This window comes from Podarcis raffonei, chromosome 6, assembly GCF_027172205.1.
Source record: "Podarcis raffonei isolate rPodRaf1 chromosome 6, rPodRaf1.pri, whole genome shotgun sequence".
NCBI lineage: Eukaryota > Metazoa > Chordata > Lepidosauria > Squamata > Lacertidae > Podarcis > Podarcis raffonei.
In genome coordinates this window covers 96,557,394-96,672,224 of record NC_070607.1, presented here as the reverse complement: position 1 = coordinate 96,672,224, position 114,831 = coordinate 96,557,394, and the positions used below count along the sequence as shown (strand labels likewise).

General features: G+C 48.5%; 3 protein-coding genes and 1 pseudogene across 5 annotated transcripts; 2 read left to right on the top strand and 2 right to left on the bottom strand.

Moving 5' to 3' along the window:
* Positions 1–7,705: 7,705 nt before the first annotated feature.
* Positions 7,706–59,678, top strand: BCL2L1 (BCL2 like 1). 3 transcript variants are annotated; one of them, XM_053394669.1, is made up of 3 exons: positions 7,706–7,888; positions 15,475–16,145; positions 56,843–59,678. In XM_053394669.1, the coding sequence occupies exons 2-3, from the start codon at positions 15,600–15,602 to the stop codon at positions 56,978–56,980; spliced, it is 684 nt and encodes a 227-aa protein (XP_053250644.1). In that variant the 5' UTR covers positions 7,706–7,888; positions 15,475–15,599; the 3' UTR covers positions 56,981–59,678. The 3 variants fall into 3 exon arrangements, with proteins under 3 accessions (XP_053250644.1, XP_053250645.1, XP_053250647.1); XM_053394670.1 differs by lacking the exon at positions 7,706–7,888 and adding an exon at positions 13,852–13,977; XM_053394672.1 differs by lacking the exon at positions 7,706–7,888 and adding an exon at positions 15,023–15,195.
* A 1,791-nt stretch (positions 59,679–61,469) lies between these two features.
* Positions 61,470–83,268, bottom strand: LOC128416655 (cytochrome c oxidase subunit 4 isoform 2, mitochondrial). The gene is made up of 5 exons (XM_053394674.1): positions 82,969–83,268; positions 76,227–76,323; positions 70,102–70,263; positions 68,033–68,164; positions 61,470–62,047 (listed from the first exon to the last, which is right to left on the bottom strand). Exons 2-5 carry the CDS (start codon positions 76,321–76,323, stop codon positions 61,911–61,913), a joined length of 528 nt encoding a protein of 175 aa, XP_053250649.1. The 5' UTR covers positions 82,969–83,268; the 3' UTR covers positions 61,470–61,910.
* Positions 76,726–78,015, top strand: LOC128415488 (elongin-C-like; annotated as a pseudogene).
* Positions 83,269–89,201: 5,933 nt separating the features above from the next.
* On the bottom strand, positions 89,202–110,102 carry LOC128416648 (bactericidal permeability-increasing protein-like). The gene is made up of 15 exons (XM_053394655.1): positions 109,940–110,102; positions 108,751–108,865; positions 107,942–108,070; positions 106,252–106,407; positions 105,554–105,617; positions 104,077–104,137; positions 103,871–103,962; positions 101,223–101,402; positions 99,093–99,152; positions 96,610–96,777; positions 95,747–95,835; positions 94,444–94,486; positions 93,200–93,260; positions 91,878–91,954; positions 89,202–89,374 (listed from the first exon to the last, which is right to left on the bottom strand). The coding sequence occupies exons 1-15, from the start codon at positions 110,076–110,078 to the stop codon at positions 89,321–89,323; spliced, it is 1,488 nt and encodes a 495-aa protein (XP_053250630.1). The 5' UTR covers positions 110,079–110,102; the 3' UTR covers positions 89,202–89,320.
* Between the last annotated feature and the right edge of the window lie 4,729 nt (positions 110,103–114,831).

Below are 114,831 nucleotides of genomic sequence, written 5' to 3'. Positions count from 1 at the left end.
GGCCCTCCTGTCTTCCACCGCCTCCGCAGTTTGGTCAGGCTCATGTTTGTAGCTTTGAGAACACTGTCCCACCATCTCGTCCTGTGTCGTCCCCTTCTCCTTGTGCCCTCCATCTTTCCCAACATCAGGGTCTTTTCCAGGGAGTCTTCTCTTCTCATGAGGTGGCCAAAGTCTTGGAGCCTCAGCTTCAGGATCTGTCCTTCCAGTGAGCACTCAGGGCTGATTTCCTTCAGAATGGAGAGGTCTGATCTTCTTGCAGTCCATGGGACTCTCAAGAGTCTCCTTCAGCACCATAATTCAAAAGCATCCATTCTTCGGCCATCAGCCTTCTTTATGGTCCAGCTCTCACTTCCATACATCACTGCTGGGAAAACCATAGCTTTAACTACAGTGGTACCTCGGGTTACATACGCTTCAGGTTATATGTGCTTTAGGTTACAAATTCTGCTAACCCAGAAATATTACCTCGGGTTAAGAACTTTGCTTCAGGATGAGAACAGAAATCGTGCAGCAGCGGTGCAGTGCCAGCGGGAGGCCCCATTAGCTAAAGTGGTGCTTCAGGTTAAGAACAGATTCAGGTTAAGAACAGACCTCCAGAACGAATTAAGTACTTAACCTGAGGTACCACTGTATACGGACTTTTGTCAGCAAGGTGATGTCTCTGCTTTTTAAGATGCTGTCTAGGTTTGTCATTGCTTTTCTCCCAAGAAGCAGGCATCTTTTAATTTATTAACTCTACTAAGAATATAAGAAGAATGATGAATTAGCTGGTGCTCCCAGGTTAAGTGCCTGGGAGCATTTATATTGCCTTAGCTGCTCTCATCTCCCAGTTTTTGCACTCTTCCTTCTCCATAACTTAACCGCTCATCTCCAGCCCACATTCCAGCCCTGTTTCATAGTGGTTGCCAGGAGCAACACGTATTCTCCTGATCCCACTATCCTTTTTCCTGCCCAGATGAACCATCCTATTGCACCTGCTACAGAGACTGAATAATAATAACAGCACAATCATGGTCCCTCACAAGCCAGCATTTTGCAATCCTTTGACAGAGGTTACAGGGTGGGGCACACAATGGCCAGTTCGTTCTCTGGTAACACTGTTGACACTGTTGGTATTTGGCAACCTTAAGGTGATTCAGCATCTTAAAAAGCAGAGACATCACCTTGCCAACAAAAATCCGTATAGTTAAAGCTATGGTTTTCCCAGTAGTGATGTATGGAAGTGAGAGCTGGACCATTAAAAAGGCTGATCGCCGAAGAATTGATGCTTTTGAATTGTGGCGCTGGAGGAGACTATTAAGAGTCCCATGGACTGCAAGAAGATCAGACTGATCCATCCTGAAGGAAATCAACCCTGAGTGCTCACTGGAAGGACAGATCCTGAAGCTGAGGCTCCAAGACTTTGGCCACCTCATGAGAAGAGAAGACTCCCTGGAAAAGACCCTGATGTTGGGAAAGATGGAGGGCACAAGGAGAAGGGGACGATGGAGGACGAGATGGTTGGACAGTGTTCTCGAAGCTACCAATATGAATTTGACAAAACTCAGGGAGGCAGTGGAAGACAGGAGGGCCTGGCGTGCTCTGGTCCATGGGGTCACAAAGAGGCGGATACAACTAAACAACAACAAGGTGATTCAATGTTACATCTAGCTAAATGTGATATATCAACATCTTTGGAACATCAAGCACAAATGTCCTGGCATGTCCACTAGCAACCAACAATTTTATCATATACTGTAACCTTGTATGGAATCCTTCAGGTACAGGATATGTTATTAGGAAGACATTTCCTGAGCCTGAACATATGAAGCCATAACATAAGAAGGCATTTTATAGAATCTATTTTATACAATAGATAAAAGAAGGTAGCCAAACATTTCTGTGGTTTCTCATGTGTTAAAAGTAATAATTAGAGTTTAACTTAACAAACTCCAAGGTTGTGTGGCATGTGGAAGGTTTTTTATTACAGGCAGCCCATAGTGGATGAGGCTAAGAGGGACTGTTTTCCAAGGTCAACAAAGGCTAAAGAGGGCTGGACAGCTGGCCAGTAAGACTGAAGTGTGAAGAGATGCAAACAGTCCAGACTTCTTAACGTAATGAAGACATTTTGTTGTACCCAAGAGGCCCAAGGCATGTGTGAAGAATTTGTGCAGTTACAGAGGTGTTCCTCTCATCTTCCTGCATGGGAAAGGCAAGCCCTCACCCCAACTGACTCTTATCAACAGTTGTATCCTGCCTGGCTGGTTGTGGAAAAGAGAAACATGTTTATCTATGTTTATCAAAGACAGACTTTATTACCTCCATTAGAGAAGGGCAGCCTAGCTGTGCAAACATTGTGGGAAATAAAAATGTGAAACCTCCCATCATTGTGTGGTGTTTGCACTTGATCAAGATAATCTCATTCCACATAGAATCATAGAATCATAGAGTTGGAAGAGACCACAAGGGCCATCGAGTCCAACCCCCTGCCAAGCAGGAAACACCATCAGAGCACTCCTGACATATGGTTGTCAAGCCTCTGCTTAAAGACCTCCAAAGAAGGAGACTCCACCACACTCCTTGGCAGCAAATTCCACTGTCAAACAGCTCTTACTGTCAGGAAGTTCTTCCTAATGAATACAGTGGCACTATTACTTCCCTTGATCTAGATGCTATACTCCTATTGATGCAGCCCAGAATTGCATTGGCTTTTTTAGCTGCCGCGTCACATGGTAGAGGCTAGTTGTTTCTGTTATAGGAGTTCTAAGGTCTTATATATATACAAAATAAATGTTCATAAATGTACAAGGCAAACATAAACATACATAAGTATATTAACCACACATCTGAAATAGTACAGGAGAACAATATTGAAGCCATTTTGACTCTCCCAAATTGACCTCCAATATTTTCTCTGCAAGGAGGAAGGAAATGGGGAAAGCTTTCCAATTTTCTTTGGACTTTAGAGGCTTACACCTCCCTTTTCAAATAGTCTGGCAAGTATCTGTTAAGCTAAGCAAACTATCAATATGTGTAAGAGGTTCAGGAACTAAGTATTTACCATCTCAAAGGAATAGCCAGGCTACCCAGAAAAGGCACTCAGATGAGGCATTATTAGGTATCCTGGCAGACAGGAGAGAAGCAACACACTCAAATTTCTGCTGGGGACCACCTCTTTCTGTGATGTATGTATGATGTTTTGGGGGGTGGCCTTGAGCTACAGGGTTTCAAAAGTCTATATAAGAGCTTGCACACCAATGTTCTGGGTTCCTCTCCTCCCTTCCTGCATGGGGGACCCTGTTGCAACAGTTTAATAAAAATCAGGCTTACTAGCTGCTTTGCTTCTCAATATTCTCTGGTTGGCCTCTGTTATTTTCTCCTATGGATTGAGAACCTACATAAGGACTCTATAAGGGCTCTTAGATATCCCATAAGTGAAAGGGAACAGTCTTCTTAGAATCATAGAATCATAGAATCATAGAGTTGGAAGAGACCACAAGGGCCATCGAGTCCAACCCCCTGCCAAGCAGGAAACACCATCAGAGCACTCCTGACATATGGTTGTCAAGCCTCTGCTTAAAGACCTCCCAAGAAGGAGACTCCACCACACTCCTTGGCAGCAAATTCCACTGTCGAACAGCTCTTACTGTCAGGAAGGTCTTCCTAATGTTTAGGTGGAATCTTCTTTCTTGCAGTTTGGATCCATTGCTCCGTGTCCGCTTCTCTGGAGCAGCAGAAAACAACCTTTCTCCCTCCTCTATGTGACATCCTTTTATATATTTGAACATGGCTATCATATCACCCCTTAACCTCCTCTTCTCCAGGCTAAACATGCCCAGCTCCCTTAGCCGTTCCTCATAAGGCATCGTTTCCAGGCCTTTGACCATTTTGGTTGCCCTCCTCTGGACACATTCCAGTTTGTCAGTGTCCTTCTTGAACTGTGGTGCCCAGAACTGGACACAGTACTCCAGGTGAGGTCTGCCCAGAGCAGAATACAGTGGCACTATTACTTCCCTTGATCTAGATGCTATACTCCTATTGATGCAGCCCAGAATTGCATTGGCTTTTTTATTTTTTCTTATGACATTTCCAAACAGGGTTCCTTGGCCCAAGCTCAGTTTTGTAAAGCAGGGGCCACGGATTAGAGGAGGAGCTTGTGGGAAAGAAACCAGAGATGGTATTCAAGGAGGAGCACCTTCTAACCAGAGTAACAGCAACAAGAGAGGTGAGTGGTGTGGGGCAGAGAGTGCTGGATAAATTCAAGGTGTCAAAAATGAGATAATGTGAGGTCACAGAAGAGGAGATTACAGTAGCCAAGACCAGAAAGGAACAAGACATGAGCACAAAGGAAGAATGGCAGGCGAATTTGATGGAATATGCAGAAATGGCGAAACTGACGGGGAAGATCAGAAACCAAGAAGATCAAGTATTTGTTAGAGATTGAAGTAAATTTGTAGTTTAACTGCAAACAGTTAAAATCATTGGTAGCGTTGTAATGACATTTATAATGTGAAATTGATTGTGATAACTAGTGATATACAATAGTTGGATAAAGTAAAAGATGTAGAAAACTTAAAATTTTAATTTAAGAACCCATGGGAGGGAAGGAAGTCCGAAGTTTCAGCGAACCTAATATTTTAATGGTTGAATTGGTTGGAGATAAAATGTGTAAAAATGTGAAAATTTAATAAAAAATCTGTTTTAAAAAATGGAGCAGGACATGAACCGGGGAGGAAGTGTTGTGTTTGTGTAACATCGAAAAGAGTGTAACTTGGTGCCAGATTGGATCTGGGCCAAAAAAGCAAAGAGAGAAGTCAGGATCAGCATTTTCCTCTTTTCACAAACTAGTTCACTTGTCATCTCCGAAAACACCTAAAGATACCTAGTAGGTAAAGGTAAAGGGACCCCTGACCATTAGGTCCAGTCGCGGACGACTCTGGGGTTGCGGCGCTCATCTCGCTTTATTGGCCGAGGGAGCCGGCGTACAGCTTCCGGGTCATGTGGCCAGCATGACTCAGCCGCTTCTGGTGAACCAGAGCAGCGCACGGAAACGCTGTTTACCTTCCCGCCAGAGCAGTACCTATTTATCTACTTGCACTTTGACGTGCTTTTGAACTGCTAGGTTGGCAGGAGCAGGGACCGAGCAACGGGAGCTCACCCCGTTGTGGGGATTCGAACCGTCGACCTTCTGATCGGCAAGTCCTAGGCTCTGTGGTTTAACCCACAGCGCCACCCTGTAGCAGGGTGCTTATTCAAATGGCATTGAAATGGGGGGCTTTCAAAATATTTGAAAATGTGCAGAATATCCCCCGCCCCCACAGGCTATACTCTCTTACCATGAGAGATAGCAGCAGCTCTTCATACAGAATCTGGGTGGCCAGTGAGACTTACTTCTGAACAACGATCCACAGAATCAGAATCCTCTATGCAGACCAACAGCCGGACCAAATGTCCTGGAGCTATTCTATCGCTTCTCAAGGGTGGCACATTTGACGGACCCAGTCCTGGAACCACTCAGGTGAAGAAAGGGGCCTTGGATCCAAAGATTCCAAAGCTACCTGTGACCTGCTCTGAAGCAGGCCTTTTGAGGGCCTGCTGCTTTTAAAAACACAGAAGGTAGATGATTTACACGCACAGATTTTCTCTCCATCACTAGAGGGCCTCTCCTGCCTCCAGTTCTGTATATTAGGATTGCACTCCAAATCAGTGGTCTTATAATTTGAGATAGATGGATGCAAACCTATCCAGTTACTTGGGAGTAAGTCCCAAGTAATTCAAAGAGTGTGACTGCTGAGTAAACTGCAAAGAGATTGGGCTGCATGTTAATACTCTTCCAACTGCATCTTCATCATCAGTGCTTCTGTTGCTTTTGCTGGTGAGAAAACTTTCTGCTTGTTTTCTTCTATTCTGGCAGAGCTGCCTTAATTGTTTTAAAATTCCTGATTACAGCTAGGTGGTAGTTTTTTTCTTCTTTTCCTTTGTTTTGCTTTTGCAAACAGCTAAAAAAGATGGTGAGAGTTTTGAGATTCCCAAGGGGGGAAATCATTGAAGCATTCAAGTCCTGCTTGCCAACTTCCCGTTGGGACATCTGGTTGCCCACTCTGAGACAGGAAGGCTTGGCTAGATAGGCCTTTGGCTCTTAGGCTACTACGTTAGATCTTGTTGTTGTTTGGTCATTTAGTCGTGTCCGCCTCTTCGTGACCCCCTGGACCAGAGCACGCCAGGCACTTCTGTCTTCCACTGCCTCCCGCAGTTTGGTCAAACTCATGCTGGTAGCTTTGAGAACACTGTCCCACCATCTCGTCCTCTGTCGTCCCCTTCAACTTGTGCCCTCCATCTTTCCCAACATCAAGGTCTTTTCCAGGGAGTCTTCTCTTCCCATGAGGTGGCCAAAGTCTTGGAGCCTCAGCTTCAGGATCTGTCCTTCCAGTGAGCACTCAGGGCTGATTTCCTTCAGAATGGAGAGGTTTGATCTTCTTGCAGTCCATGGGACTCTCAAGAGTCTCCTCCAGCACCAGAATTCAAAAGCATCCATTCTTCGGCGATCAGCCTTCTTTATGGTCCAGCTCTCATTTCCATACATCACTACTGGGAAAACCATAGCTTTAACTATATGGACCTTTGTTGGCAAGGTGATGTCTCTGCTTTTTAAGATGCTGTCTAGGTTTGTCGTTGCTTTTCTCCCAAGAAGCAGACGTCTTTTAATTTTGTGACTGCTGTCACCATCTGCAGTGATCATGGAGCCCAAGAAGGTAAAATCTCTCATTGCCTCCATGTCTTCCCCTTCTATTTGCCAGGAGGTGATGGGACCAGTGGCCATGATCTTCGTTTTTTTGATGTTGAGCTTCAGACCATATTTTGGGCTCTCCTCTTTCACCCTCAATAAAAGGTTCTTTAATTCCTCCTCACTTTCTGCCATCAAGGTTGTGTCATCTGCATATCTGAGGTTGTTGATATTTCTTCCGGCAATCTTAATTCCGGCTTGGGATTCATCCAGCCCAGCCTTTCGCATGATGAATTCTGCATATAAGTTAAATAAGCAGGGAGACAAAATACAGCCTTGCCGTACTCCTTTCCCAATTTTGAACCAATCAGTTGTTCCATATCCAGTTCTAACTGTAGCTTCTTGTCCCGCATAGAGATTTCTCAGGAGACAGATGAGGTGATCAGGCACTCCCATTTCTTTAAGAACTTGCCATAGTTTGCTGTGGTCGACACAGTCAAAGGCTTTTGCATAGTCAATGAAGCAGAAGTAGATGTCTTTCTGGAGCTAAATAAGATGGTGAGAGTTTTGAGAATTGTTCCCCCTGAAGCATTCAGGTCCTGCTTGCCTTTGGGACATCATCTGGTTGCCCAATCTGAAACAGGAAGGCTTGCCTAGATAGGCCTTTGGCTCTTACGCTACTACGTTAGATCTTACTCGCTGTAAACCCTGCAGAAAATCACGGCAACGCCACTCTGCCAAGCGCGTCTCTCTACGCAAAGCGCAGTCATTGCAATATCAGCACCGCCGACCTCTTTCCCCACGCGATGCCGGTCTTCGGCCAAGAGAGGGCGCCCACGCCTTTCCTTTGCCTGGCGCGCCGCTCTTCGCGCAGGCGCATTAACCCCTTGCGAGAGCGCACCCCCTCCCCGCTCGCGTCACATTCCTCCGCATGCGCACTCCAGACCATTCCTCCCCGCTCCGCCGCGGCTCCGAGTCGCGCATGCGCAAGGCGGCTTCGAGTAGTAAGTAGCGGTTGCTCGCGCATGCCCAGTTCTTTCCGCCCGGCCGGTCAAGGAGCGAGGCAGAACCGCCGAAAAAGCCGCCGCCTCGTCGGGTGGCAGGGAAGCTCCGCCGGCGCCGGAGCGGCCCAGCCCTCTCGGCGCCTTCCTCTCGGCGGTTCCTGCCGGCCGCTTCTTCCCTGAGGTAACCGGGGACGGAGGCCGGTAAAGGGAACCGGGGCAGGGGGCGGGGCTCCTTGGCATTTTCTGAGGTGAGGGCGGCGAGCGGGAGAGGAGTGACAGGAGGCTCGTCCAATGGGGAAGCAGTGCGTGCCGGGCATGCGCGTCTTCGCCTTCCCTTCTTTGTGATTGGCTCAGCCCTGGAAGGGGGCGGGGCTGCGCTTTGTCCTAGTTGAATCGGAGAAAGATGAATGGGGAGCGGGGGAGGGGCGCGGGGGAAGGAAGTGGATGCGGTTACGGGTCAGGGCGGATGCGATGCTCTCTGCAAAAGGGGGAAGTGAGACCTTTTGTGAGTTTTGCATCTTCCTCCAAGGGGCTGAGAAGGGCATATAGGATTCACCCCAACTACCTTACAACAACCCTGTGAGGTCGTTTGGGCTGAGAAGCGATGGCTCCCCACTGATCTTCAGGACTGGGATTTCCTTTTATTTTTTTAACTTTAAGATATATGGTTTTAAAGTATATCTTTATTGATTTAAAATAAATACATTTATGGGAAAACAGACAAACATACAAGCAAACAAACAAATAATAGAAAAGTCAAACAAACAACCACAATATAAGAAACAACAAAATTAATAATAATAATAATTTTTATTTATACCCTGTCCTCCTCAGGGCGGCTGACAAGCAATAATAAAAACAAGTTGAGTGAATACAACTTAAAAACAAGATTAAGATACAACAATTAAAATATTGAAACATTAAAATATTAAAATGAAGCCTCATCACAGGAGGAGAAAAGAAAAAGAAAGAGGGGGAGGGAATCAAATTGGCTCCAAGCCAAAGGCCAGGCGGAACAACTCTGTCTTACAGGCCCTGCAGAAAGAAATCAGATCCTGCAGGGCCCTGGTCTCATGAGGCAGAGCGTTCCACCAGGCCGGAGCCAGAGCTGAAAAGGCCTTGGCTCTGGTTGAAGCCAATCTAACTTCCTTAGGGCCCGGGACCACTAGGGTGTTGCTGTTTATGGACCTTGAGGCTCTCCATTTAGGCTGAGAAACGATGGCTCCCCACTGATCTTCATGACTGGGATTTCAGTCCCGGTCTCTCAGGATTGTCGTCTAATGGTCTCACCCAAGATCGGACAGCTTTTTTCTTTCTTTCTTTCTTTCTTATCTTTAAGATATATGGTTTTAAAGTATATCTTTATTGATTTAAAATAAATACATTTTTGGGAAAGCAGACAAACAAACAAATAAGCAAACATACAAACAAATAATAGAAAAGTCAAACAAACAACCACAATATAAGAAACAACAAAATTAATATAACTAACATCATTTATGCTCCTGATACTGAAAGCAATTATAAAACTTAGAGAGAAAGAAATTAACAATGACTTTTTTCTTCCTTTATTAATGACGAGGTCTCCGTTCTTATCGGGCAGTGTTTCTCAGACTTGGGTCCCTCAGCAGTTGTTGGAGTACAAATCCCACCATACCTAACTAGCAGGACCCAGGGATGATGGACGTTTTAGTCCAACCGCAGCTGGGGATCCAAGTTTGAGAAACACTGCAGAAATAATCTAACTTTGGCCGGGCAGAAGCTAATAGCTGGTGGGACTGCTACCCTTCTCATTCTTGCTGAACGGGTTGCGACACATCATTCTGGCCACAGGTCTGACCTGAGCAAGAGGGTGTTGGAAATTATGCCTGAGGACCACAGGCTGCTTGCCTGTGCTCTAGCCAGTGCAATATACTGACTCATTTGAACTCAGTAAATGTGAGGCAGCAGTAGGGTTCAATGGTGTGCAGTAGTCAGGGAGCTGGTCTTGGACAGCTCTCCCAGAAGGCAGCAGCTATCGGGTTTCCTCTTCCTCTGGTTCTCTGGTTTGTTAAGGGATTAAGCTGATCGGAATGGAATCAACATATACAGACAGCTCTGTCTGGGGAACAGTGTGTAAAAGGAAGGTGTGATCTGTGGCGAGCAGAGTGGGGTGCCAGTGTGGGAAGAGGAAGTGGCTTGAGAGGGGGGTGATTAGGGATAGGATAGTGCTAAGGGGTAGACAAGGATATGCGAGAGAAAGAAACAGGACAGAGAAAGGACCAGATGACATCGTTTGTAATCTACAGAGTGCCCTGCAATAATCATTTATTGCAGGTTTTCACCTTGAACCCGTAAAGTTGGTCACTGTTATACCCATTTTGTTGACCTATTGATATAGTGCCATGAGTGTGCATGGAACTATAGTGTGGATGCTGAAGTCTTCTTAGTGCAGTGGTGGCCAAACTTGGCAGTCCAGCTGTTTTGGGACTACAATCCCCATCATCCCTGGCCACTGGGAGCTAGGGATGATGGGAGTTGTAGTCCCAAAACAGCTGGAGGTCCAAGTTTGGCCACCACTGGGCTAAGGGCATAGATTCCCTGATCTGCACCTGTACACCTATGAAGCTGCCTTATATTGAGCCTAGCTGTGGAACCACACAGCCCTGTGATGTCTACTCCAAGTGCCAGTTGCTCTTCAACATCTTTCCCAGCCTTAGGATCTGGGATCATTTTACAGGAGATGCCAGGGGCTGAACATGTGACTTTTTGCTCTGCCCCTTCCCCAGCTTTCAATTCTCCAACCGAAATTCCAGGGAGAAACTGTACTTGAATTTGGGAATGGAGACATCATTGGCAGGGTTGTCCACCCTATAGTTGGGACAATAGAGAATTGCCAGCTCCAGACATGGGATCTGAGCACTTCTTAAGTGTTGTGCCCCTTGGCTTTTAATTCCACCATATCTAACGGGGTGATGATGCTTTAAGTCACCATTGCCAACCTGGTGCCTTCCAGGTATTTTGGGCTGCAACTCCCACCAGCATGTTGGTCACCAAGTTGGTGAAAGCTGACTTTGGTAGTGGAACAGGACTTTTCATATTGTTGAAAGACTCCGATATGCCAATCAATACAGTCATTCCTTGGCTGTCAAACTTAATCTGATCCGGGAGTCCATTCGACTCCCGAAACGGTTCGAAAACAAAGGTGCGGCTTCCAATTGGCTGCAGGAGCTTCCTGCACTCAGTTGGAAGCTGCAGAAGCTGGTTGGATGTTTGGCTTCCGAAAAATGTTCGCAAACCAGAACACTCTCTTCCGGGTTTGCAGTGTTCGGGAGCCAAATTGTCCGAGTACCAAGATGTTCAAGAACCAAGGTACGACTGTAAAGTGTTTTCAAATTAAATTCATTTAGGCATAGGATGGGCAGAAAAAAACAGATGAAATGTGGCATTTCTTCTAAGTAAAAAGTTTGAAAGCGCAGTAAAAGAAACACATGGTAAATGTGGAGATTTGTGGGTTGGATATGGGATAGTCAGGATGGAGCTGAAGGAAAGTAAGAAGAAGAAAATCTACAGAATCAGAAAGTTGGCCCTAGTTTGATCAGTGAGACTGCTCTTCCTTTTTTCAGGGAAATTTTAGTGAGGCACACATGTTTTACACTAGATACAGCAGAGATGCTAGATGAACAACCCATGAACAACCCACAAGGGGGCTTGTGAAGAAGGCGCAGCAGAGACTGTACTTTTTGAGAATTCTAAGGAAAAACCATCTTCCGCAGAAACTGCTGCTTGCCTTCTATCACTGTGCCATTGAGAGCGTGCTCACTTATGGCTTATGTGTGTGGTACGGAAGCTGTACTACTCAGGACAGGATGGGGTTGTGCAGAGTCGTTAAGGCAGCAGAGAGCATTGTTGGCTGCCCACTCTCCACCTTAGAGCAGATTTATGCCACAAGGTGCCATAGGAAGGCACTGGACATAGTAAAAGATCCATCGCATCCTGGTCACTGTCTCTTCGAGCTCCTGCCGTCGGGACGGAGATACAGGACGATGAAGACAAGAACGAGCCGTCTTAAGAACAGCTTCTTCTCCAGAGCGATCTCAGCCCTGAATGGGAAGCCTGGACTTTGAAAGTCATCTAATCTTCCTTGCTGTATTATACTGTATTGTTTTAATTAGTGTTTTTATGGAGCAGTCAAGTAATTTCGTTGTCCCTGAGAGGGGGCAATGACAATAAAGATATTTCTATTTCTATTCTATTCATGACAAAGGCATTAGAAAGAAATTATACATCATTCTTGAATGAATCCACTCTGCCTTCACTCTAGCAACATTCTTTGCTCTTAAAACCATAAGAAGGGCCCGACTGCTGTATCAGGCTGAACACCTTATTTAGTGCAACACCTTGTTCTCACAGAGGCCCACCAGATGCCTCTGGGAAGTCCACAAGCAAGACATGAGGGCAATGGCTCTCTCTCTTGCTGTTATTCCCCAGCAACGGCTATTCAGGCTCATGCTGTCTCTGATCCTGGAGGTAGCTCACTAGTAGCCGTTGATAGCCTTATCCCCCTCTTGAGCCTCACACAGAGTGGGGTATGCATGTACAGGAACCAGTGTCCAGATTGCTTGCAAAACTCAGTTAAAAGTACAGTATGAAGCTTCTAATGAGCACTTTTCTATCCATCTCATGTGCAGATAAGCAGCATGAGCGCAAGAGTTGCCAAGGCCAGACAATACCCTTGAATCTAGTTTTGAGACAACACACAATTGAAACTAGCAAAGAGGTGGGAAAAGAGAAGAAAAAGAGAAAATGATATACCCATGACCTCTTGATTTGAGTTTTGGGAAACATGTTCTGGCTTCTCACACCCCTGCAGAAAAGAAGTCATTCTGGCACATGGGGAACTCTGATAGAGAGCAAGGGGAACCCAAGGCCCAGCAGTTAACTTTTGAGTCTGGTTTTCTTTCCCCTTTCCCCCAAGATGGGACAGTTCTCAGACAGGGAGTTCATCCTGCAAGTGAGTGTGTCCAGAGCCAAACCGGTTGCTCTGTGCATGTTTCGGGAGGAGAGAAAGAAAAGAAAGATGCTGATCTTGCCGAATTCCAGTAGCCTGCGGGGTGTTTGGCTGAAGGTCCTGATAGAGGGTGGTCTTAAGAGAAGTCTCTCTGTGTGTGTTCGAGTTAGCAGCTCTAACTTTGGATGATCTCATTGTGGAGGACAGGGTGATTTGCAGTAGGCTAAGGCTTGGAAGACAGGCACACAGGTGCCTCCACACCCATGAGGCATGGGACCACTCTACAGTGCTCTGCCGCGATTGCATCACAGGTACTGAGTGTCCTCCAGGAGTCTTTTATTTCAGCCTGCCTGTGTAGCTTTCCCAGCAAAGGAGAGAGGGAGACGGAAATGTTAAAGAGTACAGCTGCTGGGAGGAAAATAAAAAAAGCCCACTTTGTCCAGGGTAAAGGCCACATAGGGCCTAGCAGCGGAAGTGGCTTGTGTGCTGTAAGGATCTGGGAAGGAAGGGCTCAGGAGGCTGGGGAAGTTGACCAAGGGCTGATAGGAGTTGTTGTTGTAGTAGTAGTAGTCCAAAACATCTGGAGCGCACCAGGTTAGGGAATCTTGCTTTAGCCTGGTGAGAATGAAGCTTTCTCTTCCTCAGTCTGTTGTGTGAAAATGGCATTTAGTTACCTCTCCTTTGAAGAAGCCACTGTCGCACTTCCCCACCTGCGGTACAACCCTACAGAAAATGCTTTCAGGGTTACCAGGAAGCAAATTCCTGCTGGATTCAGAAGGGCTCGCTTCCGACTAACCTTTATTCAGATGGCACTGCGGGAGAAGAACATAAAAGATTGGGGAGAGGGTGTTTTCAGACCCCATAACCTCCTTGTGATGGACGCGGAAGGAGTCTAGATGTGTGCTGGACACAGGCTTGTGCCATACTGCTAGAGTGAATGGTAGAAAAATTGGGGTGTTAACTACAAAAATCCCCTCTCCCACGCACGCACAAAAAAATATCCTGAATGAAAGCTCAATTAACAGAATGGAGATTTCATAATCTGCTGAGCTTTGATGTTTTCAGGCCTCCTACAATCTGGGAATGGGGGCTGGCTGGCTTGAATGTTTGGCCAGCCCTTAGGAGGCGGGGCGATGGTGATGACAAGGCGGGTTGGCCAGTGCCTGGAACTTATCCCTGCTGCTGCTGCCTCCTCCGCCACATTCACTGCACAGCGGCTGGCTGGGTTCCTCCTTCCCCTAAGACTTCCCAGAACTGAGCTCGTCCTCCCTCTCCAGGGGGTGAGTACTGCACAAGCTCCTTTTGACACATCTCCCAGTAGGGGATAGCCTGGCTATTGTTGCCCAGCTGGCCTTCTGGGAAGGAGGAAGGGGATGCTGCTGTGACTGCCCTGCCTCTCCCGGCTCCTGCAAAGGAGGAAATAGGGTTGGGGTGGGCAGGAGAGAGAGAGAGAGAGAGAGAGAGAGAGAGAGAGAGAGAGAGAGAATACCACCGACCGGTTGTTCACACAAATTCAACATTAAGTTGGATCCTTTGCCATGCCGGGCACAATTGCAGCCTGCTATCACCCCCTCTGCCTGGTTCTTCGCAGTCATTTGCCTTGTGCGTGCCTGAGCTTTCCAATTTGGGGGATATGTCTCATGCATGACTCATTCCCATAAGTGGGTCTGTTTGTGGTGGGAGTTTGTGCTCAGAATTCTGCTTTGGAGCTGCACTAACGGCTGAGGTCTGCTGTGCCTCTGTGCTCGTCAGCTGCAACCCTTTGCAGTTTAAGCCAGCGCAGCGTACTTAAGCTAGTATTTCAGGAAGGCAGAAGGAAACTCTTGCCTTTGACTTTGCTGCCGGAGCAGGCTGCAGGGAGGGAGTGAAAAACGAGCCGCTTTTCCAGTGTAAAATGGAGAGGCTGTGTAATCAAAGTCCCCACACCTTTCAGGGTCTTGAAATCTAAGTCAAGGTGATCAACCTGAAAGCAGCTTCTAATCCTTCCCTGAAGTTGTTGTTTTTTAATTAAAAAAAGCCCCAAACTTCTCTCCCCGGTTTACTCTCTGCTTTTGTTTTAGGCTGTTGAGAGACATTACTGACCAGGGGCAAAAGGTGGCGTCCTGATTGTTAATTCCTGGGTCCGTGTTGGGGAGCAAGCAAATACAGCCGAGAAGCTTCATCCAGTACTTGTCCCTTTAAAAAAAGCACCAGGAAGTGCTTAGATCCCAGGGATGGTGGGAGGTGGAGATGCAGGGGGAGGGATCTCTATGCTTCGCTGCTGCAGGAGAGCCGCAGCACTCAATCAAGGTGGCAGGGGGAGCCCTCTTGGGTTTTCAGAACCTTCTTTGCCTGCATCTTCCCAGCCTGGCAGGCTGCAGGATCACTCCGGTCAGAGCTGGTTTTGCTTCCAAAGATTGATCTCAGATGTGGCAGAGAGACCACCTGGGTACTGAGTGTCCTGGCCATGCTGCACAGAATTTTTGGGGAAAGGACCTCACAGGCAGCACCTGAGCCCGGTAAAACATCTGTTGGGGGGGTGATCCCTGTGCATGAGATTTGGGACCAGCTTTAGTGGAAAAGTGAAGTGGCCAGGGGAGGGGAGGAGTTGGCTGTCTGTACAGATGCTCGTATGACTAAGTCTGAGGATGAGCCACAGAGATGCTCATGAATATTTGACTTTCCCTGAGTAGTAAGGGACTGCTGCTACGTGCATGCCAGGAAAACAGAGTGGGAGCCTGGTCCTTTTAACAGTTTCGTCTCCTTCTTTCTCTCCCTTTGCTCTTTCTCCCTTGAAGCTCTCTTGCTTGGCATTCTTCTGGTTGCCAGAAAGATGGAAAGGAGCAGCACCCTCGCTCGGTAAACGTGCTGGTTGGCTGGCATTCTGGACCATGGACTTACTGAGACACCTTCAGGTGTGAAGATGTCACGCAATAACAGGGCACTCGTGGTAGACTTTGTTTCCTACAAGCTGTCAGAGAGGGGCCACAGCTGGGATGAGCTGGAGGAGGACAGCGAGAACAGGACTGAGTTGAGAGACGAGATGGACAGCGTCCCCAATGGGAGTCCGTCTTGGCATCAAAGCACCAGCCCGGTCGTAAATGGGGCTACTGGACACCCGAGCATCCTCAGTGATCTTGAAGACAGCCCAAGGTTGGACGTGAGGCAGACGCTAAGAGAGGCAGGCGATGAGTTTGAACTGAGGTACCGGAGAGCTTTCAGTGACCTCACATCCCAGCTCCACATCACCCCTGGCACAGCATACCAGAGCTTTGAGCAGGTGGTGAATGAACTTTTCCGGGACGGGGTGAACTGGGGGAGGATTGTGGCATTTTTCTCCTTCGGAGGGGCCCTGTGCGTGGAGAGCGTCGACAAGGAGATGCGAGTGCTGGTGGGACGGATTGTCAGCTGGATGACCACTTACCTGACGGACCACCTGGACCCGTGGATCCAAGAAAATGGCGGCTGGGTAAGCAGTTGGCAAAGGGGGGTGGTGGTGGTGGTGGGAAGGGCACCTTCGTAGTTTTAAGTATGAAACAGGCCAGTTTATATTTCTAGCAGCATCAGAGGCAGAACTTGAGGATGCTGATGGGCTGGAGCTAATCGAAGCTGTAGTCCAAAACATGTGGAGGGCACCAGTAGAGGAAAGGTGCCAAGTGTCTTCTCCGGCAAGGTGCCAATGCAACATTGGATAACCAGATGCTAGAAATGGCCACCAAGGGCTGAAATATTGTATCTTTGTTCCATGCTATTTCACACTTCCTGATGGATATTAGGTTTCCTGTTCTTTCTCCCCTGCAATGCCAAGTATGTAGACACACATGGTACCAAGGGCTCTTTCCTCAGCTGTGTAGTTGGATAGGTACTAGCCACTGTCTTTCCTTTTCTCGTTCAGGCTGGCTTGGTTCAGGTCACCCACAGGCCTGCCTCTGAATCCCGTTGTTCACTAGAGCATTTCATAGCCCACTAATCAAAGCCTCAAAGGTACTTTCCATTTCTTTTCTAGTTTATTATCCCCTTATTATATATCTATTTATATCCCACCTGTACCCTGACAGGGGCTGAAGGCTGCTTTCAGATAAAATGTACCACCCTGGGCCTTCTTCATCTTTAGGGGTCAAAGCTAATCTTTTGAACCTGGGGTAAGCCTTGAGGTTAAGGAAGAGGTTGGTTGACATTTTGCCTACCCTGCTGTCTGGCATGATTGAGGTGCATTTCCAGGGCACAGTGAAGGGGTGATGAGACAACTGCTGGTCATGACTAGACTCAAACCTGTATTTTTCCTCTTCCCTTAACCCCAACTGTGGATAAATAGACTGTTTGTGTTGCCACACATAATCACCTTCCCAGGGAGTGCAGTCTGGTGCATGGCCAATGTGCTTGCCCCAAGCATGAATGTTCTATGGAAAAGGTTAGGTCATGGGATTTGCCAGCAGCTAGTGTGGCTCTGGGTGTGGCCTTGCATAAGTGTCTGGCAACTCCCTAGTGTTTTTCCTTTGCTTGACAGGAAGACCCTGTACAGTGATTGTGACACCCAGAATGTGCATTTGGTAGAGAGACATGGGTTAACTGCTGCAAATCAGTGCTGGCGTAGGGAGCTCTCATACCACCCAGAAACTCGTGCTTTGTTGGAACACTCAAAACAAATTCCTGACATTCATCACGGGTGGAAAATTAGTTTTATCTTTCCTTGTAAACAGGCCAGCCTTATTTCCTAAGGTAAAGGTAAAGGGACCCCTGACCATTAGGTCCAGTCGTGGCTGACTTTGGAGTTGCGGTGCTCATCTCACTTTATTGGCCAAGGGAGCCGGCGTACAGCTTCTGGGTCATATTTCCTGGTTCCCCCAAAAAGTTTTACTAGCCAGGCTGCCTACATGTACCTGTGCAGAGTAGGGCAGTCTGAACAATGGGCCTAGCAATTAGTGACCAAGTTGGAGCCTGGGCATATGGGCAAGTGGCTAACAGCAAGTCTGCTTTTAACTCCAGGGCGGTTGCATTATGTTAAAGTAGGGGTGGGTCACTGGAGGCTCAGTCAGACTCCCCATCTGGACCCCTTGCATACCCTCCCCCAGCCCTCTTTATTTGTGTCTCATCTGCTAAGGACACTTTAATGCCCTCTTCCCCTCGGAGAGTGATCAGCAGCAGACGCGTTGGCAGAATCCTCCAGTGACGTCTCTCAGCTGCTCACTCCCAGTAGCTGTGATGCAGAATAACGGGAGACCCTTGACCCAGTCTCCGCGGCTGCTCACACCAAGGGGGCCATTGAGCCCTTTTCCCTGCATCTGGCGGTGTTGCTGTCTCAGTTGAAAATACATCCTTGTTAAAAATCAGCTGCTGGCTGTTTCACTCAAGGTCCCACCTGCTGAATTGTCTACATCCTTGGGTTTGAACCTAAACAAAGCTCCTGGTGGGTTAATGCTCACTTCTTGGGAATTTACTTTTAAGTACCACTCAAGGCTGTGTGTGGCAGCTTTCAGCTACCCAGATGTAAATGCAGCAAGCAAGGGATAAAATCTAATGGGCACATGGAGTGAAATCCAGTTTTGGATGCAGGCTGGATAGGGTGAGTGTTGAGAAAGCTTAGAGAGAGCATGGGGAGGGGGCATTACTCAGGAATGCTGGGAATGCAGTCGTCCTGGGGGCACAACCTGGGGTGTGTCTGCCCAAACTGACCCGACTGGTTCCTCTTCCTCTTAAGGCCATCTTGGTGGCTGGCCCCATCTTTTGTTGTCTTCTCTTCTCTCCTCTTCTCCTGGTTCCCTCCAGCTCCCGAGATTAGTCCTTGGTCCAATGGAGATTTCCATATCCCTGTCGCTCTGGTGACGATTGGGCTGTATCCTGGAGACTGAGGCGATAATGTAATCTGATTTTGTAAACGAACTCCCCGGAGGGATTTAGATTAAATCGCTGATGGAAAGTCACTGGCCCTGGCTTGCTGGGAGGCTGAGATCCCCCTCCCCCTCCCCCCCCAACTCAGCTAATACCGCCTGCTGGGAGTCTTCCCTTTTTTATGTCTAAGGACAAATGCATTGTTTGGCCAAATATTTGTTCAGCATTTGTAGGAGGGGCAGAATTGCTCTGGGGTGCACACCCACTGGTTCCTGCTGCTCAGATCTCAACATTGTTGTCTCCCTAGGTCCTCCTTCACTATTCTGGTATTGTTACATAGTTCTGCTGGTGGAAATGAATGGTGCAAGGTGGGGAAGTAGATAATGGTGGCCGCAGAAAGGTTATGGACCATCATGTCCATGGGGATAACTTTTTCAGTACTGCAGAATAGTTTGCTTTCTTTCTTTCTTTGATGTTTGTTCCATGCTTCCTCCAAGGAGCTTAAGTTGCGGTATGTGGTCCCCTCCTATTTTATCCTCACAACCACCCTGTGAGGTAGGTCAAGTTGAGAGAGAGAGTCAGCCAGTGAGTTATCCAGTTTCTCTAACATACTAACCACTAAGAAGGTTAGACTCCCATCATGGAATTACTGAGATCCAGTGGATCATATAATTGCACCTGGATCCAGAACAGACAGCTTTAGTACGCACCCCTAACATGAACCATCTGAAGATAGCTTTGATGGAAAAGTACTAAATGAAAAGTAAAATAACATGTGTGGTCTTGGGCATGTTGCTCTTGGCCTCTGTTCCTCATCTGTAAAAATGGAATAATATTCATTACCTACCTTGCAGAATTATTGCAAGTGAGGCTGCAGTGACTAGAAGGCATTTGGCAAATTAAGAACCGGTGAATGTTGTGGACAGAGGATTGACTTGGAACATGAAGAGCTGGGTTCAGATCTATGGAAATGTGGCTGGTGTCTCTCTCTTTTTCTCCCTGATGAGTTTGTTATGAAGTCCATGCATTATTCTTGGCACTCCTGGAAGGATGCAAATGCATCTATTTCCCAGCATTTTATTCCACTTGCTGTTGCTCTCCAATGTGTCCAGGAACCCAAACTCAGGATGGACTATATTGATAGTATTGGGCTTGGTTGCCAGGAACTCAGTTCACCAGTGCTGGGGAGCAGGTTTGGTCCCCTACTTCATGTTGTCTTAGTATATACCCCTTAATTTTATAAATGGTTGGTTGCCCTGGGAAAAAGGCACATCAGTAAGACTGTTGAAGGGAGAACAACGCAGCCGTCCCCCCTGGCCCTGAGTGGGCTGGCCTGTGTGATGACTGGGAGCTTCCAGTAAGCAGCCAAGTACACAGTCCTCCAGTCATCATGAAATGCATTTTTCTGGTAGCAATCAGTAGCAATAAGCTGTCATGCTCTAGAGTGACCGAGAAACAGATGGCAGGACTGTGCAGTTAGAAGATTTGAGTCTTAATTATTGAGGGATGCGTTTGCAGGGGGTTGGACTTGATGGCCATTGGGGTGCCTTCCAGCTCTACAATTCTGTGATTCTGTCCCTGACAGTGATCTCACAGAAGGGTCAGTAGTGTCTCTGTGCAGATGGCACACAGGTGCGCTTTCCTCACTTGCTCATTTCTTTGCAGTATACAAGCCCCCTTCCTACCCACAAGCCTCCTGTCTGAATGAGGGGCGTTTTGCTAACAGTAATAGAAGCGGCTGGATTGGCCCTGTGCTGACTTCCTGATTGTTGCTTGCAGCCTGGAAAATCTCTGGGCTCGAGAGGTGAGCTCTGTCTCCCCCCCCCCCTTTCACACTGGCCCTGAACTGGCTGCCCTGTTGTAAGCCTTCAGCCAATGTGCACTTCTCTCCCTGTTCTTGCTGTAGCCTTGTTAGCCTGGGATTAGCGCTCTCTTGGGGCCTGCGGAGCAGCCTTTGCCTGGCCCTTTCAAACAATGCTGTTGTGGAAAGGGCGTAGCTTGCGAGAAAGACCCACAGAGAGGCTTGCATGTTCTGGCAGGCCTGCCCCTGGCAGGGAGCAGCCTCCGTGTGTTCGTGCGCATTCCCCAGAGTCGCTCAGCATTTTATGTCTTGGAAAGTATCTTTGGAGAGGGCTTGAGGAGCAGCGCACTTCAAAGCGGGTGGGACAATGCCTTTATTTGATCAGTCTTCAGGAGATGAAACTTACTCTGAAAATTTTGTAGATAAACAGAGGCACATTGGGAGGGGTGTGTGTAAGGTAGCCAGCAAGGGGTCCCCAGCGCGCTCATGGTCTTTCTCCTCCCTTGCCTTAGCAGACGTCGCATGAAGCATTTTTGGCCCTCTTAGTAAGGTGAGGGAGGTGGGATCCCTTTGGTGCCGAAGGCTGGATTTTGGTATGTAACAGGAAATGGTCTGTTGTCATGGATGGGCTGTAGGAAGAGTACATGGGCATTGGAGTAGTAAGGCAAGTTATCTGGCAGGCTTAAAAAGCCTGAGAGGATGGATCAAGCCTAGATCTAGCAACTGGAAAGTGAAGGTGAGGGAACAGTGGTCAGTTCTGGTGTTAACAGTGTGCCCGTGGCCACTACTAGTGTGGTGTAGGGGTTAGAACAACCTTTGGACGACAGCTCCCAACATCCTCAGTCAGCAAGACCAATCAGTGGTCAGGAATTTTAAATTTTTAAATTAAATTTCCACACTGCCTTTCATCCGAAGACCACAGGACAGTTTACAGTATAAAAACACAAAGATATATACCATAATAGCAAATAAAAACAGTAACCCCACCCTGGTATCTGTAATGGGAGCTGTCATGTGGAGGGCACCAGCTTGAGGAAAGGCTGGGTTTAGAGGATTGGACTAGGAATGCAAGACAGATTGGCACCCATGGTCTTGATGGTGCATTTTTCATGCAGTGGGTTCCAAACTGGAACATACCAAGCCACCTCTTGGTCACTATGAAGATGAAACAGGAAGAAAACCACGTTTGCTGCCTTAAGTTGCTTGGAGGAAAGGCAGGATATAAATGTAAAATGCATAATTAAATCTGTGCAGGTAAAACTCAGTTGCCTATTGTAAGCTCAGTCCTCTAAGGCAACTGGTGTGTGGGCAGAGTGTCTTTTTTGGGTGCATAGGTGATTTTTCAGGTTCCTTTTCATTGGTATGTGGGAAGGTATGCACAAGGTGTGTCTGTGATTTCAGGCACTGTAGCAAGATGAACTCCCAACGTTCACACCTTCTAGCCATATTCTGCACAACTCAGTCTGTTCTGTCGGGAACGTCCAGTTTGTTTAAGGTTGTCACCAGAACCAATTCATTTAATCCTGGCATGCCGATTTGGGGAGAATCCGCATGCCTTCTTACCTTTATGTCTCTCTTGTCAGCCATGGAGTTGGTCTGCTTGGCACGGATGTTTGGAGCATGAATGCAACTGGTTTGACGGGGCACACCTGTAGCGTTAAGACTCACCAATTTACATCGCAATTTTGCAAGTCAAAGAGCTGACTCATTTGCCAATAAAATGCAGCCACTTCTATTCTGGCACATGGCAACTGCACACATCATGTGCAGCAACGGTCATGCTATGGGTTGAGAAATCACCACTTGGATGTTACTGGGAACGGATCAGCTTGTTAACCCAGGCAGAGTTGCTGGCACTCCTGCAAGGTGGTGCCCTGGTGCAGATTCCTGGAGGTGGGTTTTGCATCCTGTCCAGTAGGTTCCCCCTTCCACTTCCTCCCTTCAGGTCTTAGCTAGAAAAGATCCTGGACATTCATTACCTGAGAGGCCAGCAGTTTGGGAGTCTTCGTGGCAGCAAAAGAATCCTAATTTTACTGTTTCTTCTTCATTCAGCTCATCCGCTCTTTGGGAAGGTTAACTATTTTGTTTCCTCAAAGACTTAGAACTGGGAGCAGGGGTGGGCACAATGGCCGAGGGCTGACATTGCTGTTGATGTCAGGCCGACCCCTGGACAGTAATAGCATCACCTTACAGCTGACATGTCTGATTTTGCAAGAGCCGATAGTCTCACTAGGAGGTGACTTGGAAGCAAACCTCCTATCAATTGCAACCATTCTTAGTGACTGTTTGTCCAAGCTTCTATTAGCCATCTGTGCAAGGTTGTTACTGCTATCTGTGCTGCTCTTGCAAGTCTTCCCTCAGCCCCATGGACCTTCGGTGCTGAGTAGCAGCTCAGAGCTTTGGTCTCTCTGCAAACTCAGAATTGTCCTGATAGATAATCATTATGTGCCTGGACGACAGTGCAGTTTTCATGCAGTGGGTTCCAAATTTAGAACATACCCAGTCAACCCTTGCTAAAGCTGTTCTGTAGACTGAGGCTGAACCCCAGAATTCTGTGCAATTCTTTTCTTTTGCCCCCCATCAGCCTCTTTGGGGAGTCTGAGTTTGGTTTCCCAGGAAAACCCATTTGCCGCTGGCTGAGACAGTGGGAAGCCTTAGTCGCCAGCCGCAGGTAATTGCAGGCAGAAAGATGGGATTGTTCAGTCTCTGCTCTCTTCTCAGGTTTGGCAGCCACCCAAGTTGATTTCGGAAGTGGGAGGGTTTTCTGTCGAGCTCTTCAGGAAATGCCAATGGAATGACTTCCCCCAACCATTTCCTTTCCCAAATAGCATTCCTGCCTCAGAAAATGTGAAGGATGGAAAAGAACATTTACAGACCTTAACTTTTCACCTCCTCACTTTGGTTCTTAGCCTTGGTTTGGGGCCCCTGATTTTCCTGGGCTAGGTTGTTGAATTTTTGCACAAATTAATTTATTTTCTGTGTGAACAGAGAGGAGGGTTCAGTGAACGAGAATGCATTTAGTTCTGTGAGCCTTGCGAAGGCCTCTCTCTGTCTCTCTCTCCCTGCGTGTGTTGTCTGTCTGTGTGGGGGGGGGGACCACTGCTATTATATTATTTATTAATTTCTGAATTGTTTTCCACATATATGTCCCAAGGCAGTTTACAGACATATCCTTAAAAACAGCTAAAACATTTTTTTAAAAAACAGCACAAGAACAGCAGGGTATAGATTTAAAAGCAACACAAAATCAACACCTAAGGCAAAGACCTTTCATCTAGCTGGAAAAACTTGTTGAAGCAGAATGTCTTCCGTAGTTTCCGGAAAATACAGATAGTGGGTGCCTATCTTATCTTGACAGGAATACTGATCCATAGAACAAGAGCAGCAGCCACCCTGAAAGGCTTGCTCCAAGTCACTGTGGATTGGGCTTTTCACATTTTGGGGACGTTAAGGAGGAAATATGCAGAAGACAGTGACTAATGGTATAAGGTGGTCTCTCAAGTGTTCAGTGCAGAGTAGAATTGCTGCTGCCAGAGACCCCTGACTAAAGATGGATTTCGGGCACGATCTTCTGACTGCCCTCGGCACCCACAGACCCTCTTCATCCTGATGATGCCGACCCTGGACCCAGAATCTGGGCCCCTGAACAGGGAGCTGCATCTTGTCTTGGCTGCTGAGACAGGGCGGCTGATGTGTGCAGGCGCCGGGTTTTCATTCAGAGAGCAGGAAGCTCTGTGTGCCTGGCACGCCAGGCTGTGCCTCAGAAAGTGACGTAACCCACCGTTATATAACAAGGATGCGAACATGCTCTGTGAGCCCCGGGGGCACACGGTGGGCGTGGGAGGCAGCCGATTCACTCTTTTCCCTGTCCTTTTTTCTTCTCCACTCCATTGCCCTAAATTATTGAGTAAAATCTGCTAGAGCAGAACCTTTTTTCTAAGACGCTGAGATCACTGCTCTGGAGTTTTTAAATGGGGGTGGGCAAATTTGGTTAAAACTCTTAGCAAACATGCAGGAGAACTGTGACATGTGAGCGTGCTGCTCCTGAGATTGCTGCAGCAGCAGGAAGCAGAAGGTCACCTAGCATCCATAGGACCTTGCTAGACTTGGGAGTGGAGAGCGACAGGAGCTCAGCCTTTCCATGTGTGGCTCTGAGCTTTCCACAGCTGAAGAGAACCTCATAGGTGTGGCTCAAGGGTGGATTCCAACATTTCTATTGTAGCCATTGGACAAAATTGGTTAAGTGACTTCGGTTCCTGACAAACAGTTTGGGGAAGGCCGTAGCACAGTGGTGGAGTATCTGTTCTGCATGGAAGAGGTCACAGGTTCAGTCCACAGCATCTTGTGGCCAGATTCCTACATTTCAGGGGGTTGGGCTAGATGACCCTCAGGGTCCCTTCTACAGTTCTGTTCTATGATTTTTCAGGTAAGGCCAGGAGAGACCCCTGTCTGGAACCCTTGAGAGCAGCTGCCAGCCAGTGAAGACACACCTGAGTTTGATGGACTAGTGGCCTCACTCTTTTTAAGGCAGCTCCCAGTGTTTTGCTTCTCTTCCTGAATATGAAGCCTTCATATCCTGAGTCAAACCATTGACCACTCTGGCCCAGTAGTGTCCAGTCTCACTTCCAGCTGCTCTTCAGGTCCTTTTAGAAGGGGTTTCTCCCAGCCCCGCTGTCCCCAAGATCCTTTTTAACTGAAGGGACTGCGCTTGGGACCTTCTAAGTCATGCAAAGTGTATGCTCTGTCACTGAACCATTGCCTCTGCCCCTTTCCCTACTTAACCTGGCTGATCTCTTCCTGCTCTACAGAGAGTAGAGCATTCTAAGCCATCAAGCATGCAGAGCCACCTTGAACATTGGAAAGCAGGGTAGAAATGGCTCAAATAAATGAGTAAACCATTGCAGCACGGTTCCTAGCTAAGGTCAGTGCCCTTCCTTGCAGAATGGCTACCCTCAGTCCCTTACAATGAATCACCATTGGTCCCGAATAACAGCATTTATAGAGTGCGCTCGAAGCCCTCGGGTTCTTGGTTGTATACCATCCTCTCATAGAATAGGAGGTTGGTGTGCAGCGATATAAATCCCATTTTTAAAAGGCCATTAAAACAGTACAGAATTATCACAGTAATCCTTACAAGAACCATTCAGGGCTGGACAAGGCTGCAGAGAGTTGCGGTCCAAGCTTTCCAGCTGGCACCAGGTTGGAGACGACTGGTGTAAGGTAAGCCAAGATGAGCACTGTCCCCATATTATAAATCCGGTGGGGCTGAAACTGAAAAGGAGTGGCTTTCCTATAACCACTGTAGGAGTTTGCGGCTGATGCTAGACTTGAGCCAGAGACTCCTCAGATCATGTTCCTCACTGCTATTGCAGCTCCTTCCATCAGCTGTCAGAGAAGTCTGAGACACTCAGCAGTGTTTTTGACTAGTGTTCACACAAGCAATCCTCATGTTTAAAAGATCCCTATCTCATCTGACTGGCAATAGTCACATGGGTCAGCTGAGGGATGGATGGAACATAAGCTCTGCAGCTCTTTCCGTATCGGTTTCCTGCTGGGGTTGGTGTTTAATGCTGTAGGTTCTCTCGGAAGCAGGTCTGGTCTCCTGATGGACCTTTGGTCTTGTACCGCTCATGATGTGCCTGGTAGTAATGCTGTTTGGTGCAAACCCTTTCTCAGCCTGCGCTCTCTTGCACCTCCCCAGCAATAGCTGCCTTCTCCAAAAAAGAGGCAGTGAGTGGGGCTCTTCTTTGCCAGGCGGAACTGCCTTGGGGTTTTGCCCTCTTGGGTGCTTCTTGTTGTTGTGCTGCTTGGGTTTGGAGCAGGGGGCCGGCCGGTGGGATGTGTGTTTGCGTTAAAGTTACACTTTGCCGCACAAGCAAAACAGCTGGGGGGGGGAGAGAAGAAGCACAAAGGGGATGGCTGCGGGGCAGGGCTGTTAGCTGACAGATGGTTTCAGCTGGGGGTTATAGGGAGCAGGTGTGTGGTTCAGGAGGGAGCACCAAAGTGACTCCTCAACCCCACGAGGCTTGCTGGGTTGATCGCCCGCGACGCCGCAAAGCTGGCTTGACCCAGTTATTCTGCGGAAAGCGAAGTGCTTTTTTTTTTGTGTGTGTGTGTTTGTATTTTTAGGCGTTTGACTTATTTTTATCCCCTGCTTTTTATTTTAACTAGACTGAGCAGAAGAGCAGGCTAGGGAAAGGGAGGACAGCCTCCGGGTAGGAACACCCAGCGCCGCTCTTGCGCGCTGCCTGCTCATCCGTGCAGATACACGTGCTTGCTCCCGGGAGCCGGCTCACGTGGACTCCGCCAGCACCATCTCTTAGGATTCCCGTAATGGGGAGCTGGAGCCACTCTCTGCTGCAGCCTCTCCGGAGAAAGGTGTGTGTGTGTGTGTGTGTGTGTGTGTGTGTGTGTGTGGAAAAGCAGATGAGATGCAGAGGGGAGTTAACCAGGCTGCAGCGCAAGGATCCCTGGAGGTGTGGGGGGTGTTCAGTGCAGTGTTTTTCCCTTCTGAGGCATGCAGGGAATTGCAGAGGTCGGATTCAGTGGCACTTTGCACCCTGTGGACTCAGTGTCAGCTGGCTCTGGCTTTAACCATTGCAAGCCTGGATCCCTTCTGCAGCAGGCACGGCTTATCGTGGACCACAAGCAAAAGCCAGTTCCTTGTATGTGTCTTTATTTCCATTCTGAATCTGGTCCACCAACAGGGCTCCTTGTCGATAGCAATTTAAACATACAGCGCAGTTCTGAGTATTTAATCTTGCCTTGTCCCTAAAGACAGTTGCCACTCCAGTTCTTTTGGACTACAGTTCCCAGCAGCCATGGCCGGAACAGCTTTGTGATGCTGGGAGCTGTAGTCCAACAAAATTGGAGGGCTCCAGGTTGGCAAAGGCTGCCCTAAGAGCTTAATGCTGTGATTGTGTGCTCACTTACCTGATAATAATCCTGCTTGAGCACAGCAGGGCTTACTTCTGAGTAAGCATGAAAAGAATTGCACTTTGTGCACATCTCTTATAAACCCAGATCTGTTCATTTTATGGGCCTGGATTAAGCAGGTGTGGTAAGGCAATGAGGCATTTTATCTTGCAGTTTTTAACAGGTTTCCCAGCCCAAACCTTGGGATGCAGCGAGTTCAGTTAAGTCTCAGGCCTAGGCTTTAGCAAGCCTCTGTTGGAAGGGTGCTCCCCAGTTTTTTGGGCAGGTGGAGCAGTCATTAAGACATCCTCTCTAGACTTGTGATCGCTCTTGGTTGACCTAGTAGATTGTGATGGAGAATATATTAAGGAACAGCCAAGATATCTGTGAGCCACACATAGCAGAGTAATCTCACACACACCTACACACACCTACACACACACACACACACAGCCTTGTATGTACTTTAGGAGGGGAAGCCCCTCTTCTTCCCAACCAGTGTTCTGTGGGCTGAGGATGACTTCATGTGCTGAATCACCCTGGAAGTGATGGCTTCATGTGGCATTAACAGGAACTGAGAGTGAGGTCTAAACTCCAATCACTTTCAGTGGTCCAGTTAAATCACATGGTTGCCCAGAAGTGCCTGGGACAAGTTCTTCTGCAATGAAAAAGAGCTCTTTCAGAGGGTGGTATAGGAGTGGGATGATCTCACAAAGCCCCATTTCCTTTGACCTGGCTTAGGGCAGCTTCTTGTTTTCCTCATCCACTTTAGGGAAGGGTTGTAGGTGTTCCCATTTCTCCAGCCTGAGGGCCACATTTCCTTTGCAACTTTCCGAGGACCAAATGCCAAAGGTGAGCACAGCAACAGATGTGGCTCTTAACCTCTGTACAGTAGGATACAATCCTGCCACACCAAGCCAGAGGTTTCTCTCTGTTCTGCCCACATACACAGATCTCTCTGCTCCCCATCCAGCATATGGCACTGTGGTCTAAACCACTGAGCCTCTTGGAATTGACTATCAGAAGGTCTGTGGTTCAAATCCGCACGACGGTGGGGAGCTCTTGTTGCTCTGTTCCAGCTTCTGCCAACTTAGCAGTTCGAAAGCACACCAGTGCAAGTAGATAAATAGGTGCCACTGCAGTGGGAAGGTAAATGGTGTTTCCGTGTGCTTTTGTCATGGTCTTCCATTGTGCCAGAAGCAGTTTAATCTAAGGTTACCAGATTTTTTTCAATGAATCAGGGGACACTTTTCCTACTAAACTTCCTCAACTTCCTACTAAATAGATGGATTTTGTCAGGGGACTGGTTTGTAAATCTGGGGACTGTCCCCAGGAAACGGGGATGTCTGGTAACCTTAGTTTAATCATGCTGGCCACATGACCTTGGAAGGTTGTCTGTGGACAAACGCCAGCTCCCTCGGCCTGAAGCGAGATGAGCGCCGCATCCCATAGTTGTCTTTGACTGGACTTAACCGTCTAGGGGACCTTCACCTTGCTCCCCATCCAAGCAAGGAAGAGGCAACAGTGTAATTGAAGGGGTGTGACCTAGGGAGAGTCCTGAGAACCAGAGAGAAGCCTTGTGGGCTGCATTTGGCCCCTAGGGCTAGGGTTCCCCACTCCTGCCCTAGAGATGCAACAACCAGGAGACATAAGAGCTGGAATCGGGGGCGGGGCAAGATCCCGCACACCTCTCCCTCTCAAGATTCCCAAAAGATTCCCAAAAGCTCTTTCTGAGCCCAATGTGCTCTCCTCTCAGCTTCTCTAGGTTAAGGCCTGCATCTGCCCTAGGCATTCTGGGCTCAGCTTCCAGACCCACACAAGGCAGCATTTTGCACTGAATTATAGAGAAGAGAGTTTTTGCCATCTGCTTGTGAACTTACCTCCAGCCTTGAAGCAGCTGGTCAGGGCAGGAAAGGGAGCTCAGCACTGCTTGCATTGTGCTCAGATAGCCCAGCTCCTGGTCTGATCCCAGAACTCTATAAGACATTTTCCAGATCTTTGAGATCTTTGTCTTCCTGGTGATCTAAGGCTCCTAAATGTGGAAAAGTTGCACCCACGTCTTGCTCAGAACAAAAGAAGCTTCTCTTGTGCTTGGAAATTAAATGTAGGAGCTGCCTACCCTGATCAGTCTCTTCCTCCTCCTCTGGGGAAGCAAAGCAGCCTGCGGAAAAAGGACTCCTGTTCAAAGGCACCTCTACAAGGTTCCCAGAGCCCAGGCGGTGCAAGTTGCCAAGGGTCGCTGTTGAAATGCAAGTATCGGATTTCTAGGAATGACACTGTAGTTGACATTGAGGAAAATAAAATTCACTGCCCCAGCAGTCCAGATTCTGCGCCAAGACATGATGAATTCTCCAACCCATCTAAACTGTGGAGATTGACCAAATGGGTGAAATGTCCCCTATTGTGCATAAGGTTCTGTGGCTTGCTTATTCGTGGGTAGTGGCAGGGACATTGAAGCCTTGCCCCCCAACCCCTTGAGGAGCGTATTCAGCCACTGCACCCTCGTGCATCTGCTTCTGAGATTTCCTCTGACATTGCCCCACCCCTGTGTACCTTGAACCCAGTACCTTCTGTAGGCAGAGCAAAAGCTCCATCCCTGAACTGCAGCTGCCCTGGCCATGCGAGTGAGCAACGGGAGGTTGGCTGAGTCAGGCTGAGATGCAGTCATTTTGCTCCTGCTCCTTTTCGGCTTCCGTGTGCCCACATGCTCGCTTTCCCAAGGAGCTGCACTCACATGGTATCTTGCAGCACCAAAGGAGAAGTAAATGGCTGGGGGAGGAGGATTCTGCTTGATTTCCCTGTCTCTACACCCTTCCCACGGCCAGATGGTGTGTCGCTGGGACGCCCAACTTAACAAGTCCTGGTTCCAACATGGCAGCTGTGAGCATCCTGCTGACAAGTTGCAGTGGGCCCACATTGTGGAAATGGGCATGTTCACCATCTGTAAAATCTTAATGTTGGTTGATTCCATGGCACTCAAGGGCTGTCATGTGGAAGATGGAGCAAGCTTGTTTTCTCCTGTTCTGGAGGGTAGGACTCGAAGCAATGGCTTCAGGTTACAAGAAAGGAGATTCCAGCTAAGCATCAGGAAGAACTTTCTGGCTGAAAGAGCTGTTCAACAGTGGAGGTTGTGGACCTTCCTTCCTTGGAGATTTTCAAGCAGGGTTGGATGGCCATCTGTTATGGATGCTTTAGCTGAGATTCCTGCATTGCAGGGGGTTAGACTAGATGTCTTTTGGGGGTCCCTCCCAACTCTACAATTCCATGATTCTTTGATTTACAGATCTCTCCTCTTGTGTCCTTGCAACATGGGCCACCTAGTCTCCAGCCTTTTCAAATCCAGGACTTATCAGTAAGCCCATCCTGCAAGATAGAATCCACTTGTACCTTTTTTCCCCGCGGGGAAAGGGTGGTAGATCAGTGGCAGACCATTTGTTTCACATGCAGAAGGTCCCTGGTTCACTCCTCAGCACCCCAGATAGGGCTGGGAATGTCACCCCTCTGGAACCTTGGAGAGTATAGTGTAGACCAGGTATGGCCAAACTTGGCCCTCCAGCTGTTTGGGGACTACAACTCCCATCACCCCTAGCTAACAGGACCAGTGGTCAGGGATGATGGGAATTGTAGTCCCAAAACTGCTGGAGGGCCACGTTTGGCCATGCCTGGTGTAGACAGTCCTGAGCTGGGTGACCAATAACTGGACTCACTGTAAGGCAGCCTGTCTTCTTGTCTGCCTCTCCTCCTGTCACTTTTAAACACAAAAGAAAATGGTGTTGGAAGCGCCCTGGTTCTACTGGCTATCCTGTAATGGCAGAATCCATGGCAGGTACCCGTTCATGCTTTTCTTGGAAACTTCAAAGAAGTGACTTTCTTGGCAGTCCAAAGAATCCTAAAGTTAGGAAGTTCTTCCTTTGCTGTAAACAAAACCTGTAATTTCTTGTCCTGTCCTCAGCCCACAGGATGGGCTACTGTCTCGCGGCCCCCTCTCCTCCTTTGCTTTGGAAACTGCCAACTCTGCTCCTCACCACCCGCCGTGATCTCCTTTGGGGAACCTTGAACACGGAATTGGACTTTGAGATGTGGGTTCAAGTACAACCTCCTGCCATGGGCTGATTTGTGGGTTTTGTCAAACTGCCGCCTCTTGGCTTCGGTCTCCCAGGGAGTCAGGTAGAAGGAGCAGCAAGCAACCTTGCAGGGCTCTTGGTTTTTTGAGTTGCTACAACAGAAAGGCTGTTAAGCACTCTGCTCACTTTTTTTGTTTTTGTTAAAGGATCCAGACATTAGAAATAATAAGAGGCTTAAGGTGTCTCTGCCTACACAAGGGGAGGTTCTGTGCTTTCCATGTCACCCTGTCACATGCAGGTAGGCATTATGGAATAATGTGCCTCTCCCTTTTGTGCTTGTCTTGGGTGAGGGAGAGGGGAGGGCTCAGACGCCATATGTCCATAAAAGGGGCGGGGGGGGGCAAGAAGGGGCAAAGCAAATGTTTTCCAAAGGGCATTAACTGGAATGATAAATGGTAACACCACCCAATCCACAGCAGGTGCTAATCTCCAGCTCGACCTACATGTACAGCCTTTGTGTCGAAGCCGCTCTCTCCCTTGCCATCCCACCCCCAGTGTGTCTGCATTGTCATAGCACCCAGAATGTCCTCTGCAAGTTGGGTGCAGTTGTTGTGCAGCTCACTGAGAATCGATCTCCCCAAATTGCATTTTTCTTACTTAGCGGTATTGGCAGTTATACCTGGGCATATTGCTCTGTGGACAGACAGTGGTTTGATTCCATGTTTTATTATTTATTATGCGCAAACAGCTGAAATCATGAAGATTCACATCAGCAAAGTAAGGGCATACCAAGGACAGTTCCTTTTTTGAAAACTGCCACCCTTTCAACTTGCTTTCTGAATACTGTCAACTTCCTTTGGGAGACGGTCTTATAAAAACAGGGCCACCACAGGAAAGGTCCTACTTGCAGTTGGAAGCTGGAGCAGGGCCTCTCCAGTCATTTCTATATCACAATAGCCTTCCTGGCAAGTACCAGTCAAATTTTTTTATTGAAATATCCAAGAAATGAGTTTATAACCTTAGAAAAACACCTTTGGTGTATTATGTGTAATGATTAATCTATCACCTTCAAGTCGTAGATGAAATAGGGAGCAAACTGGAAGTCAATGAATCCTAGAAATATAGGGTTAGAAGGGACTCCCGAGGTCATCTTTTCCAACCCCCTGCAATGCAGGAATCTCAGCTACAGCATCCATGACAGATGGCCATCCAACCTCTGCTTAAAAATCTCCAAGGAAGGAGAGTCCGCTACCTCCTGAGGGAGACCCTTCCACTGTCAAACAGCTCTTACACAGAAAGTTCTTCCTGATGTTTATTTGGTTGGTTCGGGTCCTACCCTGCCTTTGCATGCAAAGTGTAACCCTTGCTTGTGTGATCCTCACACCTAGAGTTCCTCTCTCTGGTTCCTTGTCTTTGCCTACACAAACCAGACATTTTGGCACATCTGAAGTGGCTTCTGAGCAACCTGAATGCGCTGTCTCAGGAAACCAGTTTGACAGGCAGCCTGCCCTGTGCTGGCAGCCCTCTAGTGTCTGGTGTGGCGAAGCATGAGAGGAGTAGCTGTGGCTCCCTCAAATTCCTCCTGGGTGCCTTAGAACAGGCATCCCCAATGTGCGGCCCTCCAGATGTTTTGGCCTACAACTCCCATCCCTAGCTAACAGGACCAGTGGTCAGGGATGGTGGGAATTGTAGTCCAAAACATCTGGAGGGCCGAAGGTTGGGGATGCCTGCCTTAGAACACCCACAGTGGTGTGGAGCCCTAACCCCACATGGTGAAGGTTGAACGTTGCCGCCTGGAGCCAAGCTGCTTTCTGGCTTGCACAGGGGGTGGTAGGAGAAGAAAAGGGGGGAGGGGGAGGGTGGGTAGCCTTTAGTGTTTTAACCCTTTGTAGTTTTGCATCTCTTTCAGCTTAATTGCCACCACTCAGGGTTTGTTTGCTCTGTGGGTTGCTGAGCCCAGAATTCCCTCTTTTGTCATTGAAATGCACCAGCTGCTCTCATGTAGGTCAGTCATTTGCATAACAGTTTAAACGGAGTCCCAGAAGCATTCGCACCTGCAGGGCTGGCTCACTGGGGTGTCTCCCCTTTAATCCTGCTTCTGTTGTATATATGTGAAGGGGGGGGAGGAAATCATTGCAAGGAGCTGAGTTGAGGAGCCTGTTGAGGTGTGGTAGTCCTTGAATTTTCCCCATTATGATATGGGGCGGGCAGCCAGGGTGGGAGAGAAAAAGAGGATTATAGGCTGGAAGGATGTAATGGTAGACGTACATAGCACTTTTTTCCTGGCTTTCCCCGAAGTACTTTGTTGCAGTGTTCCTTGCAGCAGCCTTATAAGGTTGGCCATCCCGACATTGCAGGTGGTGGCGCCTGGGGCCAAGAGATGGGGGCTCCCCCAAAATTTGTGCCTGACATAATATTTGAAATGGTGATATCCCAGCTTGTTCTCGTAACTGCTGCACTAAAAGGCGTTTGTAGCTGTAGATAATTGGTAGCTGTTGGCCCTTGGCTTTGGGCGAGGGGTAGAGTGGGACCATTTGGAAGTAGCAAGGGAAACCCTCTCTCTCAAGACACTTTCACGAGAATATAGCTGTGGGCCCTGAGAATACCTTCTCTTTTGGCGTTCCAGGAAGCGCTCTGTTGTCTTCGCCCCACCTCTTTTCTTTCTTTCACCCAGCAGGCTTGTCCCAAAGCAGAGTTGGCTGCCCCCTGGGGCTGCCCTGGTTGCCAGGATTTTGCCTTGGCAGGGTTTCTGATTCCACGCCTAGCTGGTAAGCTCTTTGTTAACAAAGGCACATTGGTTCACATCTGAAGGATAATGAGGAGGGCGGGGAATGATTTCAGCCTCCATGTGGTTATTCCAGGGCCTGCTGGAAGTATGGAAGGAGCCTGGTGGGCAGCCAAGACCATCCCAGCCAAATCTCTGTCCAAGGGGGCAAGGCCCTTTGAACTTCAGGGCAGTTGTGGGTCAAGGCCCTTGCATGGAGGCCCACGCCGTGGTACATCAAACCTTTTGTGACAGATTCAACAAGGCGTGGGCCACGCCGCCAGGTGCAAAATCTTTGGAAGAATTTGGCCCCTGTCCAATTGCACACCTTTTCCTTTGGGCAGGAATGTGCTGAAACAAGCAGCATTGACTGGCAGATTGTACGTTTGCCAGAGCAGGTGAGGCTTTGGAAGGTCTTCTCATGGCTGGTTGGACGGGCACCAGAATGCCTCCCGTAGCTGTGGTCGGAGACCAGGGGACACTGAAAAGGAGCCACCCTGAGAAGGATGGGATACCAATTTAACCAAAACACATAGTGACAACAGTTGTTAGTGTTTATGAGAGACAGGAAGAGAGTTATAAACATTTCCCTAAGCCGTGGATGGTTCAGGAGGTCTTTTGATCGTCACATTTTTCTCTCTTTTGAGCACACTGTTGCAGAGCAGCAAAGAGCCTTCCTGCATTTGCAAGCGCTCAGTTGCTTTGGAGTTGCCTGTCATTTGCTGGGTCTTTGAGGAGGGGGGCTGCAGAAAGTCCCCAAGCTTCCTGTGTGTGCTGCTGCCTTGCTTCTGCAAGCTGTCTGAGGAGGAAGCAGGGGTGTCGTCTGTGTTGACACGCTGAGGCGTGGTGCTCGGACCAGCCTGTTTTCCCTCCTCGGCAGAGAATGTTCTGTGTGAAAGGCCTTTGGCATTTGCCTTTGGACTCTGTCCCATCCTCTCCTGCAGCTTGAACTCCATTGATCCTCGAACCTCCCCGATTCCTCTGAACTGCTGGCACTTCCTTCACTGCGGGAGGGGCTCTTCTTCCTGTGCTACACACCCACTCCACAAAGCCATCGCACCAGAGCAGGCACCTGCTCCATGCTACCTGACGCCCACCCACCTTGCTGACCGAGCCGCATGCACACATTGCAATGCAGCACATCGCTCCATGCTCTGTTCTGCACACTCAACTCACATGCCCAGAGACAGAGAGGCAGGTACCTGCTCCTCCTTGCACCTGTCCTATTGGTGCCAGTTCCCTGAAATGAGGATTTTCCACTGCATTGTTGGCCTCAAAGTATATCTATTTTTTAAAGCAATTTGTCCTATCCCACAATAAGTATATGAAGGATTTCAGAAGAGCGCTCCTAGTTCAGGCCCAGGATCCTGCCTCCCACATTTTATAAATCTGTGATTGCGAGTTAATTATTGTCCTTGCTGAAAGAGGTTGGGATTTGAACTCATGTCTTCTGTATCTGGTGCCAGCTCTCCATCCTCTGGACCTCACAGCAGCACAGATGTGGTTTACACAACTTTATCCCATCTTTTCAACCTGGGCTCTTGGAGGAGAAAGTTGAGGATTGATATGAGCGGTAGGAGGTGGGGAAGGAAGGTGCTGCTTTGTGTTTTGTACCAACTTTGCCCTCTCTTTCATCTGCTTAGCCATTTTTATTATGACACTTTCACCCCACCCTTTCTCCACAAAGCTTGGTGTCTTGGTGTCTAAGTGTCTTGACACTGTGCACTCCAGTTGCAAGGCCGTCTTGAGATTGGCATGCCTCCATTCTGTGGAGCTCAGGTAGGCCGGCAACTGAAAGACTCCTTGGAGCACTCTGCTGTGCCAGAATCCATGTGGCTCTCTGCCATGGAGTGAAAAGCTCAGTCATGTGAACCCACTTAGAATTGCAGCCTGTTGCAGGACATCCTGTCCCTTGGCAAGTGAGTGTGCAAATTGACATGTGGGTTAGTCACCCTCTGTGTAGCAAGGCAAGCTGTTGCTACCACGAGTCATTGACTGAGTAACTCAGGAATTCCAAACATTTCCTTTCAGATAAAGGGAAGGGTAGATGTAACTGGACTTGTCCAGACAAGTCTTGGGTCCTGAATTCTGGGCTGGAGAATCCAAAGGTCAAACATGGGTTCTGCTAGATTCTGTGGCTTCAGGCTGGCTCAGTTTGAGGACCTATTCTTGCTAGCCCCACTCTGCATTTTTGGTTTTCAGAATGTGTTTTGAGATGTTTGTGTGGACTCGGGAGGGGGCAAATGGGCTTCACCCCCATCTCAGTGGGGCTTAAATGAATGCAGTTGTGATGAACCTCAGAACTGCTTTCTAGATCACACTAAGGTCTGAGCGTTGTGCTATCATTTTCTCCCAGCATGCACAGCTACAGCAGTATGTGGGGATGCCCCGTCCGATCTTTAGAACTAAGCAGCTACTGTGAACACTTGTAGCATCGTCACAGAACCCTAGAATTGTATTGTTGGAAGGGACCATGAGGGTCATCTAGTCCAACTCTCTGCAGTGCAGGAATCCTTTGCCCAACATGGGGCTCAAACCTTTTCCCTGAGATTAAGATTCTCATCCTCTGCTGAGCTATCCCAGACTTTATTTTATTGCTCTTTCTAGCACATATTAGCAGTGGGTGTGCTTTGGAATCCTAGAGCAGTAAAGGTACCCATGGCTGTGCTAGCTTCCCTCCAACTAGTCTCTGCAAATAATTATACACAGCACAACGTTCACACCCCACAGAAAATGTGGCACAAGCAAAGAGCAGGACAATTATGGAAAGGTGCTGAGCACTAGAACTTGTCCAGATGAATTTATGGATAGCACCTTTATTGGCACCCCAAATCTGCCACCTGAGGCAGCCTTCCCAGGTTCTCTCATGACAAACCACCTCTGTTGGGAAGCGACATGGGCACAGCATTACTACCTGTGTTGAAAGTAGCATTAGTTGAAAGTGGGGCTAATTGCTTTGCCTTGGCTCTGTACTATAAAAATGTACATGGACTGAAATGCTACCCCCCTGCTGTGCATCCTTATGCAGCTCCTGCCTAATTTGGCATGTGGGTGCCTTTTATTTTTTGCACAAACTCCGCTTTATTGCGATTGTCCTCAGTGCATCATCAGCGTGCGTGCTGCTTTGCAGAATGACAGTAGAGTGTTGCTTTTCCTGTCGAGGAGTGCAACACGTAAGCCAGCCCTGTCCCCCACGCTCAGCCTCCCTGGCATTGCCCAACCTTATGTGGACATAAGCCTTAAGGGAGGGAAGATCAGCACGGATCCAGGAAAGAGGTGATGATGCAAGGGAAATGCGTTGTAAGAATGGGCCTTCCCTTCCACCAAAAAACCCACAGAAAATAGAATTGGGACATTGTCTGGTGTGCACAAGGGGCAGCCATTGCCTGCTGCCTGCATGTTGCCTAGTTTTGAAGCTGGGGGGGGGCATGTCATCTGCCCTCCCCAGTCCCTTGAGCTGGCGGCTCTTGATAGTGCTCTTGGTGGAAGGCGTTTATCTCCAACTCAGCAAGAGCTCTGTTTCTCAGAAAGAGAACTTTCTTGGAACTTGATTTCCGCGAGTACCATCTAGAATCAAAAACTTGTACAAAGCCAAGCCGGCTGGCTGCTCCCCAGCATTTCTTGTGCCTTGAAGTGTTCTGCGTCTGATGCCCCCTCTTCTTCCCCTCCCAAGCTGTTAAAAGTTTTTGACATTTATCTGGTGCCAACTGTGTGCTAGGTGCTGGGCAGACCCACGGAAGCAATACAGTACTTGCCTAGAGTGAGGAAAGAGGAGCAGTGTGAAGATGAAGGAAGAAGGCCCCTGTGCAAACCCTCGCCCATTATGCTTGCTATCTTTCAGCTTGGCTATGTATCTCCTTTTCAGTGGGTTTTGCTCTGCCCCACTTTGTTCAGGATGCCTCTGCTAAGTTCATTAGACTCCCCAGTCACTAGGACCACCTCACCACTGATAGTTCACTAGGAGTCCTTTTCAGCATCGGGTTCCTCGGGCTGCAGTAGAGGAAGTGATGGCCGCCATTAGTTGTGTTGAGAAGGCAACTCCATCAGGATATGGACCCTGGCAGCAGCCATTCCACTAGGCTGCAACAAAGGAAAACACAGCCCCTCTGTTGGCTTGGCTGAGATCAAGAACTTTGGGCTTCTCCTCTCCTGAAATTACTTTCCATTCCAACTGGTCATTTTGAGAACTTGGTAACTAAGAACCGGTGCCTGAGTTAGTTTCTTCTCCTCCTCCTCTTCCTCCTCCTTTTGTGTCATGTCTTTTAGCTTGTAAGCCATGGGGTGGGGACAGTCTTACTGATATGGCGAAAATCCCCCAAAGAAATAAACTTCTAAGACTTTGCACTTCTGTGCCTGAATGAACTGTGGTTTCAGATAACCTGTAAACAACCCATTGGTATGGCAATAATCTCTTCACATGGGAGTTTTCTTCCTGTTGAAGATTATTGCATGGCAAGGCAAACTGCCACATTTTCAATGCACACAGAGCATGATCACAAGAGTCCACTGTAAATGATTCTTAGGCTGAGAGCATGCACAGGAGCTAGTTGAAATTGGAATTTCCTTTTGCTCTTCCCAACTGTTATCCCCATCTTTAAAGCACCATCACCTTTGGCTTCCTCTGGGAGCATAGGAACATATAGGAAGCTGCCTTAAACAGAATCAGGTCGTTGGCTGAAACTGGAATCTTCTGCATGCAGAGCATGTTCTCTTCCACTGGGCGACAACACTTCTCTGATGGAAGCAATATTTTTTGTACTTGTGAGACGAGGCGCTGAAGTAAGCTTGTCAGCATTAGGTTACTACTGACTATGTGGATACAGAAACCCCCTCTTCGATTCCTCGGCCAGGCAATGGTTACCCAGTAATGGCAGCAAAGTTGGCGGGTGCCTGGAAAAAGTTAGCTTGGAGCAGCAGTAGAGTGACAGCTTCCTTGCAGAAGAATCAGCTTATGGGAAGAAGCACGGTTGGCCATGCCAGAGGGCTTAGCACTGCTGCTCTGGTAGTCTTTGCTTTCCAGAGTCATCAGCTCTGGCCCTGAACCTTCAAGTGATTCCTTTTGTGTGTGTGTCCTTCCTCAGGAGCAAGCAGCCAAAGGGTATTTGGGGTGTGGCAGGTGGGATGGGTTCTGGAACAATGGGCTATTGTTTGAAGGAGCTGCTTCAAAAAAGAAGGGTTTTCCTGGGTCTCCTCCTCCCTCCTCCCTCCCTCCCTTTCCTTCCTTTGTCCCACAGACTATCGACTATTGGCCCCACGGAGAACAAAGGACTGGAGCTTCCCTCTCGGAAGCAGAGATGTCAGTGTGTGGGGAGCTGGTGTGGGGAGGGGCTTGTTGGGATGCAGGGTGCAGAAGGGCCTTGCAAGCCCAGTCAGGGAACAGAGAAGAAGGTGCCTCTGCAAAAAGGAGCTAGATGTGTCCTTGAAGAGTCACCCTCTTGGTCAGTAGCAACAGCAACTGAAAGGCAAAGAGGGGCACCTGGGAGGCAAACTGCTTTGTTCTGGCGGGATCAGCTGATGCAGAGGAACGGCCTTTGCATGACGACCCATTCATTTCCCCACTGCTTAACCTAAATGCACAGGATATTTTTATTTGTATCACAAGGCTTTTGTGGACTACGCCTGAGGCAGAAAGCAAATAAACAAAGCAAAATTTAAGTAGCCAAGCTGTTACAGATATTTTGCTTTCCCCCCAAAAAACTCCTGGGATCTTTTTTGTGTGCATGCGGGCATACCTGCCAAAGGAACAGGCGTGGGGTAGGATACGAAACACTGAAGCATAGCGTGACTGGCATGTCTGTCACAGTTGGGTGGTGATGCAGATTCTAGCATTGCGGGACGCTCCCATCGGAGACAAGCCCTGCCTTTGAAAGTACAGTAAGGTGGCCATCGCAGGGCAAAGAGGGTTGGTGGAGACGCCAGGGAAATTCACCAGGCTAAGGCCCTGAAATAAGCTTCAGGGGATTGGTGATGCTTCTATGAAAGGGAGTGGCAAGTGCTGGAAACCCCTGAATTCTACTCTGGCGCAAATAAAGTTCCGAGCCAGAGAAAACTTCCAAGCTTGAGCCCCCTGCAGGGTCACAGTTTTGCTCCATAGCAGCAGCGGAACACGCAGAGGAGGGGAGATGCTTCTCTATAGCTTATATCAGATGCAGTTTCAAACCAATACTTTTTAGCCTTGGAACAATTCCACTAACAGTGGATAAAATCTGCTCTATCTGTTCCATATTTCAAGCATCTTGTCCTTTCTTCCTGTCATATATATATTCAAGATATCTGAGATGACATTAGATACCACACTACCCAAAGTTTAATTGCATCTCTCCATGTTAATAATGCAGTATATTTAGAGAAAAAATTCCAGATATCCTTTGGGATTAATGTCCCAGTAATCTTTTCCCTTTCTGTGTCCTATACCCATATATATTTGGGAATTCTTTGTCCTTTTTTGCCATAATAATTTTTCAAAATTATTTAACTGCCTTAATCTTCATTTGAGTTCACATCCAGCGATTTTTCAAAAGTCTTTAATCCGAAAATACTAAAATAATATAAATTCCGCATTGCCTAAACCAGGCATCCCCAAACTCGGCCCTCCAGATGTTTTGGGATTACAACTCCCATCACCCCTAGCTAACAGGACCAGTGGTCAGAGATAATGGGAATTGTAGTCCCAAAACATCCGGAGGGCCAAGTTTGGGGATGCCTGGCCTAAACCTTCCTTCGTTTGATTTGTGGACTTTATCTGATTGTCGCCAATCCAATCAGCAAATTTCCCCAAACCTCCTTTATGCCAGTTGGCAAATCATTCTGTAGTCTCGTTTTTCTTAAACTGTGGTTGAAATGGTACAGCTGCATGTTGATGGACACCATTTCTTTTTAAATTCATCCCATAGCCTGTGTTTTGTTCAAAAGAGTCTTGTGCACGGAAACCAGAGAAAGATAAGCTTTCGGTCCAGCCCAGCCGCACACTTAGGGTAGTTTCACCTGGTTCATGAATGGTTGTGACCAGTCTCATTTTGATAAAATGCTTGGGTCTCTGAACCCAAATACCAAAGGTTAAGTCTTCTGAAGCTGTTTATTTATTTCCATCAAGTAACTTTGTCCGTTCATCAAGCTTATTTTTATTTTAAAAAATAATTATAATAATGGAGGGTTATTGTTTTTATTTTTATGGTATGTATTTTTGTGTTTTTATATTGTAGACCACTCTGTGATCCCCGGTTGAAGGGTGGTATTGAAATTTAATAAATCATAATAATAAAGTTACAGGTTTTGGCCGCATTTGACTGTCCTATCCTTATTCCATCCATGATGTCCAGGAAAGCCAGTAATAATCCTTGCTGTTGTGGGAAGCCATCAGAGCCTGCACAGTATTTGGAGAGGTGGGTGTGTAATGTTAGACTCAGTTGACATGGGGCACATGTCTGTCTAATCATAGGTATTTCCAAAAAAATGTTTCCTTGGCTGCTCATACACAAGAATCTTCTGACGTAAAGCATATGGTATAACTCTTGAGTCAACTTCTTCCGGATTTCGGCGAAGTGCTTTCTCCTTTTATTGGAAAATAGCCACTTTACTATGAAACATACACTTCCCTTCCTTCCTGATTGGCTGAAGCATTGTTTTGGTCATCACTCGTGATGACATCAGACGTTTTGCTTCCTGTTGATATCGTTTGTGGCAGTTGGGAAATGTCATAAGAAGTCTACTCTGAGAACCTATGAATGTAGACTGGTCATTTTTCATATATTCCTTTCAGGTGCCTTTAATATGTATTTTGACAGGGTTACATCAGTCTTTTGGCATCCTTCCACTATTTCTTCAGAAATTAACTTGATGAGGTCAGAGGAAGTTGCAGGGAACTTCACAATTCCTTGTAATTTTAGCCACAAGGTCTACAGTGAGAGCACTTACGTATGACCCTGGGGTAACGGTCCTTTGTGGTGTAATAAATGCATTGTGGGGTGTGTGTGTGTGTGCGCGCGCGCGCGCCGCATGTGTTTGGATGTCAGTGTATGTCAAATTTTAAGAAACCAACCCTAACAAACAGGTATTGCATTCTTGAGGGCCAGTGTGGTGTAGTGGTTAAGAGTGGTGGACTCGTAATCTGGGGAACCGGGTTCGCGTCTTCGCTCCTCCACATGCAGCTGCTGGGTGACGTTGGGCTTGTCACACTTCTCTGAAGTCTCTCAGCCCCACTCACCTCACAGAGTGTTTGTTGTGGGGGAGGAAGGGAAAGGAGAATGTTAGCCGCTTGGAGACTCCTGAAGGGGAGTGAAAGGCGGGATATCAAATCCAAACTACTCTTCTTCTTCTTCTTCTTCTTCTTCTTCTTCTTCTTCTTCTTCTATCAGTCACTTCTGTCACATGTGTTTGCAACCCAGACGATTTGTGGATCTTATTTTCTCTCTGAAGATATGACAGCGCTTAGTTCTTTCCCACAAAAGGCAGTGTCAGATGGCCAAATGGCATTAATATTTGGATCCAGCACCCCAAAATCTGTACGAGAGGATGGGTCACATTAATTGACCCCAAATGATTTCAGGATAGGTGTTACTCCTGGCTTTATCATTAGAATTTTCCAGTTACTCTCCACGTTGCTTAATTAGAGACAGGGTGGATTGGTTTAAAGCAGCAAGAAAAAAGAGGCAATTTAAATCATTTATTTAAAACAAGTTCTCCTTTGATACTTCTTTGTTCTTGAAATAATAGTGCAAATCTGACCCCTAAACCATGTTAAAGTAGTTATACTTGTTTTATTCTTATAGCCAGGCCTTCTTTATTTTAGTTGTGCTTGCTTTCCATATATATATACAGTGGTACCTCGCAAGACGAATGCCTCGCAAGACGGAAAACTCACAAGAAGAAAGAGTTTTCCGTTTTTCGAGGTGCTTCGCCGGACGAATTTCCCTATGGGCTTCCTTCGCAAGAGGAAAGCCCATAGGGAAATCTCCGGGGACAGCGGGGAAGCGCAGCGCATCTTCCCCACTGTCCTTGGACCTCCTCCGAAGGCTGGCGGTGGGGCGGAGAGACCTTCGCCCCCCCGCCAGGCTTCGGAAGGCTGCTCCGAAGGCTGGCGGTGGGGCGGAGAGACCTCCTCCCCCCGCCAGGCTTCGGAAGGCTCCTCCGAAGGCTGGCGGTGGGGCGGAGAGACCTCCTCCCGCCGCCAGCCTTCGGAAGGCTGCTCTGAAGGCTGGCGGTGGGGCGGAGAGACCTCCTCCCGCCGCAAGCCCCGGGAACAGAGGAGAAGCGCTGCACGCCTTCCCCTCTGTTCCCGGACCTGTCCTGAAGACTTGCGGTGGGAGGAGGGTTTTCCTTTCCACCGCCAACATTCAGAATGCTGTTCTGAATGTTGGCGGTGGGGAGGAAAGCCCTTCTCCTCACCGCAAGCCCCGCAAGCTCCGGGAACAGAGGAGAAGCGCAGCGCGCCTTCCCCTCTGTTCCCGGACCTGTCCTGAAGGCTTGCGGTGGGGAGAAAAGCCCTTCTCCGCACCGCCAGCCCGGCAAGCGGTTTCCATAGGAACGCATTAATTGATTTTCAATGCATTCCTATGGGAAACCGTGCTTCGCAAGACAAGAAACTCGCAAGAAGAAAAAACTCGCGGAACGAATTAATTTCGTCTTGCGAGGTACCACTGTGTGTGTGTGTGTGTGTGTGTGTGTGTGTGTGTGTGTATTTACCTGTAGAGGGAATATGTTTAAATTCTATTTTTATCAGCAGAGGAGGCACATTCCATTGTCTTTCAGGACAAATGGATGGTAGCAACAAGCAGCACCCATGACAGTTTGCAAAGTTGACAGCAGGGTCCCATACATGTTTACTCAAAAGTAAGTCCCCTTGAGTTCAGTGGGGCTTCTTCTCCCATGTTAAGCAGGTACAGGACTGCAGCCTAAGTACGAGAATATGGGAACATGCACAATTTTGTCTTCCATTCTTATTTCCAGTGTTGCTCCTTACTGCTTCTCGGCCCACCTTCTCTCTCTCACACACACACTCAACCAGAAAGTTGCAAAAATTAAATAAAAATGAAGTGACCATGACTGATAACTCAAAGTAGGGCTGCCAGGTGGACCAGAGCAGTTGGTTTTGATCAGGTGAAGATGGATTGCCTGCATCTGGTAGGTGGAGTTTAAATATAGTACCTTGGGTTAAGTACTTAATTTGTTCCGGAGGTCTGTTCTTAACCTGAAACTGCTCTTAACCTGGAGCACCACTTTAGCTAATGGGGTCTCCTGCTGCTGCCGCACCGCCAGAGCACAATTTCTGTTCTCATCCTGAAGCAAAGTTCTTAACCTGAAGCACTATTTCTGGGCTAGCGGAGCCTGTAACCTGAAGCGTATGTAACCTGAAGTGTATGTAATCCGAGGTACCACTGTACTCATATTTGAGAAATGATCAGATTGGTTCTTCGTTTGTTAGAAAAAGCCTCCTTAGTTTCCAGTCCCAATACAAAGTGCTGCTTTTGACCTATTAAACCTTATGCAGCCCAGGACCCCGATACTACAAGGACTGCCTCTATTCACATGAAGCAACTCGGGCCCCACAGTCATCATCTGAGCCCCTTTGTTCTAGGCCCCTCCAAGGGACGTGCGGAGGGTGGTGACTTTTCAGTGGTGGCTCCCCAAATACCAGTTGATGGGAATCACCAGTGGGGAGAGTGCTGTTGTGCTCAGGTCCTGCATGCAGGCTTCTCTTTGGGGCATCTGGTTGGCCATTGTGAGAGCAGGATGCTGCACCAGGCGAGTCCCCATTGGCCTGATCCAGAAGCCAGGCTGTCCTTGGCCACCTTGCCCAGAGTTTCTGTGCCCCTGCTGCCAAGAGGGGAACCACGAGTGTGATGCAGTGACATCACACAGGTTTTGTGTATTTCTAGATGAAAGTGGGAGGGCAAGAGCAAGATGTTGGGGTGCTTGTTGTGAGGGCAGCCCCACAGTCTGATGCGCAGCACAAGACAGGCTGCCTTGCTTTTCCGTTTCCCTCTTCCACACAACGCGATTCTATCCAGAGGGCTCTCCGGCCCCAGCACCTGTCTTCTGCAGGGAAAGCATCTCCCTGCCTGCCTGAAACCTAAGCATTGCTGACATCCCGCTTTCTCCTCCCCCCTCCCCAGCCTGTACTCTGCAAATGTGCAGCCCTGCATGTCTTGCCACTTTGCAGACATCATGCCACGCTTCCGAAGGAAAAAAAAACACTGGGAGCCGCAAAACTCGTCATTATAAAAATAACTTTTTTGTCACTTTTTTTTAAAAGATATTTATTAAAATTTCCAATTTTTATACAAACAAAAAGTAAAAAAGTTTAAAAACACATATAGTTCACAATACTTAGTTTTCAATGACATATTTCCCTGACCTCCTCATACCTCCCCTTCTTGTATTCCAATTCAAATTATTTATTCAGCAAATCCTTATCTCAAAGCATTACAGCTAAAAACCCCTTAATGTCTATCCGACATCATTCAACATTCATTAATTTTACAATATTTCTGTAAATAGTCCTTGAATTTCTTCCAATCTTCTTCCGCCAACTCTTCTCCCTGGTCACGGATTCTGCCAGTCATTTCTGCCAATCCCATGCAGTCAATCATCTTCATCTGCCATTCTTCCAGAGTGGGTAAATCTTGCATCTTCCAGTACTTTGCAATAAGTATTCTTGCTGCTGTTGTAGCATACTACTTTTTTATTATTTCTTTGTTTGACCCCTCAGAATTACTCCTCCTCATAGAAATAAACGTTAAATTAGGAAGTTACCTTTTTGTGTGTGTGTGTTCTTCACTCCCCTTCAAAACAGTGACCAGCGTACATGCCCCTTACAATGTAGTGGGCGGGCGGGCGGGAAGGTGACGTCGGGACGGTGCATGACTAACGCACACACCGCCCCCATGCGACGTCACAGCCAGTACAGCGCCCGCCACAGTGGGGAGTGTCGGGGCGCACAATGCGCCTCCTCCCCTCGCTAGTATCCGCCCCGGAGCCACGGCAAAGGTGTAAAAGAGCCACATGCGGCTCCGGAGCCGCGAGTTGCAGACCCCTGTCTTAGCCTTTGCAGGCTGCGCTGACCAGAACTGATGGGAGTTGTAGTCCAGAGCATCTGGATGGCACCAGGCTGGTGGGGAGGGAGGCTGCTTTATATGTGTGGGAATGGTATCTCAACTCTGTGTGAGTGTGGGCAGAGTAAGATCAGAAGAGAGGAGTCAGGATATCTACTTCAAAAGTGCCGTCCTGGTTTGCTCAGTGGTCAGTTTGATCGTATGTAAGCTGCTCTGGGAGACTTTTTGGCTGAAGAGTGGGATGCAAATGCTCAGGTGTTACTGCAGCTCGCTTCCCACAGGAGCACCTGCAACATTGACCAAGGTGCAAAGGGCAGGGTGGGGGGAATACTCGTAGAAGACCATCTGCTTGTCCCCTTTTATGATCTGAAAAATCACAAGATGCACAAACAGCTGTGCAGCACCTATACCAGCTCAGCTGTGTTGTAAGCGCTCTCTGGAGCAACAGAAGGAGCCACAGATTGTGCCTCTTAAATCAGAACCCAGGAGTGTTATATGGTTCCTGGTGAATTGATCTCTACAACAGCCCAAAGGAGTAGTTTGCTGCTCTCTCCTTAGAGGTCTGAGGCTGAGAGATAATGATTTGCCCTAGATTATCGCGATGGGGTGAGCTCCCGTTCCCCGGTCCCAGCTCCTGTCAACCTAGCAGTTTGAAAGCACGTCAAAGTGCAAGTAGATAAGTAGGTACTGCTCCGGCGGGAAGGTAAACGGCGTTTCCGTGCGCTGTTCTGGTTTCGCCAGAAGCGGCTTAGTCATGCTGGCCACATGACCCGAAAAAACTGTCTGTGGACAAACGCCGGCTCCCTCGGCCAGTTAAACAAGATGAGCGCCGGACTTAACTGTCAGGGGTCCTTTACCTTCACCTTTACCTAAGTATCCACCTAAGATGTCCTGTCAGTGCAAGGATGTTGGAAGATTCAGGACAGAGGAATATTTCTTCAAGTAGGGCATATTCAAACTATGGCACTCCCTCCCACAGGAGACAAGTGTCGGCCACAATCCTGGATGGCTTTAAAAGAGGATCAGAAACATTTATGGAGTAAGGCAGGGCTATTGATAGCTACTAGCCAGAATGGCTATGATCTGCCCGCACTGTTCAAGCCCTTGTTCTTATCCTGCAAAGCAGTTCTTAGCTTCTGTTCCTTTGCTCCTCACCAGCAAAACCGCAATGGTAGTGCTTTATTTTACTAAACTGCTGTCAATGGGTGCCTTATTAAAACAGCAGGTTGAAAGCATCATGCACATGATAAAAGAGAAGCGCAGAGTCCTGTCCAGGGTCACTGTAGGCTTAGGGGGCTTTCGACTGTCATGCAACGCCATAGACATGGCTCTTTTCAGACCTCCTTGTGCCAAATGGAGATCTGGCAACCTGAGGCAGATGGCCAGAGCAGCACGTGGGCGCAGGCAGGGCTGGCATCAGTTGGGACTCCCTGCAGCCACTCTTGCTTGAGTCAGATTTCTGAAAGCGCAGACCCCCATGACTTGGCCTGGCAATGCTTGAGGAACTGGCGCTGTGACCGGTGATGAGGTGGAAGAGGCCCAAATTGGATCTGGGGGATTACAGCAAGCTGGACTGGAGGCGGGAAGTCCTGCAAAAGAGCCCTATTGCATCAGGCATCTACCTACCCCAGTATCCTGCTTTTCATAGTAGCTAACCAGGTGCCCCTAGCAGGCCCACAAACGTTGCAAGCAGCCTATAGGCCTCTGCTGTGGTTTGTGCCCAGCATCTGGTAGTCGGCTTCTGAGTGTGGAGGCTCCATTTCCCTACCATGGCTACCAGCTGTTGAAAGACCTGGCTTCCACAAACCTTCCCAGCTGAGAGCTAGTCCCCTCCAGATGTTTTGAAGCACAACTCCTGTCGGCCTCAGCAAGCACAGGTGTAGGGACCAGTGGTCGTCCAAAACCTCTGGAGCACACCAGGTTGGAGAATTTAGGCCTAGCCTTTCCCCCCAAACCACCTCACCTAGTTAGTGGTCATCATGACCTCTTACACATGAGTTAATTATTTCTTTGGACTATCCTGAATCTCCTGTCAGTTGGCTTCATTGGATAACTCCCACTTCTAATACTATTTGAGTTTCAAACTTTTCTTTTTTCTTTTTGCTGTTTTGATTGTGCATGACCTTGACATGACAGTGTAGAAGGCAATAACTACCGGTAATTGTTGCCGATGCTGATGATATATCTTAAAGAGGGAGAAAAACTGTGCCTGCTTATTCCACATCAGGCCTAGTTTTATAAAATTCTGCCATGCCCACACTCTTTAAAAACACAAATGCCCCAAATGCTTTAAACATTTCCTTCTAGGGAAGGGGCTCCAGCCTCTTGTTCACATGGGTTGCCAAAGTGGGCTGTGACGAAATGATGGCGGAAGACCCTGCTGAGATGCTTCAGTGATGCTATGACAACAAAAGGGAGGGAGTTCTGCACGTTCCGAAGCCGGAGTGGGGATTTTGGACACAAGCCATTGGGCGAGCTAGCTGTCTGTCGGTCGCCCCTGTGACCTCAAGGCTGGGAACACCTCCCAGCACCCTTAGCAACGGTTGCAGCTCTTGATGTCATCGGTGGCCTTGCTGTGCGTGGCACAGTTCTTTGGCAGTTCTGCAGGAAGCCCGGGGAGCCCTGCTGAGGTTTTGGTCTTGCAAAGGGGGAGCGGGTGGAGAGAGGAGGGGGAGATCCCTGCTTCTCCAGGTCTGTTAAATGACAGGTGCTGCCCTTGATCTGTCCAGGGAACAATCCCAATAATGCCTGCCTAGGTCAGAGGCTGGAGAGAGAGACAGCCAGAGGTGCTTCTGCTCCTAAGCTGGAAGATTCAGGACAGATAAGAGAAAGGACTTCTGCATGCAGCGCAGAGTTAAACTATGGAACTTCCTGACACAGGAGGCAGAGATGGTCACCAACTTGGATGGCTTTAAAAGAGGATTAAACAAATTCATGGAAGAGAGGGCTGTCAGTCACTACTACCCAGGATGGCTACGCTCTGCCTCCACAGTTAGAGGCAACGATGCTTCTGCTTGCAAGAAGCAAGGTCAAATCCTGCTTGCAAGTTTCCCATAATGGGCATGTGCTTGGCTACTGTGAGAACAGGATGCTGAACCAGATGGGTCATTGGCCTGATCCAGCGAGGCTCTTTTCATGTACTTATGTTCTTAACTTTAATTACTTTAAGGGCAGGTGAGAGGTCAGTGTGAATGATGTTCCTGGGTGCTACCTACCTACCTATCTGATGAGTCACACTTTGTCTTTCAGATACTCACTTCAGGCAGCTTAGAGGAGGCATAAAAGCCATTTAAAACCAAAATGAAAACAGCATAGGATTTAGTTGGAAAAGCCCAACAGCCCCAAATCACAGCTTCACTGAATCAACAACCTCTCACCGAGTGCCCAGCAAGAAGCTCTAAGCCACTTTGCTAAATGACTGCAGAGCAGGAGTCAGGCAGGTCTCTTTCTGTAGGCACGGAAATTCCTAGAAGTGGGGCCATCTCAGGGAACAGCCATCGCCACTAGCCTGAAGCAAGCTCCCTCCTAAATGGGGAGGTGGGGCATAAAAGAGGGGGCTCCATAGCTGGCCTCAAGTGGTCAGGACTTCAGAAGAGAAGAAGCCCCAGGGCTGCTGACCATCTCTCACTTGCAATATGAGGCTGGGGTGATGGTGAAGCTCTCCAATGGCAGGTCACGAATGAGACCTGACTAGAAGCAACATCTTTTGACACACATGCGTGCGCGCGCACCCCAGACCCAGACATTTGAGTGTAGGCTCTGTGTTAGATGACTGTGAGGATGTTGCACTATTGCACATACTCCGCGAAGTATGGCTCCCTTAAGGTATTGCTTTCCCTGTTCCAAGGTTGGTTCCCGGAAAATGCACCATAAATCAGCTTGTTGTACAGTGGTACCTCAGGTTACATACGCTTCAGATAGCAAAATTCATGCTAAATTGCTGTTTTAGGGGTTGTTTTGAAAAGTCTGGAATGGATGAATCCACTTTGCATTACAGTGGTTCCTCGGGTTACAGACACTTCAGGTTACATATGCTTCAGGTTACAGACTCCGCTAACCCAGAAATAGTGCTTCAGGTTAAGAACTTTGCTTCAGGATGAGAACAGAAATCAGGCTCCGGCGGCACAGTAGCAGCGGGAAGCCCCATTAGCTAAAGTGGTGCTTCAGGTTAAGAACAGTTTCAGGTTAAGTACGGACCTCCAGAACAAATTAAGTACTTAACTTGAGGTACCACTGTACTGCCTGTTGCGGCTTTGCAGAATCGCCCAGGTTTGCACCTTCTTCTGCATTCTGTCCCTCGGCAGGAGAGCTGGCGAAAGCCAAGGAAATCAACCCCACTGCTCTCTGCAATGCCATCCTGGGAAACTTTCCCAAGGCTGGGCAAAGCCCCAGAGACAGCACTGTGGCTCCTTTGTTCTCCCCGCCGGGTTCATGGAAGAACTGATAACAGCGCTGGGCTGCCGGGGATAACGCTCTGCTGTCGTTCGACTGTTTGCTGAACTTGGAGGCAATGTTCAAATGTGCAGCTGGCCAACAGCGGTGGGGACTGGGGATTGAGAGTGGAGAATTTATCTGCTGAGCAGGATCTGGGGGTTATAAAAGATCACCAACTAAGAATGAGCCAGACATATGACAGATCTTGTGGCAAGGAGGGATGGGACAGGCGACAGGCCTGGCTATTTTGGGCTGCGTTAGCAGAAGTACCATATCCTCTGTGGGATGAAGTCATGGGCCTTGTCCTTCTTGGGGCTGCACCAGCCCTTCGCATATGGGCATCGGACTCAAGAAAGCGTTTTACCAAATTGGAGAGGGTTGCAGAACCTCAGCAGAAAGGCTTAAAGGCACTTGGTAGCAGAGGCCAAGGGAAGGCTTCATCAAGCGCTCAAGGGATGTATGAAATCAGCAGGCTGCATAATATTGCACTTTCTTTCTTTTATGAATCATTTTTATTAGTTTTCCAATAAGAACATCCAGTTAACAAATCCATCAAATCATAATCCAATAAATTGGATTGTAATTTGGCTGTTTTTTATTTTATTTTATTTTTAATTGGATAATATTGCACTTCTTTCTCTCATTCCCCTGTGCTTTTTGCGAAAAGACGCACCCGTAGGGCAGCCAGGGTTGTGGTGAACGTCTCAGTGGGGCCAGGGGTGTGCAGTACATTTTCTGGTGGGTTATCCTGGCACATCTTTCAATCATTGGACCAAGGGGTGACTTGTCCAAGCACTGGATTCATGTGGTGTTTGTCCTCAGGGTATCCCCGCCCTGCCCCCCCCCCCAGCTTGGCAAATGGGTCAGATGCCTTGCGGATGTTTCTTTCCGCCAGAACAAAGTGCCGCTTTCTCTTCCCTGCAGCCTCATACTGAGCACAGCTTGTCCGCTTTCGGCACGGCCAGGCCTCGTGGTGTGCCTCCTGCCTCCAGCTTGTGCCTTTTCCTCCCACTGCCCCACTCGTGATGGGTCTTGTGTTCCAAGTGCCTGTAGCCTTTCTGCCTTTTCTCGGTAGCTGCACCCTCCGTCCTGAAATCCAGCCTGTACTGTGCTTCCCCGGCCTGTGTCTATAAGTGCCTCAAAGTTTGTATCGAAGAAAACATCAATTTTGTGCCTCGTTCGTGGAATAAATAATTTGCAGGCATTAATTCATGTATTGGACCCCTTGGGAAATTCAGCTAACCTACTGTACCTGGAACTGCAGCTGAATGGGACACGGCTGTGGGCAGCCTGAAGAAGTATCCTCCACCTTGAGCTGCCTGTAAAAAACAAGTCTAGAGTGAGAGACTAGGGTGATGTCCGCTATTTCCAGGAACTCTTCTCTTTGTGGGAGTTTTGTGGGTGAGCTGGGAGTTTGTTAGCACCCTGGGTAAGAACGCGGAGGCTGGGAAGGAGGGTGTGCCGGAAGGATAATGAATTGATATTGATTTATACATCATAGGCTTCCTCAACCTTGGCCCTCCAGATGTTTTTTGGCCTACAACTCCCATGATCCCTAGCTAGCAGGACCAGTGGTCAGGGATGGTGGGAATTGTAGTCTCAAAACATCTGGAGGGTTGAGGAAGCCTGATATATACAGTGGTACCTTGGTTTTCGAACTTAATCCGTTCTGGGAGTCCTTTCAATTCCCGAAACGGTTCAAAAACCAAGGTGCGGCTTCCAATTGGCTGCAGGAGCTGCGTTAGACGTTCAGCTTCCGAAAAACGTTCGACAACCGGAACAATCACTTCTGGGTTTGCAGTGTTCAGGAGCCAATTTGTACAGCAGCCAAGCCATTCGAGTACCAGGGTACCACTGTATTAGTGACTTTATATTAATGCAGACATTTTTATATGTACCTGTGAATTTTTGTAATATTTTTTGTTTGCTATCTGTTGTTGCTTCAGTTTTCAGTATACCAGTTAGAGATATTGAGCAATTGAGCTGATTAGACAGCTTGGAATGTTCACAAATATTCCAAATGTTCAGGGAGAAAACATTCTTTGGACATTCAACTTTCATCCTTCCTGCATAAAAACAATTTAAAATGACAGCAGCACGTACATAAAATTAAGACAGCTTGATAGTGCGGAACAAAATGTTCCTCTCACCCATTTGCAGACAATGAACTGAGGAGTATTTAGGTACATTTGCAGGGGACATGCTGGCTTGTGTCGATTGGAGTTGTGGTCCAAAACATCTCAAGGGCACCAGATTGGGGAAGGCTGGTACATAATATGCTGTATAAAGTCACTCACTGGGGATTGTCATTTCAGCACTTTGCTTTGTAGGTCCCTCTTTGCAAAGCACTCACACAATGGTGTGTGTGTAATAGAAATATATATATCCTTTTCCTTTCAATTTCCTTCTTACCAGTCCCCTCACTTTTGGGAAGCTTTCTCTTTGGAAGTCAGATGTGACCGTGTTGGATTTTCTTGGCAATTGTCCATTTGCATCAGTGGTGAGGAATCGCTGCCCTGTGGTCCAACCTTGGCCTGCCAGGGAGTCCAGTTTGGCTCATGAGGCCATTTTCTCCAAACCATAGCCACCTACCTGTCAGCTGACACACTGGTTTTACCAGCTGATGGGTTTAATTCTGCTTTTTCTGCACAGAGAACAGGATTGCACAGCCAAGGCAGCAGAATTAAATCACTGCTCATCAGATGACAGTGTTAGAAACTCAGATATACAAGCTAATTGCCAAATGGCACCTTAAACCTAGTTTGCAGTCTAGGTGGAATGTCTAGGTGCCATTTCCCCCCGCTAGTGGAATTTATTGTTGTCGTGATTTTTAGTCCTTTCATTTCTATACCGCTTTATATTTTAAAGGAAAAAATCTGAAAGTGGTTTGCAACACATTACATCAAATAAAACAATCCAGAATAAAACAAATTCAAGCTTCAAGGGAAATATTTCAGATCCATCTCTAAGTGATATTTTGTTTTCCCCATATTTATTTATGTAGCTGTCCCATAGCAGAAGTACTCTAGGAAGCCAGGGTGGTGCAGTGGTTAGAGTGTCGGACTAGGACCTGGGAGATCAGGGTTCAAATCCTCACAGCCATGAAGCTCACTGGGTGACCTTGGGCCAGTTACATCCTCCTAGCCTGCCTCACAGGGTCATTGTAGGGAATAACTAAGGGAAGCGAATAGTAATAGTCTTAGTAGAGAAAGGTAAGATATAAATGCAATAAATAAGCTCTCCTGCTTGCCTGCTTTCGAAAACTGGAAGGGCCGGATAGATGGAGATGTCAGTTGCCAACTTGGCATGCAGAGATCTCCACATGGTTGCAGTTGGACCTGCTCCACTCCAAAATGTGCCTGGCACCTCGGGAATTTCGAAGACGGCTCACATAACGGCACCTTACGCACATCCTGGGCCCATCTGGTCAAGCACACATGCACCCAGCTAGTTTTAGTCAGCCAAGAGAGGCAAAGGTCAGGCGTTCACGTTGGCGGATGCATTGCTGCTACATCATCGTCCTGCCACAGAAACTGAAACTGATGCCACAGCACTCGCTCAGAGCGGACATTGGACACCTCAGCCGATCCTGCAGTCACAGCGGCATGAAGGTCACCGCAGAAGCGGAAGACTTTGTCCTTCAAGAGGCTTGCAGACAATTCACAGCAGACTCTGGAGAGCCCTATTGCTCTGCCCACAGATGATAACAGTCCCTTGATCCCTCCGTAAAGTTCCTCTGGACAACTGCTTCAGGTTTCAGTGGAAGAAGCAAAATAGGCCCTTTTTGCTAACCCCTCTGTGGCGCAGTGAGCAGACTCTTTGGTCAGGCTCAGCCTTTCCCCCCCCCTCTCTACACCCTACACCCTGCTGTCTCCTCTAGCACAACATGTGGCTCATTATACTGGTTAACCTTGCAAGGATCACTGGGATGCAAAGTATTCTGAATACTTGAAACTTTCTGTATAAAAATGCAGAGTCATCAAATTCATATCCATTAGGGGAAACCGCAGAAATTCATCCTTCACCCCAAAAGACAGTTACATCCTTCTGTTAGGTGGGGGGCACGGTACCGCTTGTGTTAGTGCACCCGCCCACTCCCACCAGGGGGTCCAGAAACATGCCTCATGCTTCTCCTGATCATATGTTAAGAGCCTGGATTTTCCGGGGCTTGGGGGTCCTGTGTTTTTGCGCAGTGGGTTGGGCTTGGTGGTTTTTGGTTCCCTTCAGATGCCAAGTCTGCCTAATAGACCCCTGCGAAACGCAAAGCAAACTCCCAGTCATTTCCTTCCCCAATGATGGGGCAGAAGGGGCCTGAAGAGATAGACTATGTCAGCACCAAAAGCATCTATTCTGAGCCGTTGCTAAGAAACTGCCTAATGTCACTTCCCTGTCTCTTCCCCACCCAGCACCCTTCTGCAGTGCTGATCCAAAAGAATCAGCAAGCGTTTTCTGCAGCAAACTGCTTCCCCTGGGGGGGGGGGGAAGATTGTGCAGGACTTTAAGGGAAAGGATTGTGCCCACCCAAAAGTCGGTGGGGGCAAAACCCAAATCCTGCAGTCCCAAATATATTGTACAGATTGCATGTTCCCATATTTGCTTATTCTGTTGTATAATTTCTGCTTGGCTTTGGGAAGGGACGTGGGCTTGTGGCATCTCTATTGCATCTGTTTCAACCCTGAACCTTTAAGCAACTGGAAGCCCTGCTCAAACTTCCTCTAGCTTCTGGCATTTTCACCAAGCACTGCCCAAGTTTTCAAATTTCTGCAGGCTTAAGGACTAGAAGCTTAAAAAAAAAAGCAGAAAAGAAGGAAACTGTGATGCTGCAGGATATTCAGTTGTGCAGTCAGAGGAAATTATGTGCTTATTAGGCCATGCAGTCATTGATGTGTGGAATGCAATTGGCCCTGGCTTGGTGGACCGTATTCCAAATGTCTGAATGTCCAAATGTCCAAATGTTGATTATTATTATTTTTAAAAACTTAACCGTATTTTTCCATGTATAAGACTAGGGGTTTTTTACCAAAAAATTAGGTTTAAAATTGGGGCTCGTCTTATACACGGGTAGTGCTGAGGGGTCTTTTCTTAGCTTGGAGTCCCCAAAAATAGGGGGCGTCTTATGCATGGGGGCATCTTAGACACGGAAAAATACGGCAAGTAGAGTGAATCCTGGTTTCAGATAATTCACAATTGTAGGATCAGGTGCTAGAAGTGCTGTTGATATCGTTACAGATACTGAGGAAGGATCCTTCAAGAGTCCTCTCGACGTTCCTAGGCAATTTGCTTGTCTGTGTTAGAGGCCAGTTTGCAAATCATGGAATGCAGGACCAAGATGCTCCAGGCCACCAGTGCCTCTTACTTGGTCAGTGCAGGAGATTTCCAGGGCACCTTAGACGGGATCTCAGGTGTCTTCACTGCAGCCGCTTGTCTGCTTCTCTCAGGCTGTTTTTCGATACTTGTTTGCTGCGAGTTTTGTGCAGTTCAAACGACACAGTTTATGCTGTCAGCTGCGCCCAAGTTAAAGCCACACTCCAGAAAATAAGGCTCTTGACGGTGGCTTCTTTTAACCTTTTGATGAAGAAATGTGAAGTGGGTGGGTGGACGGAGGCTTGTCTCATCTCTCTGATTCTCAGGCTTAAGCGGGCTATTAAGAATACATCTTTCCACAACAGTTTGCTGATTTCTGAGTCCAACTTTCCGTATGCTTTCATGTACAATTGCCGTTAACCTCTCTGATACTTTTTTTTTAATGAATAGTGGTTTATAAAACTTTGCGCATCACTTATCCGTTCCTTGAGGATGTGCTGTGACAGAGCCTGACCTGGGCTTCCTGTTCACCATGTCCCACATGAGAGCACATGCTAAATTGCACCAGATCATTCTGTCTCCTCCATTTGGAGCCCTGAGGTGGTGCTTCAACTCAGTACTGCTCACGGCGCTCTTCCCTGCCTGAGCTGCCAGAGCAGTCCTCCTCGCCTCCTGACCACGTAGGAAGAACCTTGTTTTCATGCATGTTGGAACACAGGGCACAGGAAGCTGCCTTGCGCTGTGTAAGACCATTGGCTCTCCAGATCTGTACTGCCTACAGTGACTGGCAGCTGCTCTCCTGAGGCTCAGGCAGGGGTGTCTCTCTGCCCTACCTGGAGATGCTGCTGTTAGCTGAGCCTGGGGCATTCTGCAGGTGAAGCCCCTGAGCTACTGCCCTTCCCGGTCTCATTCTGCCACCCATGATCTCAGCTGTCTATGAAACTTTTTGCCTTGCTTCACATCTCACCCTCGTTTTTCTTCTTTTTCCCTCTCTCTCTTTTCCAGGAGAGGTTTGTGGACCTCTACGGGAACGACGCCGCGGCCAAGAGCAGGAAAGGCCAGGAGCGCTTCAACAAGTGGCTGTGGACGGGGGCCACCGTGGCCGGGGTCGTCCTCCTCGGCTCCCTCCTGAGCCGCAAATAGCCAGAGACGGACTCTCCGCCGCCACCACCCGCCTCGGCCTGTGCTCCGTCGCCGAGGGACACGCTGCGCATCCTGTCCCTCAGCCTTGCGATCATTCCAGGGGGGGTGGAGACGGGGGGTGGGCCTCCATGTAGCAAACCCCCCACTCTGACCCCAGGTGTCATCCTCTCCCTCCCCCCCAACAACTCACAGACCTCTTTCTGGTGCCTCCTGCCCCACAGACACCTCCAAGCAACCCCAGGTTACTGTTCCAACGCGTAGGGACCTGGACCCCTCCCCACCTCACCTTTGGGTGCTGTGCCTCCAACCCCCACCCCGCCCCCAGGATCGGCCTTCCCTTGCTCCTTTTAATCACTTTTACTCACATTCCTGGTATTTCGTTTGGTGGTTGATTATTATTATTTTTAAAAGCCCCCCTAAGGCAGGCCTGGCTCTTGTTTGCTTTACTTCCAGGAAGAGTGTGAGTGTGTGTGTGTGTTCTGCCACGTGGGTCGTTTTGGGTTAGCGAGCTCTAGCGCTGCAAACCCCTTCCGAGGTCAGCAAGTCCGATGGAGAGAGGCTCCTTTTGTGCTGACCTGCATGGGAGCTTCCTGCATGTGGGAGTGCGTTGAGGGTTCCCCTCCCATGACCAAAGAGGGGACCCTGCAGTGAGCGTAGGAGAAGGGGGTGCCCTCTCTGAGGGACCCCCTTGTTCTGTGGGGCAGTGCTTGGCTGGGCAGGAGGAAGGATGGGGCAAGTGCATGGGAGCCCTGGAATGGGAACAGTCAAAGGCAGGATCCACTATCAACCTCTTATTCCCAAACTTATCCGCCTCCCCTTGTTCCCAGTGGACAGTCAAGAGGGGTCTCAGTGTTGCCGCGGGTCTCGTGTCCATCCCTTCCAAGCTTATTTCTAAGGGAGTCTCCCCAGCCCTGTGCTAATCCTCAGCACCCCACAAGATTCAGGCCAGTGTTTGCTTTGCACACCTGAAGGAAATGGAGCCCAGTCATGGGGGGGGGGGCGGACAAGCCTCTCTCTTTGGAAGGAGCTTTTGGCAGTGAGGACTGCAGTCCAGAGCACTCGCTTTAGACTCCCATGCCCTCAGTAATGACCCCCATCCCCATCTGTCCTGCTTGACCTTCTGGGGTGGCTGATAGTCCCCAATGTGGCTGGGGGTGGCTGCACTGGCTCCTTGGGCATGGTCCTGGCCCACGTCTCCGTTTCCCCGGCCCCCCTCTCGAGAGAGAGACGCCTCCCCTCCCATCCTCTGCAATGAGAAGAAGCCCGTCCTCTGCCGGTTACAAGGAAAGAGCAGGCGCAAGATGGCGGGGGGAGAGCGAGAGAGAGACTGGCTGCCAGGAAGGGAGAGGAGAGTCCGTTAGCCGGAGCAGCCTCTGGAAGGTGTTTATGATCAGCTGCTAATTGCTAGGCTGGCTCTCCGGGGACTCTCCCTGGCGGCAGCCCAGAGAACTTCCAGTAAGAGCAAAAATCAACAGCGTGTGTTGGACCAGGCTGTGCAGAGAGTGTTTTTGATGGGAAGAGGTGGTTTGTGTCTGTCTGTGTGTGTTTGTGTTTGCCTGCCTGCCTGGGCGTGCGTCCGCTTCCCCAAGGCTCTGCAGAGAGTGGCAGAAATTGCTTCTCCCACCCACTGCCTGCCACCCCAGATTTAGCTGGTGTGTGTGTGTGCGCGCGCCAGCACTTTCTCTTCTCCCTCCCTGCAAGTGGGAGAGCTGTGTGGGTGGGGGGCAGCAGCCGGTCTAGCACAGTGGGCTTCCCTAGAGCGGGGAGTGGGTGTTCTAGATGCAGGGCAGCCCCAGGCACAAGGCTGGGCCTTGCCTGACAGCGCCACCTCAGTGCTTTACATTCATCACCCACCCCTCTCCTAACTGCAGCCATGGGGGCTTGGTCCTCAGGTCGAAGGGGGCGGATGGGGCACTGGGGGGGCCTTGGGTGTTCAAAGCCAGCCATGCTCAGAAGCCGCTTCTGCAGGCCACTCAGAAATGTCCGTAGGGAGAGGAAAAGAAAGCGATGTTTCCTTTGGGGTTGGGGAGTCTTCTTCTCTCTTGGTCTCTGCAGCAGCCAAGGGAATTGGGGAGGGGTGGGCTTGGTTGGGGGGGTATGCGCAAGCTCCCATTCCTGGTTCTGACTCGGGGGGGGAGTGGGGGGGAGGCCCCTTGCAAAATGCCCGGTCCCTCCCTCTGTGGGTCGCACCATTTTGAACCCCTTGGGTTGCTCTAACGTCAAGTCTGCTTATGACATAACCTCACAATGCCCGCCTGTCCTGTCCGAATCCCTTGTGCGGCTTGCCTGCCCCCTTTCCCCGCCACCCTGTACATGCTCGGCTGTATATATCGGAGAGTAGTTTTTATTCAGTTGTGAATACAATAATACTATTTTTGTTAACTGTATGTCTGTATTTATGTGTGTTGACTGTGCTCTTCCCCTCCTCCCAGTTAACCTCATTTTTCACAAACCGGCCAACGAGGATGGGACGTGGCGGGGGCTGGGCAAGGGAGCGCAGGGGCCCCCCCACGTGGCAGCGGGAGCCTCCCCCCACCTCGCCCTCTCTGGCCCCTTTGAATTAAAGCGTGAATGTTGAACCTGGAGCTCGCCCGCCCATCCCTCTTGTGTTCAGGCCCCACCTGCACCCCCTATTAGGAGAAAGAGTTTGATTTGAAGATGAAAGTTCAGTTCCACCAATAAAACTGTGGTGTTTGAATTACCTGGCCCGGTTTGCTTTTTGGGATTCTCCTGCTGCCTCTTATATCACCTTTCCCCTGAGAGCCCCTTTCACTGGCTGGGGCTGATGGGAGCTGTGGTCCAAAATGGCTGAAGAGGGCCTCTCGGCTTAGGAAGGCTGTGCTAGGTCATAAAGTCCTATTCTGCTGCCTTTGATGGCTTCACACGTCTTTGCAGGCAGATGAACTTAAATGAAAGGCAAAAGCCAAGAATCTTAGGATATTAATCTAGATCAATGCTTCCCAAACTGAGGTCTCCAGCTGTTTTCAGACTACAATTCACATCATCCCAGACCACTGGTCTTGCTAGCTAGGGATGATGGGAGTTGTAGTCCAGAAACAGCTGAAGATCCAAATTTGGGGAACACTTCTAGATGATGATTGAATGGGCGCGGAGGGGAGGGAGAGACTTTAGCAAAGATTTCAGTGAACACAAACAGCAACCTTTGGCAACCTACTGCCCTCTCCAGATATTTGGGACTACAACTCCCATCAGCTACAGCCAGCATGGCTGTGGGATGCTAGAGTTGATGTCAGTGCAACCGTTCTGGCTGGGGCTGATGGGAGTTGTATTCTGAAACATGGCAGGCACAGGGTTGTCAAGGCCTGGCTTGCAGGAGAAGTGATGACTGCAGCCTCCATGCTCAGAGGACATTGGAGTATCAGGCTGAGTGGGAGGCAGATGTTTGAATCACAGCCTGCTGGAGAAAGGTGGCTGGGATCTCCGGCTCGCCGCTCTTGGGCAACTGGGCACTGTGGGGCAGGCCAGTAGTCTTTTCAAGCACTGTCCTCTCTGTCTGTGTGCTCTTTAAGGGGGAGCATGAGCAAGCTGTGTGAGCCTGGCAAGACTGCCTTGCCTTTCATGGTCAGGAGTAACCTGGATCAGAAAAAAGGCCCATCGAAACCAGCAGTGGAGACGCGGGTGGCGCTATGAGTTAAACCACAGAGCCTAGGACTTGCCAATCAAAAGGTCGGCGGTTTGAATCCCCGCGATGGGGTGAGCTCCCGTTGCTCGGTCCCTGCTCCTGCCCACCTAGCAGTTCGAAAGCACGTCAAAGTGCAAGTAGATAAATAGGCGGGAAGGTAAATGACGTTTCCGTGCGCTGCTCTGGTTCGCCAGAAGCAACTTGGTCATGCTGGCCACCTGACCCGGAAGCTGTACGCCGGCTCCCTTGGCCAATAAAGCGAGATGAGCGCCGCAACCCCAGAGTCGGCCAGAACTGGACCTAATGGTCAGGGGTCCCTTTACCTTTAAACCAGCAGTAATGCACAATTGCGTACTTAGGAATGTGCAGACTTTGGAACTCTTTCCCACAAGAGGCAGCTATGGCCACGGCCACTAGCGTGGGTAGCTTTAAATTAGACAAGGAGGAGAGGCCTATTGAAGGCTACTGGCCATGGTGGTTATTCTCAGTTGGAGATAGCAGTTGCTGGAAACCACAGGGAGGGAAGATGTTCTTGTGCTCAAATCCTGCTTTTGGGTTTCCCACACACCTCTGGTTGGCCACTATGAGACCAGGATGCTGGACCTGATGGGCCATTGGCCTGATCCAGCAGACTGTTGATATGTGATCCCTGGTGCTTCCAGCGACTTGAGCTCCTAAAAGGAGCGGGGATTCTTTTTGGATCCAAAGTTGCTGGAAGCTGCAAGGACCGAGTCGGCATAAGGCAGCTATGCATGCATTGAATGAAGGAGCCGCACGGTTAACCCCAGGTGGTTCCCCCCGCCTCCTCTTACCTACGGCTACCCAAGAGAGATGCAAACCACAGCCTGATGTACGACGTAGTGTTTTATTGCATGGAGGGAAAGAGCAAGGCTGCTTAAGAGGAGCCGCTGGAAAGGCCACGCAAAGAGGCTTGGGTCCAATCCAGTCTCGGCTGACCTGGTGACCTCGGCTGTGCTGGCAAGGGCTGCCGGGGGCTGTAGTCCAGAACAGCCAGAGGGCACCAGGTTGGCAGAGGCAGTGCCAGTCTCTCTGCAGTGGAACAGAGACGGCTGGTGAACATGCCTGACCTCCTGCAGCTCCAGGAAGGCAAAGGCACATTGGGTGGATTTGGGAAGGCTCAGGCCAAGGGGAGGTGATCCAAAGGGGGCTGGTAGGGGCATGGGCAGTGTGGGAGACGTCGCCCCAGCTGCCACCCTCGGGGCGGTCAATTCTGCCTTGAACGTGCAGGATCCGCGGCTGCCTCTCCCCGACTTCCGCCTCCGCGCTCTACTTCTTCCACTCGTTCTTTTCGTAGTCCCACTTGGAGGAGAAGCCGTCCACAGGGTTGGTGCGCATGTCCAGCATGCGCTTGATTTGCTTGGCCTTCCACTCGTCGGTCAAGGTGTGCGGCTTCGGGGGGAACACTGTCAAGGCAACGGGGGAAGGCCGAGTGAGGTGGGCGACAGAAAGATAATGAGCGGGTCACAGGGAGGGTTCTCCCGCACTGGTTAGGAGACCGTTGATGCCTCCCAAACCCTGTTCCAGGGTGGTCAAGGGGGAGAAAGACAATAAATAGTTTGTTCACTTGGGTGGTGGCGGTGACTGGAAGCTGTGGCCCTCCAGATATGGCTGGACTCCAACTCCCATCAGAACCAGCCAGCATGGCCAACAGTGAGGGATGATGGGAAGTGTAGTCCAGGAACATCTGGAGGGTCTATAGCAGCCTTTCTCAACCTGTGGGTCCCCTGATGTTGTTGAACTACAACTCCCATCATCCCTAGTAAGCAAGGCCAGAGCTCAGGGATGATGGGAGTTGTAGTCCAACAACATCTGGGGACCCACAGGTCCCCACCCCTGGTGTATGGTTGTTACTCCATATGCAAGACCAAAAGGTGGATGGGGGTCCAAACAACACACACACACAAACACACACCCTGTCTTGGGAGCGCAGAATAGAGCACAGCAAAGTTCCTAGTTGGGCTACAACCTGGACCACATCCCTGCTCAGATGTCAGTCCCAGAGAGTTCAAGGGATAAGGATGTGTAGGATGGAAGCTTTAATTGGTAAGTATCCTGTAAGTACCTCTAAAACCTGCAGCTTGTGGGTGCCATCTTAGCCTGTTTTAAGACAAATCCTTTTAAGACCCAGCCACACCTTAACAAAAAGCAAAGCCATTTCATCTGAGGTTTTTAAACAAGATGGCCATCTGTCAGGGATTCTTGCAGGGGGTGGACTAGATGGCTCGTGGAGTCCCTTCCGACTCTACAATTCTGTTAGTATTTGTGCTTTGCAGGACAAGTGTTCAGGTTTAATCAACTGGCTAATGGAGTGAAATGCATGTCTGCTAAGATTTCTTTCAACACAAACAGAGCCCTGCAGCTGGATCAGGTCAAAGGCCCACCTGGTGCAGCAACATCTTTCGCAAAGCAGCTCAGGAGATGCCTATGGGAAGGACTCAAAGATCTCAGCCTTCTCCTCACTTGTGACTCCCAGCAAGAGGCCTGCATCTTCCAATAACGGAGGTGCATAGCCGTCATGGTTAGTAGCTCCATGAATTTGTCTAATCCTCTTTCAAAGTCATCCAACTAGGCGGCCGTCACTATCAGAGTTTTAACTGTGCTGCGTGAAGTCCTTTTATCTGTCCTGCATAGAATCAGAATCCTAGAAGTATAGAATAGGAAGGAACCCCGGGATCATCTAGTCTGACCCCATGCAGGAATATGCCGCTGTCGCATACGAGGATCAAACCTGTGACCTTGGCACTATCAGCACCACCTTCCAGCATTCAGCTCCATGGAATGTCCCCGAGTTCTAGAGTTATGAGAGAGGGAGGAAAAAACCTTTCTCTGGGTGGCGCTGTGGGTTAAACCACAGAGCCTAGGGCTTGCCAATCAGAAGGTCGGCGGTTCGAATCCCCATGATGGGATGAGCTCCCATTGCTCGGTCCCTGCTCCTGCCCACCTAGCAGTTCAAAAGCACATCAAGGTGCAAGTAGATAAATAGGTACCACTCCGGCGGGAAGGTAAATGCCGTTTCCGTGCACTGCTTTGGTTCGCCAGAAGCGGCTTAGTCATGCTAGCCACATGACCCAGAAGCTGTACGCCGGCTCCCTTGGCCAATAAAGGGCGATGAGAGCCACAACCCCAGAGTTGGCCACAACTGGACCTAATGGTCAGGGGTCCCTTTACCTTTACCTATCATGACCCCTTTCACTTGCCTTTTCTCTGAACTAAAAATCAGGTTCCCTCTTGGGAACCACAGGAGGGAAGAGATGCTCTTGTGCCTACAAGAATCTGGTTGGCCACTGAGAACAGGATCCTCGACCAGGTGGGCCACTGGCCTGGTCCAGCAAGCTCCTCTTACGTTCCTACAGGGGAACTGCTCCATCCATTGCCCTTCTCCAGCTCTGCAACATCCTCTTTTTTTGTTTTTTGCCTGCCCTGTGAGAATCCGTGGCAAGTGATTGGGCCCACCCTTAGCTTTCTAGGTGCACTTAAAAAAAAATGCAATTCTGCATCCAAACAAACTGAATTCTGCCTGGGGTGAAGTTCTCTTCTGCAACCTCCAGCACAGCACGCAGAGTGAGAAAGTGGCCGCGCTAATTCCCTCGCCCTTTGCCGCTGGGTTGTGCGCACAAACTGGGCCCCACAGGCCCTGTGGGTTTTATACGCATCAGGCGAGCCCCGTGAAGGGGGACAGCCCAGAGCTGCTGTTGCTGCAAAGGCAGGCAACAGAACTGGCCTTTCTCCTCCTTTCTGAGCCTGCCACCCCCCGCCATTCCACACCCCTCACTTGGCAGATGGGCTGTTATTGCAAATCCAGGAAAACAGCTCCATGGGCATCAGACCAGTGCGAGGAAAACAGCGGCCCCTTTGTTCCTCCCCACCCTGATTTCCAGGAGCGCAGGGCTGACATGGCTGGCTGTGGGTTGTTTACTCCCCAATGGTCCAGGAACATCAGCTGTGGGCAGAGAGGCCTGGCCTGGGGAATGGCTGGGGTGCGCAGCTAGGAGAAGCATGTGCTCCCTCTGCTGGAAAGCATCTTCCAGCAGCAGGAATGCTGCAGAAAGCAAAAAGCTTTTTCAGGGCTGATTTAGGCAGGTCATTTTCCAGCCGTGGGTGCAAGGCTTGAAGCAGGCACCTTCCAAGTTGGTTGCTTTTGTGCCTGTGATGGCCTGGGATTCGGACTCAGATACTGAACCTGAGGGATCCCAGCCTGCACAGGATTCCCCACCTCCAAAACCAGCTGAGCCGGGGCTGGGGCATGAGCCTGAAGGGTCCTCACCTGTGCTGGATCCTCAGCTGCAGGCGTCAGCTGAGTCTGCTCTGGCCCCTGAGGTGATGGAGGACCCATTGCCTGCAGGTGCTCCACTCTCAGCCCCGTCAGAGGAAGCTGAGGTTGCCTCTGGGTCCGGTAACCCTCCAGCCTCTCCTGAGCTGCAGAGGCTCAGGGCAGAGAGGCGGAGGGAACTAAGTTCCCACAGGAGGAGTGCTCACCTCCAGGCCAGGAGAGGCAAGTCACCAGAGGATCGGGGCCACCCTATGCCTCGGGGCAGATAAAAGCCGGCCAGCCCCAGTCCCAAGTTGAGGGAGCAACATTGTTGGTTGCTAGTTCCTGCGTGAACCCTGTCCTGCTTTCGTGCCTGAGCTCCCGACCTGCCCTGGCTCCCTGTTTGCAAGCCTGTTCCTGACTTCACCCGACTCCCTGCCCTGCACCCAGCTCCAGCTACTACGGACTGTCTCCATGTTGCACCTTTGACCCCGGACCGGACTTGGACCTCGCCTCTTGGGTAACCCACGGGACCAGCACAGTGCCTGACATGGGGGCAAAGCGATCTTCTAAATGCTCAGTCCTGTCAGAGGCAGTAGTGAAGCTGAACATTGGAAGAAGATTCCACATGCGTCTGGTGGGCCACTGTGAGAAGAGGATGGTGGACTAGATGGGCCAATTGGCCTGATCCACCAGACCCTCTTCTTATGTTCTTAAGAAATCACAACTCCCCACATCCAGGCTACATTTATGGTAGGTTCGCTTCTGGAAACTCCAGGCGAGCAGGAGAGCTCTGGTTGTCCCGTCTCTCAAAGGATTGTGCAGAGCTGGGAATGGTTCAGAAGAGGGCAGCTCAGATTATCCGTAGAAAGGAAAGCTTGAGGCTTTTTAATTTACGCATCCACCCACTCTCTGACACACTTATATTTAAGTCGGTGGAGGCTGAATGTTCGGTAGAGCAGAATGAAGCCATGAGTCTTGCCTTGGCCAGATGCACTGCTCCACTTCAAGCTGCAGAGGTTGGAACCCTGTTTTCGAATGCTCCGTTATAAATGTAAAATAATCATAATCTGCCTGCACTTGGAAATCCAGCACATCAAGACAGGTTCCAGTGATACGCTGGTTTTCTACTGGTTTTCTTTCCCTGGTGTGCTGCATTTCTGCTTGGTTCAACACCCATGAGCGTTCAGATGTATTATCCTCCACTAGCAATCTGAAGCAGCCCAGTCTAATTGACCCACCTAATTCTGACCTCATTCTGCTTCATGTGTAGATTTGGCCTAAGTGGGGAAATGGCATTTACAGAATCACGGGCAGTGTGAACCAGGAGCGAAGGCTGCCTGCCTCAAGACCTCTTTTCCCAAGCTATTATGTCTTAGCACAGCCTACGTCTGCAGCCGGGCAGTGGGAGCACGACCCAGACGAAATGAAGGGGAAGCATTAAGGCAGCCTGGAAAAATCATCCACCAATAATGGTAAAAAGAAGAAAGGGAGGGGAAGGATTCAAGCAGCCAAATTGGCTGGATTTCCACCGATGCCTCACCTACTGAGACAGATAAATCCAGTCTGGTTCAGACACAGAGGACGAAAGAGGTCCTGTACAAGGAATCTTTGCCTGGGAGGGGAATCTGGGTAGGTGCTGCTCTGAGTGAGATGTCTACCTTGGGCTTCAATTTGGGGAGGGGCTGCGTAGCTCAGTGGTAAAGATGATGCATTGCATGCCAGAGGTCCATGGTTCAATCCTTAGCATCTCCCGTGGGGAAAGCCCTCTGGGGTGGAGAATTTCTGCCAGGCAGAGTAGAATCCCAGAATCAAAGATGGTAGAGTTGGAAGGGACCCCCATGTGTCATCTAGTCTAACCCCCTGCAAACTCTTATTTAGAATCTCTTTAGATCCTGGCCACTGGTCCCATCACCTCCTGGCAACTAGAAGGGGAAGAAATGGAGGCAGTGAGAGATTTTACTTTCTTGGGCTCCATGATCACTGCAGATGGTGACAGCAGCCACGAAATTAAAAGACGCCTGCTTCTTGGGAGAAGGGCAATGACAGGCCTAGACAGCATCTTGAGAAGTAGAGACATCACCTTGCCAACAAAGGTCTGTCTAGTTAAAGCTATGGTTTTCCCAGTAGTGATGTATGGAAGTGAGAGCTGGACCATAAAGAAGGCTGATCGCCGAAGAATGGATGCTTTTGAATTCTGGTGCTGGAGGAGACTCTTGAGAGTCCCATGGACTGCAAGAAGATCAAACCTCTCCATTCTGAAGGAAATCAGCCCTGAGTGCTCCCTGGAAGGACAGATCGTGAAGCTGAGGCTCCAAGACTTTGGCCACCTCATGAGAAGAGAAGACTCCCTGGAAAAGACCCTGATGTTGGGAAAGATGGAGGGCACAAGGAGAAGGGGACGACGGAGGAGGAGATGGTTGGACAGTGTTCTTGAAGCTACCAGCATGAGTTTGACCAAACTGCGGGAGGCAGTGGAAGACAGGAGTGCCTGGCGTGCTCTGGTCCAGGGGGTCACGAAGAGTCGGACACGACTAAATGACTAAACAACAACAACAAAGAGTCCAGCACCTTCCGAGTTAGGCTATTTTTACACAGGAACACAGCCAGCTAGCTTATACTGAGTCTGCCATTGTTCCACCTAGCTCAGTGCTGTCAACTCTGGCTGGCAGCAGCTCTGCAGCATTTCAGGCAGGGGCGTTCGCAGCCCTACCCAGAGATGTTGGGGATTGAACCTGGGACCTTTGGCCTGCAAGGCGGATGTTCAAACTATGGTCCTTCCCTGTGAGAGAGGCTTCCAGCACTCTTGAGTAGATGAGCCCATGATTTGGCTCAGTATACAGTGGCTTTGGAAAGCAAAAAAACCCCTGTATTCAAAGTACTTCCCCCAGCACAGGTAAGGCTCTGTGCTTTCAGCAGTTGTGCGTTGGAGCAAAATTCCACAGGTGAAGCCACCATCTGGCCCAGCAATGTGGCTGTTGGAGGAGGCAGCACCAGTTGTATTTCTGCCCGCCTTGGAAGACTCACAGATGCCCAGGAAAGGGCGGGAGCTCTGTAAACACCACTGGGATTCTCATCCACACCACAGCCACCCATCCTCCTCCTCCTCCTCCTCTTCCCCCTCTTCCCACTTCCCTACCATGGACCCGTTGCCACCAGACAATCAATCCCGTGAATCCGATGAAGAAGAAAATTCCTCCAAGGACCGTCTTCCACTCGCTAGAGGGCCTGTTCATCTCTGCATAGCTCTGGTGGAACTTGAGCCGGTACACTGCAAGGCAAGCGCAGCAGGGTCAGGATCCACGCCGCCCACCTCCCCTGCTCAGGCTCTCTGTGCCTTCACTTGCCTGTCCCTCCAGATGATTGGCAGGGGTGCCCCGGCTGTTCCCTGTCTCCCATGCAGGTGTGATGGGCAGCCAACGATGGCAGCTCCAGGCATGAGCGGAACAGAAAATCCAGAAGTGCAGGGTCCCCTTATTAAACATCACAGCCATGCCCCCTTCTAAGATGATGCAACAATCCTATCATTATGCAATACGGTGGTACCTTGGGTTACAAACCCCTCAGGTTACAAAACACTTCAGGTTACAAACTCCGCTAACCTGGAAGTGGTACCTCGGGTTACAAACTTTGTCCAAGGGTGAGAACGGAACTCGTGCGCCGGCGGGGTGGCGGCAGCAAGAGGCCCCATTAGTGAAAGTGAGCCTCAGGTTAAGAACGGTTTCAGGTTAAGAACAGACCTCCGGAACTAATTAAGTTTGTAACCCGAGGTACCACTGTAATAAGAATTAAGAGATGCAGTGCAAGAATTGAATCAGATCTCTAAGGGATGCCTTTCCAGCTAGATCCGTTTTCTGCAGATGATTTGGAGTGCTCTGATATTTTGGAGCGCCTTAAGGTGTGTTTTCCCTGAAGGTACATTTATACGTAACAGAACTTGCCCTCCATTCTCTTGAAAATGAAGTGCCTTGTCTTTTCAGTGTTCCTAAATGCTTAGCTTTGGAGCAGACAGAACAGCAACTCCTCCGTGTCCTTCCTGCAAACCTTCTCCGGAGTGACCCCAGGAGCCCATCCTCAGTGGCCGACTCATCTCCTTTCCCTCTGATTGGCTCTGAGTAACCTCTCAGGGTGAGAAAACCTATTCTCACTGGCTTCAAAGCTCTCCTTTCACGCTGATGAAAATTCTTCAGCACTTTGGAGCACACGATCTCCAAATTTTTGTTTGCAGTTTTTGCTCGCTTGCACATTTTTGTGAGCAATTGCTCCCGATAAGATGCATTTTGTACGTTAACTTTCATTAATACGCTCACTTTCCCTCAATGGATGCATTTTTATACACGTGGCATGGCTGGAGAACTACAGGTGAAACTCGAAAAATTTGAATATCGTGGAAAAGTCCATTTATTCCAGTAATTCACCTTAAATGGTGAAACTAATAAATGAGATTGACTCATGACATGCAAAGAGAGATATGTTTCTACTGCTCAGAGGTCCAATCTTGCTTGATTTGCAATCCTTGTTTTGCTGATTTCCATGAATATTCTAATTTTATGAAATTGTTAATTTGGGATTTTCACCAGCTGTATGCCATGATCATTGCAATGATAACAAATCAAGGCTTGACATATCTCGCTTTGAATGTGTGAGTCTGTCTCATATATTAGTTTCACCTTTCAAGTTGAATTATGGAAAAAAAGGAAATTTCCCACGATATTCTAATTTTTTGAGTTTCACCTGTATAGTGGGCACCCATCTGTCTCAAGAGACAATGGAGTGTGCCTCCGAGGGTGAAGTCAATTCTGCATAAGCAACACTGGAGTGACCTCCCTGGGGTCTGGAGGTCCTGGGCTGCCCAGACCACAAGACCACCCCCCTCTTGGCCTTGCTGAAGGGGTCCAAAGGAAAGCAGAGAATTGCATTGCAAAATTCAGGTAAGTGTTGCATTGCAAAATTCAGGTAAGTGTGAATTTCCAAGGGTGGCTGTATCTCCCTTTATGGCAGAAAGTGTGATTCACCTTTAAATGGGAGTTAAATTACTCCCACATCCCCAAAGACTGGCAACTTAGGGTGCAGCCTCCATCTTGTCTGTCTAGTGTGCCTTGACCCTACAGAGGCTGCCCACAAAACATTGTCCTGGCCCTGTGGGGATGCCCAGGTTCCTCCAGCCCAGCAGGTCATCCCTGGATGGGCCAGTCTGTTGCTACGTACGGGCCACTTTCTCCTCATTGCTCAGCTGCTTCCAGGATCCTTTCTCTTTCTCCTTGAGGGCCTTCTGGGAAGTGTCCAGCTCCTTGCAGAAGGGGACGTCCGGGAGCGGGTAGCTGCGCTTGTCATAATACATAGGCACTGAGAGATCTTCTTGGGCTGCGACTAGGGAGAAAGAGGAACAGCAGAGAGGAACCTCAGCATGGCTAGGGCACATCCCCACACCAGCCATGAGGGTGGCCACTTATACATTCCCCCCCAAGCTAAAAAGTTGTCATTTTTGCATTAAAATTGCATACACTAATTATAGTGATGCGGGTGGCGCTGTGGTCTAAACCGCTGAGCCTCTTGGGTTTGCCAATCAGAAGGTCGGCAGTTCGAATCCCGGCGACGGAGTGAGTTCCTGTTGCTCTGTCCCAGCTCCTGCCAACCTAGCAGTTTGAAAGCATGCCAGTGCAAGTAGATAAATAGGTACCATGGCAGCGGGAAGGTAAATGGCATTTCCGTGCACTCTGGTTTCCGCCACGGTGTCCCATTGCACCAGAAGCAGTTTAGTCATGCTGGCCACATGACCTGGAAAGCTGTCTGTGGACAAACGCCGGCTCCCTTGGCCTGAAAGCGAGATGAGTGCCACAACCCCATAGTCGCCTTTGACTGGACTTAACCGCCCAGGGGTTCTTTACCTTTACCATTTTTTACACTAATTATATTGGCACCACTGCATTAAAAAATACTGAAAAATTAAAATGTTTTTCATTTCATTTCACTTTTAATTTGTGCACTGTCTTTCTATCATTTAAATAGTACAATATGTCTCACCACAGAATCACAGAATTGTAGAGAGGGATGGGGCCCAGGGATTATCTAGTCCAACCCCCTGCAATACAGGAATCTCGGCTAATAGCAGGGGAGGCTGTGACCAGGTGACTCTTCAACCTGCCCAGTCAGCTGTCCAAGTGCTGCAAACTCTGGGTGGGCAACCCTTGCAAGAGCCCTGCAGGTCCCCCTTCTCATGGGTCTTTATCTTGAAACTGCAATTGTATTGGCAGGGCTTTCACATAGGGGAGAGCTTCAAACTGAGCAAACTTCAAACAACATACTTGCTTAGACAAGCCAAGCCAGATCTTTAGGAAGTTGAGGCAATTTTAATCCGTTTTAGTATTTTAACTTTTGTATGGTTGTACTGTAATTTTTTCTTGCATTAAGGTAAAGGTAAAGGTACCGCTGCCCGTACGGGCCAGTCTTGACAGACTCTGGGGTTGTGCGCCCATCTCACTTAAGAGGCCAGGGGCCAGCGCTGTCCGCAGACACTTCTGGGTCACGTGGCCAGCGTGACGAAGCTACCCTGGCGAGGCAGAGCCGCACACGGAAACACCGTTTACCTTCCCGCTAGTAAGCGGTCCCTATTTATCTACTTGCACCCGGGGGTGCTTTCGAACTGCTAGGTTGGCAGGCACTGGGACTGAGCAACGGGAGCGCACCCCGCCGCGGGGATTCGAACCACCGACCATGCGATCGGCAAGTCCTAGGAGCTGAGGTTTTACCCACAGCGCCACCCGCGTCCTTATCTTTCTTGCATTATCTTTTTGTAAACTGCTTTGAGGGTTGTTGGTTTTTTATAAAACCAATCGATCGGTGTATAAAGTTTCTCAAACAAAATAAACAAAGAACCCAATTGATTTATATTGTGTTTTTACGGCTCCGTTTCTTATGTGTTTTTTTTTATTGTACTGCAATTTTAATTCTATGGAATGAAAATTGCAATACAGAAGCCTGCACTATATATGTAAGAAATAAAAGAAGCAATAAAGGTTACAACTGAAAAGCCTGCTGCATCTAGCCTGGCACATTATTATTGCTACAACAGGCAGAAAAACCAAGACCCTCAGCCACTTTCAAGTGGTCTGTGGGAGCCTCTGAAATAGAGGACCTGTACTCTTGACCAGTGGCGGAGGAATCCTCTCTGGCACCCGGAGCGGGGCGAACCGCCCAGTGACGCATGCATGACATCTGTACAGACTGTGCATGTGCGGCATCCCGTACGGAGTGCGTATGTGCAGTGACCGTACAGGCTGCCGCGCATGCGCACTCCATACGGAATGCCGCACATGTGCACTCCGTATGAGCTGCCACTTGCACAGCGACTGTACGGGCTGTTGCACGAGCAGCATCCTCTACGACGTGCACATGTGCGGCATCCTGTACAGAGTGCACATGCGTGGCAGCCCGTACGGTCACTGTGCAAGAAGCAGCCCATACGGATGCTGTGCAAGCGGTGCCCATACAGACTGCGTGCGCCCTCGGCCGCTCTACAGCCGGGGAGAGGCAGGGGCCATCTTGTCAAACCCCCCCTGAGTGGCACCCTGGGCAGCCCACCCCCTACGTCCCTGCTCTTGACACTCCTTCAAATTAGAGGCTTGTATAACAGTTCGAAAGCTCGTCAAAGTGCAAGTAGATAAATAGGTACCGCTCTGGCAGGAAGGTAAATGGCGTTTCCGTGCGCTGCTCTGGTTTGCCAGAAGCGGCTTAGTCCTGTTGGCCACATGACCCGGAAGCTGTATGCCGGCTCCCTCGGCCAATAAAGCGAGATGAGCGCCGCAACCCCAGAGTCAGTCACGACTGGACCTAATGGTCAGGGGTCCCTTTACCTTTTAAAGCAAGCTACATGGCCAAGCTAGAGACCACCAGCCCCTCTGCAGCTGACTCTGTCTGGGGATTGAACTGGGTTTTATGCAACTCTGAGCCACGTGGTGTGTGTGTGTGTGTGTGTGTGTGAGAGAGAGAGAGAGAGAGAGAGAGAGAGGTGTGTTTTGCCCTTTTCCCTTGTGCCAAACCATCCCTCCAGATGTTTTGCACCATCATCTCCAAGGAACACATCCCACAGTCAAGGTAACCATTTTCTCAGATAAAATGAAACTCAGGGAGGCTTGTAGAAACCCAAGCAAGCCGAATATTACCGTGAAATAAACGGCAGTAAAAACAGCATCGTAGACGTCATCAGAACACAATCCCTACGGCGACAGCAGGCTCAAAACAGGATTGCTTTTAAGCCTTGCGTTCTTCTGTGCCTGGAGTTAAACTGCTCAGAGGGGATTCTGCATTCCCTAGAGGAGAATTCTGTCCATATCACAGGCCATCTGATGGGTGAAGCTTAGCCTGTCTGTGGTGGAGATCAATCTATAGGGGAATAGCTCTGTGCTCAACTGCTCCTGCTCCTCATAAGGCTTGGTTGCCAAAACCCTCTTGGTTGCCCTCCTCTGCACACCTTCCAGCTTGTCAACCTCCTTCTTAGATTGTGATGCCCAGAACTGGACACAGTATTCCAGACAGTGTGGTCTGACCAAGGTAGAATAGAGTAGGACTATTTAAAAAGGCTGCTTCTTGGGAGAAAAGCAATGGCAAACCTAGACAGCATCTTAAAAAGCAGAGACATCACCTTGCCAACAAAGGTCCGTGTAGTTAAAGCCATGGTTTTCCCAGTAGTGATGTATGGAAGTGAGAGCTGGACCATAAAGAAGGCTGATCGCCGAAGAATGGATGAATTATGGTGCTGGCGGAGACTCTTGAGAGTCCCATGGACTGCAAGAAGATCAAACCTCTCCATTCGGAAGGAAATCAGCCCTGTGTGCTCACTGAAAGGACAGATCGTGAAGCTGAGGCTCCAAGACTTTGGCCACCTCATGAGAAGAGAAGACTCCCTGGAAAAGACCCTGATGTTGGGAAAGATTGAGTTGCACAAGGAGAAGGGGACGACAGAGATGGTTGGGCAGTGTTCTTGAAGCGACCAGCATGAGTTTGACCAAACTGTGGGAGGCAGTGGAAGACAGGAGTGCCTGGCGTGCTCTGGTCCAGGGGGTCACGAAGAGTCGGACACGACTAAACAACAAAATGACTTCCCTTGATCTGGACACTTGACCACTGTAGATGCAGCCTAGAATATCATTCACTTTATTTGCTGTTGCATCACGCTGTAGACTCATGTTAAGCTTTTGGTCTACTAAGTTCTCTAGATCCTTTTCACCTGCACCGCTAAACCAGACGTCCCCCAGCCTCTATTTGTGCATCTGATTATTCCTGCAGAACCTTGCAATTCAAACTGCTGATAAGCCACTGTCGGATGACTGGTATTCTAGTGTATTTTTAACTCAACAAACATACCGCCTCAGCTTTGAAATCAGCATTTACTACTGCTGAGTAAATAAATATAACGAGAGCCAGAAGATACACGTTCAGCCTTCTGGGATGTGTAATGATTTTTTTCTGGGGGGGCCTCAGCAGAGATCCTTTTTATGGAAACTGGGGTGTCAAAAGCACGTCCCTAATTTTGTTTGCAAAATGCTGGTGAGTTATATGTGCTACTTGTGGGGAGGTTTTTTTGGGGGCGGGGTGGTGGTGGGATTGCTGCTGCATTTTCAATGTTTTATCTGTTGTCTTTGCAGTTCTTCCAAATATATTATTACCAGTGTAGTTTGCTTCCTTAATTATACTGTGTCAACGCAATGTTACTGTTTTCGCCATTACGGCGATTAGCTCTCAAGTGCAAGTTGTAAGGAGGGAAGATCTCTTGAGGCTGGCTCCTTCTTTTCCGCCTCCTTCTCTGGGTTCAACAAGCTGCAAAGGTTTTGCAACTGGGTCACACTGGGAGACTTAATGCAGTCTTCATAGAATTGTAGAATTGTAGAGTTGCAAGAGACCTCCAAGGATCATCTAGTCTGACCCCCTCCATGCAGGGATCTCAGCTGAAGCATCCATGGAAGATGACCATCCAATCTCTCCTTAGAAACCTTCAATGAAAACGGCCGTTATCATGTTGCCACCCTCTGGACCTCTCATGGAGGAGGCACACGACGAAGGGCCTCCAATGATGATCTGGGTAGGTTCATAACTTAGAATAATAGAATAATAATAGTAATAATAATAATAATAATTTATTATTTATACCCCGCCCATCTGGCTGGGTTTCCCCAGCCACTCCGGGCGGCTTCCAACAGAATATCAAAATACAATAACTTATTAAACATTAAAAGCTTCCCTAAACAGGGCTGCCTTCAGATGTCTTCTAAATGTCAGGTAGTTGTTTATCTCTTTGACATCTGGTGGGAGGGTGTTCCACAGGGCGGGTGCCACCACCGAGAAGGCCCTCTGCCTGGTTCCCTGTAACTTGGCTTCTCGCAGCGAGGGATCTGCCAGAAGGCCCTTGGCACTGGACCTCAGCATCCGGACAGAATGATGGTAAGATTTGGACAGGTCCCTGGGGATCCAACCCCCTCATCCAACCCCCTGCAACGCAGGAATATGCAGCTGTCTCCTATGGGGGTCGAAAGGGACGTCGTTTTGTGGTTTGCCTCAGCCACCAAAATGTCCCAGATTGGCCCTGGGTAGGATCCGCATTCTAGACAGAGCAATGGGAGCTCACTCCTTTGCAGGGGTTCAAACCACCAACCTTCTGATTGGGAAGCCCAAGAGGCTCAGTGGTTTAGACCACAGCACTACCCGCATCCCTACTAGCAACACCCAGGGCTGGGCAACACACTTAAGGTAAAGGTAAAGGGACCCCTGACCATTAGATCCAGTTGTGGCTGACTCTGGGATTGCAGCGCTCATCTCGCTTTATTGGCCGAGGGAGCCAGCGTACAGCTACTGGGTCATGTGGCCAGCAGGACTAAGCCGCTTCTGGCGAACCAGAGCAGCGCACGGAAACGCCGTTTACCTTCCCGCCAGAGCGGTACCTATTTATCTACTTGCACTTTGAGGTGCTTTTGAACTGCTAGGTTGGCAGGAGCAGGGATCGAGCAACGGGAGCTCACTCGGTCGTGGGGATTCAAACCACCAACCTTCCGATCGGCAAGTCCTAGGCTCTGTGGTTTAACCCACAGCTCCACCCACGTCCTTACCTGCACCTTAAAAAGCAGGCAACATCTTCCCCGTACATCTAAAGCAACACGACGGCACTTTCAACAGCCCTGGCTTCCCCCAGGGAATCATGGGAACTGAAGTTTGTTCTGGGTGCTGAGAGCTGTTAGGGTGCCGCTAGAGAACTCAAGCCATCCCCCCCGTCCCCCGTTAGAAGGGAACCACTCGCCCCAAGGACAGCGGGAGCAAGAAATGACAGCAGGAGCATCACTTACCATGCCCGCCATGCCCATGGGCTGCTCGGACACCAGCAGCAGCCAGAACCCTTCTTCCGGTCAGGAGGCCCACCCGCAAGGACGGCAGCGACAGCATCTGCAGGGCCAAGAGATTTATTACAGTAAAAAACAGTGTAAGAAACCGAAGAAAAGGGGGGAGGGGAGTCAAAATATGATGTGGAGGGATTGAAATTTATGTTTTGTGTTTGTTGTAAAATGAAAAGCATAAATAATTTTAACAACAACAACTTTTATTTATACCCCGCCCTCCCCAGCCAGGACGGGGCTCAGGGCGGCTAACACCAGGTATAAAAACAACTGATTGAAATACAACTTGAAAAACAAGATTAAAATGCAACATTAAAATGCAGCCTCATTTCAGTAGGAACTCAAATCAGAAACTTTTTGGGGGATGAAAACGTCAAGGCCTTTTTAAAAACGGAATTTATTACTTATTGATTTATCATATTTTTATCCCACCCTTTTCTCGCTCAAAGTTATGTACATAAGTCAGTGACCAGAGCAATAATCACAGAATCACACGATTTTAGGGTTGGAAGGGAACACCAAGGGTCATCTAGTCCAACCCCCAGCAATGCATCCAGCTGAGATTCCTGCATTGCAGCGGGTTGGACTAGATGGTCCTCGGGTCCCTTTCAACTCTACGATTGTATAATTCTATGATTTTTTACATTCTTATCCCACCTTTTCCTCCAAGGAGCTCCAGATGGTGCACATGGTGCTCCCTTTCCCATTTTATCTTCACGACAACCCTGTGAGGTAGTTTAGGCTGAGAGACACACACACACGCACGCACCCCCGTGCACATTAAATCTATGTTCTGAAGAAATATCTGGAGGGTTTCGGGCAGGGGGCGTTGTCCCGGCTGGAACCGTAAGGGACCTGAGAAGCTACTTGGCTGTTATGTACTGAGTTGAATAGGATCCAAAATGCAGCAGTCTGATTGGTCCTAGAACAATAGGATCCAAAATGCAGCAGTCTGGTCCTAGAACAATAGGATTCAGAATGCAGCAGTCTGATTGGTCCTAGAACAATGCAGCAGTCTGATTGGTCTGCAGGAGCCACCCAATCCAGCTCCAGGTGGAAGTGCATCCGCAACCTGATTGGCCTACAGGAGAATTCCAGAATTAGCCAATCACGTGCAGCCCATTGTGTAAATAATGTATATAAAGCAGATACTTTGGGGGAGCATTCATTCCTCCTCACCACTATGAGCTGAATAAAGAGCATGAAATCCACTCTCAACTCTGAGTATATTTCATCGGCGAATATCTTTTGGGCGCTGGCAGGGCAGAGATATTATTGCAAAGGCTCCAGGGGCAAAGACCCAACTATCTGATAAGAAGAGATGGATGGAAAGAGAAGACATATGGGGGCTGTGAAGGCCCTGATGCTCTGTATGTGAAATTGATATCCTCGGACGGCCAAGAGTTCATAGTTAAAAGAGAGCCTGCACTCACATCAGGAACAATAAAAGCTATGTTGAGTGGTCCAGGACAATTTGCCGAAAATGAAACAAATGAAGTGAATTTCAGAGAGATTCCTTCCCACGTCCTATCCAAAGTATGAATGTATTTCACCTATAAGGTTCGCTACACTAACAGCCCAACAGAGATCCCTGAATTTCCAATTGCACCTGAAATTGCACTGGAACTACTGATGGCCGCAAACCTCTTAGATTGTTAAAGTAAATTATAATAAAAATGTAAACCTTTCTTCCTCCCAATATTTAATGCACGTAGTTCAGGTAGTAACTTTTTCATATGGCAATATTCTGTATGTTTGGTTAAGAAGCGTAAAGGTCACTGACTGCAAAGGCTCACAGTGATGTTGCATAGGAATCATTCATGCTCTGATTTTGTTTGGCTGCTTACATAAGTAACAGACTTCTTACCAGCTGACAAATAAACATGCTAATTTAGTGCGGGGAAGAAAATATATATATATATCTGGAAAGGACTGGTAACCATGTCGTCTGGATACGGTTCATTCTCCAAAACTTTTCAGAGCAAGGACAGGACAGCAAAGCCGAACCTCCATATTCAGGGGGTCTCTACCGCTGGTGACCAGATGCTGGGAATAAATAGCAAGAAAGTAGTAGCCTTTTTGCTCTGCTTGTGAGCTGTCTGGCGACGGCTGGGCTCGGAATGCGGGGCAAGGTGGACTTTCCGGGAATTGCACTTTTTACGCTCCAAAGTCCAGCACTTTGTGACACAGGACCCGGGGGCCCAGGGACATGTGTGGGAAATCTGCCAAGCAGAGCACTCGTGTGGGGTGCACATTATGCCCTGGACAGAGGGACACCCTTCCGACACCCTCCAAGATCTGCCACATGGCAGAAGAAGCTGCTTTCCTAGTGGCCGGTTGGAAAGAGTGTTGTTGTGAATAGAAAGACATAAGAAAGAGGCTCTGCTGGATTGCCCAATAGCCCATCTTGGCTAGTATCTTGCTCTCACAGGGGCTAGCCAAGTGCCTATTATGGGAAACCTGCAAGCAGAACCCAGGCACAAGAACATTTCTTCCTTGTTGCAGTTTCTTTCTCTTTTTTTGGATATAATTTGTTTACAGTGGTACCTCGGGTTAATTACTTAATTCGTCCTGGAGGTCCATACTTAACCTGAAACTATTCTTAACCTGAAGCACCACTTTAGCTAATGGGGTCTCCTGCTGCCGCCGCACGATTTCTGTTGTCATCCTGAAGCAAAGTTCTTAACCTGCGGTACTATTTTTGGGTTAGTGGAGCCTGTAACCTGAAGCGTATGCAACCCGAGGCGTATGTAACCCGAGGTACCACTGTATTATATTTTCTGTTTCACAATTTAAAGTACAGTGGTACCTCGGGTTACATACACTTCAGGTTACAGACTCCGCTAACCCAGAAATAGTACCTCGGGTTAAGAACTTTGCTTCAGGATGACAACAGAAATCGTGCGGCGGCGGCGGCATGGCAGCAGCAGGAGGCCCCATTAGCTAAAGTGGTGCTTCAGGTTAAGAACAGTTTCAGGTTAAGAACAGACCTCCAGAACAAATTAAGTACTTAACCCGAGGTACCACTGTACTCATTTTTACATCCTTAATATAACAATGACTTCCCTTCCTCTCTTTCCACGGTTCATTTTACATATCATAAGTCCCTGCATATTTTACAGAAACTATACTATTCAATATTCCGTTATTGCATCCATCCCCACATCCTGGACCATCACCTTCTAAAGCAACGACTCTATTCCGAACTTAAAAATGGGAAGCGTAATGCTGGTGGTCAACAAAAGAGGTTGAAAAACTGTCTCAAGGCAAATCTTTAAAAATGTAGTATAAACACCGACAACTGGGAAACACTGGCCTGCGAGTGCTCCAGTTGGAGAACAGCCTTTGCCAAAGGTGTCAGGGCTTTGAAGACACTTGAACTCAGGATGCAAGGGAGAAACGTGCTAAGAAGAAGGCACGCTTGGCAAATCCACACTGTGATCAACTCCCACCCAGAAACCAGTGTCTCCACTGTGGAAGGATGTGTGGATCCAGAATTGGCCTCCACAGTCACTTACAGACTCACTGTTACTCGGCTATGAGGGATCGCCAGAGAAGAAGAAGATTGCATCCATCATAACTTATTTATCTTAATGCTGCCGGTTTTCATCTGTACACAGTTATTTCCCATATATTCAATAAATATTTTCCAATCTTCTCTAAGCGTAGAGTATGTTCTTCTTGTTCTCTTATTCTGTATGCTAAGTCTGCAAGCTGAGCATATTCTGTCAGCTTAAGTTGCCACTCTTCTTTGGCTGGGACCTCACTCGTTTTCCATTTTGAGGCTTACAAACCACAGGCTGCAGTAGTGATGATTATGATGATAATGATTATATTTATAATAATATTTATTATTTATTATTTATACCCCACCCATATGAGTGGCATACATAATAACTTTTTTTGACGCCTGGGAATTTCAGTCTGAATTATCCCCAACAAAACAGACTCTGGGCTTTTTTGGAAAGTACTTTTAAACATTTTTTTTCTTCAATTCATTATGGATCATTTCCCAATACAGTGGTACCTCGGGTTACATACGCTTCAGGTTACATACACTTCAGGTTACAGACTCTGCTAACCCAGAAATAGTACCTCGGGTTAAGAACTTTGCTTCAGGATGAGAACAGAAATCGTGCAGCAGCGGCAGTGGGAGGCCCCATTAGCTAAAGTGGTGCTTCAGGTTAAGAACAGTTTCAGGTTAAGAACAGACCTCCGGAACGAATTAAGTACTTAACCCGAGGTACCACTGTACTCTCTTGCCCTTTTACAAATCCACCCCATATGAAAGAGCGTTCCCTCAACCTCTTTGCATCTCCAGCACTTATATGCAGCTTCCAGCAACTGGTATTCAGAAGAATTGTTGCCTCCAGCTGTGGAGCAGAGCAGAGCTGTCATGGCTAGGAGCCTTCGATAGGCCTCTCCTCCTCCATGAATTTTCTAATATTTATGAGCCTCATTCGATCAGGGGACCTTAACCTATCCAGGGCTATGTGCACACCAAGCCTTCAAAGCACATTGCCACTCCATCATCATCATCATCACAATAAATTGTTATTAATATTTATTAAATTTCTTCGTCGCTTTTTTGCCATGGCAGCTCCAAGCGACTTACAATTTCTCATGTGTGCATTAAAACCAGCCTTAAAAAATCTAAAAGGCAATTTTTTTCTGTTTTTATGAACAACATTCAGGGCTGTCTTTAGCATATGCACCGCCAGGGTGCAAAGAACCACCCAGCGCCCCCAAAATTAGTTAATTTCACGTGCATGGCACCGTTGAGAATGACAAGCACCGGTGCGGCACATTTTTGGTAAATGAGCACACAAAATCAAAAGTCCTTTGTGAAACAGTAGGTATACATTTCGGTAATACCTACGTATTTTGTTTTTCTAGCTTGATCAAAATTATTTATTATTTCATCACAGGTAGATAGTTAAGAGCTTAGGCAGCTTCACTAGCGGGCACCTGGTGCCCCCCAGAATTCAGCGCCCAGGTGCTCTGCACCCCTTGCACCCCAGGTAAAGATGGCCTTGAGAACATGACACCATCCCAAGCCAATCCAAAGACAAAAAAGGGTTCCTTTCGCCTGGTGCCTAAAGATATGTAATGATAGCACTAGGTGAGCCTTTGTGGAGAGAGCATTCCACAAGCAGGGAGCCACCACTGAAAAGGCCCCGTTCTCGTGTTGCCCAGCCTCTGGACCTCCTAAGAATCCTTGGTACTATAGTTCACCCCTTAAAGGTAAAGGGACCCCTGACCATTAGGTCCAGTCGCGGACGACTCTGGGGTTGCGGTGCTCATCTCACTTTAGTGGCCGAGGGAGCCAGCGTACAGTTTCCGGGTTATGTGGCCAGCATGACTAAGCCACTTCTGGCGAACCAGAGCAGCGCACGGAAACACCATTTACCTTCCCGCCAGAGCAGTACCTATTTATCTACTTGCACTTTGACGTGCTTTTGAACTGCTAGGTTCGCAGGAGCAGGGACCGAGCAACTGGAGCTCATCCCGTGGCAGGGATTCAAACCGCTGACCTTCTGATCGGCAAGCCCTAGACTCTGTGGTTTAACCCACAATGCACCCCTTACAGAGCTCCAATTCCCAGCCTCTTTTACAAACTAAAGTTCCCAGGATCCTTAGGGGGAAGTAACATGCTTTTGTGCAGCCCTGGATAGGTCAAGCATCCCTAATCCTGCAAGTCACATCACAGCCCTCTTTCCACCCAGCTTCTGTCGACGCCTGGAGGGTGTCAGCTGACTGAGATACAAGCCCTGTCTCCGAAATCAGACAGGCAGTGTGTGGGTGGAAGGGAGAGAGGGTGGCAGAATAAATGGTCCACCCAATGGCAGCTTCCTCTGTGCCAGAGACCTAGAGATCTGGCTATCCTAAACACCTGAAACCGCCTTTCTCTGGCCACACCTGCAGTAGCTGGGCCAGCAGGAGTGAAAGTGGCCTGGCACACACACCCCGGCCCTCCAGCGTCCCAGCAGCCCCTGGTCCTGGCCGGCAGCCACCGAAGAAGGTGGCAGCTGAGGAGGACCCGTCCTGTCTGACCTCTAGCCGCGGAGAAAGGCACCCGAGGCAGAGAGAGGGTTCAGGGTGGCCCTGGCACTGGGCAACAGATACCCCAAATCTCTTGCTGGGCACTGTGGAGAAGGCTTTCTTCTGCCCTGGAGGATTCCAGACAGTTTTTAAAGCAGGGATAGGATCCATCTGTTTGACATTTCAGGGATCCAAGCGGAAATTTGTGGGGGGCACAAGAAGGGGAGTTGCACTGGCATTGCTGGAGGAGAAGAATGGAAGCCAAGCTTTGCCTTGTAACGCCAAACTCTTACAAAGTTACTTTGTTCCTGGAGAAATTCTGGCCTCCTCCATTCAAGGCCCGGAGGAGAGCAAAGAAAGTTTCCAAGGCGAAAGGAAACAAGAGACGCAGTAGGGAAAATGCGTCGAGGGAGCGCAGTGCCCAAACCTTGGGCCCGGCGGGCAGAAATTTGGGGCAGAGGAGGCATTGAGGTGGCAAATCTGCCTCCCCAGAGTCGGATGGCAAGTGGACTTTCCCGTTATGTGCCGGGGAGCCGAGCAGGAAGGCAGTTATCCCAGCCTGGTGGTTCAGAGGTGCCAGCACCTACCTAGCCTAGCCAGGCCGCTGTGCCCCTGGTAGAGCTTGGAGGAGGGCGAGCGGGAGGGTACTCACCGTGGGACAAGCAAGGAGCTGGAGCGGACGAGGTGGGAAATGGAGGCAACAGGCTTTCTCTAAGTGCAACTGCCGGGAGGCTGGCAAGCAGCCAAGGCACAAAACAGCTGCCAAAGACTCTTATTATAGAACAGACCCCGGCGCAGGCAGATGGAGGGATGTACCAGGCCACTGGCTGGCTGGCTGGCCGGCCCCTTCCCCTCTGCAGCCCCCTGGCTCCAGGAGAGGAGGAGGACAACAAGGGGGGCTCCTCATCTGCAGACACCCCCCCCCCAGTATAGAGAATTTGCAAGGGCGGCCTGTTAGGAGGAGCAAGGAGAGCAGAAAGCAGGACTTGGACAGCGGCCAGAGGCCGGCCAGTCACCCCCCCTTCCTGTACACAAACACGGCTGCACACTCCAAGCTAAGAGTCCTTTGCAGCGTTTGGAGAAGGAGGATAAGAGCTGGAGAGAGAGTTTTTTTTCCCCCAGGCTCCATTTCCAAGAGCTGCACTCCCCCTGCTGCTGCCTTGGGATGAGGCGTCATCACCGTTTTTTAACAGTGTCGTGAAATTAAAAAATTAAGGTCTTCTATAAAAGATAAATGTTCATAACTGCATATATGAACCACATGTCTGAAACCCCACAGGAAAAGTCCTGAAACCAAATATTTCTCTGCAAGGTCGAAGGAAAACGGAAAAGCCTCCCCGTTGTCTTTTCCTTCACAAATCCTGTCTTAAGGGTATGTCTGTGTATGAATAGGGTGAGCCTTTGACCTGGCTCAGGAACTGAATATTTGTCATTACAAAAGACGGGCCAGGCTCCCCAGGGTATCCAATCAAGTGAGCATTAACAGGTAACCTGCCAGACAGGAGATAAACAACGCACTCAGATTTCTGCTGTAGACCACCCTTTCTGTGATGAGGTATGGTGTTTGTGGAGGGTGGTCTTGGGTTACACCCCTTCTGTGATGTATGTATGATGTATGGAGGGGTGGTCTAGAGCTCCAGGGCAGGGAATTTAAAATGTCTAAATAAGGGCAGGCACACCTTTGTTCTGGGTCCTCCTCCTTTCCTGCGTGTGAGGCGAGCATCCTGTTGCAACAATTTCAATAAAGATCAGGCTTACAAGCTGCTTTGCTTCTCAATATTCTCTGGTTGGCCTCTGTTATTTTTCTCCGACCGATGGAGAACCTACAAAGGACTCTTGTGTCCCTCATAAAGGAATAAGGGCAGATTTTTGTTTATTACAATCAAATCAATAATTGTTCCAAGGGCTTTATTTATTTGAGACTATCAGAAGAGGCAGGCTGCTGCATCATGCCTGCTTTCATTTGTCATTATGATTTGTGTTTTCGTGTTGTAAGCTGCCCTGTGATCCTTGGATGAAGGGCAGTATAAAAAATTCAATAAAATAAATAGATAAATGAACAAGTCATTGGGTTACCCCGCTGGGTTTTAGTATTCCGGGAGATGGAGTATCAACAACACAGCAGTGATGGAGCCAGATGATGAATTCCCAAAGGTGTGGGGGCCACCACCAAGAAAGCCTTGTTCCCAGTACCTGGTAGGTTCAATTCCGGGCAAGTCCAGGTAGAGCTGGAAAAGAAGAACTCTTTTCGTCAGGCTTTTTCTCAACCTTGCATCCCCAGACATTCTTGAACTACAAATCCCATCATCCCTGACTACTGGTCCTGCTAGCTAGGGGCGATGGGAGTTGGTAGTCTAACAGCATCTGGTGACCAAAGATTGAAAACAGCTGGACTGGAAGGTAAACAAAAGAAGGGATTCAGGAAATGGGAAGGGGGAAATGTTCAAGTCAAGCATTTAGCCCATTGGAACTGATAGGACGGATAGCAAGGAGGTCAACAGCAGGTGGCGCCAGAGGCAATAACAGGCAGGTCCAACAAATTCTGATCCCTGCTGAGTCTTACAAGGGCAACATGGAGATGGAGGAGGAGGAATATGATGGGCAGTGCCACCCCGGGGACAGCCTGTAAGTGAGAAGGCAGGCTGGCAATGGCTGCCGAAGGACATATTTGAGCCTGTTGGGTCACTGCCCCATTTGCCCAAAGAGAGCAAATGTAGTTTGCCCCTCACGATTCCTAGCAGCCCTTAACAAACTCCAGTGCCCCTAATTCTTTGAATTCTGCATCCTATGTGCTTTAAAGGTACAGGAGCTTCCAGATGGCCTGTTTACTGAGCATTCATCTGGATTTGTTTTTCAGGGGGATTACACAGGATTGGCGATTTAATATTCCTTCACTTGGATTTTTTGCAGGGAGATGACGTAGCGGTGGTCTAATGACCATCCGCTTGGAATTGTTTGTGGGGAGGCTAGACAGCGGTGCATCAAAAGCAGCGTTATCACACATTTTCCAGCTAATTTCCCTGTCACCTGTTGCAAAAACACTTTTTTCTGTCCCTTTTCTCCACGTGTCAATGAGAAAGAACCCAGCAGGATCTTGAATCATTGATGGGAGAAGAAGAGAGTGATGCTCGCCCTTCAGCCAGTAAGATGTTCAGAGCACTTTCAAGTCCTGTTTCATTGGATGAATTTCTCGAATATACGGTATGGACAAGGTGCTTGGATGGGTTTGTGAGACTATTTGTGCTCTGGACCTTTGTCCCTCATGGCTGATAAAATCCAGTACGGAGGAGACATCTGTCTGGGCTAGGGAGGTTGTCAATGCCTCTTTACTTGACATTTTTATCCCCAAAAACGCTTTTGATTTGAGTTTCCATTGAAATGAGGCTGTATTTTAATATTTCAATGTTTTAATGTTGTATTTTAATCTTGTTTTTAAGTTGTACTTCAATCAATTTGTTTTTATATCGGGTGTTAGCCACCCTGAGCCCGGTCTTGGCTGGGGAGGGCAGGGTATAAATAAAACTTCTTCTTCTTCTTCTTCTTCTTCTTCTTCTTCTTATTATTATTATTATTAATGAGAGGAGGTGTTTTTTTGCCTCTTTGGCAGAGTGATGAGGCTGCTGCTTATGAAACCACCCCTAAATTCTGAAAACCTACTCAACTACCAGCCAGTTACCAACACCCCTTTGGGGGGCAGAAAGTTATTGAGCAGTAATTTCTACCATTCGCTAGCTTCTTAGAATTATGGGCACTTTTGCACCCCCAAACTATGGTACCCCAAATCTGTAACAATATGATGCATCATGGGCAGGGATGTGGTAAGGCTCTATCAGAGGAACAAGATGGGCCAGCATGGCTTCTCCCCTGGTTTTGCTGAGAGATCAGCTCTGCCAAACCTCTCCTTCCATCACCTGCAGCGGAGAAAGTGAAAGACAGCAGGGCCACTCCATCTGCTCAGCTTGGAGACCAAGAAATTTTCATCCCTCCTGTTTTCCATCCCAGCTGGTGTTTTACAAGAACTTTGTCACTAGGAGCCAGTGCCTGAGTTTGCATTTTTCCTCCTTCCTCCCAGGCCCTTTTCCTTTTGTGCCATGTCTCTGTTAGGAGCTCGTCCTACACTCGAGTAGGATCCTGGCAGAGACACATGCCCGACTGGTATGTTCCCTCCCTCCTGGTCGATCATTTGGGAGCTTCAAAAGCTTTCTTCAGCCTGAACATCACAGCGAACGATGGCAACCGACACCGGCACACTTAGGGATCCACAGATTCTTCGCAGCTTTGTGGAACAGACCTCAGCAACTCAGCATTTTGGCTAATCTACTTTATTTACATATAAACACACATGGAGCACTGCAACATGGCTTCCTCTCTCTCTAGCATCAGACAGCAAAGAGAAAAAGAACAAAGGACAATAGTCCCACTTCACGGAACACAGGAACACAAACATCCTGTTTCCATCACTTCCCACTCTGTGGAATCAAAACATACACCGTCATGTGAAAGACAACAATCCCATGACTGCAGCCATGGAGCAGGAATTCTAACAGTCTCAGCCTGTGGGAAAGGACGGTCTTTGGGTTGTTGTTTTTTCTCTTTACCAGTTGTATGCAAACCTGTATATGGGAACCGTTTCAGAGTGGGATACAATGTTTTAAATAAGCACATGAATAAAATTCGGAGGTTGGGTGGGGAGGTAGAATGCTGTAGCAAGTAGACTCTATCGGTCACCCCAAAATTAGTTGCAGAGAGCAGAAACACCAAGGTGCACTTATTTCACCTGTGCCACCTGCAGTAAAGCCCATCTCTCCCAGATCAGTTTCTACAGCCACAGCAGGCGCTGTGACTCTCCAACGGTTTGACGTTACCCCCAAAGAAGCACTCTCCCATTGCCTGCCAAGACAGACAGATGCCAACAACTGGTTCTAACGTTGTTTTATTTCTGGTGGCTTGAGGAAGAGGTCAGAGAAATCTTATTTATTTCTTCATTAGCATTTCGAAACCACTTGGCATTTAAAAACATCCAAGCCAGATACAAAAGCAACATGCAGAAACAAAAAACAGCATCATAAAAGCAGGTACACAACATGGAAACCAGTAAAAGCAGTCTTATAAAAACATACTTTAAAAAGGAACTTGGTATTAACAGGGCAAAGGTTAAGGGCATTCACGGCACAGGAACAGTGGTGGAAAATGCCAATTTTTCAGGCTACCCCACACTGTGATATTCTGTAGGGCGTGGTACCACAAGTAGAATTTCCCCAGTGGTTTCCAAAAGGCACTGTGGGATTACTGGAGGTGGGTGCGAAGAGGCAAGGGGGCAGGTGGAGGTGAGTGGCTGCCATTTCCTAGCAACAGGTGAGCTAGCCAAGGAGAACCTCTCCTGCCTTGGTAAGATAAATCGCTGTGCCAAAGCCGGTCCTACTTTTAGGCAGCGTGAGGCAGCTGCCTTAGGCAGCAGCTGCTGAAGGATGACAATTGTGGGATAACCAGCCTCAGACATCCAAAATGAAGGGGTTAATACCATAGAGTAAGCTGTCCAGCCAGGCTTAGCTAAGTCCTCTTTCCCTCACCTTGCGAGGAACTAGGAAATCAAGCCTCTGTTCACCCCCAGACTGCATGTGAACTTTGGAGTGTGAGGAGCTCTGAGCTGCTCCTTCCAGCCACATGGCTTTAACAAGCCTCTCGCGAGTTCCTATAATACCAATAATCTAGGAAATTTTACCACTTTCCAACTAAGCTAAGTTTCACTGCCTGTGCAAATTTGCTGAAGCCCATGAACCCGACCTTTGAAAAGTTTGTAAGTAAATCAATGTTTAATTTACCAAATGTGTGCTGTTTTACCTATGCTAGGGGAAGAGGGAAACTTTTTAACTGTTAAAAGGGACATTTTTTGGAACTCACTTGAAAGGTCTAACAGCCTTGTTTTTGTGGCTGCTCAACTCTGCTCGGGTGCTTGTCCCAAATTTGGATCTTAGCATCTAGGAATTCTCCCATTATATAAAGAAATTAAGAAAGTCTGGGATTTTGATTATTTGGGGTATTGAAAGGAAGATTACAGGCCAGTGGAAAAATACAAGCTAAGCTTCCTTTCCAAGCCAGGGCCTCACCTGGGATAGAGGCATTAACAGGACAAAGGGTGGCCTTTGACCGTAATAAATTATGATGATGGTGGACATAGGGTGTTGATCTTGGGCCTGGAGAGACAGAAGGTTGCCAGGATAACTGGCTGTGAAGTGTCAGGATAAGAGAGTCTTTGGAGCAAGGTGTGCTGGGAAGAAGAAGGGAGAGAGAGAGAGAGAGAAAGGAGAGATCCATCTTGGGCAGGCTGGCTGAAGGCTGGCTGGGAAAGATGCTTTTGACTCAAGTGTTGCAATGCCATTGGGGACAAGCCCCTCTTGAAATGTCCATGCTGTAAGATCTGGGCTCCCTCTAGGCAGACTGAATGTGTCCATATGTGAATAAACCATATTTCTTAAAGCTACGGCAGCCTCCACCATGTCTTCAATTCTCCAAAGGAGCAGAGACCCGGGGCGAGTGCCTGGAACGCCCTGGGATCTTGTTATCGCTCAGCAGAGGGTGGGATTGGTACCCAGCTTTTGTGACAATATTTTTCTTTTGCACCAAGAGGTGGAGGACACGGCTGTGCATGAAACGGACTCTGTTCTGCATTTCCTTAAGCTAGTCTGCTCTGCTCAGGTGGGGCAGAAGATAGCATCCCAGTATCTGAATTGAAGGAAGGTGCAACTTTCAGTCCTGTTGGCTTTTAGATGTGGAACTGGAGGGGGAGGCCATCTTGTCCTCTGGCTTCAGGCAGCAAAATGTTTGGGGCTGGCTTTGCACTGTCCCATCTCTGCCCAAACCTGACTTCCCCAGGAAAGGCCCCGTTGTCCTTGATCACTGCCTCAAATGACTCCTGAGCCTGCAAGATGAGCATCTTGGAAAAAACCCTGAGGCAGGAGAAAGAGACAGCTGCCTTTCCTCTTCTTTCTGGGGGCCCCTCACGGCTATACAGCAGCCTGGGGCTGGTGGACCAGGTCAGTGGCGATGAACATGTGTCCCTGCAGAGGGTGGAAAAACCAACAATGCTAAGATTCTGCACCACCTCATATATCTCCAGTCTGCTTTACAATCAGGTTTTTAATGTTTGATGTTTTAGTGGTCTAAACCACTGAGCCTAGGGCTTGCCGACTGGAAGGTCGGCGGTTCGAATCCCTGTTACGGAGTGAGCTCCCGTTACTCGGTCCCTGCTCCTGCCAACCTAGCAGTTCAAAAGCACGTCAAAGCGCAAGTAGATAAATAGGTACCACTCTGGTGGGAAGGTAAATGGTGTTTCCGTGTGCTGCTCTGGTTCGCCAGAAGCAGCTTAGTCATGCTGGCCACATGACCCGGAAGCTGTACGCCTGCACCCTCGGCTAATAAAGCGAGATGAGCGCCGCAACCCCAGAGTCGGCCACGACTGGACCTAACGGTCAGGGGTCCCTTTACCTTATATTTGTCTGCCCAGAGTGGCTGGGGCAACCCTGTCAAATGGGCAGGGGACAAATAATAAATTTATTATTATTATTAAGGTTTTTTTTACATTTAATTCCTGAGCAATTTCTTCTTAACAGCTTGCAAAAAGAAGTTGTTCTTTCTTTTCCCTTTTGCATCATTTTTAAAGGCACTTTATACAATGAAATTCCATAGAAAGCTAAAGCACACCCCCCCCAAGGTGCTTCTGGACAGACCCTGTTTTGTGGGTTGGATCCAGTCCCATACCAGCAGATTCAGACTCTGCAATTATAGTGCATTGGGAGGTCTTGCACTGCAAACCAATTTCCTCCAACCCAAAGAGGACTTTTAGACATAAGGAAAGTGATGGAGTGGAATGCACCAGGAAACAGAGGATATGTCTTGCTTGGTGGAACACCATACACAACCCCCCCACACACAAACAAATCACTCTTCCTGAAAGGCCCTCAGGCGTCCTCAAAGTGCATCTCTAATAATAATAATAATAATAATAATAATAATAATAATAATAATAATAATAATAATAATTTATTTATACCCCACACATCTGCCTGGGTTTCCCCAGCCACTCTGAGTGGCTCTCAATAGAATATTAAAAACACAATAAATACATCAAACATTTAAAAACTTCCCTAAACAGGGCTGCCTTCAGATGTTTTCTAAAAGTCAGGTAGTTGTTTATTTCCTTGACATCTGATGGGAGGGTGTTCCACAAGGTGGGCGCCACTACCAAGAAGGCCCTCTGACTGGTCATATCTTGGTTTCTCCTCACAGAAGGCATCGCCCTGTGTTGGCATCTGACCTTGGCATGCGACTGGGCCTTGTCTTGTCCAATCTCTCTTGGGTTCCATTTTGGATCCTGGGTGCCATCTTAGCTCCTGAACGATGCCATCAAAACTCATGCTTCCTAACTGACCTTAATCACCCAGAAACATGACCTGGTCTGAGCATGACCAAAGGGAACCATCAAAGCTCTCTCGACTCCTGGAGCGGAATTAATGGCGCCGCCTTTTGACATTTTTTGCCGGTGACATTCTCAGACTTTGCCCGAACGCGACGGACCTGCTTCAACTTAATCAGATCAAGCCGTGAGCTGAAAAGAGCAACTCTTTGTTCTCTGCACCCCATTGTAAGCAACAATATCAAGATCCATTGTGCAAAAAGGAATTTCAGCTGTGCCTTCTTGGCTCTAGGGAAAATCAGAGTCCCTCTCTAGACTGAATACTCCCCTGGTCAGAACACCCTGTTTTGTCCAGATGATAAAGCCAGTCTTGAACTAAGTTCGCTGCTTGGCACTCTGCCTCACCTACCTGGGAGGAGGGTCCTGATCCCAACCCATGCTGGTTCCAGATTCTCCTGTTCCTGGGCCAGACAGTCTCCAACCTGCAGAGTTCTGCCCCTCACTTCCATTCTCACCAGCTGCTCCTGCTGAACACCCTCTTCTTCCTCATTGCCATGGCTTGCTTGCTTGCCTGGCATTAAGGAGCATATACCTGAAGGAGCGTCTCCACCCCCATCGTTCTACCCGGATGCTGAGGTCCAGCGCCAAGGGCCTTCTGGCGGTTCCCTCGCTGCGATAAGCAAAGCTACAGGGAACCAGGCAGAGGGCCTTCTCGGTGGTGGCGCCCGCCCTGTGGAACGCCCTCCCATCAGATGTCAAGGAAATAAACAACTACAGTGGTACCTCGCGTTACAGATGCTTCAGGTTACAGACTCCGCTAACCCAGAAATAGTACCTCAGGTTAAGAACTTTGCTTCAGGATGAGAACAGAATCGTGCAGTGGTGGCACGGCGGCAGCGGGAGGCCCCATTAGCTAAAGTGGTACCTCAGGTTAAGAACAGTTTCAGGTTAAGAACAGACCTCCGGAATGAATTAAGTTCTTAACCTGAGGTACCACTGTATCCAACTTTTAGAAGACATCTGAAGGCAGCCCTGTTCAGGGAAGTTTTTAATGTGTGACATTTTAATGTATTCTTAATCTGGGTTGACAAAGTCTGGTTCACAAGCAAATTGAGGCCACCACACCTCTTCCACCAGTAGGAACTCACCTTGTTCATCATGACAGTAGAGTTCAGTAAACTGGAGCCGTATAAGTTTGGAAGAACAATCGCTTGCTTCAGCCGTTCTACAGAAATGCAAACGATTTGTTTAGCTGAAAGTTTAACGTTGCCTTTCAGGGCACAGCTGTCCCAAGACACCCAACACCAGGTAAATAGCAAGGGGCAGTGGTGACCACCAACCTCAATGGCTTTAAAAGGGGATTGGACATATTCATGGAAGAGAAGAGGCCTATCGATGGCTTGGAAGCTGGTCAACTCTCCTTCCTTGGAGGTTTTTAAGCAGAGGTTGCGTGGCCACCTGCCCGGGATTATTTCGCTGTGAATCTAAAAATAGGATCCCATTAATCTAAAAGGTTCATGGGATCCTATTCTAAAGCCCATAGAAGAGGCCTTATTCAAAGTCAGGAGCCATTGGCCATCTCGGCCCAGTATATCTGAAGGAGCGTCTCCACCCCCATCGTTCTGCCCGGACACTGAGGTCCAGCGCCGAGGGCTTTCTGGCAGTTCCCTCCTTACGAGAAGTCAGGTTACAGGGAACAAGGCAGAGGGCCTTCTCGGTGGTGGCGCCTACCCTGTGGAACGCCCTCCCACCAGATGTCAAAGAGAAGAACAACTACCGGGACTTTTAGAAGACATCTGAAGGCAGCCCTGTTTAGGGAAGCTTTTATTGTTTAATAGACTATTGTATTTTAATATTCTGTTGGAAGCCGCGCAGAGTGGCTGGGGAGACCCAGTCAGATGGGCGGGGTAAAGGTAAAGGGACCCCTGACCATTAGGTCCAGTCGTGGCCGACTCCGGGGTTGCGGCGCTCATCTCGCTTTACTGGTGTACAGCTTCCGGGTCATGTGGCCAGCATGACTATGCCGCTTCTGGTGAACCAGAGCAGCGCACGGAAACGCCGTTTACCTTCCTGCCAGAGCGGTACCTATTTATCTACTTGCACTTTGAGGTGCTTTTGAACTGCTAGGTTGGCAGGAGCAGGGACCGAGTAACAGGAGCTCACCCCGTAACGGGGATTCGAACCGCCGACCTTCTGATCAGCAAATCCTAGGCTCTGTGGTTTAATCCACAGTGCCACCCGCGTCCTGATGGGCGGGGTATATATAAATAAATAAATAAATAAATAAATAAATTATAATAATAATAATCTAGCTCTGTACTGATGACACTGGCCGGTAGCATCTCTCCACGACTTCAGGCAAGAGATTCCAGGGGATTGAAAATGCTCCATCCCAAAATAAGGTGGGAGGTGGCAGAGGAAGGGAGACCCCCCTAGCAGAAGCGGGAGAGGAAAATTGTTCTGCACTCACTGTTGAGCCTTGACATCCCCAAATTGCTGGCCGCCTTCAGCAGCGTCTCCAAAACGGTCACCTGCGTAGCAGAAAGACAGTGGGTTTGAAAAGTGGAGGAGTCAAAAATAGGGGGACACACTCTAGAAATGTAGGGTCACCATACAGGAAGCAGGGAGCTTTTCAGCCCGAGAGCCACATTCCCTTCTTCTGGGGGCCACATGGCAGTGCTGGGCTGGGTCAGAGGCTGAGCAGGCTGAGAAACTAATGCAAGCTTTATTTATTCTTTTATTTCATAAAATGCATGCACCTGGAACAACAATGTACATGAAGGACTACACATGTGAAAGGGAATTTTTTTTTTTTTAAGATGTAACTGAGGTGCTGTTGGTAAGGTGAGAAAATGATGGTGGTCATATGTTTGGAACAGGAGTGGGAAACCTGATTTTAAGGAACTGTATTAAATGAAATTAATTTGGTTTGATTTGTAATAATTTGGAAAAATAATTTAAAAAAAACTGGGGGGGGGATCATTTCCCCAGACGTCTGCCCCTTCCTATCTCTATATCTATCATCTATCTATCTATCTATCTATCTATCTATCTATCTATCTATCATCTATCTATCTATCTATCTATCATCTATCTATCTATCTATCTATCATCTATCATCTATCTATCTATCATCTATCTATCTATCTATCATCTATCATCTATCATCTATCTATCTATCTATCATCTATCTATCTATCATCTATCTATCATCTATCTATCTATATCTATCTATCTATCTATCTATCTATCATCTATCTATCTATCATCTATCTATCAATCTATCATCTATCTATCTATCTATCTATCTATCTATCTATCATCTATCTATCATCTATCTATCTATCATCTATCTATCTATCATCTATCTATCTATCTATATCTATCTATCTATCTATCTATCTATCTATCTATCTATCTATCTATCATCATCTATCTATCATCTATATCTATCTATCTATCTATCTATCTATCTATCTATCTATCTATCTATCATCTATCTATCTATCTATCTATCTATCTATCATCTATCTATCATCTATCTATCTATCTATCTATCTATCATCTATCTCTTTTGAGAACCCAGACATATAGTTTTAAGCAGTTTTTTATGAACGGCCTAGTGTGCACAGCTAGGTGCATCTCACAACCCCAGTCTCCAGATTCTAAGCCCCACCCATTCCTTCATCCCCCGAGCTCCTCCTCTATACTCACCCTGATCTCGCCAACCTTGGACCATTCCTTGGACAGGCGCAACCTGCAGGGTACACAGAAGGATGAGAAAGCACCAAATCGGGGTTCATTTATGCCAGGGGTCCCCAAACTAAGGTCCACGGGCTGGATAAGGCCCAAGGGACTCGTTTATCCAGTCCGCAGCAACCCCTGCCACCCGCCACCACCGCCCACTCTTACCAGCGCTGCGCTGCACGGCTGCCCACTTCCGGGTCGGAGGAGCACCGGAAATAGCTTGTGCACATGCGCAAGCATTATTTGCGCATGCACAAGCATTATTTCCGGTGCACACCCGGGTCAGAGGAGGCCCGTGCACATGCGCACAAGCTATTTCCGTTGCTCCTCCGACCCGGAAGTGCACTGGAAATAGCATGTGCGCACACACATGGGCACGCACTCCCCTGCCCTCTGGCCCACCGCGCGATTGGCACTGGAGACACCGGCCCGAGGCGCGGTAAGTTTGCTGACCCCTGTTTTATGCTCTCAGGAACATTTGCTTCTTCATTCCCTTTCTTACATCCACCTTTTCCCTCCAGTTAAGCTCAAGGGGGTATATGCATTGTTCTCATATAATTCTCGCAACAACCCTGTGAGGTGGGTTAGGCTGACAGGCAGTGACTGGCCCCTCAGGTCACCCAATGAGCTTAATGGCCGAATTGGGATTTAAACTCCCGTCTCCCAGGTCCTTCCATCTCTAACCAGCAATGCCAGGGACCAAACTCGGAGCTTTCTGCATGCAAAGCAGGTGGTGATGGGCAGGAGCAATTAATAATAATAATAATAATAATAATAATAATTTATTATTTATACCCCACCCATCTGGCTGGGTTTCCCCAGCCACTCTGGGCGGCTTCCAGCAAAACACTAAAATACAATAACCTATTAAACATTAAAAGCTTCCCTAAACAAGGCTGCCTTTAGATGTCTTCTAAAAGTCTGGTAGTTGTTGTTCTCTTTGACATCTGGTGGGAGGGTGTTCCACAGGGCAGGTGCCACTACCGAGAAGGCCCTCTGCCTGGCTCCCTGTAACTTTTCTTCTCGCAGTGAAGGAACCACCAGAAGGCCCTCGGAGCTGAACCTCAGTGTCCGGGCAGAACGATGGAGGTGGAGACGCTCCTTCAGGTATACTGGACCGAGGCCCGTGCAATAATAATAATTGCACGGAGGCCCGCATTAAAGGTGAGAGAACAGCAGGCAGGAATCCTGCGCTAATCCTGGGGATTGGGGAAGGGGAGTGCGGAATAAGAGGAAGACCCTGGAACCGGAGAAGAGGAGCGATACTCACTTTTTCAAGGCCACAGAAGCCCCGGCATAGCCAAGGGATTTCCCAGACTTCCCTGGCTTAAGAAGGGGTTGTCCCGTGAGGTTGGCGTCCTGTAAGCCAAAGTGAGAGAATAGCCAGAAGAGGATTAGCAGAGTCTGGCTTGGGTGATGCATCATGCTTCCTGTGAACATCGGGGAATGGTACGTAGGAATGATCGCTGGGTTGTGGAGCACACTCCCGCCCGCGGGCAGCCTCAGTTCTCTGCACATGAGACCTTGGGGTGGGGAGCACACTCCCCCTCACAAATAAGGCCACAGGTGTCTGAACATCTTGCCCTCTGTCTGACCTTTTGCGGTCTCAGTAGCCTGCCGTGTCCTGTCTGTGACCTTTGTCTCTGAGACCTTTGTCTCTTTCGTCATACATTGTGCAAGGGGAAAATGACGCGGTGGAAACAGGTGCCAAAATAATTTTGTACCACCCCACGATCTCGGGACTGGAAGATGTGTAAAGGTCACAGCTCAAAATGTATCTGCCTGGGTTTGCATATTGTGCCAATAAAAGGAGCCTTCGCAGAGCTGGCCGGCAGCTTGCTTGTGCACAGCTCGCCTGCATTATCAACTCCTGCCTCATGTCCTTCCCTTCAGGTAGGGCAGAAGGATGGGAGCCAAGCAGCAGGTGGCGCTAAACCAACAATGGAGGAAGCCAGAGCCAACGGCAGCAAGGGCCGACTCGTTCGGGCTTCGTCCCCATCCACCCTGAGCAGACCTGTGACGCACACCTCCCAACCCTCTTTAAGACGGTTCATGTTGAAGCCTCTCCCCACCATCTCTGAGAAGGGCAGGGATCTCCGTTCCTCCACCAACCCCACCTGTTCAGATGCTTACAATATTCAGCAGGAACACAGAGGCCAGGCTGGTGTTCGGGAGGATGACGAAGGCCTCTGCAGATGCAAAGAGCGTGATCTCCACCCCAGTGGGCTGGAAGCGTATCTCAGGTTCCTTTTGGGCAGCCAGGTGGAACTCCATGGGCATATTGGGAAACCGCTCATTCAGCTGCAGAGGGGAGAAAAGAGAAGCGCTGCGATGGAACAGATGTTTCATTATGACTGGGTGGGGGCACGGGGAGAGAACAATATTTCTGTGCCTGGGGGAATTATTGCGGGATGGGTGCGTCTTGCTAAATGCAAGGTGGTTCTTTTAATGAGATTCAGTGAGGATGCCTGCTTGAGATCAAGAGGCAGGGAGTTCCAGGTGCCGCCACACGAAATGATCAAGTTCTAACAAATGTGGAACGGGTGTTTTGCGGCATCTACATTGGTGTCATCAAAAATATTCAGTACTTTGAAATAGTTCTTGTGCAGCTGTGCTCCTTTGCACCTGTCCTGCCAAATGCAAGGTAGTTCTTTTAAAAGGAGATTTAGAAGCAATGCAAAACACAAGTGAGCGGGAAGAAGAAGATTTTATTTCTAAACAGCAAGCAATATATACATACCAAGTATGCACTTCTATCTGCCACTTGGAAGCCCTCAAGAAGCGGTGAGGTGACTACCCCAGGTAGCCTCAGTTTGCACAGCCCTGCGGCTGATCAGTCAGTACAGAAGCTTCTCAGAACTCTGCCCCCAAACCATCCGATTTATAGATAGCTAACTTGTTAGCCTACATGCCTTGCCCAACTAGCTGGTGTAGATTAGCTAGCCCCCTCTTCCAATACTGCACGTTCCTCCAAACAATGTCTATCATCAAAGGAGGTCAGAAGGTGCCCCGCATCATCACTTCCTTCCAACAAATTAAAGGCTGTTCTCAGCCATCAAAGAGCAGAACAAGAGATAGAGATGGGAAGTAAACAGAGGCAGGAAGAAATGACCGTGTCAGATCGCTAAACTCCTCAAAATACAAATATCTTCTGGAAAAGATTGACCCTGCAGCAGGGGTTGGCAAGGTTTACCTCGCCTGGGCCAGTTCACTCCCATGGAGATCACTCCGTGGGCCGGATCACATCTGCGCAGACGCGATTTCTCTTGTCTGCGCATGCGCAGGCACGGTTTCCACCACCGCGGACGTGAGTCCCCACTCCGTGCTGCGCCACTTTAGCGCAGAGCACGGGAACTCGCTGAGCAGGTGGCTTGGTTTGGGGGCAGCTTGGGGGCCGTTTAAACGACACCCATGGGCTGCTTGTGGCCCATGGACTGCAGGTTGCTGACCCCTGCCCTACAGGGTGCACCTAGCACATGCAATTTTTATGCAGCATCAACTTTGGTGATCCCCTCCAACTCTGCAATTCTATGATTCTACGACACAACTGTGGCAATCACACAGGGTCCCCGGACGTTTCACCGTCTATTGATCCCTGTGCCCCCACTTTATTTCTCGCTGCCACCACCCAGGCCCTACCTGGTACAATACTGAGTCCAGTCAGGGTTAAATTGGAACATAAACTTCTGTTTATTTATTGCAGTTTAACAAGCATGTGGTTTCATAAACAGTATCGGTCAATTACATTCATGGGGTGCCTATCCAGACCTATAACTTCCGCTACCTGCTCTCACTCACTAAACCACCTCTCAGATATTTACTTGTCTTCCTAGCCCCTAACTATTCCTGACTCAGCTTATTTCGCTACACTAACTCAGGTAAGGTAAGGGGACCCCTGACCTTTAGGTCCAGTCGTGGCCGACTCTGGGGTTGCGGCACTCATCCCGCTTTATTGGCCGAGGGAGCCAGCATTTGTCCGCAGACAGCTTCCGGGTCATGTGGCCAGCATGACTAAGCCGCTTCTGGTGAACCAGACCAGCACACTGAAATGCCGTTTACCTTCCCGCCGGAGCGGTACCTATTTATCTACTTGCACTTTGACGTGCTTTCGAAGTGCTAGGTTGGCAGGAGCAGGGACCGAGCAACCGGAGCTCACCCTGTCGCGGCGATTCAAACTGCCAACCTTCTGATCGGCAAGTCCTAGGCTCTGTGGTTTAACCCACAGCGCCACCCGCGTCCCATACACACTAACTCAACCTACCCACAAACTCTATCCCAATTCACTCCCACTCCAATCAACCACGCAACTCCCAATGAACTCCTCCCTTCCAGAGCTGGTTTTATAGTCCCTCTGACTCCACCCTCCTGGGTTCTGATTGGGTAACCTGTTTAACTATTTCACCTCCAGCGCTCTCATATGTTAACGCCACAACAACAAACAAGACCTTTTTGTGACCCATCGCTCCAAAAGAGAGAATTTTTCACGAGAGAAAAGATTTCACAAGAGGTTTTTAGTTTTGCGTTTGGCTCTCGTGACTGAGTGGGGCAATCACATTTCCCTCTGTTCCTCCCCACCCCTGGCAATAATTCCCCCACCTTCACAAGAATAAACTCACCTCTGGTACAAATATCCCCACATTCTTGGTGTTCAGACGCAAAGGCAAACTTTGGGGAACCTGAAACGACAACGCGTGTGAATGTTTGATTGGGACAGCCCCAGTTTCCAGGCTGACGCACTGGATTTGCTCTCCGTAATCTTTGGCGATCAGGGACCATCCACACTTCTTGCCCTGGGTTTAGAAAGGTTTTCTGCTTGTCCTGTGTTGTCTAGGACCAGGTATGTGCAGTCTTGCCTTTGCCCCACAGTTCTCACTTAGATGAGCTGCTCTTTAGTGCTAAATTGGAACAAACAGCCATCCACGGAAAACCCAATTGCCGTTTGTTCAGTGCTAAATATCACATTTCTCCAGGAGAAGTGGGGGGGGGGCAATCGGAGGTATAATGGCAGAGCTACATTTTGGGGGGGCCTTTGCAACCAGCCACAAGGTCTGGGCAACCACTGCTACCATCTTCTGTGGGGTTGTTCCATGACAGATCACCACATTAAAAAAAAAAATTAACTACACCACCTCTTATTTTGATTAAATTTGCTGTACCGGATTATCTCACATGCCATAGTCACTGGTGTGAATAAACATTTTCTATGCCTTATTAGTTTTGAGTTATGGTTGAAGCTTCATAGTTTCATAGTAGAACCACACCTTCAGAGGTTTGAATCAGCCCTAAGAGCGGTTCAGGCAAGGATAGGCTTGCTGTATGTCGGGGAAATTCCTGACATGTCTTGGTTTTCGGGTGTAAGCATGGTGTCTGGGTGGGGGGGAATTTAGCTGAATCAGCAAAATGTCAGCGAAAACCCAGATGTATGGCAATGCGATGGAAAAAGCACCGGAAACAGCTCCAAAAGTCACTATTTTGGGGAAATTTGGGCTTGTTCCCCAAAAAAGCTGGTTTCCTAAAAAAAAGCTCACAATTTTTTGTGGGAGTCAGGAATGTTAGTTTTCGAAATATGGCAACCCTATGGCAAGTTAAGACCCATCAGACCCTGAGAAGTTGCCTCCTGCCCAGTCAGGACATCAGTCCATCTAGCTCAGAATTAACAATTATAATTAATATACGGAGCGCTTCATATGAAGCATCTCAAAGAGCTTTCACAATAAAAACATATACCATATTAAACAATGCAAGAGAGTTTACTTTTACCTTTTACTCTGTATGTCTGTGTGTCTGTATGTCTGATTGTGTACACCCATGGCAGCTATCCAAGCATAGGAAGGGGGGGAAGTGTGGGGGGGGGCGGCCCAGCCCGAGTGTCATCGCTGGGGGGGTGACAACCCCCCCCCTAGGCAGATCGCCACACTGCCCCCCTGGGTGCCAGTCGCCACACCAATCACCCCCCTGAGTGCCAGTTTCTGCACTGATCACCCCCCAATGGGCTCTGATTCCTGTGCCGATCACCTCCCTGGGACGCTTAATAATAATAATAATAATAATAATAATAATAATAATAATAATAATAATATTTATTTATACCCCGTCCTCCCCGGCCAGAGCCGGGCTCAGGGCGGCTAACACCAGTAAAATTACAATAAAAACATAATGGAGGGGGGACGACCAATTTAAAATACAGGTTAAAAATACAATTTAAAATGCAGCCCCATTTTAATAGTAGCCCATAGATCAAGACCACAAAGGGAGGGAAACATAAGGGTCAGACTGAGTCCAAACCAAAGGCCAGGCGGACCCGCAGGATCCTTGTCTCTTGTGACAGAGCGTTCCACCAAGTCGGGGCCAGTACTGAAAAGGCCCCGGCACTAGTTGAGACCAGTCTAACCACCTTGAGGCTTGGGATCTCCAAAGTGTTGTCATTTGTGGACCTTAAGGTCCTCCGTGGGGCATACCAGGAGAGGTGGTCCCATAGGTACGAGGGTCCTTACCGCTTGCTGCGGGCGGCGCCCCCTGGGACGCTGGCCTCACCCCTGCTAGCCCTGCCCCCAGGCAGCTAGCCCTGCCCCCGTGCGCCGCTCCGGGTGCCGGAGCAGCTAGCTCCGCCTCTGTCTCCAAGGATTTGGGCCGGGGTCTTTTCAGCCTCATAGCCTGTCAACTGGTAACGCCAGGATTCGAACCTGGGACCGTGTACCCATGCCTCATGGCCTTGATGGGCCCTGTGCACATCCACACCGCCTTACCATGGCATCCGTGTAGTTCACCCTGAGCGCCCCAGCAGTGTAGTACACAAAGGCAGCTGAGTTGGCGACAAGTTCAGAGATGCCCAGGAGGATCATGGAGTCTGTCTGGTTGGGTAAGAGGAAGGGGGCAGGCTGGAAGGGGCTGCCATGGAGGGTCTTTCCCACCACGAAGAACTGACCCTAGGAAAGAAGAGGAGGGAAGATGGTCAACTTTTGTAGGGTGCTCCACAGTGAGATTGCCACCAGTCTCAGAAAGAAGGAAGAATTTGAAGGCAGATCCCAGGTAAGAAACCTGTTGGAAGTGTGGGGTGAAAGAAGGCAGTTTCTTCCACATGTGGTGGACATGTGACATAAAGGTAAAGGTACAGGTAAAGGGACATCACCTTGCCAACACCTGGCCAACAAAGGTCCGTCAAGTTAAAGCTATGGTTTTCCCAGTAGTGATGTATGGAAGTGAGAGCTGGACCATAAAGAAGGCTGATCGCCGAAGAATGGATGCTTTTGAATTCTGGTGCTGGAGGAGACTCTTGAGAGTCCCATGGACTGCAAGAAGATCAAACCTATCCATTCTGAAGGAAATCAGCCCTGAGTGCTCACTGGAAGGACAGATCCTGAAGCTGAGGCTCCAAAACTTTGGCCACCTCATGAGAAGAGAAGACCCCTGGAAAAGACCCTGATGTTGGGAAAGATGGAGGGCACAAGGAGAAGGAGACGACAGAGGACGAGATGGTGGGACAGTGTTCTTGAAGCTACCAGCAGGAGTTTGACCAAACTGTGGGAGGCAGTGGAAAACAGGAGGGCCTGGCGTGCTCTGGTCCAGGGGGTCACGAAGAGTCGGACATGACTAAACGACTAAACAACAACCATAAAAGGTAAAGGGACTCCTGACCATCATCTCGCTTTACAGGCCGAGGGAGCCGGCGTACAGCTTCCGGGTCATGTGGCCAGCATGACTAAGCCGCTTCTGGTGAACCAGAGCAGCGCATGGAAATGCAAACTGACAAATAATACTTAGAAGTATTTGCTGCCTGCGTTGAAATGTAAGTAAACCTTTTCGCTTTTACTGAAATGTGTGGTTTATTCTTGGCAACAGGGATAAAGAAGGGAAAGGGCAGCAGATCACAAACAAACAGCGATAAAAGGTGTAACTGCCTAATTCTGTCCTCTCCCCCATGCTTTTCAACATTTACATGCAGCCACTGGGAGAGATCATCAGGAGGTTTGGGCTGGGTGTTCATCAGTATGCGGATGATACCCAGCTCTACCTCTCTTTTAAATCAGAACCAGTGAAGGCAGCGAAGGTCCTGTGTGAGTGTCTGGAAGCGGTTGGAGGATGGATGGCGGCTAACAGATTGAGGTTGAATCCTGACAAGACAGAAGTACTGTTTTTGGGGGACAGGAGGCGGGCAGGTGTGGAGGATTCCCTGGTCCTGAATGGGGTAACTGTGCCCCTGAAGGACCAGGTGCGCAGCCTGGGAGTCATTTTGGACTCACAGCTGTCCATGGAGGCACAGGTCAAATCTGTATCCAGGGCAGCTGTTTACCAGCTCCAACTGGTATGTAGGCTGAGACCCCACCTGCCTGCAGACTGTCTCGCCAGAGTGGTACATGCTCTGGTTATCTCCCGCTTGGACTACTGCAATGCGCTCTACGTGGGGCTACCTTTGAAGGTGACCCGGAAACTACAACTAATCCAGAATGCGGCAGCTAGACTGGTGACTGGGAGTGGCCGCCGAGACCATATAACACCGGTCTTGAAAGACCTACATTGGCTCCCAGTACGTTTCCGAGCACAATTCAAAGTGTTGGTGCTGACCTTTAAAGCCCTAAACGGCCTTGGTCCAGTATATCTGAAGGAACGTCTCCTCCCCCATCGTTCTGCCCGGACACTGAGGTCCAGCTCTGAGGGCCTTCTGGTGGTTCCCTCACTGCGAGAGTCCAAGTTACAGGGAACCAGGCAGAGGGCCTTCTCGGTAGTGGCGCCCGCCCTGTGGAACGCCCTCCCATCAGATGTCAAAGCGATAAACATCTACCTGACATTCAGAAGACATCTGAAGGCAGCCCTGTTCAAGGAAGTTTTTAATACGTGACATTTTAGTGTATCTTTCATCTTTGTTGGAAGCCGCTCAGAGTGGCTGGGGAAACCCAGCCAGATGGGCGGGGTACAAATAATAAATAATAATAATAATAATAATAATAATAATAATAATAATTATAATTATTATTATTATTATTATTATTATTATTATTCCTAGCTTCCAATAGGCTGTAAAAGTGTGCAAGTGTTTTTACTCTGCTAAAAGGGCTTCACAGCCTGTTTACTCTCGTGTTTCTCACACACAGGAGGTTAAAATTTAAATTTACCCACTGAATTCTCAATCCATCTCCATCAAACCACCTCTCCAGTCTCTCTTGTTTTGGACAACCGCTCTGGAAATTGCTTCCCATTCTTCCACCTTGGGAAGGCCGCACAGAAAGAGAAACAGCTATTCAATCTCACAGTGCTACAAAGCTCCACCTACTTTGAGACCAGACTTCACCAGAAGACTGGGATGGAGAGGTTTGAAAAAAGGCTTCGCAGATCCACAGACAATCTGAAATGATCTGCTGGATCCCTGCTCCCTCCATCCCCGCAAGGTTATCATTACCTTCAGGTCCACATTGCATCGATCCACATCAATCATGGGCTTTTCCACCAAGGAGTAGTCTATCCCTGCAATGGGGTCCAACTGGGCTGAGACTGGAAAAGGACATGGAGAAAGCCAATGTTTAGCAAGGTGCAGACCAGTGTGCCCAAAATTATTCCCAGAAGGGTGATTTTGAGCTGGTAGCTTCAGGCACACAAGGTGCTTACCATTCATGGTTTTCAGGATTTCTGCAATCTTGCCGATTCCTCTCTTGACCTCCGAACAGAGCTGGAAGGGGAGAAAGCCCATAACATTCAGAGGGATGGACAGTGAATGTCACCTGGAGTTCTTTTCCCATCACAAATGGAGAAGGGGAACTGGCAGCAGCTGAAAGGGGGGACACTTAGGAAGGTAGGAAGGGAGTCTGACTATTGGTGTATCCAGCTGAATATGGTCTACACTAACTGGCAGCATCTCTCCATAATTTCAAACAGTTTGGGATCTCCCCCATCCCTACCTGGGGATGCACCGGGGATTGAACCTGTAGCCTTCTGCACGAAGAACAGATGCTCTACCGCAGATGGTCTCGCCAGAGTGGTGCATGCTCTAGTTTTAGAAGACATCTGAAGGCGGCCCTGTTTAGGGAAGCTTTTAATGTTTAATAGACTATTGTATTTTAATATTCTGTTGGAAGCAGCCCAGAGTGGCTGGGGAAACCCAGCCAGATGGGTGGGGTATAAATAATACATCATCATCATCATCATCATCATCATCATCATCATCATCATCATTTCCTGCTTGGATTACTGCAATGCTCTCTACGTGGGGCTACCTTTGAAGGTGACTGGAAACTACAACTAATCCAGCAGCCAGACTGGTGACTGGGGGCGGCCGCCGAGACCATATAAGACCGGTCTTGAAAGACCTACATTGGCTCCCAGTACATTTCCGAGCACAATTCAAAGTGTTGGTGCTGACCTTGAAAGCCCTAAACGGCCTTGGTCCGGGATACCTGAAGGAGCGTCTCCACCCCCATCATTCAGTCCAGACACTGAGGTCCAGCTCAGAAGGCCTTCTGGCGGTTCCCTCACTGTGAGAAGTGAGGTTACAGGGAACCAGGCAGAGGGCCTTCTTGGTAGTGGCGCCTGCCCTGTGGAACACCTTCCCTTCATGTCAAGGAAATAAACAACCATCTGACTTTTAGAAGACATCTGAAGGCAGCCCTGTTTAGGGATGTTTTTAATGTTTGATGATTTATTATGTTTTTAATATTCAATTGGGAGCTGCCCAGAGTGGCTGGGGAAGCCCAGCCAGATTGGCGGGGTATAAATAATAATAATAATAATAATTATTATTATTATTATTATTATTATTATTATTATTATTATTATATTATTATTATTCCACTCTGGGACTAGGTGATTGCTCCACCACAAGCATATGCATTTAATGCTGGGGGCAAAGAATCCTGTGGCTCTCCCAGATGTTGAGGGACTCCAACTCCCATCAGCCCCTGCAGCCAGCATGGCCAATGCTCAGGGATGGTGGGCATTGTAGTCCAACTGCCTGCACAGGGCTATAGTTTCCCTGTCTCTGATTTAATGTACCAGGGCTTCACACGCAGAGCAGGGCAGGGCAATGGAGACGGGCAGCAGTAATAAGGTCCAGCTTTTGTCCTTCAACTAAGAAGTTCAAAAATCTTACTTGTTGATTGACTTCTGACTTCAGCATGTCCCTGAGAGCAGACGCTGCAATGTTGTACAGCCAGCTGTGAGAGAAAGAAGCAGCAAATGTCAGTATGATGGCTAATCTAACACTGCTGTTCTTCCAACCTAGAGGAGGGGCTTTGCAGTGCCCTAAGCAAGAGAGGTGCCCCTTCTCTCTGGGACATCGCCCAAGCTTTGGGTAGGGAAGAGAGATTAGATTTTGGTTTATGAGCCTCATGCTCTACTGACTGAGCTATTCCAACAGCGGCAATGTGTTACTTTAAACCACATGAGGGTACTGTTTGTTTAGCAATATAGCCAGCACTTGTTTATAGCCTCTCTTTTTAAGCTAACTCCACCCCTAAAAGCTGATCCATTTTCTCTCTTTTTATCTCTACCGATCCTGTAAATAGTTCCTACCAAGATAAATCTGCTCCTGCATGAATAAAGCCTTTGAACTCCAGAAACTCTCAGTGATCATTTCAATCTAACTCACCCAAGTTACGAGCTCTTCTTAAAAAAATGGCCCATTAGCTCAGCCATGACTCTCTAGGGTTTCAAGCAGGTGTCTATCCCACCAATACCTGAAGATGCTGGAGACTGAACCAGGACCTTCTACAAGCAAAGGAGGTGCTCTCTCACTGAGCTGTAGTCCTTTGCCTTTCAGTGTCTAGGAAAATAAGGAATTAGAGGTACCTGGTTCCCCCGTAGAATTTCAACCTGAAGTCCCCCATGGCAGAACGGCAGCTTTCATACCACACCCGAAGCCGTCCTTCATCGCCCCTGTCAACTCCCATGACAGTAGAGATGGTGAGCTGGTCGATGCTGATGTCAACAGTGCCGCTGTCATCTCTGTAGGGGAAAGATGCAGTCATTGCATTGGAATGAGGCAAGGAGAGTAGTGATGGTGTACGGCCAGAACAGCATCTTCTTGAAGATGGGATGGAGAAACTGAAAGCGTGTCTGGGCTGGCTCTGTTCCCCAGGTAGATGGAGCACAATGCCCAGCCAGAAAGCCTGCAAGAGGGATGTGATGTGCGTCCTGATGTGAAGGAAAAGATGGCCGCCCCTTCCATTTCCAGGTAGAGACGTTGACTGGACCAGCAACTGAATGCTTTTTCAGCCAGGACAGCTGCAAACACACAAAAGCACACAGCTTCCCCCTAAAGAATCCTGGGAAATGGAGTTTGCGCCTCACAGAGCTACAGTTCCCAGAACTAAGAAATAATACTAAGGATGAGAGTTACAAATTACAATCTAAATAAGAATATTAAAAAATGACGAACACTGGTGGAGGGAAGTCACATAAGTGTTTGCATTTTTGTATTGTCGGTATTTGAGTTGGTGTAATTGTAAGGGACGCGGGTGGCGCTGTGGGTAAAACCTCAGTGCCTAGGGCTTTCCGATCGCATGGTCGGCGGTTCGAATCCCCGTGGCGGGGTGAGTTCCCGATCGCATGGTCGGTGGTTTGAATCCCCGCAGCGGGGTGAGCTCCCGTCTTTCGGTCCCAGCTCCTGCCCACCTAGCAGTTCGAAAGCACCCCTAAGTGCAAGTAGATAAATAGGTACCGCTTTATAGCGGGAAGGTAAACGGCGTTTCCGTGTGCTGCGCTGGTGCTGGCTCGCCAGTGCAGCTTCGTCACACTGGCCACGTGAACCGGAAGTGTCTCCGGACAGCGCTGGCCCCCGGCCTCTTAAGTGAGATGGGCACACAACCCTAGAGTCGGACACGACTGGCCCGTACGGGGGGGGGGTACCTTTACCTTTACCTTTTAATTGTATGGTGTTGGAGGAGACTCTTGAGAGTCCCATGGACTGCAAGAAGATCAAACCTCTCCATTCTTAAGGAAAGCAGCCCTGAGTGCTCACTGGAAGGACAGATCCTAAAGCTGAGGCTCCAAGACTTTGGCCACCTCATGAGAAGAGAAGACTCCCTGGAAAAGACCCTGATGTTGGGAAAGATGGAGGGCAGAAGGAGAAGGGGACGACAGAGGACGAGACCACGTTGGACCACGTTCTCGAAGCTACCAGCATGAGTTTGACCAAACTGCAGGAGGCAGTGGAAGACAGGAGTGCCTAGTGTGCTCTGGTCCAGGGGGTCACGAAGAGGCGGACACGACTAAACGACTAAACAACAACAACAAAAATTGTGTGGTTGTATGTGCATTGTAAATAATAAAATATTTTAATTTTATAAACAACAACAATACAGTTCCCAGAACCCATAAACTACAGTTCCCAGAATTGTTTGCAGGGAGGAGCCATGTGTTCTGAATGTACAGTGTGGATGAAACCTCAACAGTGGCAGGAGGCGGCCAACGCTCTCCCTCTTCCCAGCTCCGCTGCTTGGAAGTCGAAAGCAGCTCCCTGACAGCAGGCAGTTCTTACCCTAAAAAGGATGCCAACTTCCAGTTACCGCTCATCAAGACTTTGGCATCTTGGATGGAAAGTTCAACACCCGTCCCAGCAGCAAACTCAGCGCCTGCCTGGTTCACCTGGAATTCGGTGATCTGGATCCTAAAAAGTAGAACAGAGAGACATGAAGAAGGGTCACCTTCCTGCTGAACACTTTCTTGGGCTGGTGTGGGCAAAGGAACACAGGCAGCTGCCTTATACCAAAGCCAGAATATTAGTATTAGTATTAGCATTAGCATTAGCATTAGTTTTCTTCTTTGGCGATCCCTCGTAGCCAAGTAAGATGGTCTTCCATAAACACGGTTTTAACAATGAGTCCATAAGTGACTGTGGAGGCCAATTCTGGATCCACACATCCTTCCACAGTGGGGACATTGGTTTCCGGGCAGGAATTGATCTCAGTGTGGATTTGTGAAGCATGCCTTCCTCTTAGCACGTTTCTCCCTTGCGTCCTGAGTTTGAGTGTCTTCAAAGCCCAGGACACCTTTGGTAAAGGCTCCAACTGGAGCGCTCGCAGGCCAGTGTTTCCCAGTTATCAGTGTTTATACTACATTTTTTAAAAACTTGCCTTAAGACAGTCTTTAAACCTCTTTTGTTGACCACCAGCATTACGCTTTCCAACTTCCAATTAGTATTAGTATTAGTACAGTGGTACCTCGGGATAAGAACTTAATTCGTTCTGGAGGTCCGTTCTTAACCTGAAACTGTTCTCAACCTGAGGTACTCTGGACCACTCCAGAGCCAAGAAGAGGGGAGGTGGGGAGCCACACACTCTCGCTTACCCAGAAACAGAATACCACACTTTCCCAGCAAGCGGGACAGTGTAAGAACCATTTACGTTGTGGAACGTTTCCTTCTTCAGCGCTGACTTCAATATCTCGATTCCAAGTTCCTTTGCTGTAAAGAGGGGGAAAGGGGCAGAATCAGTGAGGTCTGCCTTCCTCCTCTCTCCCAATTAACCTCCGTCTCCAGTGCTCAGTGTTGGGAAGAATCCCCAGGACCCGCCCTTCATAACATCATTAGGGGTCACCCTTGGAGCTCAGCTTTGGGCCCTGAGATCTTAGGTTCTGAGGTTCTCCTGGACCGACAAGCCTGGGGTGTGGGCAGGTGAAGAATACCTTTGAGAAATAACTGCACAAAATCCATTTCATACATACACACATGCAAGCAAGCAACCCCCTTGCCCCACAGGAAAATCCAATGGTTCCCAAACTTTTTCAGGCCACCCCCCTCATCCCCAGTGACCCAACTCCAGTGCCTTTTTTTCTGGGGGAGGGACACATACCCATAGCTGTCAACCTCTCCCTTTTTTTAAGGGAAATTCCCTTATTCCGAATAGGATTCCTCGCAAGAAAAGGGAAAAGTTGACAGCTATGCGCATACCCCTAAACATTTTGTGAATCTTCGTACTTTTGTCTATTTCCTGTATTTATTTTCCCCGACTTGAACTATAAAACGGTGATTTTCCTGAGTCAAAATGAGAGTACCCCTAAACATTTATTTTTTTTTTAAAAAAGCACTGCCGTACCCTATAAAAAACTCTTTTTTTTCAGAATAGCGGTTTGCATGGCCCACTAAGGAAGATAATAGCGCAATAAACTTCAAAGCAGTAACAATTAATTGCACATTTATTCAATTAAAACTATTTAAGTTTAATTAATTCGACAGAATTGATGAACTTGATCCAGTGATAGCAGCTATTAAAAGTCTGACTGTCGTTTGCACCTCTGGTGCCCCCACTCCACTGCCTTGCCTCTGAGGGTCTCCCTAGGTAATCCTGCGCCCCAGGCGGGTAGGACCACCCCCCCTTTGGGAACCACTGCCTTAATGCAAACATCACATTTTTAAAAGTACTTTCTGCACCAACAAGTTCTCAATTTGAACATTTCTGGGAGACTCTCTCTCTCTTTTTAATCTCCCCCTTCCGTTTTGCTCAAGGCCAAGTACGGAGATTGCCTTGAAGTCACGCACCATAATTCAGCCCCTTCTGGGTCACTTGGACCTTCAAGCCTCCATCGGCTCCCATGGCTGTCTGCACACAAGAGGCCAAAAGAGCCAGAGAAATTGGCCAGAGCATCCTCTGTAGGTCCAAGGTGTGTGCGAAGGTCATCTGTGTTACCTGGAGGAGAAAGGGGGGAAAGGCACTTAAAACGATGCTGTATGAGAAATGCACCCAGTAGACCAAAAAATGTTTCTGAGAGTCAGTGATCTAACACAGAGCCCTTCCTGCCTGTGTTCCTGAGGCATCTGATCATAGCCTGCATTTTTAATCAAGGCTTATATTTTGATCAGATTCCTGTATTCCAAAAATGAGCTTAAATTCACAAATGTTTCTTTCGAGACAGGACACCAGCAGGCAAGGTCTTTGTCAGAGGCCCCTTTGGTTTATTGCGGTCATAAAACAGGCTGGGAGCAAAAGGTCACACTGACCATACAAATGATAGAAGACAATCAAGGTTGCAAAAACAAATAGTGCCTCCCATTAAACTTGAGCCACATCTTCCTAAGGTTAAAAGGGCAAGAGCTAATACAAACAGCAGCTGGCCAAGGGAAGAGGCCTCTCTCTCTCTCTCTCTGAAACTGCTTTGAATCTTTGAAGCTTCAGAGAATTTAGAAAACTTAGAACTTAGCTTTTACTAAGTTCCCTTTCTTCTAAAAAACTATATATGTATGAAATATATTGGCTTAAATGTAATTATGCAAAGGATTTAGAAAGTAAGATTCTTATTTCATAGAATCATAGAATCATAGAAGAAGTTGGAATAGACCATGAGGGCCATTGAGTCCGGACCCCTGCCAGACAGAGAGACGCCATCGGAGCACTCCTGACATATGGTTGTCAAGCCTCTGCTTAATGACCTCCAAAGATAAAATTAGCCACCATCTGTTTTGGAGTGAATAGGGCAATAGGGCAAAAGATGAAATGTGAGTTAAGGCGCCTAGTCTAGGGCAAAAGGTTATTTGGTAATTAAGGTGCCTTGTAGAGGTTAATGGCTATTTATTTGCCAATTATAAATAGAAGGAAATATAGCTCTTTGTCTCCCATAAAAGGTAATAGGAAATGGGTGTATCTTTTATGATTGGTTCTAGCAAACAGCCAATAGGAATTTTAACCAGGCTGATTGGACAGAGGCAGCCAAAGGAGGAGCAAGGGGGCTGAGCTGAGGAAATATAAGTGCTGGCCATAAGGGCAGGAAGGCAGGCCAGAGCTTGGTAACCATATACCACTGTGCCTCTCATTTATTTGTCTGACAAATAAATTATTATTTTAATTTCTCTATTGCTGCGTTGAATATTTCATTCCAGCTAAGCGTTAACCACAAGCAGGGTGCTACATTTTATGGTGCCGTGACTCGGATAAGTGGTCTGCTGGAACGCAGCCCCTTCGCCTTACTGGGCAGGGTACAAGAGGGAGGACCACTAACTGCTTACCCAGCGCGCACTGGAACATTTTTTCCAGGGGAACGCAGAAGTCTCGTCTGTCTGATACCCTGCTCACCGACGGCGACGGACCGGGGGGAACCAGAGAAATAAAGAGGGATCCGCTAAGGGTAAGTGCACAAAGGGGTTTTGGCCCTCCAATTAATTGGGAGGAAGAGAAGTCTTGATCAAACTTCTGCGTCTCAGTAAGGGGAAACTGAGTACGCTACATGGCTGGGTACATCAGATGGTGATCTGGTGTAGGGAAAAGGGAAAGGTTGGGAGGTAGAGTGTGGTGAAGTATCCAGCGCATTGTATGTGTGAGAAAGTACAACCTGAGTGTGGAGTGGGTAGTACTTCGGTTCCCAGTAAGGCGACTTCACTGGGCAAGGAACCCCACGAAGCGAGTGTGTAAGTGACTGAGTGGATACTTCACAGGGCCATACAATGGGAGTTGGGGGTTCAAAGGGGGAAAATACACCTCTTGAATGTATGTTAAATAATTTTAAGAAAGCCTTCTCAGGGGCATATGGAGTCAAAATGACGCCAGAGCGCTTGAGAACGTTATGTGAATTAGAGTGGCCGAAACAAAATACTGAATGGCCATCTCAGGGAACCTTTGATATAAATTTAGTAAGCAAACTTTGGACTAATATCGCCAAAGAAACTGGAGGGTGCCCAGAACAATTTTCATATATAGATTCTTGGCTGAGCACATTAAATAAAAATCCTCCATGGATAAGGGAATGCAAAGTCCAACGATGCAAATTATTGGCTGTCAAAGCCGAAGCTAGGAAAGGAATCTTGCCAAATAAACTCAAACCCATTTTTGAGGGACCAGAGGAAGAGGTGCTTCCACCTCCACCCTATGCTCCACATCGAAGGGAGCCTAATCCAAATACTCCACCAGTTGTAACCCCAAGGCAAGAAAGTGGAACGAATAATGGGGGTGGAGTCACAGAACTTGATTCCTTGATAGATTATGATAAATATCTTCAGGAGGCCTTGGAGTCCTATAATAAAGCCCAAGCAGAAGTGGTTATTCCACCTGTGAGTCCCAGTAGAACTCCATCTACAGTCTCCTTTAGTGGACCAACTAATTGCCCACCCCAAACCCCTGTACATCCAAATCCTAGAGAACTATTACAGAAGTTACAGGAAGACCTTGATCGGTCAGCAAGCAATACAGCCAGGCGTATAAAGCTGCTAAAAGAACGCCTTGGGACAGATACCATCCCCTATGATTTGAGGCCCCTAGAGCAAAGCGAAGAGAAAGGTCACGTAGTAGCCCCTCTTAGAAGAGTATTTGATGCACTTGAGGAGCCTGTGCTGGTTAACGGGCAACCCGGACCACGGCCACCTCGAACTTCGACCCTCCAGTATATTCCATTCACAACTACGGATCTGATGAATTGGAAAACACACACCCCATCTTTCGCAGAAAAACCTCAGGCTATGATGGACTTGGTGACTTCAATAGTAAATACTCATAGTCCTACTTGGACAGATTGCCGCCAACTCCTGAATACTCTGTTCACCACTGAGGAAAGAAGAGACATAATTGAAAAGGCACAGATATATTTGCGTGAGCAGGCCAGAGTGGGAAATATTTTTAATATTGACCGTCATCTCCAGGATAACTTTCCTTTGGAAGATCCTAATTGGGATCCAAACAATGCAATTCACCTGGCCAGGCTTACCACCTACCGCCAGACGCTTGTGCAAGGTATCCGCAGGGCATGCCAGAAGCCCACTAATATGTCTAAAGTCTCAGAAGTAGAACAGAAACCAAATGAGAGTCCGGGAGACTTTTTAGAGAGGCTGCAGGAAGCCTATCGTATATGGACTCCTTTTGACCCTGAAGCCCCTGAAAACAGCAGAATGATTACTGCTACATTTGTGGCCCAGTGTGCTTCTGACATTCGTAAGAAAATTCAGAAATCAGAAGGATGGGAAGGGATGCTGATGAGCCAAATCATGGCCATTGCACGCCGAGTTTATCGGAATAGGGATGAGGCTGAGAAACAAGAGAAGAAGAAGTGGCAGAAGGAAAAGATGGTGATGCTAGCCACAGCAGTGAAGCAAGACTACCGCCCTTTAAACGGAGGGAGAGGGCGGGGAAGGAATCCACCACTGGGAAGGAATCAATGTGCGAATTGCAAGAAGGAGGGTCATTGGAAGCGGGAGTGTCCTGAACCCCTGAGGTTGGAAGAAGTACGCCCAGGCCCAGGCCCAGGCTCCGGCCCAAGAAACCAGGGACGGGGACGGGGAATGATCCGAAATGGAAGATATCAGAGACCTGGACAAGGACAGAGTAGAGACAATTTTATTGGACTGGCAGAGGAGGCTTTTACCCAAGACTAGGAACGACCGGACTCCATAAAGTTAGGCTTCCAGGAGCCCACGGTCACGATTCAATTAGGGAGCCATTTAATAGACTTTATGATTGATACTGGGGCTGAATACTCAGTACTCCCAGAACTATTGCAGAAAAAGGCATCCAAAAGTGTAGTCATTAAAAGTGCCACTGGTCAGTCAGCTAAGAGGTCTTTCCTTCAACCTTTGGAATGCCAGATTGGGGGACATCGTTTAACCCATCAGTTTTTGTATATACCTGAGTGTCCAATACCTCTCTTAGGTAGAGATATGCTGTCCAAATTGCAGGCCCAAATCACCTTCACTCCTCAAGGTCCAGAAATGAAACTGCCATCAAAGGCAGCAGGAATAATTACCCTCTCAGTACCTAAGGAACAATCATGGCGCCTAATGTCAGCCCTGCAAGTCCAACCCACATTGGATACAGAATTAAACAAGCTCCTCCAAACCCTACAGGTGCCACCAGGAGTATGGGCCGAAAATAGCCCACCAGGAATGGCTAAGAATATAGCTCCAATTGTAGTAACCCTAAAACCTATGGCTACCCCTGTATCTGTAAAGCAATATCCTTTACCCCGGCGAGCAGCAGAGGGCATCCAGAAACATTTGGACCGCCTATTAAAATATGGTCTGCTTAAGCCCTGCCAATCAGAATGGAACACACCCCTTTTGCCTGTTCGGAAACCTGGGACAGATGAATACAGGCCAGTACAGGACTTGAGGCTCGTAAACCAGGCTATCGAGACCTTGCACCCAAATGTACCAAACCCATATACCCTGCTGAGTTTGATCCCACCAGAAGCAACATTTTTTACTGTATTGGATTTGAAAGATGCATTCTTCTGTTGCCGGCTGGCACCACAGAGCCAACCTATATTTGCCTTCCAGTGGGAAGACCCTTTGACAGGAACAAAAGGCCAGCTAACCTGGACAAGATTGCCCCAGGGATTCAAAAATTCCCCAACTTTATTTGGTACTGCCTTGGCGAAAGATTTAACAAGTTACCCCTCGATACCTGGAGAAAAGGTGGTTCTGCAATATGTAGATGACCTTATACTAGCGGCAAA

Coding starts and splice junctions, on each gene's coding strand:
- LOC128416648 (XM_053394655.1), bottom strand. CDS start 110,078: ATGACCTTCGCACACACCTTGGACCTACAGAGGATGCTCTGGCCAATT. Junction 108,866..109,939: donor CCAGAAGGGGCTGAATTATG/GTGCGTGACTTC, acceptor CCCTCTTTACAG/CAAAGGAACTTGGAATCGAG. Junction 101,403..103,870: donor GATGCAATGTGGACCTGAAG/GTAATGATAACC, acceptor CTTCTTTCCTAG/GGTCAGTTCTTCGTGGTGGG.
- BCL2L1 (XM_053394669.1), top strand. CDS start 15,600: ATGTCACGCAATAACAGGGCACTCGTGGTAGACTTTGTTTCCTACAAG. Junction 16,146..56,842: donor TCCAAGAAAATGGCGGCTGG/GTAAGCAGTTGG, acceptor TCTCTTTTCCAG/GAGAGGTTTGTGGACCTCTA.
- LOC128416655 (XM_053394674.1), bottom strand. CDS start 76,323: ATGCTGTCGCTGCCGTCCTTGCGGGTGGGCCTCCTGACCGGAAGAAGG. Junction 70,264..76,226: donor CCATGGGCATGGCGGGCATG/GTAAGTGATGCT, acceptor CTTTCTCCCTAG/TCGCAGCCCAAGAAGATCTC. Junction 62,048..68,032: donor CTGGTGGCAACGGGTCCATG/GTAGGGAAGTGG, acceptor TTGCCTTGACAG/TGTTCCCCCCGAAGCCGCAC.